The 144,179-nt window shown below is 37.1% G+C and overlaps 1 protein-coding gene across 4 annotated transcripts; it reads right to left on the reverse strand.

The window, feature by feature from the left end:
• Nucleotides 1–11,455: 11,455 nt before the first annotated feature.
• LOC131066525 (uncharacterized) lies at nucleotides 11,456–90,662 on the reverse strand. Of its 4 annotated transcripts, none has more exons than XR_009111686.2 (11): nucleotides 90,363–90,662; nucleotides 90,110–90,210; nucleotides 52,644–52,775; nucleotides 52,423–52,496; nucleotides 52,202–52,307; nucleotides 51,999–52,067; nucleotides 40,724–40,788; nucleotides 40,520–40,618; nucleotides 38,631–38,730; nucleotides 27,373–27,478; nucleotides 11,456–11,798 (listed from the first exon to the last, which is right to left on the reverse strand). XR_009111686.2 is itself a non-coding variant. In XM_058001300.2 (11 exons), exons 1-11 carry the CDS (start codon nucleotides 90,487–90,489, stop codon nucleotides 11,795–11,797), a joined length of 969 nt encoding a protein of 322 aa, XP_057857283.1. In that variant the 5' UTR covers nucleotides 90,490–90,662; the 3' UTR covers nucleotides 11,456–11,794. The 4 variants fall into 4 exon arrangements, 3 of the variants coding, with proteins under 3 accessions (XP_057857283.1, XP_057857282.1, XP_057857284.1); XM_058001300.2 differs by lacking the exon at nucleotides 27,373–27,478 and adding an exon at nucleotides 31,810–31,922 and having other exon boundaries at nucleotides 52,223–52,307; XM_058001299.2 differs by lacking the exon at nucleotides 27,373–27,478 and adding an exon at nucleotides 31,810–31,922.
• Nucleotides 90,663–144,179: the final 53,517 nt, after the last annotated feature.

Below are 144,179 nucleotides of genomic sequence, written 5' to 3' on the forward strand. Positions count from 1 at the left end.
TTTCTTTTCAAGTTGATATTCTGATGATGCTTCTTCTTTCGCAAGATGTGAAGAATGGTCATAAAATTTGACTCTTTGTTGTTTGTACCTTGTTTTTGATGTTTTTGGTTGTTTTGACAGATGTTTGGTTGGATGAATACTTTGTTTTTGGGAAGTGATTTTCTGATTTTTCTTTGACAAGAAAACAAAGCAAGCACACAAACACAAGAATGTTGCCCCAAAGGCACAAATGAGTATGGGTCTAGATCAACCCAATCCTTGGACTTTTATATAACCCTTCCTTTAGATGTATTTTAAGGTGTATTTCCAAAGCCTGAAGTCGGCTCAATTTGCACTTGGTTTTGACTAAAACGAACACACTTCAAACACTTTTTATCCCTAAGGTCAAATGGCCAATTGTGATAAATTTAGCCCACATCTTGATATTTCTTCGACTTTGGTACTACATACTTTATGAATCCCGTCGTGGCAGGTAAGGATGTGATATACTAAGTCTTGCACGAGCATAACAAATAGATGATCCCTATGATGGGGGAATCACCACTTTTATCAAGCCACAAGTGACTTTTCAAAAAGCTATGTTTCTACTCAAGGAAATATGTATGGTTAGTATCTTGGGAGCAAAACCATCTATGCTCTTGCACTAAATTATATCGCAAATATCCTCAATCAATAGAATGGGTGGGCTACTACTTAAAGGTGTTTAGTCATATTCGATGTTTTTGGACATAAGTTCATTCTGCAGTGACTCACTTAAGAGCCTTGTAACCAGTGGTGGGGCCCATTTGTCCTTTCGGCCAGTTACACTGTAGGAACAGCTATACCCAAGGCTACAGCTTTTGCTCTCACCTGATTTCTATAGCGGCTCGAAGGATTTACCGCTCGAGGTCGTTCCCAAGAGTATCGATCCCTTGGCAGGCCTCTCTTAAAAAGATAAAATTTTGAGTGTTACTAACACTTTTCTCTTGCACCTAGGACCACGAAAGCCAAGGGAGAGGATAGTGTGTGTTAGAAGTAGGACCACTCGACCAACTCTTTGCACAAGTGTGCCAAGCACGAAAAACACTTGTTCTTTTTAATCTGTCATTGCAATGTGATCTAACTATTTGGAGATGTTGCTCCAACAGTCATGGTGTTCTTTTTAACTTCAAAGGCAAAATATTTTGTAAACTAGGAACTTTGAAATCCTAGTCAACTGAATTGAAAACACGTCTTGCTTGAAGTAAAATTGTTTTTGAGCTTGAAGGAAAAATGGCTTGTTCTTTTTAGATTGCCCAAAACAAAGTGTTGATTGTAAATTTCTTTTAAGTTGATGCAAGAAAATAAATTTTGTTTTGTTGATTTTAAGCACCAAAACGAAGTTTGTTTCCTAACTTGCAAGAAATAAAGTTGTTTTGTATAAGTTTGTGGTTCTTTTTACCTTGGAACAATGAAATTCTTTTTAAGAGCCCCAAACAAATGTGTGATTCTGTTTTAAAAGCCCAAATTTGAAATGTGAAGTTAATTTTAAACCAAAATAAAAAGTGAATTCATTTTTAAAACCAACTTCAAAAACAAGTTAGTAAAAAATATAAATCTACTTTTTCATCTAATTTAAATCTGCACAAAAGAGAAAAATAGTTAGTAAAATCCGCCTATTTGGTGGGCTTCTACAAGCCTAATTTTTATTTTTATTTTTGGTTTTTTTTTTTTTTTTGGTTGCAAGGTGATTTGTACAACGTTTTGTTACAATAGCGCTAGTCTGTGTTTGAACAGAGGCACTATTTAACACAAACGCACTAAAAGAAAGGGAAAGACAGAGAAGGCAAAAGCACTGAAACAGGGTGAATAGCGCCAAAATAATGTCAAACGCACCAAAACAGTGTCAAAAGTGCAACCTGTGTGACATTTTCAACATTCAAACATGTTATTGGTTAAAAAAAAAAAAGTTGATCTTTTTGGTGTTTGGATTCACATCGGGTTCACCAAATGATGCTCTGCAAAAAGGATTAGAAAATCTGTTTGATGGCAACACACACAAGAGCACAAGAAACAAACATTAGTGTTAGCAACAAAAGATTATCCTAGACAGGCATATCAAGAGAGATATTAAGCATGAAATAGAAAGCATATAAACATAGAATAAAATAGCTAATCAAGATGCTCATAGTTGCTCCTCTCTTGTTCCTCTCCTCTCCAAGTCCCAAATGAGTGTAGCTCTCAGCTTTTAGCACTAGCCATGGATGACATATGGAGATTCAAGATGGTTCAATATGATAAGCAAATACTATGCAAGAGTAGATAGTGATGCTATGAAAAAGCTCTATGCTAATGCCAGTATAACAACAATACTCTAATGCTTCTTTTGCTTGAGGAGAAGGGTTCTATTTATAGAAGAAATGGGGAAATGAAGGGTTAAGATTGAATGGTGTAATCAATGGCCAAGTTTGAAAGTTGGGGATCCATGTGCACAATTGGCACAAATAAAATGGTGACAAGTGTCAACATAGGATTGGGTTGAGAGAAGAGGTTGGAGGCATTAAAGGTCTGAGAAGACCTCATGGTTATCTAGAGGCTAAGGGTCAAGTCCAAATTAAGATTACCCACTAGATTAAGAGTTAATCCAAGGATAAACCTTTGTGCAAATGTTTAAGAGATAATCATGGTCAAAGCATTAATGGCCTGATGAGACCTTTGGGTTGGGTAAAGGTTGAGTCAAAACAAATGTTTTAACCATGTGGGAGGGTTTGAGGTAACCATTAATGGTTATTGGAGACTTTGGGGATTAAGTGGTTGAAGGTTGAAAGCCTTCAATGGTTATCAAAGACTTTGAGCCATTTAGTGGTTGAAGGTTGAAAGCCTTTAATGGTTATCAAAGACTTTGAGGGTTTGAGAAGTGACTTCCCTTTTGCTTAGGAATGTGACAAAGTTTAGAGAAGGGGTTAGGTTATTTAGAAGTGATTAGAAAATTCTAGAAGGGGTTTAGGCATGCAAGTGGATTTTGTAGGAAAATGCAAGTGGGAGAAATTTTGGTATTTTCAATTAAAATAAAATCATTATTTCAATTAAATGGTGTAATTTGCATTTGGATAAATATTCAAATAAATATTAATTTATTTAAATGAGAAAAATGAAGATAAAGCATTAAAATGCTTGAAGACTTTAGGGAAACCATTAAAGGCTTGAAGACTTTAAGGAAAACCATTAAAGTCTTAAGAAGACTTTAAGGGAAGCCATTAAAGGCTTAAGAAGACTATAGAAGGAAGCCATCAAGTTTGAAAACTTTAAAGCCATCAAGTTTGAAGACTTTAAGGGAAACCATTAAAGGTTTCAAGTGGGTGAGGATAAATAGGATTTTAAATAAATAATTTATTTAAAATAGTTGTGCAACTTGCTTTTGTAGGAAAATACAAGTGGGTGGAGGATAAAGGTGATTTAAATAAATTATTTATTTAAAATAATTGTGCAACTTGCATTTGTAGGAAAATGCAAGTGGGTAGAGGATAAAGGTGATTTAAATAAATGTTAATTTATTTAAATGTGAGAGGTGGGATTTAAATAAATATTAATTTATTTAAATGTGAGAGAATATTTTATTAAATAAATATGATTTATTTATTTAATTAATGGTCTGAATTTGGTTAAGTGAATTAAATCAAATAAATTGAATAATTTATTTAATTAATAGGAGAAGAGGGTTAAGATGAATTAATTAAATATTAATTTAATTAATTATTAATTGATGGTTAAATAATCAAATAAATACTAAGTATTCATTTAATTAAGTGGACAGATTTATGTGACTACAATATTAATATATTTTTTTTTAACAACAAAAATACAAAAGCAAAACACAATGGGGTACCCATGTGGACACCCACGTGGGCCCCTTGGCAGCACACGCTACCATTGGTAGCGATGCTACCAAATGGTAGCAGGCCGCTACCACTTGGTAGCAAATCGCTACCTCTGGTAGCCCTGCTACCTCCCCACATGGTGGGGTTTTCCCTGCCATGTGGGGGGGTTTATATTATTTATTTTTTTATTATTTTTTATAAATATAGCTTTTTAAAATATAAAAAAAAGAAAACCCCAATTTATACAATACAGTCTCAGACTGAGACTTAAAACAGTTTTCCAGCAAACCCATGGTTTTCAAAATGATAAAATTTTGTTGAATAACCTTCCAAATAAGCAAAAAAAAATTCAATCAAAACCATATTTGAGCAAAGAATCATTTCTCACAAATCCATCCACCAATCTACCAAACTCCAAACTAATTTCCAATATGAAACTTAATCTGAGAATATTCAATGGGGATTTAACAAAGTTTATTGAGAACAACCAAAATTTTAATCTGGAGGTTTGGTAAGAATGCAAGGAGGGTTTGAATTGGAGGTTTAAATACGACTCTTCCATCTTCCCCAAAATATATGGGATTAACAACAACCACAACCAGATTTCTACAAAAAAAACCAAACAATCTCTATTACACAAAGAAACCATGAGATAACCAAGAATCCTACCTGATTCAGCAATCCTGGAAGAGATTTGATGAAGAGCCCAACCTGCAAGCTCAAGAAATCCTTCCTTCCCCAAAATGTCCGAATTTCTCCATCCAAAAATATATTTTTTTCAAAATAGCTCTCCAAAATAATCCTCCCAAAATATTTTTCAAAGCTAGGTTAAATGGGAAAAGTTTGACAAAAATTCTCATTTTTGGATTTAAAATACTTTATTTTAAATAAAATGAAAACTCATTCTTTTCAAAAAATCAAATATACTAAACTTGCTTTTCTTTTAAAAATTGATTTTCTCAATTAATTGAAATTAACCTTTCTATTTCCAAAATGACAAAGAGGTTAAATTATTTCTATTTCAAATAAATTTAATCTTTCCTTTCAAAAAGCATAAACTGAATAAATTCATCATTTAAAATTAACCATTTAAATCGAACTTGCTATAAACAAGGATTGAGCAATATTAATGATTAATCGCACAAAGGGGACCTATTTAATTTAGTCCCTTAATTACTAATGCGTAAACACACATTTAATTAACTTAAATACTAAGGATTAAATATTCAATTCAACCACACACAAAACACGCAACCCAAGAAAGCCAACCAAATAGACGACCTGCATACCCAACCAAAGGGGATACTAACAACGTTCACTTGAGTACAACTAGGGTAAAATGAGAGTCTTGCAACCACCTAATCCAATCTCTAAGGACCAAAGAGGTACACTCAAACTTGTGAATCCAGGTGGAGACGAACCTCGTACCTATGCGGTATTGTACCTGCAATCTCCTGCAACCATGAACCACACATGCATACATATATATATTTTTAATGAAAGTGTTAGCCCGAGATTAATAACATGAATCAGGAGAACAAATAAACTTACATAAGAATCGATGTGAAAGCACATTAATAGGTACGCACAATAATCATAACATCTGGCTATAACATTATAACATAGTAAACTAACCAAGGTCAAACCGAGATTAAAATTTGATTAGGGCAGGAGTACTACACATAAATCTGTCCACTTAATTAAATGAATATTTAGTATTTATTTGATTATTTAAACCATCAATCGTCAATATTTAATTAATTCATCTTGAACCTCTTCTTCTATTAATTAAATAAATTGTTCAATTTATTTAAATTAATTCATTAAACCATACTCTACCAATTAATTAAATGAATAAAGCATATTTGTTTAATTAAAAAATATCATTTCCTCATTTAAATAAATATTTCTTTAAATTTCTAAACCCCTCACTTGCATTCTCCTACAAATGCAAGTTGCACCTATTTGGTTGAAATAAAGTAATTTTATTTTAATTAAAATACTATTTTCTCTCATCCACCAAACCCACTTGCTCTTCTAATCCCCTTCTAGACTCTTCTAACCCCTTCTAATTAGCCTAATCCATCTCCTAAATATTGTCACATTCCTAAGCAAAGAGAAGTCACTTCTCAAAGTCTCAAAGTCTTTGAAATGCATTAAAGGCTTTATGACTTCAACAAGTTAACCCTCAAAGTCTTCCAAACCACTTATGGCTCTTACATAACCATTAATGGTTAACTCAACTCACCCACATGGTTAGAGACTTTCCTTCTAACTTAACCCCCATCTAACTCATGTGTCTCTTCAAGCATTTATTGCTTTGACCATGGTTATCCCCACTAACTCTTGCACGAGAGCTTATCCATTGGATAAAATCATTACCCTTGGATAAAAGCTTTATCCATTAACTCAAACCTAACCAAACCCTCCTAGGGTAACCCTCATGTCATCGCAAGCATTTAATGTTTCTTCCCTCTCCTCTCAAGCCATCTCATGTTGACATTTGTCATCCTGGGATTGGGTTGAAAGCCCTCACATGGATCACAAACCCATCAATCCTGACCCTTGTTGAGATTACTCAATCTCAACCATCCATTTCTCCATTTTTCCTATAAATAGAGCCCATTCCTTCTTCAAAAGGATCCGGAAATCTTTTATGCATCAAACTTATAGTTATTTTGAGAGAGCATTTTAGAAGCATTTGTTTTGGCTAAAATTAACATAGAATAATTAAGGTGTTTTCTCATATTAGCTTGTTTACACTTGCATAAGTAGTTATTTTCATTTTCATAATCTTGAATCTCCATAAGACATCCATAGATAGTGCAAAAAGTTGAGGGCTACACTCATGTGGAACTTGGAGAGGAGAGGAACAAGGGAGGAGCAACTATGAGCATTGTGAGGAGCATCTTAGGGAGTTTTCTTTACCTTTTTCGTTTTTGTATGCTTCTTATTGTATGTTTTATATCTCTCTTGATATGCATGTTTAGGATCATAGATTCATTTGTATTTCGTTTGTGTCACTAACATACTAACGTTTGAACTTGTGTCTTGTGCATCCTTTTCAGTGTGCAACACAAGGTAAGAAATGTTTGATGTTAATGTGTTAAATATTCATAAGATTGCAATTCATGTCTTCACCCAAACATGCAACACTTTATGATGCAAGCACAATTGGAGTATGTTTAAGCACACACATTCCAAGAGACACAAGTTGTCAATATAAAGGTTGAATGATCTAGTTTACATTCATTACAACCTTCACCTCTCTCACAAACAAATCTTGGACACCAATTTATCTCCCATCACTCTAGAGAAGGTTGAACCACCGTCAAATTGAATCACTAAGGCTGAGGATCGTATCTTCACTAAGGAGGACCTTAAATGGGTTGATCAAGCAAATCTAAAGGTAGAGGTAGTAGCCAAAAACTGAGGAGAATCGAACATGAAGATACCTCTCAAATGTTGGTGTCACCAATATGAAAATAGATATCATGCTTGCATCAATATAGAGGACCTACCTTAGACAACATGCAAGACTTGTACAACTACATATGTTGGGACAAGTGATGCAAGATCTTTTGAGCCATGTTTATACTTTTAATTTTGACATTTGTTTTGATGCCATCAATTTAATAATCTGAGTTTTGCATACACTTTTTCTTGAGTTTCCTTGCTTGTTGAATGTACATGACAATATTTATATATTTAAGACATTGTTTTCTTTAACTAAATATATTTTTTACTGATTTAATCAATGCATGATTGTATATGCGATCAAAGTAACTTATAAGTAATTAGTTTCACGAGTCTTTAAAGTTTATTTAAGGGTTCATGATAAAAGTTTTAAATGTCTTGACCAAGTCTTAGTGCGAAGTCCACATCCGTGTCTTTAAAGCTTATTTATCTAAGGGTGCATGATAAAAGTTTTAAAAGTCTTGACCAAGTCTTAGTGCCAAGTCCAAGACCAAGTCAAAAAGCAACTTGTCAAATCTTGTTGTTTATCACCACAAAAGGGCTCAAGCAAGACAAGGCTTCTCATGGGATTGCCAAGGTTTGTGTCACATCCCCTCCTATATACTCTTATTTTGATACTTAGTTGTGTTGATGCCTTAGATGGATACTGGTTACTAAAACAATGATTTTGATACCCTACAAGATTTTGGTTTTGCAAACAGTGGTATTCAGTTTAACAGTGATGACCTAAATGGTATTGAATGCTAGAAACGGTCGTTTAGCCTAAATGATGCCCTAGTTGAAATTGGTTTATTCCTTTTTTTTTAATATTATAAATATATGATATGTTGTGATGTTTCATTTGCGTAAAGTAATGTTATAACTCATCTTTTGATTTAATGAATATAAACATTAAGGTTGAATTGTCGAGATGTCGGACTAACTACTCTAGTTTGGACAAGTGGATACAGGAATGACTTGGCCTCCAAGAAGAAGAGGAAAAAGATATCACCAGGAAAGAGGGAAGCGAAATGGTTATTGTCAATGATTGTATGGAATATAAGACTAGTATGTACTACCTAATGTTAGCTAGTGTGACCTTGTCAACCTAGTTTTCCCTATTAGGACCATGGGAATTATGTCTGTTAGTGTCTCCGATTTGCTTTGGCTCGTTTGTCGAACCTTTGTTCTTGCGTTGTGAAATCATTATTATGTATCTTCTATTATTGTCTTAATTAATACCTTGATTAGACATGTTTTCGACTTGCGAAAGTCGACTCCATATATATTTACATTAAAAATATATATATTGATCAATTGTAAAATAATTCTAATAAAGGTGTATTGTTATTAAATTTAAATTGTCTTAAAATATATATATATATATATATATATATATATATATATATATATATATATATATATATATATATATATATATATATATATATATATATATATATATATATATATATATATATATATATATATATTACCTTTATTATTAACTTAATGTATTTATTAAAATATATATGAAATGACTTAGTTATTTTAATTTTCTTGGACCTTAATTTTGTTTATTGTAAAATCTAATTTTAATAAATATTAGCTCCATTTACGTTAGAATACTTTTTATTCTTTTCTCCTTATCGGGATATTTTTATATTTCGAATAGATTATTATATCGGGGTATGAGGTTTTTCTTGAAATTTAATTTTTATTATCGGACGTGATTCCGCCTCTCAAAGCCACAGCGGGGGATGGCGAAATCATAGTAAAACTTCCCGATAAAACATTAGGCTAGCAGAGCATATAGGGAGTGGAACAATTATGGTCTATTTATTGTTCTCTTCTTCTTCGGTAGCTCTTGTTTTTCATTTTCTTTGATGGACGGGTAGAACCAACCGGAGTGCATCCAGCCACCGTAGTTGCCAGGACTTCTCTGTTAGTCACGTTGTTCAATCCTTTTGTTGTGAAAATCCTTTCACATTCCAGGCATGTGGAGTCTCTGGTACCTTTCTTTTTCAGTAGGTAGCATATATATTGTTGCAATGAGGCTTTAGCTTAAGACTATGAAGAGGTCTTAGTTTTAAGTGTTGTATTCTCCTGAGAAATCTAGCTAGATAAATTTCCTTTGTAACCCAACAAAAACTTCTTTATTTGTTCTTTCCTTCCTATTTTTTGCATTGTTGTTCTTGAATGAGTCTTTTGTAAATTCAAGTACTGGCTTTCTTTTTATAATCATTTACTGTTCAGTAGGAAACCTCTGCCACAGCAAGAAATTAAAGAGAAGTTAATTAATTAATGGTAAATTTAAAATAAGGGTTTACACCCAATCAGAAGAAGATTAACCTGTAAGTGTGAGTTTAAAGTATAAACCTCACAAGTACCATAAAAAAATTCTGGTGAAATTCTTGTTTCTTATTTTTGCTAATAAATTAAAAGTGCAAGTCGAATAGGGTGGAACTGAGCCTCATAAAAACACGTAGACAAATCCTTGGCCAAGGTGCACTAGTTGCATGTAGTGCTTGTCAATTCAAAGAATCCAGATACAGTCTTAGTCAAGAAATTATACCAGTTAGCAGGCAGCTATCGAGTGTAATTGATTACGACTGTAGGGTCTTACACCAATTCTAGCATGACTTGACGTAACCATTCTCCTTACCCTTGCGGAGGGCCGGGCCACTTCAGTTAGAAGTGAGCAAGGGGGATGGGAAACGATCCAAGGATGGATGGATAAACGCCCTGGTGATATCTTTTTCCCCTCTATGATTCAGAGAGAATTTAAAGATGAGCAAGTTTGTCAGATAACAAATGAAAAGTACATTCTAAACCCTTCATCTTTTCCTTTATATAGAAAATAGTTGCAAACATATTTTTTTGTTCATGTTTCCAAAGAACTAATGTTTATTTTGTTCAATGAAGAATATTTTTCTTTCTACACAATAATTTTGTTTAATCATAAAAATGTATATGATGATGGCATTAGTTTTCATGTTCATTATTTTCTTTTTCGAAAAAAAAGGGGGCTAAACTAGCCATTACTTGCTTTCTTGTTATTTAATGCTCAAAACTAGCCGTTATATGCTTGAGATTTTTATGCATGTTACAGTTTGAGTGGCAAAGGCTAGGTGATCATAGGAAGAAGTTGAGCACTCCCCCCTAACTAGAAAATCAAAACAACATTTTTTTTCAAAAGAAACACGTAGCTTGACATCAGTTTTGGTTACAATTTCAATCCTTAATATACTTTTCTTCCAATTTTTTGAAAAGTAAAATTATTAATTACAAAATAATATCACATTTCAAAAGTGTGAAGAAATTTGAAGAGCAATGTCTTAAAAACAGTTTCATGTAGTTCTTCTTGATGGTTATGTGCATAAATAAATAAATAAAATATCAAAGTGAAATGAAAAGATACCATATATAATATTGTCCATTTCCTATTCATCTAGTGTTATTCACCCTCAAGTGTAGATTAATATGACCGAACATAATACCAAATATCTCCAAAGTACTAGTCAGTGCAGTAGAAGTGCCACAACAAAGAAGAAGAATAAGCACAATTGAACAAAATCTGGAAGATGAGGGATCCTGTAGTGTGTTGGTAAAGGAATTGCCAATCTATTTGATAGTTGCAATCTTCTTTCAAGCACAAGTTTTGGGATGGTTAATTCTCCACTGAGAATTTGGCTAATTCACATGATAAGTAGGAGATTCCTAATCAAATCAAGGCTTCTACAAGTTGTCATTTCACATTAAACTTGCAATTTGTGTGGTAGAGATGAAACAATTATCTTTTGGAGGTGTCTATTTACAAAAGAATTTGTGGGCATGGTTTTGATCAAATTTAATTATTTGTTCAGTGATCCTCCTTCTTAGAAACAACCCTTTCTTGGAACACTTGGATGAACTGGGAAGCTGTAAATTGGAATGGAAAACAGTCCAATTGATGTTGGACTTTTGTGAAAATGAAGGTGCGAAGTTACCATGATCCCTGGCTAGGTTGGAGGAGTAGAGAATTTTTAAGGAGATAGTTTTGCTTATCAGGGTTATGTTTGAGTGTTTCTGTAAGAACTTGAGTTATTTCTAAAACATTATCTTTTCGATCTTTTTAAGACTTTCCAGGGACTTGTTATTAGACTGATGTAAAAGATTGTTTGCCAAAATAATATGAGAAGCATTAGTTAAAAAATAAATCTTACGAAAATTGTAAAACTTCAAAACCACTCACCATGTTTCATCCTCGAAATAGGAAATTTATCCTAATTTTTCAATAACAAAATTTACAACTTTAACCACATTTTCAGTCCATTTGCCTTTCAATGTAATATACAATAAGGTCTCTTGCTGGTTTTAACATATTGCCCACACTTTACTAGGTAGATCTTCTAGTGTCAAAGATGTTTATGACATGTTTTTCCACCGTTCCATTCAGATGCTTCATAGATATTGAATAAGCTCTACTGCAAACTTGCCTTTCCTTGTAGATTTTATCTCTCCTAACTGTACCAACATTACAAACACGGATTGCAATTTGTAAATAATAGCCATCAAAAGTTATAGTGACAGAAGACAGAAGTAAATTATTGGTAAAACTAAAAATTATCTCAATAAACAAAATGCTCACATGGTTCAAAACATTAATCCAAATTTTAATCCAGAAAAAGCATAAGGTGTCTGCTCAACACAGATTTTATGTTTTGAATTTTGAATTGCCAATTGCCTGGAGAGGTAACATGCCTAGCGAATAAGCATATAGATTGTAATGTCCCCTACTAAGGTTAGGCCTCCTTTAACCATAGTTAATCTATTTCCATATATTTATGACTTAAACTAGATTGATTAAGAATCAAATCTATCTTAACATGAAACAAATCTGTGATATTCTATCTTTCTTTAGTCTATCATGTACTTGCTAATTTACTTTACTTATAATTAGTCTTGTTCAGAATCATTTATAAATCATTTACATATTATTTAATCACTAGTTATATGAATTTTCAGTTCTAAAAGATATTAATTATAATTATTATATTAATATCTATTGTCATATCAATAGCTATATTTGTAACCCAAATATTATTCCTAATTCTGATATGAGTATATGTATACATAATAGTAAATGAATTAAATAATGTTACCAATAATTTATGTAATTACCAATTCTATAAATTATTAATTACTACCCCTGCTATACTTAATGAATAAAATTTCAATATCTTACCATGTTTTATTTATATTAATTTGCAGTGATTCTGTAAATCTGATTAGAGTTATTATTTATTCTGTGAACACACAGTAATACTATGAATTTAATTAAAGTTATTATCTTTATACTGTAAACCTATAGTGTAGTGGTTTATACCTGCTGTCTCTCTTACGGGTAGGGAGTTACCTCTCATGCCTGTGTGAATGCCTTCCCAAGGCCATCGAACTTCCTCTTGTGTTTCTCCTTTTTCTTCCACCCCTTGCCCCCCACTATTAAAATCGCTCTTATATTTCAAAAGCCAAAGGTTGGTATCGCTTGAGATTTGACGAGTCGTGTCTTTCCTTCATCGATCCTTCCATAACTATTATTGATTAAACTTCGTTAAGCGATGCCTTCAAAGTCGGTATCTGTTAGATATGTTTGATTATAATTGTTGATGACTGATCATTATTGTGCCTTCGTACCAATTAGTTTATAATTTATAGTTTAGCATGTCTATCTTAACCGATATTGTAATCGATATCTTTTAGTTGCACTTATATGTTGCAGAACATGCTATCGTAATCATAGGAACCACAGCCAATATGATTAATGCTTGTTATTATTCCTAGATCATATCTCTCCAAATATCGACCCTTATCATGTTAAATATCTTATTTTAGTCGCTAATTGGAGTTCTGAGTTTCCTCTTAATAAATTGGTTTATTTCAATCTATGAGTGTATAATATATTAGTGATCAGATCATAAATATATTAATAATAATAATGGATAATAATTATTCTTTTTTAATTAAATAATTATTATTAATAGTGTATTTATATTCTTGGAATTAATTTATATTTGTATTTTATTTAAGTTGATTGGGTGAAACATTATTAAATCAAACCTATTTGGTCTAATATTAACAAATATACATAATTTAATTTATTAACGTAATTATTATAATATACATAATTTAATTTATAATATTTAATAAATGTTTAAAATACATTGTAATGGATTAACAGTTTAATATTTTATATTTTATAATTTAAATTATAATAAATATAAATGTTTAATAATATATGATTATTTTATATGTTCTAGAATAGATTATATTTATATTATAATAACTAGTTATTGATATTATAATGTTAATTCAAATTAATATATATTAATAATATATAATATTTTAATTTATATTAATATTTTATTATATACATAATTTATTAAATTAAATTATATTATAATTACACTTTTTTAATTCTTGTTTTAGGTTGTAAAAATGTATTTATTTATTATTTTTATATGTTTTTTGTACCGATGTATCCAAACTTAGTTTTATTTGCTTATAATATCTTTATACTATGGAAATGCCCTTAAATACCAAAAAAAGTAGTTTTTGCTTGTTTTTCTTCAAAAAATTTACATTTGTAGATCTAATTTTTTGCCGATTTTTCCCTGATTTTTTAAAAAAATCTTATACTTTTGATTTGTCAATTAATTCCCCAAATGATTAATACTTCACTTATACTTTTGATTTGTCGATTAATGATTAATACTTCACTGGTTTAAACACTGTGAGCCGACCCTCATGTAAGAGACCTGTCTCCTCATCCAAGGCGGATATATATGAAGTGTTATCACATTTACTTGGCTAACAATCAATTGGGAAAAAATAAGCAGAGTGCTTGAGTGTGACGATAGCAATATATTGTCTATGGTTGGGAAGGCAACTGATCTAAGTCATTGTCGGTGGTTAAACGAGCACTTTAATCAACATGGTATCAGATCCAGGTTAAAGATGTATGGGTGTTTTTTAATACAAGTACTGCAAGGTGATTGAAGTAGCAAACTACTCATGTGCCTGTGTGTCGTGAAGAAACCTAATTGCAATGATGTTCTCAAGCCAATATTCTATTATGCTAATTACATTGCTTTCAAATGATTTGATCGATCCCTGTGCAAAATGAATACTCGACGCATGATTTATCATTGACGACAATTAATTTGAGACATACTTCTGCCATATCTAAAGTCGAGGCTATGCATATGTTTGATTCATGATTTGCGAAGAATCGTGGTTGTTAAGCAAAAAAACTGGCATATTCCTGGCCACCACAAATATTATTGGGTCACCGTCATTCTTACACAGAGATCTCCCAACATCGGCTTCACCCTGTAGCGCATATAATCTCCATCTACTATATTACCGAGTGTGCTAGTTTAATGACGGACATGATATTTGATGGGAGGGGTTGATATTCCAATTGTTGAAAGATTTTGACCTTGGAGACCAGTGAATGGGAAAACTTATTTCCTAAAGGAGGTTGATATTGGTTAATTTTGTGAGTCATGTCTATGATTATAGGCTGCTATTGGAAAATCTTGGGATGATTAGTATTAATAGGTATTGTTAAAGGACATCAACCTATATTATATTTCATAGATAAAGGAGATGACCGAAGTCATCAAAGAGGTATCCAACACCGGTGTTATCTTCTATTCGAAGGACATTGAAGTGGAGTATTATCTAAGTGAAATTGCTTCTTTAGTGACTCACCGTTGCGTATAATGAGATCTAGTTTTTCGTGCTTGAGTATGAGCGCTCAGCCAGAGTGCTTATCTATTAATTTCAGCGAATTCCAAACGCTGAAAATTAATATCTTATATCATGGAATACCAATTTGAGAGAAATGTCTTCAGCAATGCGTGATATCTCCCCTATATGAAGTTGGAAATGAATACACGTGCCACCATTTTGTTGTTGAGGTTGTTGTGAAGAAATCTTAAGTCACCCGCTTCAAGAAGATGTTCCATGTATATAAACTGTTTTTCTTAATTAAGCAATCTCCTGCGTGTGTCCCAGTGAGATTCTAATAGCATGTGAAGGTGGTTCTAGTGTCTGTTGGTGAAGGAGAGAGTGAAATTGGGCATTTATGATCTATGCAGAGTTGGTGACAGCTGAGATGATCGAGTCATCATGTGAGAAGATGATTTTGTAGAAGAAGATACTCCTACAAGGAGTCTTGCAAGGATGCAGCTCTACCCAAGAATCCTTCCAGTACCATGACATGAGTCACATAGTCTAACGGAAGAAAGCACTTGATGCTTGCAGCCATGAGACTGAGTTGGTGGCACATAACTGAGACATCTTTCGAAGATCGAAGAGAAAGAACCTATTCAATTTGTCATTGTGATCAGTTTCTTCATAGAGGAGGAATTAACATTCTGTGAGATTTTGCCAAGATCTAGAGGCAATGGAAAGCACAAATAAGAGAGAACAAAATAGATGATAGTAATAAACTGTATTCTATCAAGATGCAAAATATGATCAACTGGATCATTACAAGATGTTCAATGAATGCTCATACAAACAATGTAGATGAGTCTGCTTATATAGGCAAGGCTAGGGATATGTGAGCACACAAACATGCCATGTGGTTCAATAAGAAACAAGGGTAGGTAGGAAATAGGTGTGGGTAGGTAGGAGAAACAATAAAATATTCCACGAGGTGGAATGTAACAACAAGATAAGATCAACATCATAAAAGGTGAAAATTCTCCTACACACACTATCTCAATGTGGCACAAACACCGTGTCTCATACCCAAACTACTATTAAATGCATGTACCTAAGTAAACTTAAGTAAAGTGTAATAATATCCAAGATGAAAAATTATTTACACCAACACCCCCCCTTAAGTGCAACTTAGGGGAATGCACTTAAGCCTACAATGCAACTAAGCAATGCAAGATGGGTCCCCACTACAAGGCCATGTTAGGTACCCATGTACAAATGCAAATGCAATGAAAACCAATGCAATGAAATCTCTCACAAAGCGGGGAAAGAGAGAAAAACCCAATGGGAAAAAACCCTCCCCCAAAAGAGAGATGAAGAAAGCACGCAATGTTTTTAATGATGAATGAGAAGAACAAAAATATGTTCCCCCCATAAGAGAGAAGAGAGACCATGAAGCCCCCCCTCAATGTCGAATCTCCTGTAAAGATGGTCCAATGATGATGACCAAAATACCTCCCCATAAGGAAGAAAGAGAGCCAATGTTGCACCAATAATGTCAAAGTGTGACAAAACCAGGTACCAATGTCGATGACGATGAATCACTTGCCGCAACAAAAAGACGATCAGACATGGAGACAACTTGCTTTGAGCATCATCTGGATACTCGTAAATGGCAGAAATACTAGTATAATCTAAGTCTCACGGGAGCCATGTACAAATGTGTACAATCTAAGTCTCAACTGGAGCCATGCACCAAGTCTCACAAGATATTCTTAATCTACGTGTACAAGAGGACTACATCAAATGGTCAACAATAACAAGATACAAAGAGGTGTGGCACTTTGTGATAGTGTGAGTACAACATTGCTCATGCAAGAGCATACATCATGATAAAATATTCAAATGTGGAAATATGAAAATGATGCCACCAACAAAGAACCCCTGTAAAATACTGCAGATGAAGATGCCTCCAAATGGAATTTCACCAAGAGATATAAATGAACAACTGACCCCCCATAAAAAGATCATGCTCTGATACCATGTTAAATTTTCTACATTGTAGACTACAGATCTAGCTAGAAAAAAGAAAACAAAACTTGCAGGAGGAAAAACATAACCAAAAAAACTCTATTAATTCAATGTGTGTTTTACAATATGCTGAAAGCATGATTTTATATAAAGAATGAACCACCAAAAGAATTGAAATTACAGTGGAATCACAAACTAGAGGATATGCATGAAGAGTTAAACTGAAATTACGAGGAAGATGTAGAGTTTAACAATGCACTCCTTGGTTAGTTGACGCATATCTAGCAATGCATGAGTGTCGGTTACGGTGGAACACAAATTTCTCGTAAATCACAGGCACCAAACTGTTGCATGCACTAACACCCCCCCTTAAGTCTAACTAAGGAGAGATAAACCTAATGAAAGGAAAGAGGAAAGAAGGAAAACCTAGTGGGAATAAAACCCCCCCTCAAAATTACAAGAGATGCAACTATATAAAGTGCAAAACAATATCCTTTAAGAGACAAGAAAAGTGTGAATATTTGTCAATGACTACTGAATGAAGAACCTCCTCAAAAGCCAAGATGATGATCAAGATCAAGAATCTGCATGAGTGCCCTCAATGACACTACTCGAACAATGATTAGATGCAAAACAAAAGCAAAACATCTGAAATTTGAAGATGCAGGTGGCAAATGAATCTGCACAAGTGACCCCAATGACACTACTCAACCATGCAAGAAGAAGTTGCTAGTCAAAAATACAGGTGCCAATAGTGAACTAATCAAACTTGAAACAAAACCAAGAAGCATTAGCACTAACAGTATAAAATCTCCCTCATAATATGACAAAGGAGAAAGAAGACAAGTCCACTGAAATTATGTGTCACAAACGAAAAGATGAAGGCAAGGCCCGTGAACAGAGGGTTACGTCAACTTCCATTCTTCATAAATCTGCTTGCAAATAATTTGACCTTCCTCCTAGCTCTCAGGCTCTGATACCATGTGAGATTTTGTCAAGATCTAGAGGCAATGGAAAGCACAAATAAGAGAGAACGAAATAGATGATAGTAATAAACTGTATTCTATCAAGATGCAAAATATGATCAACTGGATCATTACAAGATGTTCAATGAATGTCCGTACAAACAATGTAGATGAGCATGTTTATATAGGCAAGGCTGGGGATATGTGAGCACACAAACATGACATGTGGTTCAATAAGAAACAAGGGTAGGTAGGAGAAACAATAAAATATTCCACATGAGGTGGAATGTAACAACAAGATAAGATCAACACCATAAAAGGTGGAAATTCTCCTACACACACTATCCCAATGTGGCACAAACACCCAAGTGTCTCATACCCAAACTACTATTAAATGCATGTACCTAAGTAAACTTAAGTAAAGTGTAATAATATCCAAGATGAATAATTATTTACACCAACACATTCAAAGGGAGTCTGACAAACTATTAGAGGCAACCTTGGACAAGGAGGTCAAGAGGTTAGAGCTTCAGAGGGAGTCACATCATTGTAAGGTTTGTGTTAATGCATTCTTCTTTGTGAAGGAGAAGTTTGAGGTGCAAACCCTTGTTAACGCATTCTTCTTTGTGGGGGAGAAGTTTGAGGTGCAAGCCCTTGTTAATGCATTCTTCTTTGTGAGAGAAGTTTGAGGTGAAAGCCCTTGTTCCACCCTCTAGGAGTAGTCATGGTGGATCCACCCTCTGGGAGCAGCCATGGTGGATGTCATGTTGAGAGACTCCATGACTTAGCACTTGTGTTTATTCACCCTCTAGAAGTAGCCATGGTGAGCGTCATGATGAGATGACGACATCACGTTGAGTGACTCCATGATGGGCACCTGTGTTCATTTACATTTTCATTCATGGGAGTAGCCATGATGGACCCAACCTCTGGGAGAAGCCATGGTGGATGTCACTACGTGACTAAGATATCGAGAAGGATTCCTCCCTAGCTAAGAGGGAGTGTTGATGTTATTGTAGCTTCAGTCGGTATCCTTCTCGGGCCGACTTGAAGAAAATAAAATGAGTGTATATTAAATATACTCATAGAGTCGGCCATGATATATATTAAATATAAAATGTGATTAATATTTGTTTAAACAATGCGAGTCGACCCTCATGTAAGAGACGTATCTCCTCATCCAAGGCGGATATATATGAAGTGTTATCACATTTACTTGGCTATCAATCAATTAGGAAAAAATAAGCAGAGTGCTCGGGGTTGACGATAGCAGTATATCGTCTATGGTTGGGAAGGCAACTGATCTGAGTCATTGCATGTGGTTAAACGAGCACTTTCATCAACATAAAGTATCGATATGTAATATATTATGAGGATGATCATTGATAATTATGATATCAAATTAAATTTTAACAAAGTATTAATACATAATACTTTATGGAGCTAGTTATTGATAATCATGATACCAGATTGATTTAATAAATAAATTGATTAGTAGAGCACTCTTCCCATGCTTCAAAGTTCAAGTTTCAGCATTCAATGACAGGAAAGTCCCCTGTATACGACAACTCTCAAATTGAATTATTGAAATTTAATCTTAACAAATAGAGACCATCTTTAGCCAGAAGCCTAGAAAAAATAGAAAGATTGCGTATGCAGATGAAAATCTTTATTACAATCGTTTCACAAATCATTTCCTTTGTAAATGCTTATGCAGCAATGCAGTTTCCTAGACAAAATGATTGATAAGATGATAGACTAAGCAATATTGTCATAGGAGCGGCAATTGCAAGCCTACCATTCAATTGTACAATGGCAACCGATGTTATGGTCTTCCGCATGCAAGTAGCTAAGTAGTTCTACAAGCCCTCAAAGGATAACAAATTCTAATAATTTTCCTTAGACAGTCCCACAAAACTACTAGAAGCATCACGGTAGTTGTACAAGCAGAGAATCAATGTAGGACTTTGGTAGCTACAAATTGACATGAATGTTGGGATTAAGGTGTCTCAACGTTAGAGTCCTAACATGTTTGTTTAATTATTTTATTTTTCACCCACTTTGAAAGTCCCTAAATTTAGGGGACTATGTCATAGGTTGCTATGTTGGGACTACGACAATTTCTTTTATTTACTATGACAATTATTAGTTCAGTGGAAGAGTCATGGAGATTTATTATTAAGCAACTGGTAATTATGGTGGAGTTCACTTTTGAAAAGTGGTGTGAGGTAGGTGTTGCATATGGCAAGATGACCATTATGAGTGAGTCATGAGTTAGTGCATTGGAAAGTTGCTATGTGCAACAAGTCATGGAAATGGCAACTTGTTTATAACACCACATACCTCTTTGGCATTGGAGTTGGTTTTGGAAACCATGGGTGCTTTCCACTCATGTGTTGAGCTCTATAAATTTATGTCTTCTTAGTGTATTTTGGATGATAGTTTGGATATTATTATGTACCAGATTTTCTCCAGAGTTCTTTGTTGTTGTAATTACTCCTGAAGAGCATTGGCTTTGTGCATTGTATTTTAACTATTGGTTGTTACCGATAATACAATTGAGCTCTGGCTTTTGGAGTGTGGATTTTTTCCCAAAAGGGTTTTAGCACATAAATCTATTATGGTTTTATTTGTTTAAATCTGAATTTGTATGTGTTTATCTAATTTGTAAGAATTAAAGGGTTTGTAAAACAATTTTCCATTCACTCTCCTGTTAGATTTAGCATTTGGAAGCATTATTCCGCACTTTGCTTCCTTTCAATTGGTATCAGAGCTTGGCCATCTTTGTTATTGTTGTTGGATAGAAGGATTTTTAGTGTTGGTCTATTTTCAATGGGAGTTTTGCAAAGAAAGATTTGATAACCTTGCTGCATTTTTGAGACGGCAATCACATCGAGTAGAATAGAGATGGAGAAGTTTAATGGCCGCAATTTTGAGTTGTGGAAACTCAAAATGGAGGACATAATCGTAGACAGAGATCTATGGGCTGCAATTTCTTCACCAAAACCCCAAACTACAACACAAGATGTATGGGATACAATGGATCAGAACTCTAAGGGTGTGATGAGACACTGCCTAGCTGATTTTGTGCTCTTGAATGTACATGAAGAGAAGACTACAACTAAGCTTTGGAAGAAGCTTGGTGATATTTATCAGGGGAACTCCTTGGTAAATAATTTATTCCTAAGAAAGAAGTTGTATTCTCTAAGGATGGAGGAAGGAGGATCCATTGTAGATCACATGAATGCATTTAATATGTTGGTTGCCCAAATAGGTTCTATTGATATCAAGATAAATGAACAAGAGAAATGCATGCTTCTATTATGTTCTTTGCTAGACTCCTGGGATCACTTTGTGATGGCCATTGGAAGCACAACAACCACTTTCAAGATGGAGGATATGGTTGCTTCATTGTTAGTTGAAGAGATGTGAAGGAAATCTTCTAAGATGGATAAGGAAGCCCTAGTTGCTCGTGGTAGAACGATGCATTAAGGCAAGAGAGAGGACAAGCGTAAATCCAAGTCTCCAGGGAGATCTAAATCTCCTGGTAAAAATTCCTAGGCGAAATGTTGGAATTGCAGCAAATCTGGTCATTTTCGTAAAGTGTGAGAAGGAAAAAAAAAACGTAAAAAAAAAATCCGATTCTAACTCTAAAAAATCCTCTCAGGATAAAGTAGATGTTTTTGTTGTAGCCTTGGCAACACATGTATCGGAAGATGTATGGTTGATAGATTCAAGTGCCTCTTTCCACATGAACTCTCACAGAGGTTGATTTTCAAAGTACAAAGAGTTTGATGGTGGGAAGGTGTATCTAGGTGATGACTCTCACCTAAAGGTTGTTGGCCATGAAAGAGTCAAAATCGGAAACCCTGATGGCAGAGTGAAGGGGATTGATGGTGTCCTACATATTCTTGGTTTAGCACCAAACTTTCTTTCAGTCAGCAAGTTGACTGATGTGGGTGCGCAGGTTGTTTTCTCGAGTGGTGGATACAAGATGACAAGAGATTATATGGTTCTTGCTAAAGCTGTTCGGAATGGCACCTTGTATAAGTTGGATGCACGCATGGTTCAATGCAATAGTGCTTCTATGAAGTCCAAGAAAAGGGCTTTGGATTCTTCATCCTCACCATCAGATCAAGCAAAGAAGAATATTGTTGTTTCTACATCTAATGGTCGTTCTTTTTGGGTACCTAAGGGTGCAAATGCTTTGGAGATGAATCTCCCAGCGGATAAGACAATGCTATGACACCAAAGACTTGGCCATATTGGTGAGAAAGGTCTTAGAGACATGAAAAATAAGAGCCTTATTGAAGGCCTTGATGACTGTAATCTCGAGTTTGAATTTTGCAAACATTGTGTTTATGGTAAACAACACCATGTTACTTTTTATTCCAGCTCTCATAAGTGTTCTAGGGTTTTGGATTATATTCTTTCAAATGTGTTTGGTCCTATTAATGTTCCTTTGATATCTAGATCTATGTGTTTTGTTTGTTTAATAGATGACTATAGTAGGACATTGTGTCTTTCCTCATAAGTAAATCTAAAAATTTTAGTCAAATTAAAGAATTCAAATCCTTCATTGAAAACCAAACTGGTAGAAAAATTAAGTGTTTGAGAATTGATAATGGCGGTAAGTTTTGTTTGGCAATTTAATTCGACAAGTTCTATAAGGACCATGGGATTAAGATACACAAGACAACTTCATAAACCCCACAACAAAATGGAGTTGTGGAGGACGAACACAATGTTGATAGAGAGGGCTAGGAGTATGCTAAGTAGTGCTAGTCTTGAATAGAAGTTCTAGGCTGAAGTTGTAGCCATTGCATGTTATCTGATTAACACATCTCCTACTTCAATAGTAGTTGAAAAGACACCTATAGAGGCGTGGTCTGGCAAGAAGCCCTCATTAAGACATGTTGGAGTCTTTGGTTGTGAGGCATATGCACGTGTCAAGTGAGAAAAGATCAAAATTAGAGAACAAGGCAGTTAAGTATATCTTTATCGACTATGGTGTTGGTGTCAAAGGTTACAAGCTTTGGGATCTAATTGCAAAGAAGGTGCTCTATAGTAGAAGTGTGATCTCTTGTGAGTTGAAACCTCCCATTGTTAATTTGCAACCTAAGAAGGGAGAGAAACAAAAAAATGAGGTAGTTCAGGTAGCACCTACTCTGATGAAAAATGACTACGCACTCCTATTGGACCTGATGATGAGGAGACCTCAAGCAACTCTAAAAGTTTTGAAGAAGAGCAAGAACCTCAACCTCAACAATTGAGGAGGTCTACTTGTAATAGGCGGCAACCTGACAAATTTAGTAATTCACCAAAAAGGTTTGGTTATTCATTGTTGGATTCCAATTGCATATTTGCTTTGATTACTAAGAATGATGAGCATAAGACTATCAAAAAGGCTATTGGTATGCATGATGCAGATTCTTGGACAGAAGTCAAGAATGGAGAGATGGTTGCATTAAAGAAGAATTCTATATTGGATCTGGTACCTTTGCCTAAAGGACAGAGACTTGTTGGATGTAAATGGGTGTTCAAGAAGAAACTAGGTCCAGATGGCAGCGTTGAGAAGCATAAATCACGATTGGTAGCAAAGGGGTATTCTTGGGTGATGGGAATTGATTATGGTGAAATATTCTCCTAGAGCTAAGTTGACATCCATTTGATTCCTATTATCATTCGCAACAGCTTATGACTTGGAAGTCAAGTAGATGGATGTGAATACAACATTCCTTCATAGTGATTTTGAGGAAGAAATTTATATGACACAACTAGAGAATTTCGTTGAAATAGGTAAAGAGAACCTTGTTTGTAAGCTGAAGAAATCTGTATATGGTTTGAAACAGTCTCCTAGAATGTGTTATCAAAAGTTTGACACCTATGTGTTGTCTTTGGGATTTCTGAGATCTAAATCTAACCATTGTGTATTATAAATCTGAAAAATGGTCACATTCTTATCATAGTCTTGTGTAGATTATATGTTGTTTAATGGGAATGGTAAAAGAATGATTTCAAATTTGAAATCTCGGTTAGCAGCACAGTTTGAGATGAAAGATCTAGGTGTAGTGAGATATAATATTGGGATTGAGATCATCAAAGATAGAGCTAGCAAAAATCTTTGGATGAGCCAAAGTATGTTAACTCTATGTTTGAGAAATTCAGCATGACAACTTACAGACAGTTAGTCATTCCAATGGTACAAGGGACAAAGCTTTCTTTGGAGGATTTCCAAAATCTCATATTGAGATGGAGAACATGACTAGAGTACCTTATGTGAGTGTTGTTGGCAGCTTCATGTATGATATGGTTTGTACTAAGCCAAACATTGCCCAAGCAGTGCGAGTCCTTAATCAATTTATGGCTAATCCTGGTAGGGTGCATTGGGATGCGGTTAAGAGAGTATTTAGGTATTTGAAGGGTACTTTTGAGTATTCTTTGTGTTTTCATGGTTATCCAGCTAGATCTCAACAACCAATTTGCATTCATGAATATGTGGATTCCAATTGGGCAAGTTACATTGATAGTAGAAGATCCATCAATGTATATGTTTTCACGATGTTTGGTGGTGCTATTAGATGGATGAGTAAGCGGCAAGCTGTAGTCGCTTTGTCCACTACGGAAGCAGAGTACATGGCAGCAACTCATGCTTGTAAGGAAGCCATTTGGCTTAAAATATTTTGTTCTTATATTAGTTTTGATAAAAGATAGATTACTATCTATTGTGATGTAATGTCCCCAAATGGGAATTTCCTTAATTTAATCCTAAGACAATAAATCCAACTTAACGTGAGAATTGTAATATAAGATTTACCCAAACTGATGCCATTTTATTATGATATTTAACTTAAAATTTTAAGAATAGTTTGGAAAATAGAACTTATCTTCCCAATTAATGCTATCATTTCTTTTCTTCTATATTTGCCAAATGTCTTTCCTTTATAACTACAAAATTTCCTCCTTTAACTCAGCATCAATACTACATAATTCTCCTTCTATATTTGCATATATCTTCTGTAATGTTCCCCTATGGTATCTTGATGTAAAGCAATATCTGATATATCAATATAAACTTGAAATGTGCCCGTTGTTATTCTTGCAGTGCCTAGTCTTGTCCCATATACGATACTGATTCCAAATATCCCATAGAAGGATATGATGGTCTAACGTTCCTTATATGTCTTTATGCAAAGTATATAATGATATCACTTATAGTGATATGTTTGTCCTGTGATTGCAATAATGATTAATGATGTTGTCTCTGATATCGTCAATCTGCATTTGCCACTGTGTCATTGTCTTTGATATTTCACTATATACAAACCATCATATTATTGGCACGGGGTCAATTGCTCCATTTCGGTGATCCAATAAAGATCCAAATAAGAAAGTAGAACTCCCCACTCTTTCTGATAGAATGAGTTTGATCTTCGTTATGTATGATGGGCAATGGTTGTCTCCTAATAGTTGCGTCTATTCATAATTGTGTCTTTTCATTCATGTCTTTTCATAGCAATCAGTTTGCTTATCATAATCACCACTTAACATTAATTATTCTAAATCCTTGCCTTATTTATGATTAATCATTCAATTAGTCAACTTCTAAATATCGATTTGTTTTAGTTTATAGACATGTTTGATCTTCTTGTGCCTCAGTGATATAAGGATTTATTATTGATTCGATATGCTGATTGGGAATCATGTTATGCCTATTCTAATGATCATAGTTATCTCTGACTTGCTGTAATGTCAAGACAAATCGGATGTTCACTATTGTTCAACAAGGTGCATTAACTCCTTCAATGGATGGTTTAGTCTAATCATGAATCATCGAATCCTCTTTGTATCACCCATTTGAACTGATGAGAATATTATTGCATTCGTCCTTCAGTGACGTGGTAAAGATTTTTTTCCTATGAATCGGACCAGAAGGAAACCACGATTGTTCATTTGTCATTGTTCAGATATTATCTCCAATCATCTTTTCCCTTGTTTCACCTAATGACTATCACCAATAATAATATTTGCCTCAAGCAATAGTCTCGAATCGTTCTTACTTAATAGGCTCTTATTCTTTGTGGACTTATTAAGAATGACTATCCGAATTTCTGACTCCCTCTCCCGTTGAGTTCCTTAGATAATATTACCACCATTATAGCGTTCATCATGTATAACATTTTGATGAATCAACTGGCCACTTCAATCCTTCAGTTCAATTCCCCATTTGTCGACAATTGAATCACTTCCTTGATAGTCTAATAAAACTCGTCTGATCTTTGTACTGACTTGATTATTGACGATCAAAACTAATAATTGATTGGTCACCAATATTATAGTCTCGGGTCTAATCAATGCTAATGGTACTATGTCTGACTTCTTATTATAATGATAGTCTTTATGTTCTTCCCTTTCATTGATTGTATATTGTTTGTGTGTAGACCATATAAACTTGGATGCTTGCAAGTCTTCATACCTTATAACTTTGGTCTTAGATTATCCACTATTCCATATTCATATCATTTATAAAGATAATACAAGGAGCTTTCTTAATATTAACAATACTGGACCGGGTCTTGTTTGCGGACATCACATGTGATAGCCAGAGTGCTATTTGTTTAGCCAAGAATCATACTTTTCATGCCAAAACAAAGCATATTGATGTACAGTTTCACTTTGTTCATGATGTGGTGGAAGATGGAAAGATAAAGATGGAAAAAGTTGATACTTTGGCGAATGTTGCAAATGCACTAACTAAGCCAGTAAGCACTAAGAAGTTCAAATGGTGTGTCATGAATGAAAATTTTCAAAAGTGATGAATGAATGTTTGCATTGTGTTATGTGGTACATTATAAATTTAATATTATTAATGTTGTCAATCAATTATTCATTAAATCAAGAAGTACTATATAATTTTTGAGGTCAACATTAGAGACCATGAAATTAAGTGAAAACAAATGCAATATCATCTCAGTTCATAAAATTAAATATGTAAAGTTTCCAAGCAATGTGTGTGATTTGTTGGAGTTGCAATTTCACAACAAATGTCCATGTCTAATCTTTAATCACATGTCAAGCTAAGGGTAATCAGATGTCAATTTGAGGGTGAAGGAATAAGTGAATAGAAAATCAAGAAGGAGAGGAGATAGTGATGGAAGGGGGAATGAGTTGATACTTTATGTCTAGGGGAAGCCTAAACTAGATATAAGGAACTACTATACTACTTAATGCTTGGATTACCCTAACCTTTTCTAAGGATATGCCAAATATCCTTCAAGATGATGAGTGCATGTGTGATGACCTATGGCACAATAATTAGACAAAATGTGGTATAGAAGGAGATGTGGTAAAAAGTAGGTTCCATGACTCACCAACTCCATGGCTTCAATATCATATGGCATCAATCTTGTGTAGTGCTTGTTGAGAGATGGTTTCTCCATCATATCAAGTAATAATCTTTGTTTAGAACCCAAATTCCTGGTACAAACCAAGTTCACTCCATGAAGAATATGATTTACAGCTGTTGAGAAAGTCTAAAATAATTGACCCATTATTGTGCATATTGATATTTTCTAATGACCCTTATCCAAAAAATTAATATAAAACAGTCAGATCTAAATGCCCACAACAATTAATCATAAAAAATACTCATGTCTATAATATCTACATCACATATAATGTATTTGCATGTAATTACATGTTGAAATTGAATATTTCATTCAAATGCAGTTTTTCGGTATATGAATACATTGATTTACTTCTACAGCAATTACAAATATATCATGAAAATACTCAAATAATGAAATCTTATTAATTGTTGAATGTCACTGAATTGAAGTGCAATTGCAACCTCTGTATGTAGATGCTCTTGTGAATCCAAAGGGGTTTCACCCTCTAAACTTCAAGAAACTAAAGGTTTTTGTCCATTGATCTCCAAAACCTAAGGGTTTTCATCCTCAAATCCAATAGTTGAACGCAATTGCTTGAACTGGGGTTATGGTTTGATGAAAACATCGATAGATGATCCAAATTGATGAAGATGCTCCTCAATAATAGAGGTTGAAGGCCTAGCATGGACCCACAAGTGTTCAGATCGCTTTCAAAGATTTCCTTGCAATTTACATTCAAATTTGTGCCCATTAATGCCATGCCTAGTCAATCTCAATCAGTGCAATTGTTTGTTTGAGTGTTGAGGGTCTAGAAAAAGGCATGCTAGAAGGTAAGCTGTAAGGAATCACATACCAGAAGGATGGAAATGTAAGTGAGACCAAGAAATCGAGAGTCGGAATGCCACTCTAAAATATCTCCATTTTGTATGGCATCATATCGTTGTCCAAATGTTCAAGTCAAGTGTGCAGAAAATGGGATGCAAGGATGCCAAGGTGCGAAGGTGGGCAAGGGTTTGGAGATCCAGATAAGCAAAGTAACAAAATTGGGAAGATCAAACTTCGGAAATACCTACTGCTAGAGGCAATGGGGCTTAGGAGTTGACAAGGAGCATGGTTTTGACATTTCCAATAGCCATAGGGAATGAAAGGGAGGCATGACAGTATGAGAAAGTTTGAAATCCCTCCCAAGGCTGGAAAGTGACTCAAACACCCTCATACTTAGGATTAGGGACATAACATATTCCCCTCTGATATCATGTTGCAATGTGATATCATATATAGCATCATCAAGAGGATTTGGCATCTCTATAATTACCTATACTATGAAGTATACATGATAGGATAGAGTAGTTTATAATAGATTATTACTTGATCTATCTCATTAGGATAGGTTCTGCATAATATACACATTAGTTAGAGGTGTTGCAAGCCCATGGTTATAAGTTTCTCTCTCTTTGTAGCATGCACTCCCCCTTCATAAGCACAACTTTTAAGGTTTAGTTTTTGTTTATGATCAAATACAGAACACAATTGAAGTGGTCATAATGGTAGTAACATAAATTAAATTCTAGTATAATTATGTATCTAATCACATCGCAACAATATTAAATGGTGGCTAATAGGCTATAAATCCCCTCAAATCTTCTATCATACCAAGAATTTGTTTAAATGAATATATTTCTCAAAAATAATGTGAGAACACACAAATCTTATCGGTCACCCGCTACTCTAGAGTTATGAAAAAAATAATATAGGAAATAGTGTATAGTATATACTAAAGGATTCCATTATCCATTGAAAGAATATTTGTAATGTCCCTTTTTCAAAATTTTCTAGTGTTCCACAAGGATGAGTCCCCCTGAAAAATGCACAAGTTTTTGAGATGGGGATGTCCCCAAGATCTAGGCCGCCACCAAGTTTCCTTCGGCGTCTCTGAGACGTTTCCTCACCACGGGGGCATTTCTCAAAAGTTTCTTGTGTTAGAAAGATCAAAGGGGGACGCTATGACATCCTTGAGACTCCAAGACGTCCCTCAACCGTGGAGGGTACTTGCACATTGACTTGCAAATTTTTAAGACTTTGGTATTGTTGAGACTATCTCAGGCTATTTGGCATTGTTTGGGAGTGAATATGGTTGCATAGAGTGAGTTTTAGGAGGATTTAAGGCAATGTTCCACAGAGCTTCCTAACATGAAGACAAGGGGATGCATCTCAAGGACAAGGGTAGTTGGGGTCTAAGTTTGGGAACAGTGGAGGGATGGTAGTGGGGGGCGAGGGAGGGGGCAAGGGAGAGGTGCTGAAATACATAATACATTAGTACGTGAAAAATTAGTTTTTACACATCGCAATGATTGCATTGAACTAGTAGTAGTTTTTAAATTTTAATGGTGACAATCAAAATAGTAAAATTAAAATATAGACATTGGAACGAGAATTTTCAAGATTTATGATTTCATAATCATGATTCATAATTACGATCAAGTTATCAACAATGTTCGATGTTCAAAGTTCAAAATTCAAAAACAAAGTAGTAAATACTAGATACTAGATAGAAATATGTAATACTAATGAGTGATGACTCATGATTCATGAGTCAATGGCTAATGGTCTAGACTCTAGAGTCTAATCATCCCCAAGCTCCTTGCCAATCTCCTCATCACTCGAACTACTACACCCCACACGTTTCCTTTATAACTTTTAGGAAAGTCCTTGGGGGTTGGGGTCAAGTTAGGGTTAGGGTTAGGCAAGTAGAATTCACTTTTTGTTTTTGTTTTTTATAGAAACCCAACTTTTGCCTAGCACCACGGGAAACTTGGGCGCATTCCCTATCCTCCTGAGGGACATCCCAACGTCCCTTTCCTGTGTCCAAGGAAATATCTCTCCCAGGCAGGAAACATCTCGAAAATGTGACCAAGTACATGGCGGAGGTGGAGGGTGGGCAGAGGGACGTTCCCTGGGCATCCTCACATCTTGAGGACATCCCTATCTCGAAAACGCCAATATTTACCAGGAGGAAACATCCTCGTGGAACGTTACTTTAAGGGGTTGTTTGGACATACAATGGTGATGTTTCAGACTTGCAACATATTTTCCAATTGTATTGGACCTACATTGTCATATACAATAATTTAAATCAAAATGTGTGTTCCCTACTGTTGACGTGTATTTTGTACACCATCATACACAGAATAAAATACCTAAAGGCATCTTATCCTCTCTTGAGAAAATAGTCTCTAACTGCTGAAGATTCGCGTAAAGGATCAGTTAGGTAGACTCCAAGGTTCTTTGATGTAGGGTCTCTACGTGTGGACAAGCTCCAGTGGTATGATGTGATTTGCTGGGATCACAAGGGGACTTACATGTGATGATTGAACTTTCGATCTGCTTTGCTGGACACAGGCTCTTACTAACTTAGACTTAAAAAAAAATGAAAAAGGATAAGGGCGAAGAGAGGATCTAATCCTAATACTAAGAATGTAGGAGCAATGACTTGATTTTTGATGAAACTCTAACTAGATCTTGTTTTGACATCAATGGAACATCTACACAAGACTAGTGCGATCTTCTAAGGGAGCTTTATGATGTTCAAATCATCACCGCAGGCATAGATACCATCCAAGTTGATGCATATCAATGAAGAGGCAACAAATTGAAATTGAGCTTAAGCTGAACGATTCCAGTTGACTACACAAGGCAGGTCTGCAATCAACAAACTGCTAGTAGTATGGATATACGAATTCCACCATTAATCAATCGCATTTCCTCCATTCATCTAATCATCTACCATCTAAAATTGAAGACTCCACAAGAAACCATGCAAATTGCAAGAAAACGACATATTTCACCATTACTTCAATGAAAATGGAATTTGTTTACAATCAATGGCAACAATTTCTTGCCTTGTCCTCCTATTCTACTCTAATTGCTTCCAACTATTCTCTAACTATTCTAACTATTTACAAACTGTCTCTAACAATTGCTAATTAGCCTTTTACAAATGAAATGCCTGGGCTTATATAGTGCCCACAATACAATTTGATGGCTTAGATCAATTCAAGATCAATGGCCAAGATTCAACAATGAAAACCCTAATTAGGGTTTGTTACAACCATTACATAACATTTAATGCTTGACCAATGACAAAATTGTATTGCTTGGACACATGTCCCCTCTAGAAAAATCGACCAATGGATAGCCGGGGTAGGTACATCGGAGTTTGTGCCACCTTCCATGAGTTAAGTACATTGACTCTGGACATGCTGAGGTGGACCACACTGACTGGAGGAGTGATGACTGGGATGCCACCTCATCTGACACTTGTAGCTTGCTAGATATTCAATTTGATGTCGTTGAGAGGCTATCTTTAATTAACTCTTGTTCTAACTCCTTTTGTCCTTGATGTGCAAGATGATGATGTACCTCGCCTTGGAACGCTGGATTGAAAGAAGTCGCCCCTGTCCTGGCTTGATCGTCCCGGCGAAGACTGTCCTTGATCCGGCTTGATTTTCCTTGATGAGATCTCCATTTGATGCCTACACAACATTTCAAAATTAGTAACATGATTTTGCAATACATAACATAAATTAGAGAGCAAATTTTAGGAAACTTAATGATAAGTCCTTTATTAATCATTTCCTAAAAACGACTGAGCTAAGGGAAAACAAATTTTTCAAAATTCAAAATTAAGGCAATGATGATCAAAATTCGAAATTAAAACAAGAGATCTTGCCATACCTCTCTAGAGAACTAACTCTAGAATGCAAAATGAATGAAATTGCCTAGGTAAAATTGATATTAGATGTGTTCAACGTGATCTCCTTTTTCAAAATAGCAATTTCGCCACCTTTGATATGTCCTTGACGTGATCTCCTCTAAATGATCTATCTTTTATCAATTTGCTCAAGTGAAAACTAAGTTCGCTCCCCTTAGATGATCTTGGCGCCTTCCTTTGCTTGAAATGACTCTAACACACAACTTGCACTTCTCCTTCCAAGATCGCATGTAAGATGGTGGAATGATAATGTGAAAATAATGATTTTCACTTCTCCTTTATAAGCGCTCTCACCACAATTACCATATAGGCCGACTTTGGAAAAATTAATCAATTAAAACGATTTTTACATCAATAACAAGGCCGACCTCATAACCTTAGCGCTCCTTTTGTTTTTTTTTTTAATTTAATAATCAATTATTAAATGCCATCGTTTTTAATTAATAAACTTCGATTTTTTTACAAGGCAAAAAATAATTAATTAATACCAAGCACAATATTTAAATGCCATTTTTAATTAAAATATCGATTTTGCTAGCATTTAAATAAATTCAAAAATGTTTATTTGAGTGCCAAAATATTTTGAAAATGAAGTATACGTACCTCATCGCCCTGGTCCCTTCCTGAGGGACAGGAGCGATCCATCATGTTGGTCTTGATTTTTGCATTTTTGACGTTCAAATCATCGTTTTTGTCGGGTCCTTCGAGCTTGATTGTCTTGCTTGTGTGAACAAATGCCTTTATAACCATCATCGCCCTGGTCCCTTGGAGAGGGACAGGAGCGATCTTCATGTTTTCACGTTGATCTTGTATCTTCGAACTCCAATTTTCATCATAAGGCAAATAATAACATCGCTTGTTCATTCCATGCTCGTCCCACTTGCTTTTCACAAGACAATTTGATGTTTAAAGGATCATCGCCCTTGTCCCTTGGAGAGGGACAGGAGCGATCCATGTCTTTTCTCCATTTTAAGCTCAAATTGGTAACATTTAACGTCCATTTCCCTTTGCATCACCTTCCAAATGATGTCTAAAACCATGTGCGACTTTATCTTAACGTGATCTTCAAAGGATATCATGTGTTTTGGCAAATATCGCCCTGGTCCTTGTCCAAAGGACAGGAGCGATATGAGTTCCTTGCACAAATTGGTAACACTTTGACATTCAAAACTCTTGCATATCATCTTCAAAAGACACCTTATACCTTGTGTGATCTCGAAAAACCTTGACTTGGCATGAGTTTGAAGGAAAATGAAGGATCCCATACAAATCGCCCTGGTCCCTTGGAGAGGGACAGGAGCGATATAGCTTCCTTGTTCAATTTGATGATTGTTTAACGTTTGAAGCCTTTGAATATCATCTTTTAATCATGTCTTGGACCCTTTACGACCTTTGCAAAACCTTGACTTAACGTGATTTTTGCATGAATTGGCAAATATGGTGTATATCGCTCTGGTCCCTTCCTGAGGGACAGGAGCGAAGTTCATCATTATGTGCTTGTTCTTGTTTTTACCAACTTGCAATCATCTTCATTACGTGAAATGATGTCCTTTCGACCCTCTTGGTTGCTCGAAACTTGTTTGCGTTTTGAAATTTACGCCATTATAGAGATATCGCTCTGGTCCCTTCCTGAGGGACAGGAGCGATCTGGGTCTTAGAGTGTAAATCTCTTCATTGTGATGACCTTTAAGTGCTTGTGCTCGATGAAGATGTCTTGAAATGTCCTTGCCACCCTCGTTCCTTGTCTTAGAAGGTCTTGAACTTGGAGGAACGGCCTTGAACCACTGTATCGCCCTGGTCCCTTGGAGAGGGACAGGAGCGATCCTACTCTTGTGGGCTTCATTTTACTTTATCACCTTCAAAATTTATCTTCAATGGTCTCGCCATACTTCATTTCATTCATTCATGCCTTGAGATCGGTTGTAACTTGGCAAGAAAATCATCTATAACAAAAATCGCTCTGGTCCCTTCCTGAGGGACAGGAGCGAACTTAAGCATTTTGGGCCTTTGATGGCATTTGGTAATCTTCAATTTATCTTCAACGGGTTCAACTCACCTCCTTTCTTGCCTTCAAACATAAAATTTGCTTGATCTTTGCCCAGAACGTACCTTATGAAGAATTTCGCTCTGGTCCTTCAGTGAGGGACAGGAGCGAATTTGACCCTCTAGGCAAAAACTTCATCATTTCATTGTTTTTGATCAAGTCTGGATGCTCTATCATGCTCATTTCGTCCTTCACCATGCCTTTGATGTCTCGAATCGTCCAAACAAGGTCAGGAATGGCTCAACTAAGCATTTTCGCTCTGGACCCTTGGTGAGGGACACGAGCGATTCGCCTTGGTCCCTTGGAGAGGGACAGGAGCGCTTTTCGCTCTGGACCCTTGGAGAAGGACACGAGCGAAATTTGACTTTTCGCACTCTCTATCAAGATAATTTTTATGGAATATAACATTTAAGTATAAGAGCTTATACTTTAAGTTATATTCCATATATACTTTCAGGATGTTTGAGAGTGGTTTCAGACCTCCAGGAGTTATATTGCAAAATCTAGTTTTTGGAGGTTTTTCAGTTTCCAAACTTAGTCAAATTTCAGGATCAGGACATTCCAGACTTAGCCAAATTTCAGGATCAGGACCTTACTCAAGCCGGACTTGCTATCCTATGTGATCCCCTGGGCGACGTTCAAAATGCAAAGGCCAACTAACAAAACCCTAAAAAAACCTAGAAAACAAACCCTAAAAAGCAAAAAACACAGGTCCCCATTTGCAATGGGGCGATGTGTGAAAACGTCACAACACCTACCTACAGTGATCATTTCAGTTGTCTTTTCAAGGTATTTTCCTTTATTGTTTTCTATTGGGTGCTAGTTTCATGCAATTTGGGCAATCTAGAAAGTATATTTTCAATGTGCTGCCTTGTACCAACATTTGTATCAGCTTGTAATCATTATCAATACTTAAATAGCGTAGATAGCATTGTTTCAGTTTGCACAGTTCTTATGCTTGTTTAAAAAAAAAGATCATCTAGGGTGGTCATTACACACATGAAGATTAGTTTCATGACGACAAAATTGAAATAGATTTATGCTATCATTTCCATACCTTGAGCTGAAATGATAGGGGCAATTAGAGATTTTACTGTCTTTGGGGTTGCATCCTTTTAAAATACTACAACACAATTTTTCTACTTATAAATTAGTGTTCAAAGTTCAATGCAATCATTGCAATGTGTTTACTCATTCCTTATACAGTTATACATATTTTTATAACTAACTTTTCAAGTACTATATGTAATTCAGCACCACTCCCTTGCTGCCCCTCTCCCCCTCCCACCACCATCCCCCCACTATCCCCCCGTCGTCCCCAAGCTTAGGCCCCCCATACTCCTATCCCCAAAACCCATCCCCTTGTCACCGTGTCAAGAAACTCGGTGGAACATAGAAATTTTCCAAAAATAGTAAGCCAACAGTTCTAAAATAGCAAATCAAGATCACATGACAATTTGGGAAATGATATTAATTTAATGCTTATTTGTTGTTGAAAATTACATTTTCTCACTACAAACAATATTAAATAAATAACTTCTTTTCGGCATGGATTTTTAGAAGCATCTTGTTGGCTTTGGCAAGTTGGCTAGTAGAGGGTTGGTTTTTGGAAAGTTTCCTTGGCATCTTTTTGGCATCTTTGGCATCTTTGGCATCTAGTGGCTTTGTACAATTTCTTATGGGAGTGACCATAAAATTATCAGGTCCATTTCATGCAAGTTTCCTCCATGTCAAGTAGTGGGATTTGGGTGCCCAATTTGAGTTTTGAAAGTGGTTTCATATATATGTATGGTTTTGGCTCCAAGTTTCATCATTCTTGTTGCAGATTTTATCAAATCTTTTGGTTGTTTAGATTCAGTGGTTGATAAACCAATGGCGAAGGATACTATAGAATGGGAGTTCGAAAGTTTCCTGGTGATCTAAGGATGGGAGTCAGAGGATTACCAAGTGTTCTAAGGATAGGAGTCAAGGAATACCATAGAAAACCTCAATCAGAGATTATCACTGTGCTGATTAGTTTAGGATTTCTTCAGTTTGCAATTGTTTGGAGTGTGATTTTTGGATTCTAAGTACTTTGATGTTTGCAGAACTTCATGACAGCCTTGAGGCCATGGGATTGTTGTTATGTAATGTATTTTCATGATATATTGCATTAATTAAGTTGGTTTGAAGTTTGGTGAGTTCTTCCTGAAATTTTGTGAGCTTGCAGTACATTTCAGGGTTCATATTTGCTCTGTTTTGGGTTAATTTGTAGCATAAGTATCTTGCTGTTTATATCAGATTTATGACAGCAAATATGATCAGTTTCATGCTGGAAATCAGTTTAAAACAATAAATTTCATTTGCATGAAGTTTCAGTTTCCTTTTGGTGAAGTTTGGTTGAAACCTTTGCTTACCCGATTGGCAAATTGTTGATTTTAATTGAGAAGTTCCTGATAGTTTTCAAGGGTTTTAAAACGAGAAATTAATTACTCAATGGATTTCCTTTGCTGCAAATTGATTAATGTACTCAATTAATTTATCTGGGACCTTACAAAATAGATAGAACTATATTAACAATGACAAGCCTTAATTAATTAATCCGAGACATTACAAAATAGATTGCTTCTTTAGCGACTCACGTTGCGTATAATGAGATCTGGTTTTTCGTGCTTGAGTATAAGCCCTCAGCCAGAGTGGTTATCTATTAATTTCAGCGAATTCCAAACGCTGAAAATTAATACCTTATATCACGGAATACCAATTTGGGAGAAAGGTCTTCAGTAGTTCGTGATATCTCCCCCATATGAAGTTGGAAATGAACACACGTGCCACCATTTTGTTGTTGAGCCTGTTGTGAAGAAAGCTTAAGTCACCCACTTCAAGGAGATGTTCTCTGTATATAAACTGCTTTTCTTAATTAATCAATCTCCTGCGTGTGTCCCAGTGAGATTCTAATAGCATGTGAAGGTGATTCCAGTGTCTGTTGATGAAGAAATGAATAGCCATTGAGACCGCCAAGATTTTGAAGGAGAGAGTGAAATTGGGCATTTATGATCTATGCAGAGTTGGCGACAGCTGAGATGATCGAGTCATCATGTGAGAAGAAGTTTTTGTACAAGAAGATACTCCTACAAGGAGTCTTGCAAGGATGCAGCTCTACCCAAGAATCCTTCCAGTACCGGGACATGAGTCACATAGTCTAAAGGAAGAAAGCACTTGATGCTCGCACCCATGAGACTGAGGTGGTGGCACATAACTGAAGACATCTCTCGAAGAGGAAGAACCTATTCAGTTTGTCATTGTGATCAGTTTCTTCATAGAGGAGGAATTAACATTCAAAGGGAGTCTGACAAACTATTAGAGGCAACCTTGGACAAGGAGGTCAGGAGGTTGGAGCCTCACAGGGAGTCACATCATTATGAAGGTTTGTGTAAATGCATTCTTCTCTGTGAGGGAGAAGTTTGAGGTGCAAGCCGTTGTTAATGCATTCTTCTTTGTGAGAGAAGTTTGAGGTGAAAGCCCTTGTTCCACCCTCTAGGAATAGTCATGGTGGATCCACCCTCTGGGAGTAGCCATGGTGGATGTCATGGTGAGAGACTCCATGACTTAGCACTTGTGTTTATTCACCCTCTGGAAGTAGCCATGGTGAACGTCATGATGAGATGACGACATCACGTTGAGTGACTCCGTGATAGGCACCTGTGTTCATTTACATTTCCATTCATGGGAGTAGCCATGATAGACCCACCCTATGGGAGTAGCCATGGTGGATGTCACTACGTGACTAAGATATCGAGAAGGATTCCTCCCTAGCTAAGAGGGAGTGTTGATGTTATTGTAGCTTCGGTCGGTATCCTTCTCAGGTCGACTTGAAGAAAATAAAATGAATATATATTAAATATGCTCATAGAGCCAACCATGATATATATTAAATATAAAATGTGATCAATTGGGGAAAAATAAGCAGAGTGCTCGGGGGTGACGATAGCAGTATATCGTCTATGGTTGGGAAGGCAACTGATCTGAGTCATTGCCTGTGGTTAAACGAGCACTTTCATCAACATAAAGTATCAATATGTAATATATTATGAGGATGATCATTGATAATTATGATATCAAATTAAATTTCATCAAAGTATTAATACATAATACTTTATGGAGCTAGTTATTGATAATCATGATACCAGATTGATTTCATAAATAAACTGATTAGAAGAGCACTTTTGCCATGCTTCAATGTTCAAGTTTCAGCATTCAATGATAGGAAAGTCCCTTATATACTGTTGTCAGGTGCCTTTGGGAACCCAAAAATATGTTCAAGTCATTTCTTAAATTAGATCATGATAAGTTCAAAACATTGTATAAAAAGTTTGAATGTTACATAAATGCTGTTTATACCAATTAAAGTGGTAGAGGATATTGAGATCGAAACTGCAACCATACCTTTACCCTTCCTTTTCCTTTGATTGAAATTATGTCTCCTGTCTTGAGTGTTGTTCCATTCTTGCTAATCTCGTTCCAGTTAACTCGAACATCCCCACCACTGCAACCAGCAAAAAAGAATTTTGTGTAATTCTTAAAAAAGAAAAAAGGAAAAAGAAAACAAGTTCATTATAACCATACTTGCTGGTAATTTAACATTGTTTCCATAATAGCTCCTTCATTTAGCTGTGTAAATGTCACTTTTTCTTCCTTTGATCTAGGAGACCTATGTCCACCCAGTGACTAATCTAAATTAGAGGTACTGGACCTTGTGCCACATCTTTTTCTAGACTTCCACTAGAAGGCAATCAAAACCTGGAGACTAAGTTATTCTTTATGCATTTCATAGCGCCCCTCCAGCAGTAAATCCTGGACCTATGTATCCTCTGAGAGTCGTCCACTTTTGGGGGCACTACATTTTACATGGTCCATTGATTTCACCACCCCTTCACGCACCCTGTTCCTCACCCCCACCCCCTGCTTATGTGGTTAAAGCCAACTGAGGGTGGTCTTTGCAAAGTGCCATATCAAACCTGTACTTAAAAGAGCCATTTTTCAACGCTTTTTAAAGAAATCTTGCTAAAACCGTTTTTGGGAAGATTAAGTTGATTTCCGAAGAGAACAGTCTTCTGATAGCTCGGGAAATTACTGATTAGAATTGTGACTCTAGCCAAAAGGCTCTTTTATATGGAAACTGACTTTGATAAGGCCCATAATGCGATAAAGTAGCACTTAATCTTGAACATATTGGATTGGCTGGGTTTTGGATCCCTTTTACCCAAGGTTGTGAACACTCTTAAATTGTATGATTCTGCAAGAGACAGCACGAATTGAGTTTCTTTAGATACCATTTATCTACAGAAGTTTATCTGAGAGATTTATCCTATCACTCTGTATCTTTATGCTATAGCCATGAAGGCTCCTGGCTCCCTATTGCAGGGTGCTAAACAATGGGGTCAAATTAGACAAATCTCTTTTCCTGATGGTAGCCAACTCTGTAATGTACATTTTTCTGATGATTCAGCCTTAGTCTCAACCCTTTCTCAAAATTGGTTTCAGGCACAATGTTTTGCTCGGATATTTTTGCTAAACCTGAGGGAAGAGTTAAAACACAAAGTTCTTTTCATTGGACAAGATGAGCTTCAAACTTGGCTTACCCAAAGATGGAAACACAAAAAACTGGAGAAATCATTCACTATTTGGGTATTCCCTTGGCTACTTGATGGCAATGGGTAGTAGAAAAATTGGGCAGGTTGCAAATATAGAATTATTATGATCTTTTTCTTGTCAAAACGTTACAATTTGGAATAAAATGTCAGCAGCAGTACACATGTTCTATTGTTCTAATGGGATGCATTAATACCTTCCACTCTTCAATAAGCTTTAGCTATTGCACCAAATTTGTTTATATAAAATTACTGAAGACCTTTGCAATGCATAAATATTCCTTAAATTGATATCCTACACTTAACTATTTGTACTCCCTCATACTCAACTGCCAATTTTTGGTGTTTACACTGTTACACCTCGAATAAAACATTAGGACATTTGTTATAACCTATCAACCAAATGATATTTTAAATGCTTCAAAACAAAACAGACATAAATCCTAACATAATCTCAAAGCATGATCACTGAATTATTTGAACTTTATCGCTTCCTTTCATGAGGTTGGTATCTATTATTTATTTCCAACTTCACAAAACATAAATACAGATATCAAGGAGGAATGTTTAAATTCCAAGTCCAATCTCAAAGTACAGTAATTGAATTGCTTTAGATTTATATTAACATCAAGGATTTCCTTTAGTCTTTTCTTTATTTCACCAAAGATGTGCAGTAGTAGGCACCTTATCAAACTAGCAATCTTGTTGCGAGATATTCGAAAACCTGCACTAGCTATGGCATCAACTCTAAGAGATGCTTCAACAGACTTCAGCACCTTTGTCCTGCATCCAAAAATAAAATATATTTTCAATTGTATCTTGTTTTTTATGAATGAACTTAGTTCAAAATATCATGCTTTCAGATTTGCAAAAAGCAAGGCTTCTGACCTTGGGGGTTGAACTTCCAGGGCAAGTAATGGTATAGGTAAACAAGACACTGGAACATTTCGAACCTGAGGATCATGAAACAAATCAGAACTTGAGGTATATTACTTTCTGCACAAACACTTAATCAATAACTATGTCATTTTTTTAGATTCAATGGCGGGGCTTTACATTTTCTTTGGTTTATCCACCTTAATTTGTTGAGAAAAGTGATTTCAGAACACTTGTAAAATTAATGAAAAGAAGTTTGGAATAATGGTTTCAAAACAAATTGACAACCTAATCCTCAACTAATAACCGAGTTCCATAAACAAAAAAATATATATCTGGATTACTATTGGGAAAGTTCAAATGCTTCCAGATAAGTGATTGACAGCAGCTGAAAAAGTTGCCCTCCGTCCAATTTTCTAGTTGTATGATTTAGCAGCAAATATTCTTCACACAAATATATCAGATTAATATCAAGAAAGAGAAGAAACTGCTCTTGCCATTGTAAAATATTAAAGAATAGTAAATGACAATTTAGTAGGCCACAAGCCCAAAATATAAACAGATAAATCAGTTATCATATAGATATTCTTCATTTCATAGTTTCTTCTTCTCCAAACAGCTCGCATCTCTCCATCCTCAAAAGTTTGCATGCTAGCCTCATATTCTTGTAAATGCCACAAGATGAAGAACTAGGCTTGATATATTGTGTGTATCAATTCTCAAATATAACACTTAATCCCATTATACTCCTGCAAAGCTCAAAAACACAAAGCAGCACTAGGTAGTAACAAACCTAGAGTGATGTTGATGAAAACTTCACCTAACAATGACATGAAACTCCCGTTGATAATTTTAAATTGTCAATGTCCTGCCAACACATGGTCCATTTTCTTGGACTGTGCTTCTAATCATGCATAGAAGTTTGGCTTTCTGGAGAAGCATGCCTTTCTTCTTCAGGTCTAATCATCAAGAGAACAAACTTCTTCCTATGACTAACCGGTTTACTATGTTGCTTGGAATTAATCAATGGAACCTTGGAAGTTACCTCTGGAATCCTGTAGTGTTGATCTCCAATACCCAGACCATGACAGTCATATTGAGCAGCATCACAAATGACTTCCAATTCTACATTTATTAATTGCATGCTTATCTTTGTTACTTCAACCATCCAATGGTGTACAGCCGAGGCAAAGATATTGTTGTGAGGTATTCACACATTGCCCCATTGCAAATGGGGACCCCCACTTTTTTCTGCTTTCCAGGTTAGTGTTAGAGTCCTTAGCTATTAGCCTTTGCATTGAAGAGGTATAGATGTTCAAGAGGCTAGGAGTCAATTGGATAGCCTTGTGTGAGGGGTGAAATAAAGAGGTATTGATAGAGAAACCCTTAATCAAGTCTAATCAACAACGCAGGTGTTTCGTTGATCATCCGGGTGACTTATACATGTTACAGTGAGAGGTGACTTCTAGAGGCAAAATTTAACTAAGTATGCCAAAATTTCAAGTGCTCCCTAGTTGGAGCGAAACCTGCTTCTCTTGCTCAAAATTAGGAGTGAAATGGACTTCTTGAGCAGCATTTGAGGGAAATGAGTGAGTTTATTGGCCTTTAACAACATTTTGATCATAGAGGAAGTGAAGTTATCATGAATTCAACCAAGGAGTGAGGGGGGATTGATAGTAAGGGTTACTTCAAGTGCTCCTCTTTTGAAGCGAAATTCACTTCAAGTGCCCCTCTTTCAGAGCGAGTTTCACTTGTATTGCCCCAGGTTGAAGGCAAAGCCAAAATCAAGGTGAGTTTTGAAGACTCTTGGTGTGAAGGAGCATAAACTAAGATATAAAACGATGAGATTCAACTCAAAAGATGCATGTTCAAATTACTTCAAGTGCTCCCTAGTAGGAGCGAAATTCACTTCAAATGCTCTTGATTGAGAGCAAAGTTGATCCTAGAATGCACCATGAGCCTAATTTGAAACACTTAAATAGATGGAATGAAGGAGAGAGAACAAGGAAGTGTTAACTGTCCATTGGAATTAACTTCAAGTGCATCAAGATTGGAGCGAACTTCAAGTGCATCAAGTTTGGAGCAAACTTCAAGTGCTCCCTAGTTGGAGCGAAATTTACTTCATGTGCCCAAGATTAGGAGCGAAATTGCTTGTAGAGCCCTCTTCCAAGTTAATTTGATGCCTCCACTTGCATGAATGACAAAGTATTCAAACCTGAAGTGATGAAGGGCAGAATTGGACTAGGTTTGAGAGAACTCCCATTGCCCACCCTTAGGAGCGACATCCTCTTATCAAACCTGCAAATCACATAAAATCAGAAATCATAGCAAATTAAGAGATTATAGAGGCTATATGTCATGTATGTTTGATGCTCATTTGTTTGTTTTGCAGGAGATGAAGAAAGAAATCAAGGGGATCAGGTTGGAGGAGGATCAAAACAAGTGTTCTAAGGAGGAAATTTCAATGGCAAGGTCAAGAAGACGTCCTCAAAAGGAAAACTTCAACAGCAAATACAAAAACATCAAGGATGGTGATTGCAAAGCAAAAGGAAAAAGATTGTAAGATCTACAACACCATGCAAAGGGGAAAACTTCATTTACAAGCACGAGAATGCCCAAGAGGAATCTAAAATCTCACTACACCATGGAGACATAAAGGGATCAAAGGAATGCGAAGGAGAAATCATACAATCACCCCAAGGCAAGCAGGCAAGGATGGAGGAATTACTCAACTACATCAATGCTTCCCATCACCACTATTTTGAGCGAACTTGAAATGTTGAGTATCAAGAGATATCTCTCAACATCCCTTCATGATGACGAATTGATTCTACAAGAGCAAGTTGAGGTGGCATCCCAGTCACTACCTCCACCAATCAAAGAAGGTCCACATCAACATGTCTAGATGCAATGCACCTGACTTGTCCATGATGGCACAAACTCCAATGCACCTACCCCTATTATCTATTGGTCGTGTCAAAGTGTTGTAATTATTTCATTGGCTAGAATTGAGTTTGTTGTAACAAACCCTAATTAGAGTTTTCATTGTAAAATCTCGGCCATTGATCTCAAATTGATCTAAGCCATTGAATTGTATTGAGAGCACTATAAAAAGCTCAAGCTCTTCATTTATAAAGGTTAATAGATAGTTTTAGAAGAGAATAGCAATAGAATAGAGGAATAGAATAGTGAATAGCAATTAGAATAGAAATTAGATTAGGAGAAGGGAAAGATTGTTGCCAAACCTTGTTGTAAAGAACAATTGATTTCATTGAAGTTATGGTGAATTTGATTTGTTACTCCAACTTGCATGGTCTTTACTTCTCAACTTACTTTCATGTTGATTAGATTGAGTGGAGGAAATTGTTGAATACATTTGTGTGGAATCTGTTTAGTCCATACCACTAGCGTCTTGTTGATTGTAGGTGTGCCTTGTGTGGTCAACTGGAAGTTTATGCAAGCTTAACTTCGAATTTTTATACATCCATTGTTTATGCATTAACTTGAATGGTGATCAATGTTTGATGATAATGATTTGAATATCTTTAAATTATCCTTTAGAAGATTGCACTGAGCTTGTGTCAAATTGTTCAAGTTGATGGTGAGACCTCGCCCAATAGGATTCCATCGAATCATTCACTCATTCTCTTGCATTCTTAGGATTAGAATAGACTCCCTAAACCCTATGCCTTTTGCTCTTTCTTTATTTTCCCAGCAAGTAGTTAGGACTTAAGTTCCAACGATTCAAGCATTCAACAATTCAACATAAGTCCCTTTGTGATCCCAACATAATCACTTCAAACCATTGAGCTTATCCACACGTCGTGACTCGACATACAAGAACCTTGGAGTTGTCTCAAGTGATCCTTAAGCTAATCTTCAGCATTTGAGTAACTTTGTTCAAGAGAGGATAAGATACTTTTGGGTTTATTATGTGTTTGCATGTGCATAAAAAACACATCAACAAGTATCAGTTGCAAATGGAGCCTATTGACTACATCTAGTTTTATAAATAATAAAAAAAAATAGTTCCATGACAACAATTAAATGTTTAACCCGGGTTGATCCTTAGTTCAACGCATCATTATTCAATACACCTCAACCCATTTACTCACAATTTCTAATTGTTCATTTGTTTAAGGGGGATTGCTTGTCCCAAGGGTGGGCTCCCGAAAAAATTCTTGTCGAAGGCACTCAAAAAAATTTATCCTAGTCACTAACTATATTCTTAGGCAGTCCATGCAATCTCAAAAGGAAATTTCTTCCAACAAAGCAATATTATGTGATATTTCCTTCTGTTAGAGTTGATGGTGAACCCCATAGCTCCCAAAAATTCAACCAAAATGCCTATCACATCTGAAGAGAAATAGTCATGATTGTACGCTATGCAACCTTGAGAGAAAGATTGATCCAAGAAAGCATGATTGATATGCCTATATTGATTATCTGAATAAACTTGAATAGATTACAATGAATAGAATGAATGCTTATAAAAGCATAAAAATAAAACCTTAGATGAAAACTCCAGGTGAGGATTAAGTAAGATCATGACAAGTGTCATCCTATTCTATGAGACAACATGACCTATAATTAGCTCAATCTACTAATAGAAAAACGCTCCTAAGTTTAGCTTGTGTAATAAAGTAATAGGGGACTTAAGTAATTAATGATTGATTGATTAATTACTAAGGTGATTATCCTGATTACTCTAACAGACCCCCTCAAGATCAACTTAGGGAGAAGCTAAAAACCTAATGATGAATGCAATGATGGATGCATGGATGGATGGATCTTGATAAGGTATACACAATCAAATGCGATCTCTCATAGCCAAAGAAAAGGAGAAAGCCACATGGGAAAAAACTCCTCTCCAAAAGAAAGAAAATGAAATAAATGCACTGGTGAAATAAGTATAAGACTTAATATGACCCCCCAAGGACTGCTTCTTCACATAAAGAAATAAAAGAGGATAAGAGTCCCCCCCATAAAGCAGTAGCTCGTAGGAGAGAGTAAAAGAGGATAGGAATCCCCCATAAAGTAGTAGCTCATGTGCCAATGATGAAAGCTGCCTACAAACAACATTTCCTCCCTTACGAAGAAATCCACTGGTGATTAAAGAAGCCATTCCTATAAACTGAAAGAACTAGGAATCCAAAACCAAATGATGTGTGCCTCAAAAACCTGCTCAAATGAGATCATGTCAACCCAGAAACTTGTGAAGACTGATGTAGAACAAGCTGCAAGGGCGATCAAGATGGTGGGATACCAACAATGATGTGGCTATCAGCAAAGAGGAGATGAATGTCCTCAAAATAATCCTCCAAATCTGTGATTTGAGACTCCACAAACAAGGATGATATGTCTTTAGGATACGAATCCCAAGTAGCAATGTCTAGAAGATAACAAATGTCCTGCTGCACTAAATCAATGGGGGAAAAAGATGTGGCGATGTATAGCTGATCAGAAAAATCAAAAGATGGAGATTGGGTCTCAATGTGAGTAGGAACAAGGAGAGAAGCTTATGAGCCATTGAAACATATGATATACTCAAGCTCCTTTAAAGTATCATCATCAAAGGGAATGCAATTTGCATCTATAAGGGGAATGAGACTATAGATAGCAGGATCCTCTAGGAATAGAGAGCTATGATGGTCTCCATGGATTTCCCAAAGTCTAGTCCTAAGTGTGTGGAGATAATCAACGTCCAATACAACACACATAGTGTCACGATCAACACGAGAACAAATGACTCCTACAATACGATCACTGATAATACCCAAAGCTGATCTACCCCCTAGTGTGGCTAGTTCAAGTATGAGTCCATACAAATAAGGCAAAATATTAGTCCACTTGAGATGTGTCAAGATGCCATTTTTCCAAGACCCATAATAACCCTTTTCCAAGATGACCACAAAAGGATGAACAAAAAAATCCATCATTCTTCCTCAAATAAAAAAATAGAGACCAATAACCTCAATACATGTAAAGCAGATCAAATGAAATCATCTCATGCAAACAGATCCTTTCCAAGTGTCAAAATTTCCAAGTAATTGACTAGAATGTGAAAATACAAAAAACTGAATAACATGTACCTAGGGCAGATTATGGAAAAAGTGCATAGATGGAACTAAAAAAGTTCTAGAATACCTTTCCAATGTTACAAGAATCACAAAAATCAAAGATAGTCGCATAAAGTTGTGATCTTAGAAGCAGAAAATGATGATCTGACTTTGACTAAGAATAACCTATACCAATAACAAAACCAGATCATGGAAAAAGTGCATGGATGGAACTAAATAGTTCTAGAATACCTTTCCAATGTTACAAGAATCACAAAAATCAAAGATATTGGATAAAGTTGTGAACTTAGAAGGAGAAAATGATGATTTGACTTTGACTAAGAATAACCTATACCAATAACAAAATTTGATGAGACCTATACTGCTGGAAAGTGCTCAAAACCATCTTTCCAATGATATCTCGTTTGCCCAATTTTGATTTTGTATGTCCAAGCTATGGAAAAAAGAAACCCCCCCCCCTTAAGCAAGATTTAAAGAAAATAAAAAATCCCCCCTAGGCAAGATTGAAGGGGTCAAGGGCCAAACCAATGTACAATGCTGAAATCATCAATGTAATATTGTTGGAATATTCTTTTTCATCGAGAAAAAGGTCAATCCCCTAGAAAAATGTGCATTTACAGGGATATGCTCCTTGCTAAACAAGATATTCTAAGGCGCTTAATTGGTAAAATTATATCTCTAGCTCTTAAAATTCTTATTTTAATGGAATTTGTGACTCTAGGGCAAAATCAAGGGTATTCCCAAAAGGAGACATTATAGTTTGTTATTCTTTTGCATTGTAGAATTTGAATCTTTGTTTTGCATATTTTTCTCTCATAAAGGTTATGTGGAAACAATATATTGTTGCTAAAAAATTTCCTTTCATTCTCGTGGATAGACACCCATCCTTATTTTGAACTCCTTATACTACTCATTGCCTTGACCTTATATTGGAGGATCTTGACAAAACCTCATGGACCAAAGCATAAGTGGAGAAACATTTGTAAATGCATATACAACCATGCTTGATCCATCAACTTATAAAGAAATACATACACAAAAAGGAGTTGGCTCGTCCTATAATAACCCACTTTGCAACGAACTTCATCACATTGCAATCTTTGCTTCCATCAAAAGCTACATTGAGAAGCATGTTTGTTACAAGAGAGTAGTCCACATCTTCATATGCTAAGCCCAATGTACGGATCAACATGGTTGCTTTTCAATGAGCAAAGCTTATGGCTTCCAATGAAGGAGATAGTAGATGTAAGTTCATATTTTGATTCTACGTTTTTAATTTTGTTCAAATTTTCATTCTATTTGTTTATTTTTTGTTCATACTTATTTGTGTTAATGTTTAAAAATAATTGCAATTCATAAAGCCTTTATATGTCCTCCTTTGAGTTGTTGATGAGGAAAAGCTTGTAATGGGTTACGTATAAGAAAGCGTGGATAGGGCTAAGTGTTAGATCTATTTATGGTGGGTTGAGGATAAATATCATCCCATATGGGACATCATTGATTCGTGATGTCACCATCAACTATACAAGCACTTACATGCAACTGTTATTTCTTAAATCTAGTATTTCAATTCCATCCAAATTTCAAAGTGGATGAGAAGGTTTTAAGTGAGTTCTATACAATCATAGAGCCGATGGAACCTTATCCTCAAACTTGGAGCGAAAATACCTTTGAGATTAAGATCTACCATCTTGCATAAGGGAACCTCTTTGTGAGAAATATATGCAAGATAGCTTGGACAACATTGCAGCCAAGTAAAATTCTATTAGGCATACTTGAAATTTAAAACTTTTCTTTCTTTCTTTTTTACGTTAATGTGGAAACTTGAAGTTGATCAATGAGATTGAGTTTAATTTCTCATTTTAGATGTATGGTGGGAGAGGTTTGGTGCTAAGGTGTCAAATATTCGAAGTATTGCAAATCGTGACTTAAGCCAACCATTTAACACTTCAAGGTAGAAGTACAATTGATGTTTGAACTTTAAACACATACACTCCAAGAGTTGCAACAAGTTGTCAATTCAAAAGTTGAATGGTCCTGTTTATATTCTTTAGAACCTTCACCTTTATCACAAGCAAATCCTGGGCACTAATTTATCTCCTATCACTCTAGAGGTGTTTGATCCATAGTCAAATTGGAACACCAACGCTGAGGATCTCACCTTCACTAAAGAATACTTTGCATCGATTGACCAAGCAAATCTAGAGGTAAGGGAATAGCCATGGTAGAGGAGGGTAAAGCACTCAAATGTTTGTGCCACTAGTACACAGGAAAAGTCATGGTTGCCTCAGCATTGATTACTTATCTTAGATGCCCATATAGAACTTGTTATGTAGCTATCAGAGTTCCCAGACTCGGACTCGGCTCGGACTCGGCAAGGCCGACTCAACTCGTGACTTGGCTATGACTCGGCAACGACTCGGCAAAATAAAAAAAACCTTGAAATTAAGAGATTTTTAACAATTTAAAACTTGTTTCATGCACCCATTATTGAATAAAGCTCAATTATAATGTGTGCTAGCTTGTTATGCCATGAAAGGCATGTTGGTAGAGTATCTACTTGTTTGGGGCTTCTGTTTAGTATTTTCTTTGGCCAAATTGAAATTTTGGGAGCACCAACATGAGACATCAAAAACATCTTCACTTGGAAATTGTAAGGATTGCATGTGTATGGTAGCATTAAATAGTGTGCTTGTTGAACTTAGGTTTTACCTTGGGACTATAGTTGACCTTGGTCTTTCTTGGACCTCTTAGTTTTTAGGCTATATATATGTTGGATGGAAGGGGGAATTGTGAGGCCAGAAGGGTTTGAAAATATGCTCCTCAGAGACATGTCCCTTGCCAAAAATAACCTTGAGCCCCAAGGGGGGATTTTTTGGGATGTGGAGACAGGTAGGAAATGTCCCCAACTCACCCCCTTTTTTCAAAATTTTAAGAAACATCCTTGTTGTGAGGTACTCACACATTGCCCCATTGCAAATGAAGACCCCCACTTTTTGCTTTCTAGGGTTAGCTCTTTTAGTTTTGTTGTTGGTTGTTTTAGTGTCTTAGCCTTTGCATTGAAGGGATTGAGTTTCTCAAAGGTCATCAAATCGGGTGGATCTCCTCAAGGTGGAGTGAAGGAGGTTAGGTCAGTTGAGTGATTAGGGGTTATTTAGATCATTCCTAGGGTTTTTGTGTACTATTTGGTCATGCTTCAAGTTGCTAAATCAAACCTTGGTTGAATGTATAGTGTCCTCCTAGGTCGCGTCCCTTACATCAAGGTCAGAGTGAACTTGCCTTAAAAGTCTGGAATGTCATCTTGATCCTGAAATGGCCTGAAATTTGACTAAGTCTGGAAATTTGAAGGATCCTCCAAAAACTAGATTTTGCATTATAACTCATGGAGGTCCGAAACCACTCTCAAACATCCTAACAATATATATGGAACATAACTTAAAGTATAAGAAAGAGAAAAGACATAAGGAAATGTCACTTATACTTAAATGTTATATTCCATATATGAATCCTGGCGGAGAGACTAACTTGTCAAACAAGTCAAAACATTGACCTGTCGTGGCTGAGTCTTGGAGCTTGGACTCGACGAGTTTTGCCATAACTCGCCTGACTCGCGAGTCAGGCGAGTTATGGTCAAAACTCGCCTAGTCCGAGTCCCGAGTCAGCAAAACTCACCGAGCTTGGCTCGACTCGCCAACTCAGCGAACTCGCCTGACTCGCAACGAGTTTGGGAACTCTGGTAGCTATAGATGTTAGGATGGGTGATGCAAGCTACTTTGTGACATAGTTATACTTTTGCTATTGATATTTTGTTTTGATGCCATGGATTTCGTAATTCATGAGTTTTGTGTACACTTGACAACATTTATATATTTACAAATGTTATTTCCTTCAACTTAAATCCACTTTTATATTCATGTGATCAATGTATACTTGTGTGTATGATAAAAGTAGCTTCTATTTGATTAATTTATCATGTCTTTCAAGTTTATTTATTTAAGGGTGCACGATAAAAGCTTTAAATCCTTAAAAATCTTTATATTTCATGGTTTTCACAATTTGTCAAGTCTATGCCAAGTTTAAGAGCCAAGTCCAACTCCAATCAAACATTGAATTGCCAAGTCCAACTCTTGCAACCATGATCACTCTATAAACAGTTGGTGGACAGTTTGATATATCTTACATCCACGCAATCAAATTTTTGCTTTGTTGTTAGTTATGTCTCTTAGTATTTAGCCCAAATGAAGCTTTTTCATTGGCAAATAACAAAACCAATGTTGCGATATGTCAAAGGTACTCTTGACTTTGGCATTCCCAATCAAAGGACAAAACATTTCAAGTTGACAAGATAAATGGAGTTTAGACTTTGATTGGTTTGGTTCAGATGATACTCAAAGATCAAGTACTAGCGATATTTTCCCTAGGCTTTAGGAGTTGTTTCATGGAAAAGTAGGCTTTAGCATATAGTAGCTTTATTTTCCACTAAAGCATAACAGAAAGCAAATGTTAGTACTATTTATAAAGCAATATGGTTATGCCAAATTTTGAGTGATCTTCAACTAGCTCCAACTACACAAACTCCACTTTTCTGTGACAATCATGGAGTCATGAAGTTAGTGAGGAACACAATGTATCATGCTTGCACCAAGCATATAACATTCATCACCACTACATTTTACAATTGGTTGACATTGATGATATTTCTCTCCATAATTCTACTTCTCAAAACAATCTATTGATCTAAATTCTAATAACTAAACCCCGTGATACTCCTCTTTATCCAAATTAGGGACAAGATTGAAGTTGACTTAGGTTTAGTCATTAAGGGGTAATATTAAATATATATACTGCTAGATGTATTGTTAAAATATACTTTGTACACAAACATTTATTACTTATGTTAATGATGTAATAACACCACATTAATTTGTCTATAAAGTAACTTACGTTCAAATTACATTCACCTTGTAACTGCGCCATTCAATAATAAAGAGACACCACACTCAATGAAGTGTGTGCCATCCAATTCTCAAAATCCATACATTCATTCTTCCAACACTGCCATCTTGGGAAGAAGAAAACATAAAAGCAAACAGAAGTAGATACGAAATGCACAGAAAAATTAGAAGTGATTATATATCATCTATGATGAATCTTATACAGAAATGAAGCACCTTTTGCTTTATAGTAAGAATGATAAACAAAACTACCTGTGTGACTGTTGACACCAAGTAATCAACAAGCTCTGGAACAACTATGACTTGGGCTCCTTTCATATCCTGTATTAAAGACAGGGAAATATATTGCATAAGGCTGCTAAATTAATGTGAAACATGAAAACCAACATAAACTTGCTTCCTAAATATGTTTGATGAACCTCCTACACAGCTGGGCACTCATTATAATTGCACACCTGCAAGAGAATATCGCCAACCTTTTCCCTCTTGATGCCCGTTGTTAGGACTGCTCCAAGAAAATCACCATGTGATGCAGGATCAAAGGTAAAGTTCCCTGAGATGCTGAGTGGAGTAATATTTAATAATTGAACAAAAATGATAACAATGTCCAATATTTATCATTTATTTAAAATATTACATTTCACCATCTCATTTCAAATGAAATAAGTATGCAAACCTTAATGCAGCAACTGCACATGGTTCTGACGATATGAAATCAGTATGCCCAACTGAAAGGCGACAACGTTCAGCCTACTTAGCCAGTATATACCATCAGCATTATGCAACCCAAACTGCATTTCAAATGACTGACTAGCCTGACAAAACAAATAATTTTAAAACAATACATTGCACTAAGATTCGGAACAGTTTACTGTTTTACAAAGTCTAAAGCATTACCTCTGGATAACCACCTTGAACCACAACTTCTATGATGGACAGTTTCTTTAATGCTAATACCACATCCTCCACAACAGGAGGCGTTAGAAAGTCTGAATGGAAAATCTCCCTTGTAGTTACAGCCTTTCTTGCCTGGCAAAAGGTTAATAGAAGCTCTGATTAACAGCAAAAGTTAACCTATATTAAGAAAGTTAACCTATATTAAGAATTGGTTTACTCAACTCTGCTAGTAGAATTCAAAAATATGACAATTCACATATCATAAGCATGTTGATGACAGACGCTATCAAATGCCTCAGCAACTATGATGGTTTCTATTTTAAATTATTACACAAAAATAGATCATGTCTATTATAAATAATGTCAATTTCGCCTACCTGATTGTAATGTCCCCTTTTATATGGCCTAAAATATAATTAAATAATTAAAATAATGTTTTGATTATTTAATATGGTCATTAATTCCTAAGTGTTAAGTGACCATTTTAATGTCAATGGGCCACATTATTATTTCAGGCTAAATTGAAAAATAAAAAGAAAGGGAAATATGAAGAGAGAGGGAAGCTGAAAAGGTGGAATTGAAAGAGTTTCCCAGAAGGTTATAAGAGAACATTGAGAGGTTCTTTTGGGTATGTTGAGTTTTATTCTTTCTTTGCTTCTAACCCGTGCAGTACAGAGTTTGGATTTGATCCAACTCAGCCTCTTGAGGACACAAACCCTCTTGGGAAGATCAGTTTCAGTGGTGAAACTATCCACCCTGGCTGATGTTGGCAGATCACACAGATTTCACAACTGGATTGAATGTATTGAATTTTAAAAATATGTTGAAGAGTCAGACACAAATCTGGAAAATGATAAGTTTCAATAAATTTCCGATTATCAGAGCCTGTGCTGCTGTTCATCCGATTAACTCTGAATTTTGATGCTGCCAAATAAGGTACCATACATGTATATTTTCTATAATTCAATATTCAGATTTCATTTCAGATTCCTATCTGCTATTATATGACTTATGTTATAATATGTCTGCAAAGACATTGGATGAATGGAAATTAGTTTTCATGCAAACTGTCTGCTTAAATCCTTGGGGAACATTTTGCAAAATCTGGAGAATTTGCGTAGGATCCAATAATGGTCTTTACAATGGTATCAGAGCTGGTTTTCCTACCAGCCTATGAGGTTTCATGAGTGCAGCAACGGTTGCCCGATAATGTTATTTTCTTTAAGTCTAAAAATTATTATTATCTTATGGAGGCAAAGGAAACCAAGGATTTATAACCTTATTGTTGTGGAAATTAATATTAATTGTCGGACATTGCTGCTGCTAGGCTATGTTGTTGTCATTGATGTCAACATATTCCTACTCCGGTGATTGCAGATTGGTTTATTGGGATCATAGTTTAGTGTATGGAGTATTTCTAGTATCATTATATTCTTTTGTACTGGCTTTGGTGATCCAGAAAGCTTAATTGATCATATCAAATGATCCATTTTTGCAGTTTGTTTATCTGATCGGTGCTTTGCAGAGTTCGGTATTTCCTCCGGTATATTCCGGTGTGATCAGATCTTGAGCTGAGTTTTTGGGAGATTGTTTGGGATGGTCTTGTGTATCTTCATTTCAGATGGTTCGTGATTTGGTGCTCCACAAGTTATCTTTTCTTCGTGACAGTTCCTACTGTTTGTGTGTTCTTGAGTTTCAGATGTTGATCGATGAACATATGCAAGGCATGAATTTTGATTATCTTTCACTTTTAGTGGTAATCATACAGATTGAGGTGATTTTAATGTTCTGCATAAAAGATTATTGGGCCAATTAATCTTTGTTGCTTGAAATATTTAAATAAAGATTTTGAGGTGATTCATTTGATGAATGACAAAAAGCCTTGTTCTATACGCTCATTTGGAAGCCGAAGGTATTTAATTCATCGTGAGAACTTCTAGAACTCGGAATTGGATCGGGTTGTTGTCTGCCTTTATTAATAAAAGTGAATTTGTTGGTTCTTGAGGCTGTTTGATATCTATTCTATTTCTTGTTGCTGCCTATGGTAACTGAAGAGTCGAGAAGCTTATTCGCTTGGCATATGAATTAAATATCTTTGTTTTTCATTCATAATTTGAGGGCCGATTTCGTCACAGAAGATCAAGCATTGCTAGATGTGGCCCTTTCCAGCCGAGTCCTCTTAATATTGTGGCTTTTCCTTTGGCATGGATAAATCTAGTGACTCATAATCTTTGTGGTAGAGAATTCCTCCTTGCCTTTATGGCATAAATGCTATTCGGGAATCATGTGCTCTAATGTGTGAGGAAGCCAAAGATGAGAATTATTATTCAATTTCCACTCTTTTATCAGAATCGACCTATTTTCCTTTCTACTGCATGGGGATAGTCAAGGTAGTTGGGTGTTGAATTTGTTGAACACTACCAAATGCTGAGGAGGGGGGGGGGGGGGGGGGGGGTGAAGGGGGTGAATCAGCATATACTAAAACTTGATCGTATTAAAACATTCATTCATCACACATACATGAAAGTGAATAACTGAAACAACAAAAAACACCACAAAAGAACACCAAGATTTATACATGGAAAACCCAAACCAGGAAAAACCACAATGAGAATCAAACTCACGATATGTACTAAGTGTTTGCAATGATTTAGGCCATAGGCCAAGGAGCTCACTGCTTCAAACTTGCAAGCTAAGGCGCACAACCTTAGGGCAAGGTACAAAAGAGACTTGCACAACTGAAGGTCACTCCTTCAGAGAAAGATACAAAACATGTGTCTAGATACAATAAGAATAAGAGGTTGAATTGCAACATAACCATCCTTGACTGAGGTCCAAACTCCAAACCCTAAAGAGGATAGATATGCTTCCATTCTTACTTTCCAAAAAAAGTAGTTTGTTCCATCAAACCTTAGTGCCTTGTGAGATCCATCTTGAGCCATCCCAAACCTTCTTCAAGCAGTTAAGCTACTTTTGAGAAACTTGGCTCTAATACCAATTGTTGAACACACCCAAATACTGAGAGGGGGGGTGAATCAATATCTTCAAAACTTAAACCCTTTAGCACGATTCAAAAACTCTTAAAAAGATCAACAACAGTGAAAATGAAAGCAAAGAACACCAAAGCACAAGAGAACACAAGATTTACGTGGAAAACCCAACAAGGGAAAAACAACAGTGAGAAAAGCCTCACTAATAAGAACAGGATTACAATTTGTTTTAAGGCTCAATGCCTACGAAAGCACACTGTTCCCTGAAGGACTTGCTGAAAAAGTTCACTACCTCAAAGCAAGATACAAGGACCTGTTGAAGAGATTTACTATCTTAGAGCAGGATACATGATAATTCGAATTACAATGAATAAGCCTTCAACTCACAGTCTCCAACAACCTCCATAGAATGTAGTTGTCCTTGCCTCAAGCAACTATTAGGCAATTCAGCTCCAAAACTTCCACCACACCCTTTCAATGCACCAGATTGCACATCTCACAATCCACACACTTGCAACTGATTTGACCCTCCGCAAGCAAAAAAAACATCAAATTAGGTCGGCCAGAACAAGAGACAAGCATTGACCCCAGCAAGTCGGCCTCAAAACATATTTGCGGTGAAAGCAATCCAAACTAGGAGATAGAGTGGACCTAAAACAACTTATTACATCTTTCCATGCAGCCCCATACATTAAGTATACTGGCACACATCTTCCCAAGTCGGAAACAAGGTAACATGTAGATGAAACATGTAGCATTTTACCAGTCAGCCTAAAAAACACCATCCAAATGAATTTACACAATACAGTTAATGTTGAGACATAGTAGGGCCCAAAGGCACCTCATTACAACCTCCAATGTTGGCACAGACTCCCAAATGCATAATGCAAGCAAGAGAAAAAGGCCCTATTGGCCACACAACCACAATCACCGCGGCACCAAAAAGACCAACCAATGTCATGCGGACCACATAGAGACATTCCATGAACCCTCAACAACATTATCATACACTTCTTTCACACTGTCATGCCGAAGTAGGCTAGCACAACCAAACAAATACAGAGTTCTTTATACTCAAAAGGCCAGAAAACACAGTCATGAGATAGAACAATGTCAAACATACTTGCAGTACACTTCATCGCTTAATAACTAAACTGAGACACTACACAAACAATATAAGTATGTCCATCAAGCCGTTTGAGCAAAAACAACAATGTGGAGAAATGCAGAGAAATGTGGAGCATTTTTTGGACCAGCCCTAACAAGCAACTAAACTACCAACATACTACATTTACCAAAGACATCTGCTGCAACACCAAAGACCTAAAAAGATGTGAGTGCAACGTTCACAATGTTGTGACGTTTTGACACATCACCCCATTGCAAATGGTGACCCCCACTTTTTGCTTAGTTTGTGAGCTTGGCAGTAGGTTTTAGTTTCTCAAGCTTTTGCTAAGCGAGTGGTGATCAATCCTTGACATGGTTAAGAAAGAGTTGCACATTTTCATGACAAATTCATTGAGTGGATCTTGAGTGATCTTGAAAGTTGAATTTGAAAATAGATTGCCAAGCCTAGGTGATCTCGCATTCATACATATTTTGTCAAGGGTGAAGTATGTTTGAAAAGAGATATCAAGTGTAATTTTTCTTAAGGATTGCATAAAATAAAGTTAAAAAAATTGAAGGTTCCAAATTTGAAGTTAGGAATTTGTCCTTAAGGAAGAAAATCAATTAAATTTCAAGGAAAATTCTAGGAAAAAGTCAAAGAAAATGAGGGAAAGAGTGAAGATGGAGCAAAGTAAGTGTTAATTTTTTTCCATGTAAAATTGATGAATTGCAAATTTTTCCAATGGAACTCCAAAATCCATGAATTTTTTGGATTGAATTTAACGATTTTCCTTCAAAGGCTTGATTTTTTCTCACAACTCTCCAAAATGCACGACTTTCCAAACACTTGTAAAATTTTCCTCGAGATGCTTTAATCCACGAAATAATTTTAGCATGTGAAATTTTCCATGGAATCTCAAAATCCACGACTTTCCAAAGGGTTTAACATTTTTTCCTTGTACCTTGAAAATCCACAAAAAGGGCAAGATGTGAAAAATTTCTCCATGACTTCAAAATCCATAGTTTTTTTTTTTCTCTAATAGAAGCAATATTTTTCCAAGTGTTGTTTAAATCCATGACTTTTGTGGAGGAGGAGAATTTTTCCATGGGTCACTAAAATCCACGACAAAGTGAGGAAATGCAAATTTTTCCATATGCCAAGGAAATCCATGAAATTTAGAAACAAATCAAGTTTTTCTTTTAGTAAAATCCACAAAATTGTGGAGTTGAGCATGTTTGAATCAGCAAGGAAGGAAGTCGGCTGGAGTACTCACCAAACACAGTGTGGGGAAGCAAGATCAAAATGTGGGAGAAGAGATTTAGGGCCAGACCTAAAGTAAATCAGACATTAAAGTGCAGAGCAGAATAAATGTTAGATGCAGGTTTGAATTGTGTTTTAAAGGCTGTGTGATCAACTTATATTTATACCCCCTTAGGCAAGATAAATTCACAAATTAGGCCAGCTGACCTGATTTGAAAAACTAATAAAATCCATTGATAAGCCTAGCTGACTGAGAAAGAGTTTAAAATAATTTGGGTTTGAATTTCAAAAGGAGATCATTGGGCTGGCCGACATCCTAATGGGCAGGGTTAATTTGCCTTGAAATCCATATAAATGAGGATGATTGAAAATCATTTCTACATCAATTGCAATTCATGATAGAGCAGACCTTGGCAGCGATTTGCATCAGTTATTGAGGCCGACTTTCATCTGATTTTTGGAGTGAATTAATCACCAGACCAGCAGCGAACTTTGGTAGGCACTGAAAGTAAGTTGTCCAGTGGATCAAGTGTTAATTGCAGTTGATTAAGGGTGAATCTCATCAATTTGCAAGGCGAGTTCCAGATCAGATCAGATCAGACCTAAGGAGCAAATTTTCCAGTCAATTAAGAAGTGAAACACCTTAATTTAGGCGAATTTCACCAGCAGATTAATCAATCTCCAGACCTACAGAGTCATTTCCAGATTTGTAGGGTTTTGAAAACTTGATTGGTGAAGTGTTAAGGTTATTTTATTGTCACATTCTTCTTAATTTAAAATAATTCCTTTTACAGGTTTGATGCGAGGGTGAAAGGTGAAATGAAGACTAAATCAAATGGAGGACAAGGAAAACAATTTCAATAAAAACACCAAGGAAAAACAAGCTCAAGACATGATGAAGATGCAAGTGCAAAAGACAATACAAGCTCAAAGAATGAAACAAAGAAGGAAGACTTACAACACCAAAATCTACACTTCATCAAGACATTCAAGAATATCAAGACATACAAGGGTGATTGCAAGGATCAGGTCATGCAAAGGAGTGAGTGGGAATGTGCTACAAGGAAGACTCTACATTAATCTTGGATTTCCAAAGACCAAAGGAAGGATCCACATTTCACAATGCAACTACAACATGTGGGATTGCTCTACAACAACAGCAAGGATAGTGAACACAAAGGATTCCACAACATGCAGTCAAGATCTACATTCCAAAGAACAACATGATTCACACTCCATCAAGATGATCAAGGCATGAAGGAAAATTCCTAAACATGAGAATGAAATACATCACAAGAAGAAGGATTACTGAACAAAAGTGAGATGTGATCAAGGAAAGATAGTTTCAGAAGAGTTAATCAAAGTTAGAAACTTGACCATGATGATACAATTTGGGAATATGTCATGTCCCCTCCTTGATTGTTATATATATATATATATCAATTATTATTATTGATTAATATAATAATTACCAACGAATAATTATTTGAAATTTATTTATTACTATTTATATATTAATAAATATTAATATTTAATGAATAAATTAATATTATATTATAAACATAATTTATATATTATAAATTATAAACATAATTTACTAAAACCAGCTCAGACCTTCGAGAAGACGGGTAAGACAGCGACATACCATACAACGGCGATAAAGGAAATCTCATTTGAAGAATGTAACTCCTTGGAAATAACGGTATGGTGAATCGACTCCTTATGCTGATATCTCCTAATACGATGGAGAAATAGATATGCAAAGGTATTGTCGTGAATAATAATATATATCAAAGCTATGGTGCTGAAAAGCATTCTTTGTACCACTGGTTACTATAGAATAATCGTGGGGAAGATTTAATAGTAAAATCAGGACTATCGCTATTCCAGAAAGAGAGAACTAAGTCGATCAAGAAAATAATGGATAATTAATTAATGTTGTTAGTAACTAAGAAGAGATGCGATTCGACTTTGGGGTGCACACTCTTCATTCATGTCTCTTCTAGACTTATTTACGGGACATCTACCACTCTTCCAAAAGGATCAGGGACCACTTTAGTTATTATTTTTTCTCATTCATATTTCCCACAGGATACTCAATAAGGAGCAATATCAATATCACAGCCTGATCAACGGATAAGTATCGATCATAGTCATCCATAACTACTATTTGCAGCACTCAATGAGCCGTAGTACCAATCCACCATTGACAACATAAGAATGCAAGTGCATAGAGACATCAGGCAGAGACAACGTATTAAGGATAAATTTGCACAAACAAGATAGATACAATAGTAATCCTACTACAGATTCATGTGTTTTGTTTTTCCTTCAGTCCAATAAGGCTCACGACTTTTTCATACTCATTGCATAGGCAAGAGGAATTAAATATCAGAAACAATGATAATCAACATCGTTTCAAACCTTCATTGGGAGCAGAATTGGATCATCACATAAGTTAGTTTGACAAGGATCAGGAGCAGCGATTGCCATATCTTGCAGATTGCTATGATAGCGATTCTATTTATCACCAATATCGGTTGAATTGAGATAACTTTCACCAAATTAATTCTATCGATGTTAGAAAGGGTTTGTATATCAATTCAGATTGGAGAAATGTATCAGTATTATTCTTTGATATAGAGGAAGCAGACCTTGGCATTGATTAATTTCTACATTGTCTAACTCATCTAATAAAGATCTTGGTACGATACACACTTGCAAATCACATCCAATACACTCATTTGTTGCAAATAAAAGAATTGTATACAAGTAAAAGATAGAAGTCCCTTGCGATTTGATTTATAAGACATTAGTCCCAACTCTAAGAAACCATAGAAGGGCACATTACAGAATATGAACCATCACAATTAAGCAAAAGGTGATGATGGCTAAGGTGGTGCATGTTCATCATCAACCAATTCAGTGATGCCAAGTCAGCATGTCTAGGTGCATTGAGCCTAACTCATCAAAGGAGGAGCAAGTGACATGTGGCGCTACATCAAATATTATTCAATGTACCTAACCTCACTTTTCATTGATCCGAATTCAAAGGAAGGACATGTGTCCAAAATGTTGTAATGATCTCATTGGTCAAAGTGGTGTTAGTTGTAACTAACCCTAATTAGGATTTTGTTGTCCAAATCTTGGCCATAGATTTTAAATCAATCCTAGCCCTTGAATTGTAATTGGAATGTCTATAAAAGGCTTTGCCTTCTCATTTGTAAGGGTTAATTAGAAGAATAATAGAATAGTTCTTTAGCAAGTAGGAGTAAAGTAGAAGGAGACAAGAAATTGTTGCCAAAGCTATGTTGGAATAAACATATGATTTTCATTGAAGATATGGTGGATCTTTATGTGTTGTTTCTACATGTTGCATGGTTTCTATTTCTTCAGATTTAGTTAAAGTTCATTGATTTTGATGGAGAAATGTGATGATATCTGATGAATTCCTTGGTGTTCATACCATTTGTAAATTGTTGATTGCAAATTGATGGTTAGTTTGAACCTCATTGTTGCAATAGTTCGATTGTGGATGTTCATTTGGATTGCGCCAGCATTGGGTATTTGAATGGATGTTTGCAATACAAAATCATTCACTACCTTTAGTGATTGCATCAGTTTTGTGTGGTGGTTGTTATCATGGCAAAGCAAATCTTGATTTAAGAAGTTTATCTATTTGAGCATCATTCATTCTCATCATTGTTCATAGGTCTAAACTAGATTAGATTCTCTATCCCTTTCCCTTTGATCTTTGTTTGGTAGAAGTAAAGTTAGTTTCCAAGTTCCAATTGTTTTGCAGAAGCGTAATTCCCTTTGTATTACCAGAAATATCACATCAAATACATTGAGTCTATCCAACATAAAGTTGATTGTTCGCATTGTAAACCTTGGGATTGCTTTATTTGATCACGAAGTTTAGCATATGAGGTTTCCTTGTTCAAGAAAGGATAGAATACTTAATATTTTATTCCGTGTTTGAGGTGTCATAAAAAACACACAACACATACAAGCTAACTCCCAAACCTTAGGACCATATCTATAAGCATGGAGGAATGCTACGCATTCTCCCAGACAATCTTCAAAACACTTTCTTGCATTTTCACACTTCACTAACCTGCAAAGACCAGAACATCCTTGTAGCACCATTTGCTCACTAAGAAGCAACAAGAGGGATAGAAGAACAGCTTGTAGCATGCACAAGACATCAGCATCATATCCTCAATGCTTCTAATCCTCATCTTATCTTTGTTGACAACAAACAAGGCATGACATTCAATCATGAACTTCAGCACCATCATTGTTCTTCAACATAACACATCATCATTATCATAAGCGTCATCATACAAGAGCAAGCATAAATGACACAACATACTAAGTACAAACATTAACACCAAATAGAGAGTTGACATCCAACCATGGACTTCATCGTAGCTTGGCAACATCTCAACACATAATTGCACAGGAGACATCAATGACAACACAACACTGAGGCTTGACATCAATGACAACACGACAACTGCACAAGACTTCAACAGGATATGGGCTTGGAGAAGGAGGCACATAGAGTGTGTCCAACTTTGGGTATAGAGTGCACCTAGAATTGTCCTGGCTAGGGCTATTATACATGTCAAGAATTACTCTAGAGCATGTTGTATACATGTTGAGTAATTACTCTGGAGCATGTCGTGTTGATGCTTGGGAAGCATTTGTGTTAGATCTAAATAAAAACTAGTTACTCCTAGATGTACCATAGCTACGAGGGCCAAGATCACTAGAATCTTCTTAGAGTGAGTCACATTATCAGTCCAAAGGAAGTAAGGGTGGACCCTAAGAAGATCAAGGCTATTGTCGAATGGCCTACTCCTACGAAACTCACACAGCTTAAGGGATTCTTTGGTCTTTGCGGACTCTACAAGAGATTTGTCAAAGGCTTCACACAAACAACAGCCCCACTTACAAACTTGACTAAGAAGGGAGCCATTAAGTGGTCAGATTCAGCACAAAAGTGTTTTGAGCACTTCAAACAAGTGATGTCTGTGTGTCCAATATTGGCAATACCTGATTTTACCAAACCTTTTGAGTTGGAGTGTGATGCTTCAGGAGAGGATATAGGAGTAGTTTTGATGTAGGAGAAGCACCCAATTGCATTCGAGACTAGAAAATTGAGAGGTGTGCAGGGGAGCTACTCAATGTATGATAGAGAGGCGTTGGCCATTATGCATGCCTTCACCAAATTTAGATCATATCTAGTTGGGGGCAAGTCATCATCAAAACAGACCACAATAGCATTAAATACTTCATGAACCAAAAGGATCTCAATGACAGGCAACAGAAGTGGGTCAGCAGATTGTAGGCATACAATTTTGACATTGTTTATATCAAGGGAAAGAAAAACATAGCTGCTGATGCACTTTCTAGGAGACCTCGCATGTGTTATTTGAAAGAGATTTCTGCTGATTGGAGAGAGTTAATTGTAGCAAAGTGCCAAAGACTCATGGGCAACGAGAGTTATAAAGGGCACACTTCATAATGATAGGTATATAGTGGTTAATGAGTTGATCATATACAAAGATAGAATCTATTTGGTGCCTTCTTCATAGCTTAAGGTGAAGATAATGAGTACTTTCGATGATGCACCTATGGCTGGTCACCCGGGTTTCTTTAAGACTTATAGGCAGATCCAAGAGAGGTTTACTTAGAAAGGACTTATAAATGAAGTCCTTAAGTACATCAGAGAGTGTCCCACTTGTCAACAAAATAAGAATGAACATTCTTATCCAATTGGTTTGCTTCAGCCCCTACCCATTCCAAATCAAAAATGGGAATCAATCTCTATGGACTTTATTACAGGGGCTACCTAAGGCACAAGGTAAAGATTGCATTTATGTGGTGGTTGATAGGTTGACTACATTTGCACACTTCTTTGCAATTTTAGCTACTTATACAACAGCACAGGTAGCAGATTTGTTTTTTTAGACAGATCTTCAGGTTGCATGGGTTGGGCAAGAATACCGTTAGTGACAGAGATAGCAAGTTCTTGAGCATTTTTTGGAAGGAGCTCTTTAAATTGAGTGGCACTAAGCTCACTCCTAGCACCAACTACCACCCACAGACAGATGGGCAGACAAAGATCGTCAACAAATGGGTGGAAAGGTATCTTAGGAACTATGTTTATGGGCAGCAGAGGGCTTGATTTAAATGGCTACACCTTGGTGAGTATTGTTATAATACTACTTATCACATGTCTATCAAGATGTCGCCATTCATGGCTTTATACGGATATGAGGCTCCCAACTTCATGGATTTACTATTTGGGGACAGTAGAGTGCCTACGACAAAGGACTTACTACAAGAGAGTCAAGACATCATGAAGTCATTAAAAGAAAATTTACAACAAGCACAAAATCAGCAGAAGTTGTATGCCGATCAACATCAGACAGAGCACAATTTTGAAGTTGGGGACATGGTTTATTTGACATTGCAGCCATATAGAGAGTCTACTCTAAAGAAGAGTGGAGCAGAGAAACTCAAGGCCAAGTTTTATGGTCCATCCAGAGTATCCCTATGGGTTGGAAAGGTTGCCAATGAGCTCGAGCTACCGGCTAGCAGCAAGGTTCATAATGTATTCCATGTATCCAAGCTCAAGAAGGCACTTGGTCATAACGTGGTTCCCTCATTTGAGTTGCCACCGTTGGATGAGGAGGGGAAGTTGATATTGATTCCAAAGGCCATCATTGATGCTAGAGAAAGGACTCTTCAAAAAAGGGTCACCAGAGAATTTTTTATCAAATAGAAAAATTTACCAATAGAGGATGCCACATGGGAAGAACGAATAGATTTTGCAGCATCCAGAATTGAGATTGCTTGAGGACAAGCAATTCCAGGAAAGGTGGATTGTAATATCCCCTTCCTAGGCCATTTCAACATGGTGGAGTGATTAGCCTATTCAGTTGATTACCGTGGGCTAATGATCAAGGTTGGGGAATCTTGGAGGCAATATCGGGTGTGATTTCATATTCTGACAGTTGGCTGAAAGTAATGCTCCTTTCTTGAGCCTTTTCAGGTTAATTCTTCCACACTATTTTTATAAGTCAGTTATGGGCACTGTCAAAGTCAATTGGCATGCTTGCTATTTTTAGTATTATCAGTGAGTTCAAGTTTTGATGATCATCTCGACTTTTGACATAGTCCAAGGACTTCAAATTAATTAACGATAAGTTATAAGTTAATAAAATTAAATTAAAGATTTAACTTTATCATTATTTTAATTTATCTAATGAAGGGACTATAGAGGCCAATTAATAAATTAAAGGTGATTTATTTTAATGGATGAGCCTTTATTATTTAATGCTACATTGGAGATTAAAAAGGGAAGCGATTTTTATTAAATAAAAGTGAAAAAAAAAACATTCCCAAAAAATAGCAAAAAAGTGCTTTTTAGATAAAGCAATGAAAAAGCAAAATAACATTGCCAAAAAAACAGCGAAAAAGCCCAAAAGTGCTTTTTTGAAAAAGCAGCCAAAAAGCAAAAAAATATAAAAGGAGGATCGGGGCTCTCATCTGGGGCTATGTGGAGTTTTGATTTTTGACATTGCTTATGTTTTGGAGAAGATTGCTTCTTCATCTTGGTTTGTGAGGGTGGAAACCCTTGCAGGCAACATTCTCTACATTGTTGAAAGATACAATCCGGAGAATACTTGGTGATTTCATTCAAAGGTCACATTGAAGATTATATATCAGACTTCGGAGCTTATTGTCAATCAAATTTGAAAAGAACAGATTTGGAGAAGATTGAAGAGGGTTTGTTTCTGTTTGCTGGTTATATCTTCTTCTAGCCAGCCATAGCACTTCTTGAAGGCCCACGTGAGGTTTCTAGGGCACCCATTGGGGTTTATTAAAGCTGATATTTGCATTTATTGAGGTCCTTTGCTGCTGTTTGACATTTCCAGACCTAGCCATCCATTTTGAGAGCATTTTGGCACCTTCAGAATGCATATTTTGTAAGCAGCTCCAATTATTTCTTGACTGCATTTTGTGGGTATGTGAGATGTTGATATGCTATGTCATTTTATGATCTGGGTTGTTATTATATTTGAGAAATATTGAAAAATCAGATCAAGAATAAAATCTGGAATTTTCAGCTACTTGTATTTCTAAGTTTCTTTACTTTTCTGAGTTATTCATTTATCATAAAGTACTTTATTATCTACACTTTATTTGGCAACTCAAATCCATTGCAAAAAGCCAAAAACACTCAAATACCCAAAAACAAACAAAAAAAATCAAAGCACAAACAGGGCTGCATATTATAAGGTTTAATAGGAATGGTGCTTGGGATGTGTAAATATCTGCTAGCTGTGTATGAGCGGAGGAAAAGCGACTAGAGAGATTGAAGTCGATTTACTCTGGAAATGCAATTTGTGGTCTTCCCATTTACTGGTCGTGGGGATATAAAAGCTGCTGAATACTTTTGTTGATTGCTGGAAGTAATTGGGTGCAGGAATTCTACAGAGTTAAGGAATCGACAAAAGATGCATTTCATATATTTCTGTGCACATCAAAAATTCTACTTCACTATATTATATGCAATTTCTGAGAGATTAAAAAGGCAAAATGAATTGGTATTTGCAAATAAGATTAACACCTTGTGTTTTTGTTCTTATCTACCATTATTATTAAAAGGCTATTGCATGTGTTATTGGTAATCTCGATTATTAAGTTTGCATGCATTTATTCTGCAATTCTAAGCATTATTCACTTAGTCAAAATATCATCTGCAAGACTGAAACTTTTCACCAAATCACTATCAAACAAACTGTAAGCAAACTGTTTGACAAAATTACTGAGTAAATAGTGCAAAATTTGGACAAAAGTTAGTGGGAGATTTTACAAAAAGCTATTTTATTTATATCAGGTCAGCATTTGCATCTCAGTTGATTGTATTTGCAAATACCTCTGTTATAACAGCAGATTGTTGTCTGAAACCTGATGGTTATTTGTCAAATCATTTCATTGCATCTTGGTTTAGTCATTGTATGGATATCAAGCACCATTACTAATGTTGTATGAGCTATAAACAATCTTGTAAGTCAGAAAAATACAACAAAATATCTCATTCTCCACATGCATATAAACTGTTATTATTTCTTTTCTGAAAGTGTGCATTGTTGCTGCAATTATCTATGAAAGTTCAAAGCATTCCGTTATGTTAAAAATTGGTTCCAAAAGCTCTATTAAATCTCTAAACACCAATCACCTTAGAAGCTGCAGAGAGAAACCTCTTACTTTCACATGTGTGCAATCTGTTTGACATAATGCTCAGTGGATAGAGGTGCAAAAAAAGTGGGTAAAAATCAGGGTGGGTCTTTACAATTTGTATCCCCTTTGGTCATTTTCAAAGAAGACCTACTTTACTAGGGTACTTTTTTTTATAGAAATTGACAGGCAATGCCCTCTACTCACATTAAGGGAGAGTGTTAGAACATTATGTTTTTGGGGGTCATATACCCTTATAACATTTATATATTGTTCTAATATTAGGTTAAAAAACCTTATGTACGTTATATGCTTTATAAGGCATATGCCATTTAAACCATTAGATTATTAATTATTTATAAATGATATTTTTAAATGGATGTGACTAATACCTCTTCAATTATTTTACCACCCCATCTCTTATATTTAAGATTTTTTTTCTCTCATTGAGAGGTATGGGAATTTGGAGATTGATAAAGTATTATATCACTATGCACAAGAGGTGTTACTAGCCACGTGGAAGTAAGAAGTGGTTCCCCAAGTTTGATCCATGTTATATCGGAATGGTGTATTTTGGGGTTCCTTACCCAAAAGGGTTTTCCCCATGTATATATTGTGTAATGTGTTTAATCTATGTATCTTGTAATTCTCATTTTATTTATTTTCTATTTATTTGTAATGATTAATAACCTAAGATCCTAATTTCTAACAGTATTGTCCTAGACGAATTTACGCCCAACCTCTTAGGCTCAAGAGTATCATTTGGTTTATGCATGGGTTTAAGATTCATCGGTGGCTACTTTATCCTATGGGAGATGCCCTATTATGGCACTTTGTTCCTCAAAGAAAACTACCTCTTTGGGTTCCTCCGGATGTCACCTTTGCTAGTTCTCCAAGCTCTACATGCTCTTCTAGTCTATGGGCATTTCTTAGAACAAGGATTCTCCTTTCAAATACTCTTATGTGTTCCACCGTCCACTTCCATGTCACCACATTCTCGGAAAAGAAGTGCTCAACTGATCCGTCAAAAAGGACATTTACCACCCACACATCTACATTGATTAGACCTCCCCTCTCGATTCTCTTGACCCCAAACTAGCTTTCTTGTCTAAGCATTTTTTGCAGGTTGTTGATAGGACAATTGTTCAATCTGCCTCTCTTTAGCATCATTTCTCTCATATTTTGAGGATTCCTCTCAACCAATTGCCAGTGTGCTACCATCAACTCCATGTTGAGATGGGCCCACCATATTTTAGAAAGTTTTCGGGTTTGCCACCTTTGTTCTCTCCAAGAGGTTGGATTAGGGGAGCATTTGATACCCAATCTACTATAAATCTGCAAGAGATACCGTGTTTATATAAAGATTCTAGTGGCTAGTGGTTCTCTATCCACTTTCTTCCGCAACCCTAATTAGAGATGCTCGGTCCTTTTTCTTTGTGAGGCCACCAATTTCAAGCATAGATCTCTCTACGGTGGTCCAAGATCTACTAGATTATTACTTCCTTTTTGCTAGTTTTTACTTTCAGATTAATAATAAGAAACAGAAAGTAGATTTATAACTAGAATTATATTAATTTCTGTTAGGTTATTCAACTTAGTAAATGACAGAGAGAAATCAAAATAGATGTAAAATGAGACAAGACAATATTACCTTGGGAAAACCTCTTATGAGGAAAAACCCAGCAAGAATAGATCTTCAGATCTGATTATGAATTTAGACAATATTCTGATTACACACTTATCTCTTTAGGAGGTCTGATATGGCCACACTAGGGCTGATATAGATGACAGATCAGTATCAAGTCTGCACCTCAGATCTACACTCTTGTCTCCATCAGACAGCAACCTGATCTGCACTTTTGATGCCTAACCCTTGACAGCAGTTCGCCCCTTTACTGGAGATGATCACACCTAACGCTTTACCCCTTGACAGCAGGTGTGAATCGCTTTATGCACAGCAGATGACTGACTAAGTTCGCTATTCTTCAGAGCAGATTCGCATATGAGAGTAGATATATGATGTGTAAATGAGGTCAAGTTGGTCTTTATTTATATGAGGCGAGGGACCTATTTATATGAGGCGAGGGACCTATTTAAGATCGGCTTGACATCAATTCTTTTATTCCTTTTTTTTTCGAGCGAAGTGTCTTTTGTAATATAGGGTCGGCCCTATTAGAGGGAACACGTTTCCCTTAGGGTGGCATGAGGTATAGGGTCAGCTTTATTAGAGAGTGGCGTGAGAAGGGCCCAGCCCTAAAGGATACACGTTATTCTTAGAAGAGATAAAGGGCCCAGCCCTTAAGGACGGATTCCAATGTTGTCTTTAGGCAATTGGAACCCGCTCTTTACCCTAATTAAAACTAACACTCCCTCTTAATTAGGGAGAAGAGAATATAATCAGAATATCACTATCTTCCACCTTGCACACAAGCAAAGAATGGATTACATAATCAGAACCTAGTAGACTTCCATCTTGCACACAAGCATAGAATGGAATTACATAACAAAAACTTTCATCTTGCACACAAGCATAGAATGGAATTACAGAACAAAAATCTTCCATCTTGCACACAAGCATAGATTGGAGCCACCTTACATTGCCCACAGAGGGTGGCGAGGATCTTTTCTACCATCTTACATTGCCCCCAGAGGATGGTAATAATTACTCTTCTCCCTAAGAAGACTACCACCTTACATTGCCCGCAGAGGGTGGTTGATGCAACACAATGCATCACTGAGGTTGAGACTCCCTCTCAACCAAGGTTTCATTTTCCGAAATGCCAAGCCTGTCTCTGAAGTACACATACTTCACCTTGGATAGAGGCTTGGTAAGGATATCTGCAATTTGATCATCAGTACTGACATACTTCAGCTGAATAGCACCACTTTGCACCATATCCCGAATGAAGTGATAATGAGTTTCCACATGTTTTGACTTGTCATGGAACACTGGGTTGATTGACATCTTTATGCAACTCTGATTATCACAATGAATGATTGTGGGTTTCCAAGGTTGTCCAAACAACCCAGCAGGAAGTTTACGAAGCCATAATGCTTCCCTAGAAGCAACACTTGTTGCAATGTACTCAGCTTCAGTTGTACTTAGTGCCACTGAGGACTGTTTTCTGCAAGCCCAAGAAATCACTGCAGATCCTAAGTTGAAGCAGATGCCTGAAGTACTTTTCCTGTCTTTTACACTTCCTGCCCAATCTGCATCTGAGTAACCTTCCAGGGTTATTGGATTTTTCATTGGATACTTCAGCCCAAAGCCAACTGAGCCTCGCAAGTATCTCAGAATGTGTTTGGCTGCAACAAGGTGAACATGTTTAGGCATGCTCATGAACTAGCTGAGAGCATTCACTGCATAGCATATATCTGGTCTAGTGTTAACTAGATACATCAATGATTCAATCAACTGTCTGTACTCGGATGGATCTGCAAGATCAGAGTTAGTAGCAGAAACACTCAACTTCTTTAAGTTAAATTCCATAGGAGTAGACATAGGTTTACAATCCATCATTCTAAATCTTTTCAGAATATCAATGGTATACTTTCCTTGACTAAAGAAAATTTCGTTAGATCTTTGCCATACGTCTAGACCTAGAAAATAATGCATTAGACCTAAATCCTTCATTTCAAATTCTGAAGCTAATTCTTTCTTACATCTAATAATGAGTTCATCTTTACCAGTAAGAAATAAATCATCCACATATAGAACCAGAATTAGCATTTCATCAGTAGATACTTTAAAGTAAATGTTAGAATCAGCATCATTCTTACAAAACCCTAAACTTATCAAGTACTTATCAATTCTTTCATACCAAGCTCGAGGGGCCTGTTTGAGGCCATATAGTGCTTTCTTTAGTCTGCAAACATGAGTTTCTCTTTCATGAGTCTCGTAACCCTCAGGCTGTTCAATATAAACTTCTTCCTCAATGACACCATTAAGGAAGGCAGTCTTAACATCCATTTGATGTAACTTCTAGCCTTTAGCTGCAGCAATGGCTATTATAGTTCTAATAAAAGTATATCTAGCAACAGGAGCAAATGTTTCTTCATAATCTATGTCTTCCTTTTGAGAAAAACCATGAGCTACAAATCTAACTTTATATTTCTCAATACTACCATCAGCATTATGTTTAATTTTAAATAACCATTTAGAGGAAACAACAGACTTACCTTTAGGTCTAGGCACAATATCCCAAACATCATTCTTGATGATTGACTGATATTCTTCATCCATGGCTAACTTCTAGGCATGATGGTTCAAGGCTTCTTCAACATTGCATGGCTCAGACTCAATGAGATTGCTCATCAATGCAACATAGTTGGAGAATACTTGAGGTCTCTTGCTTTCTCTGAAGGTACCACTGAGGGCTGCAAATCTTTCAGCTTCTTGAATGGTGTTTCTCACCCAAAGTGGCCTCTTTTTGCTAACAACAATGTCACCAGGTACATCCGTGGGATTCATAGGCTCAGGTGGATCATCATGCACTTCTTGAGGTGGAGGCACAACAGACTCCCTTTGAATCTCAAGGTTAGTATCAAAATTCATATCTTGATTATCATTAGCCTCATCAATAACAGGGGAACCTTTTGACTTCTTAAATGCAATGTCTTCTTTAAAAATAACATTCCTACTTACCTCAACATACCTTTGACCTAAGATGTAAATCCTGAAGGCTTTGGAGGATTCACTGTATCCAACTAGCATCCCCTTCTTTCCGGAATGCTCCAGCTTAGTTCGCTTTTCTTTAGGCACATGAACATACACAGGACTTCCAAAAATTCTCAAGTGGCTGATGTCAGGTTTGGATCCTGTGAAGGCTTCTTCAAGAGTCATATTCTTTAGAGCACGGTGGGGACATCTATTCTGAATATATACTGTTGTTCTAGAAGCCTCAGCCCAAAGAAAAGTCTACAAGTCTTGGTCATGGATCATAGCCTTTGCAGCCTCAACAATAGTCCTGTTCTTTCTTTCAGCAACTCCATTTTGCTAAGGATTGTAGGGAACACGGAACTCCCTCTTAATTCTTGACTCAACACAAAACTCATGAAAACTACCAGAGGTATACTCACCTCCATTGTCAAACCTTAAACATTTAATTCTTTTACTAAAAATGTTTTCAGTCAATGCCTTAAATTCTTTATATCTACTTAAGACTTCATCAGATTCTTTAGTCTTTAAGAAATAAATCCAAGTTTTCCTAGAGAAATCATCTATGAAGATTACATAGTAGAGACATCCACTAGGAGAAGCTACAGACATAGGTCCACATAAATCAGAATGAACAAGTTCTAATTTTTCTTTGGCTCTACTTTCACTTCTATGAAAAGAACTTTTAACATTTTTACCCATAGCACAACCTTTACAAGAATCATCATGAAATTGACTGAGTTTAGGCATACCTTTAACTATCCTTCTGAGGGAAGAGAGAGCTTGAAAGTGTAAGTGTCCAAGCCTTCGATGCCATAGCTCACGGGATTCAGGGGCATCATTAATGAGGGCTTGAACGGGGTTAGTGGAGAGCTTATACAAACTATCATATCTCTTTCCAATAACACGAGCATATTTAAAACTAGATTTCTTAGGCCAAGCAAGTACTTTACCCTCAGAAAATGCTACTTGATAACCTTTATCTTCTAGAGCGGAAATAGAGATTAAGTTTCTTTTGATTCCAGGAACAAATAAGATATCACTAAGGTGAAGTGAAATACCAGAATTTAAATTTAAAGAGGTAGTGCCAAAACCTCTTACCGAATATTGAGCATCATCACCAATTACCACATGGAGACTGGTATCCTTTTCTACTAAGTCTGAAAGATGCTCACGATGGCCTGTGATGTGTCTGGAAGCACCACTGTCAATCAGCCATGTGTTACTATCTGAGGGTATGTTGCTTGACAAGGCAAAAATAAATAAAAAGTCTTCATTTTGTTCTGAGACTTCATTTAGGTTGGCTTCCCTTTGCGAAGGTTCATTCTGACATTCTCTAGCATAGTGACCATATTTGTCACATCTAAAACATCAAACACAAGAGAGATTTCTTGGCTTCTTCCAAGAATTCGGAGAGCTGGGTGGTCTGAATTCTTTATGCCTCTTAGGATTATTCTTCTTCCAATTATCACCTTTCTTGCATTGGGTTGCAAGCATATGTTGATCATCCACTTGAGGACTCTTGAGTTTTCCTCTTGTGGCAAGGCGAGATTCCTCATGAAGGCAATCGTTCCCAAGTCGATCAAAGGTTGGGAATTCAGATCTCCCACTTATGGATTGAATGAAGGAATCCCATGAATCTGGGAGACCATTCAATGAGATCATGACAATGTCCTTGTCTTCTATGTTATGACCAATTGAGCCTAGTTGATCCTTTAGTTCAGAGATCTTCATGAAGTAAGACATAATTGAATCTTTCTTTGCCATTTTAATGTGAAGTAATTGTTGCCTTAATGCAATTGCTCTACTGAGGTTATTGATTTCATAAATAACTTCTAGATGATTGAATATCTCTCTGGCTGTAGTGAATTTGGAGATAGAGGTAACAAGGTGATCTCTGACTGAATCAATGATGAGCTTTCTGGCTTTGAGGGCATTCCTTTTAAACTGCTTTAGTTCTTCTTGATCTGTGGGTGCAGTCAGCTCTTTGTCTTGCACAAACTGAAGGAGATCATCTTCCTCAAGAGCAAGTAGGATGCGAACCTTCCAGGCAGCAAAGTTAAGTGCCCCTTCGAGCCTATCTTCAACTTTCAACCCTGTCATTGTCCTGACTGAAAATGAAACAGAATACTGGAAATAAAAGACTACTGAAATCTGAAAGTTAATATATATATAACCTAGGGCTCTGATACCATGTTAGTTTTTACTTTCAGATTAATAATTAGGGCTTTGATACCATGTTAGTTTTTACTTTCAGATTAATAATAAGAAACAGAAAGTAGATTTATAACTAGAATTGAATTAATTTTTGTTAGGTTATTCAACTTAGTAAATGACAGAAAGCATACAAAATAGATGTAAAATGAGACAAGACAATATTACCTTGGGAAAACCTCTTATGAGGAAAAACCCAGCAAGAATAGATCTTCAGATCGGATTATTAATTTAGACAATATTCTGATCACACACTTATCTCTTTAGGAGGTCTGATATGGCCACACTAGGGCTGATATAGATGACAAATCAGTATCAGGTTTGCACCTCAGATCTGCACTCTTGTCTCCATCAGACAGCAACCTGATCTGCACTTTTGATGCCTAACCCTTGACAGCAATTTGCCCCTTTACTGGAGATGATCACACCTAACGCTTTACCCCTTGACAGCAGGTGTGAATCGCTTTATGCACAGCAGATGATTGACTAAGTTCGCTATTCTTCAAAGCAAATTCGCATATGAGAGAGTAGATATATGATGTGTAAATGAGGTCAAGTTGGTCTTTATTTATATGAGGCGAGGGACCTATTTAAGGTCGGCTTGACATCAATTCTTTTATTCCTTTTTCTTTTGAGCGAAGTGTCTTTTGTAATATAGGGTCGGCCCTATTAGAGGGAACACATTTCCCTTAGGGTGGCGTGAGAAGGGCCCAGCCCTAAAGGATACACGTTATCCTTAGAAGAGATAAAGGGCCCAGCCCTTAAGGGCGGATTCCAATGTTGCCTTTAGGCAATTGGAATCGGCTGTTCACCCTAATTAAAACTAACACTTTTTTCAAACCATCATAGATGTTGGAGAGGTTAATAACCCTTTGGATACCATTGATTCAAATGCAAATAAAGACAAGTCAATGGGAAATTGCTCGTACTTGCTATCTATAGCAAGTAAGGCTCCTCAACATCCCAACTCTCATTCCAATGGTTGTGGCTCTGTTTCATATCAATGTGAAAGACCATGTATCAGCTGCCCTTTACAGCATAGCTATTAAGGGTAAGCTCAAATTGCCAATTTTATTTTCTACCACAAGAAGTTCATCAAATTTAAGTGTTAGGAGAGGTTCTATCCAAAATCAACCTCCTAGGATTGTCCAACCCAGACCCCTTAGCCCTAGAATTTCCTTGAGAAGCATTCTTAGACTAATTGGTACTCCTACAATGATTGATGATATTATTGTTGGCTCCTTCAGTGCATCACAAAATATTGACACCTAAGAATTCTGGTCCCCCACATGGTTGGTCTTCATCTACTTCCACTACTTTGTAAGGCTTCTCCTGGCACATTCATTTACACTTGTACTTGTTTGGGTTTAACCTTTTTAGGGTAGCCCCCTAGTGTCTATTTCTTTGTTTTTTGTGCTTTTCTTTTTCTTTGTCTTATGTGCTTTTCTTTGTCTTTGTTTTGTGTCCTTTTCTTGCTTTAGTGTTTTTTCTTTGAATCTAGGTGTAAATGTATTGTAATTTCCAATTTAATGGACAAGTTATATGCAGGATGGTGTATTTTAATTTTGATATTATGCCTATGACACTAATATTGCTATCTTTCTTTTATTGCAGGTAAGGAGGATGAACATGTATCGATTTCAATGCCATCTCCTTTGATTGGAATGATGTATAAATAGTAGGATGGCCACGATCAAGTGGCACCTAAAGACATGTCCGACCAAGATGTCACTTGGTCATGACCCTTACTAACATCAACCGATCCATAATTAATCGCTGCTATAAACATACCCGATAATGAATCGGTATCATTTAATGATAACAATGCTTATAAACATGCCCGATAATGAATCGGTATCATTGTTAATGGTAACAATGCTTATAAACATATCCGATCATAAATCGGTATCATTTGTTAATTGTTACAGATATAAAACATACCCGATAATGAATCAGTATCAAAGCATATAATAATGGATTAATATAATGTAAACAATAACAATAGCTATTAGCATTATATGCTATCGGGTTAATACCCCGATAGCATATTAATGCCGATATGAATCGACATTAATATGCTATCGGGTTAATAGCCCGATAGCATTTAGATTGACGACCTCATTTAGATTGACGCTTAACATAGTTAAGCAGGTCTTCAATCTAATCTATCATTATCCAATATCAATATCATAATTATGACCAATGTTATAGTCTGATGAACATAAAGCATGAATGAGTAAGCTAATAACAGAATAGAGGAGATTACTGAGTTAGGAGAGTCTTATCTTGCAGAAGCTACTAATGCATTAACACTCCCTCTTAGCTTTTGGAAGATAAAGTAACCTGCATCACATTTCTTTTTCAAAATGTCAGTCTCCAAGAATATATATCATCTATACATATGATATGAAGTACCATCATAACATAGGATACAAATATAAAACATTACTCTAAGTATGTGTAATAGAGTATCACCCAACCATGTGATATAAAAAATTCATCATTTTATTATGACAAGATATCACCTAAACACGTGATATCAGTATTGCCTAAACACGCAATACTGAGGATAAACATATGAGGATGATTAAATTCTCATCTTATCCAGGTTGTGATATGTGCACAAACATTTTATTCAAATGTTTTATCACAACACCATCATGGCACATCCATGACATACCAGAGATCCAACATGATAACTAGTTTGAGAATCATAAGATCGTCACCTTATGATGTCTGCATACAAGTGTTCATAATCTAAGAGATCGTCACCTCTTAGATATGAACATAGGGGGTAAAACCTAGAATGTCTCAACATGACAAAAGAAGTTTACATTTTCAACATCTTATTTACAAAGCATATTACCTTTCTATCATACCTAAACCCTTTCTGAAGTGATCAACCTTCACTCTGGAAAGTGGTTTGGTCAGAATATCTGCAGTCTGATCTCCCATACTAACATATTCTAATTTGATCACATTTTTGTCTACCATGTCTCGTACATAATGGTATGGGATCTCAATATGTTTGGATCTATCATGGAACACTGGATTCACTGAAAGTTTTATGCAACTTTGATTGTCGCAATGGATGATAGTCGGTTTCATCAGATTACCAAACAATCCCACAAGCAACTTTCTAAGCCACACCGCTTCTCGGGCAGCCATGGAGGCTGCAATGTATTCAGCCTCGGTGGAACTTTGCGCTACAGAAGACTGCTTTCTGCTGATCCAGGATATCATGGCTGATCCCAAACTGAAGCAGCACCCAGAGGTGCTTTTCCGATCAATCACACTTCCAGCCCAATCTGAATCTGAGAATCCGTGTAGATTAAGATCAATTTTCTTATACTTGAGACCAAGGTTTAAGGTGCCTTGTAAATATCTCATAATGTGTTTTACGGGTACCAGGTGTATCTCCTTTGGCTCACACATAAACTGACTCAAGGCATTTACTGCATAGTAGATATCTGGTCTTGTATTTACCAGATACATAAGAGACCCAATCATTTGCCTGTATAGAGTGGGGTCAGTAAAAGGTGATTCTGCTGCTGCTTCTTTAAGTTTATGAAGATTGGTTTCCATTGGAGCGGTCATAGGTCTGCAGTTGAGCATTCCAAATCTCTTCAGGATGTCTAATGTATACTTGCCTTGGTTTAGAACAATGTTGTCAGGATTCTGCCATACTTCCAACCCTAGGAAATAATGAAGGAATCCCAAGTTCTTCATATCAAATTCTTTGGATAGCTCTTTCTTGCATTGATCTATAAGGTGATCTTCTCCTGTGATTAATAAGTCATCAACATATAAAATCATTATGAGCATATTACCTTTATTCTGTTTGTAGTAGAGATTAGGATCTGCATCATTTTTAGAGAAGCCTAGTTTTGATAGATATGTGTCAATTCTTTCATACCAGGCCCTGGGAGCCTATTTGAGCCCATATAGAGCTTTCTTGAGTCTGCACACATGAGATTCTGCATGATGGATCTCAAACCCTTCAGGTTGCTCTAGGTATACTTCTTCAGATATCTCTCCATTAAGAAAAGTTGTCTTTACATCCATTTGATGTACCTTCCATCCCTTTGCTGCTGCAATGGCTAGTACAGTCCTTACTGAAGTATATTTGGCTACAGGAGCAAATGTTTCTTCATAGTCTATTCCTTCCTTTAGAAAATCCTCTGGCTACAAATCTTGCCTATATTTTTCAATGCTACCATCTGCTACATGTTTGATCTTGAAGAGCCATTTAGAAGAAACAACAGACTTCTTAGTTGGCCTAGGAACAATTTCCCATACATCATTTTTCATTATGGATTGATACTCTTCAGACATAGCATCATTCCGTACTTGATGTTTAAGGGCATATGTTACATTGTCAGGTTCATTTTTAGATAGATCATTCATAAGAGCAACATAGCTAGTAAATTTATTAGGTCTTTTGCTTTCTCTAAAGGTTCCAGAAGGAGCAGCAAACCTCTGAGCTTCTTCTACTGTTTTGGTGGCCCATAGTGGTCTTTTCTTGAGATTTCTAGGTGAGTTTTCATTTTCATTTTCAGTTTCATCTAGATTCTCCCTCTGAAACTCAGGGGCAGGATTTTCATCTAAGTTAGAGGTAGGTACATAGATTTCAGGTTCTATGAAGTTCTAAGCTCTTTTGAAAGCCAGGTCCTCTTCAAATATTACATCCCTACTTAGTTCAATATTTCTTTGACCAGGTACATAGATTCTGTAGGCTTTGGAGGTTTCACTATATCCTACAAGGAATCCTCTTTTTCCAAAAGGCTCTAGTTTTAGTCTCTTTTCTTTAGGTATATGGATATAGACAGGACATCCAAATATCCTAAGGTGGCTAATATCAGGCTTAATCTTAGTGAATACTTCCTCAGGAGTTTTGTCCTCAAGATGGGAGTGAGGGCACCTGTTTTGTATATATACAACGGTGCTGGATGCTTCAGCCCAGAGATTTGTATTAAGGTTTTGATCTAGGATCATGGCCTTGGCAGCTTCAACTATAGTCCTATTTTTCCTTTCCGCTACCCCATTTTGTTGGGGGTTATAAGGTATAGTAAACTCCCTCTTAATCCCATTATCTCTACAAAATTCTTTAAATGAATCTGATGTGTATTCTCCCCCATCGTCGGTTCTTAGGGTTTTAACTTTGTTTCCTGAGTGGTTTTCAGTTAGTGATTTAAATTCTTTAAACCTAGAGAGGATCTCTTCTGATTCTTTACTTTTCAGAAAGTAGATCCAAGTCTTCCTAGAGTAGTCATCAACAAATATTACATAATACAAGAATCCCCCTAGAGAGGATACGGACATAGGTCCGCATACATCAGAATGAACTAATTCTAGAATTTTGCTAGTTTTCCTAGTACTATTTTGGAATGCACCTTTGTTATTCTTACCTAGGGCACATCCTTTGCATGCCCCTGAATGATCTTGCTTTAACTTGGGTAGACCTGTGACAAGGTTTCCCATTGAAGATAAAGCCCTAAAATTCAGATGACCTAATCTTCTATGCCAAACTTCATTTGCATTAGTGGCTTCATGGATTAGGGCTAGATTGGGTTCCGTGCACAGCTCATACAAATAGCCCCGTCTCTGTCCAATGGTCTTTGCCTTCTTGATGGTGGAGTTCCTTGGCCAAGCAAATACTCTGTTGTCCATGAATGTCACTCTATATCCGTTATCTTTCAGTACCGATATAGAGACTAGATTTCTTTTGATGTCGGGGACATATAGTACTCCTTCAAGCCGCAAGGTTATGCATGTCTTCAATTTGATGGTGCAGGTTCCTACTCCTCTGACTGGATGTGTGGAGTCATCTCCGATGGTTACATCCTCATCACTCTCCTCTGTCATGGAATCAAGTACTTCTCTAAACCCAGTGATGTGCCTGGATGAACCACTGTCAATCACCCATGAGTTGATTTTGTTAGAAGCTTGACTTGTGAGTGCTGATTAGAATACGTATTTCTCGGAGTCATCTTCCCCTTTAGTCTTTCCTGCTTTGACAAATGTAGCATGTTTCTTGGTTCTTTCCGGGCATTTTGCAACGAAGTGTCCAAACTGATCACATCTGTAACATTGAATGTGAGATAAGTCCTCCTTTGAAGTATTCTTGCCTTGACGACCTTTTCTCTTTCTAAACTGCCTTTTCTTGTTTTGCTTGGTGGAGTTGGTGTTTAGAACTTGCAGGTCTTCATCTATATTCTTGTGTTTCATTCCCATCTTGTTCAATCTTGATTCTTCTTGGAGACAGTCATCCCTTAATCTTTCAAACTTGGGATATTTGGACCTTGCACTGATGCCTTGGACGAATGTGCTGCATCCACTAGGCAACCCATCTAAAGCAATGAGTGTTAACTCTTTGCTTTGGATCTCGTAGTCCAGAGTTGCAAGTTCATCTTTTAGAACTGATATCCGCATAAAGTAGGCATTGATTGTCTCCCCTTTGTTCATGGTGATATGATTTATTTCTCGTTTTAATGCTAGAGTTCAACTTGCATTTGATATCTCAAATGTGCTTTCAAGAGCTTTGAACATTTTATAGGTTGTCTAATGTTTTCTTATGATGGGCATTATGTTGTTTCTCACCCCATCAACTATTATTTTTATTGCCTTTTCATTTCCCTCAATCCATGTTGTTTTGTCAGGTTCATTTTCGGGTTGAGCATTTTTAGTTTGAACAAACGAATCCACTTTGTTCTCCTTTAAGATCATTTGAATTCTGAATTTCCAGGCTGAAAAATCATCGCCACCTCCGAGTCTGTCTTCGAATCTAATAGCACTGGCCATTTGAAGAAATATGATGTAGTATATAAACTTGTTCTTCAATTTGTTTCACGAAATTAAATAGCCTCAAGTTTGATCAACTTGGCTCTGATACCATGTAAATGTATTGTAATTTCCAATTTAATGGACAAGTTATATGCAGGATGGTGTATTTTAATTTTGATATTATGCCTATGACACTAATATTGCTATCTTTCTTTTACTGCAGGTAAAGAGGATGAACATGTATCAATTTCAATGTCATCTCCTTTGATTGGAATGATGTACAAATAGTAGGATGGCCACGATCAAGTGGCGCCTTGATCGGACATGTCTTTTAGACATGTCCGACCAAGATGTCACTTGGTCGTGACCCTTACTAACATCAACCGATCCATAACTAATCGGTGCTATAAACATACCCGATAATGAATCCGTATCATTTAATGATAACAGTGCTTATAAACATGCCCGATAATGAATTGGTATCATTGTTAATGGTAATAGTGCTTATAAACATATCCGATCATAAATCGGTATCATTTGTTAATTGTTACAGATAGAAAACATACCCGATAATGAATCGATATCAAAGCATATAATAATGGATTAATATAACGTAAACAATAACAATAGCTGTTAACATTATATGCTATCGGGTTAATACCCCGATAGCATATTAATGCCGATATGAATCGACATTAATATGCTATGGGGTTAATAGCCTGATAGCATTTAGATTGACGCTTAACATAGTTAAGCAGGTCGTCACTCTAATCTATCATTATCCAATATCAATATCATAATTATGACCAATGTTATAGTCTGATAAACATAAAGCATGAATGAGTAAACTAATAACAGAATAGAGGAGATTAATGAGTTAGGAGAGTCTTATCTTGCAGAAGCTACTAATGCATTAACACTAGGGCCTTTGTGTTGATGTGTAGTGGCGGGAGATCTTTCCCTTGACTGTTGTCTTAACCATTATTAAATCATTGTCTTATTTCTGTGATTTCTTTATTTACTGATCTATTTGTTTTCCTACGTGTGAATATATTAGTTTGTATTTATCTCCTTAACGAGGGAGTGTTGATGGTTGACTATCATGTTTGTTTATCCTAATTGCACCCCCTTGTATTGACGAGTTACCCCAATTGGGGTCATGACCCTTCAACTGCCTTGGTAGGGTATTTCTAATCCTTCGATCGGGGGGGGGGGGCATTAAGTAGTAGATATAATCGGTGAATAAAGGCTATACGACTCTTTGTGAAAGATATACTGTGTGTGATGCTCATGGTATATATATGCAATATGTAAATGCTCAGCATACAAATAACAACAACATGGTATCAGAGCCAGGTTGATTTTTTGCCTCTTACGTGAAAGTGCTCGTGGAGAGCGAGTTCAAGATTCGAAACTAGAGAAGAGTCTGATCGCGTCAAATATGAGTGTCTGCTTCATAGCAGGGGCGGCAACCTAAACAAAACGTTAGTGGCCCATATATTGATTTTCCAACCTAAGTTGAGAACTGGTGACTTTTTGCTCAACTAACAATTCAAATGGGTGGTGGCGAATTATCTGCAGCCCGGGGACAACGTGATTCTTGTTCATGTACGCCCCACAAGCGTCCTGTATGGTGTTGACTGGGGTTCCATCGACCTCTCTGTGGAGGACAGCAATACCGATGAGGAGTCGCAGCAGAAGCTCGAAGATGACTTCGACAATTTCACCTCCACTAAGGCTGCTGATTCTTAATTGCAGTCAAAAGGCAAGAGGGTAGCATTGGAGCAAAGGAGAAAGGGACGGACGAAATCCGCTGCAGAAGGATTTGTTCACCCTGTCTAAGAATGTGCTTGAGGTCCACGTTGCAAGTGGGCGGGTTCCAGCTCATATTTGGAATTTGAACTGACTGAACGCTCCTGCGAAGTGAGCGGCATGATCGTGAGTAGGGACATCACCATCGCTCCAGAAGAAGGCACGAAGTCTGAAGAGTCGAGCAAAAGACCAGAACTCTTCAGTGATGTTGAGGCCGGTCATCGATGGTGGATGAGGAATGAATTTCACTCCAAGTCCAAGAACACATCTCTCATCATAGTTGAGCACCCGAAAAGATAAATTGCGTATCGCTAAATTGGAGACATGATTGTCAATTTCAGACGGGCATTTTTTGGAGAAAAGAATGAAAGAGAAAAGTGTGGGATTGATGGCCGCCCCCCACAAACTTTAATGGAAGCGCAGGCGTTTGGGAATTTTGCAGACAAGGTCCACTTTTGGTCCTGCCCACGATCTCAGCTCAAATTGTGTCCTCTCCGCCCGCTTGCACTTAGACTCCGTCCACGTCCACGACTCCCACGTACAGCGCTGCGAGAGTTTGGAGCGGAGGAGGAGGGCGGCTCTGCAAATTTGACAGAGTGGTGGGGAGTCGAGGCTTTGGCGCCTCAACGAGGAACTCAAAGGGCAAGCTTGGTAGCGTCAGTGACTATTGTGTTCACCATTGCGTCTGCCTTATCGTTGTCATCAGGTACCCTAATGAGGAGAAGGACTGCAACCTTGCTGAAGTGCAACCCGCCAAACCGCTAAAAGAGTCGGAGTTGGAGATGGAGGTTGTGCCAGCGGGAACTGTGGACGAGGAGGTCAAAAGGTCGATGCAAGTACTTGGAGATTCAAAGGGAGTCTGACAAACCAACAGAGGCAACCTTGGACGAGGAGGTCAAGAGGTTGATGCAAGTACTTGGAGCTTCAGAGGGAGTCACATCATCATGAAAATTTGTTAATGCATTTTCCTCTAAGACGGAGAAAATTAAGGTGAAAGCCCTTGTTAATGCATTTTTCTCTAAGACGAAGAAATTTGAGGTGAAAGCCCTTGTTAATGCATTTTTCTCTGAGACGAAGAAATTTGAGGTGAAAGCCCTTGTTAATGCATTTTTCTTTGAGACAGCGAAATTTGAGGTGAAAGCACTTGTTAATGCATTTTTCTTTGAGACAACGAAATTTGAGGTGAAAGCCCTCGTCCATCTCTGAGACGGAGATGTGGTTCTTACCACCCTCTGGGAGTAGCCATGGTGGACGTCATGTTGAGAGACTCCATGATAGCATCATCTTCCTCAACACATACATAATGTGATGGATCTTTTTCAAAACTTGGATCACAAGACATCTCATCAAGAATGTGCACATCTTCAAGAAAATAATTTTCTCCCTCTTCTTTTTGTTCAATCTCTTGCAATGTTTGAAGGAGAGAAGGATGCACTTTGTCATGATCAAGTTTCCTATTTCCATAGAAGCTTTTCAAAAACTTGATATGTGAATCATTGAGAATCTGATTTTGTTGAGAAAAAGGTGGAGGAGAATGAGCATCATCATTATTATTCATTGTTGATCCAGAATACAATCACAGGCAAAAATTTGGTTCTCTCTTCCATCTTTTTCCTCAATCTTTTGCAGACTCTGGAGTAGAGAAGGATTAATTTTATGAGGATCAAGTTTCTTTCCATTGTAGAAACTCTTCAAGAAGTTGACTTGTTCAAGATCATCAAGACTTTGATTCTGTTGAACAACTGGTGTAGGAGAAAGATCACTTTTGTCTTCATCTTTCTTGATTGTTGTTGATTTGGGTAAATGATCATAAGCAAGAAAACCAATCTCTTTTCCATGCTTTTCTTCAATATCTTGCAACACTTGACATAAGGAGGGGTGAATCTTATCAGGAGTGAACTGCATGCCACCATAAAAGCTCTTCAAGAATTCAACTTGTATGGGCTCACCAGGAACTTGCTTCTTTTGATATATATAGTCTTCATCATCACTTTCACTGTCACTTTCCAACTTTCCTTTGTACCAAACCATTCTTCTGAATTTGATCTTTCAAACAAAGTCACCAACCTTCATTCCGAAAAAGGTAGCTTACAATTTCCGAGGAACAAAACACACTGGTATTTCAGTCCCCAACAGAGTCGCCAAAAATCTGTTGGTAAACAAATTTGTCACTGCAGTTGTTTATCTGAAACTGACCCTGTTTGCCCGAAGAGCAGTGACAAACGTTCCAACAGTTGGAGAGATTGTAGTAAAACCACAATCTTCCTCTGCGTTTGAGAGGGGCAGCTCCCTCGTATGATGGGGGTATTTGAGATATTTGTGTACTTTTAGCCTGAAAGTACATAAAGGAGACAAAACTAAAGAAAGGTGAATAATAGAAACCCCAATGGCAGACATACAAACATCAAATAGGATTTCACAAATGATGACAGATACAAAGGGGGTTTAAGCACAAAACAAGTTTTAGATATGCAAGGATGATGAAAAAAAGACAACAAACCTCAACATATGAAGAAGTAAGTTGTACTAACACATACAATTCCAGATACCAAGAAATGATGTGATTCATCAATTACATAAATTTTGGAATGGAGAATAAATGGATTCCACTAATACACAAAAGGATTATCAATTTAACATATGAGGAAGAGATAATCATAACACATAAACACATCCAATACATAGGAATCAAATGCATTCTTTGTTATTCTTTTGAAAATATACAAGTCCAAAAGCTTTGAGTACCAAATGTGAAAACCAAAAGTTCTTTAAAGTTTCTCTACAAAATTCTACAGAGTTTCCCCTCTGTAAGAGTCTCCCTTTACAATGCAAAAGCCTTGTATTTATAGGCTTACCTTGATAACCAACCCATAACCACTTTTTGTAACTACCTAACTAATCACTTAGGATAACTACCCTTTCGATGACAAGTTAGGATTTACCTAACCTTTTACAAAAGTCAAGTTCAGATTCTATCTTTAGTTACAATAAGTGAGTTAAATCACTTTTACAAATGAGAATTTGAAACTTTAAGCTTTGATGAATAACCATGTAATAAGTTATGTTGAAGTACTTCTTTGTCTTCATCTGCTTCATTTGCACTTTCAATCATCTCGCCATCCAACCATTTGAGAACACAAACATTTATCTATCCATTCAAAAACATAAGACAACTCTAGGGTCTCCATAAAGATGAAAAGGATTGTGCATTGCAAAATATCCATAGGTTGGTACCTCCATTATTGACATAATGTATCCATTCACCAACATGTTTCTTTGAAAGACATACACTACAACTTTGTCAACTAGACATCATTCCATCTTGCATGTTTGTCAATTGTCTTTGAAAAATATTTGCCATCATAACATATCGCACATGTCATCCTTTTGATACAATATGAAATCAGAAAAGTTAGACACCTTCATTGCATAGCTACCCCATACCTATTGATACCTTCATTACACATGCATGCACATTGTATGTGTGATGTAGTAATCCATCAATCCATCATGCATCCTCTAAGATAAAAATATTTTGTTCTCCAAGTTCCTTCCATGGATAGCAAGAGTTGGCACATATTTTCATATAGGAAAACACATTTAACACATAGTAGAGAGTGAATGAGATGTTTCATCAACTCAAGCCTCCGTATTGAAGATCCAAACTAGAGCTTATTCAAAATAAAAGAAATCCTTTAAAACCATTGACATCTTATCTTCTAATCTATCCTTTAGTAATTCATTGGTCTCTTCTCATATTTGTGCATCAACCTATGCTTCCACACAACAAATCCATTTTGTGCTACCTTGCATTATTCCATATTATACACCAACATTTATATGAGGCATTTTGGCAAAATGGTTATTATGTTGTGTCTACACCATACCATAGGTTGTGCATTCATATGCTTTTGTTGTGCCTGACTAAAACACAAACAAAACTAACCATGCTAGGATATCAAGTTCCTTTTTGTCTTCATAGATTTCGCCGTTAACCTTGCCTTCTGAGGATTGTAAGTGCTCACCATTATTTGAATCACAACTGTTAAAAGTGCTCCATTTTCTTTGTTTGAATCATCAACTTCAACTTGAGATCCAAGTGGGAGAATAGAAAAGCCACAAGGAAGAAAATCAACATAAGCCGAGTCTTCTTCATTGTTGATAACTTCATTGAGTATATCAACAGGAGAGTACACAATGAGGAAGCCTGATGAATCCTTACAACTCTCCTGTAGTATTAATGTTTTACTCTGGGCACTTGTTGTGAGTAGAGAGACATTGTTGCTGGGATCTTGTCCCGTGGCAATATAAGCAGTTTCATGCATTGGTCCTCCATTTGATAGCATATCCCACGTGCTAAGATATGTTCAAGAGTACTTCACTAATCCAAGGTTTTGAGAGTTTCCTTTCAAAATTCATTTCTTGCATATATATTGTAATCATTGCATCTCATCCCTCGAGATGACATCTCTGGGAGGCATTTAGTCAAACAGTTAATATACTCTTGTATTTGCTTCTACATTTCGCATTTAGTTCTATTTACTGTATTTGTCATTCGCAAGCTCTTCATTTGCTTGAAAGTTCATTAAGCCACTTTTCAACGAATCCATCGTGCAAGCCTTGCAATCATACATACCAAGAGACTGTCTGCGGAATGGTTCGTGTGCCCTCTCTAAGCTTCTACATTTGCATGTGTGACTGTGTGGGTAGTTTTGAGATCACGTCTCATTGAGGCATTTTGTCAAACAAATCACGTGCGTTGTCTATGCTCACGGTCCCTCGAGGCTTTCTATCAAACAGTGAACATGTCGTGTTTATGCTTCCACATTTCCTTCAAAGCTTTATGTCAAACGGTTAACATGCTGTCTATGCACATATATTTGCTTGGAATTTTCTAAAGACATTCCAACGAATCCACGTAATACATATCTGCAATCATGCTTTCAATAAGATGACGTCTTTTTGAGCCATTATCTCAAACAAATCAGAGGCATTGCCGAAGACTCCATATTTTACATGCATTTCTACCATCATTTCAACCATTTTTCATAAACATTACAGTTACAGCATTCCATGAGTCGACATCTCTTTGAAGCATCCTGACGAACATTATAGAATTCCATTTCGCACCTGCAGATTGCGTTTGCTTGAAACTTTTTAAAGCCTTTACAACAATTCCATTTTCTTTCATATACTGTAATCATTGAATTTCATGATATGCCATTTCCTTGAGGCAATCTGGTAAATAGTTCACGGGTTTTGTCTAGGCCTCCACTATAGCTACATCATCTTGTCGATGCTTCCACAATTGAATACACATTTCAGGGTATTTGCAACTGTGCAATTTGTGTAAACACTTTAGGAAGCCATTTATGGAGTGCACGCAACAAAACTGATTGAATGATTACGAATTTATTTTGTCGCCGCCATTTGCCAAGCTTGTTTACCAACACAACAACAACCCATCCAATAAACCCTTATATCACTCCCGCTCAATGGATGAACATAACTAACTTTCTTTCAATGCTCGAATAGAAGTTAGAAAGTTACGATTTTTGAGCAACTGAGCATATTAGGTTAGGATTGCTCAATTTTCGAGCATTTCTAACCTCACAAGGTTAGGATTTTGAAATTTTTGAGCAATAGGTTAGGCTTGCTCACTTTTTGAGCATTTTTTACCTATTAAGGTTAGAAATATAAAAAATTTGAGCAACAAAGGGCATTGACCAAAGGATCACTTGCAACTACTCCATCCGAACCTACATAAAAAAAAATTATTGCTTTTCCTCTTCAAAAAGCGCAAAATGGGAAATATATTGAAAACAATTTAAAATATTTGAATTCTTTTTAAAAGAATAATTCAAACATTTCCCATTAGACTTTAATGCCTTGATTTAGGAAAAATGGCCACAACTTTCAATTGGTAAGGAGTTAGGCTCCGAAATTCGAAACACGCCTTCAAGGTAGGAGGATGAGCAAATACCATCATTTATTCCTCATGATGATACCTCGTGTGTGGGATTTTAATTGATTTAAAGCGAGGGACATCAAAATTTGAAAGTTTAAAATATGGAAAACTGTAAACTGGGTTCAAGCAAAAATTGGTCATATGACACAAAACGATGCTTAGGACATGTTCACAAAACGATTTCCTCAATTCTTTGTAATTTTCAAAATTCATCCATTTTTCACATTTTGACTGACATATTTGTGATTGATGACAATATAGGTTAAGAACGACAACCTTGGATCACATGCTCACTCATTTCGCAGAGATACATATTTGGGCCTTCATTCGACATTGGGACCAATTCGAAGTTCAAATTTTGGGTATGTCAAATATGGGGCAACAGTCATATAGAATTAACTGTCACTAAAAAGAGTTATGATCTCATATCAGCTTCCATCACTTATCTCGCATATCACATATGAGTCACCTGAACCTGATTATAAAATTTCATCCTTAAATCCTGAGTTTAGAGCAGTGCTTAGATAGAATTATTTCTCTATGCTACCACTCTATCAACTCTCATCCTTGAAGTTGAGATTCAATATCCTAAAATATGTTAAAAGGCTTTCCCCATTTTCAGCAAGACCAGAGTTCGTCTTCACTGCTTATATGTGCAACAGGAAACTCCTAATTCTGATGCTAATATTCAATAACCTCAAAGAACCCAAGTTCTATGTACCCTTTCTCAAAGAAATTAACTTTCACCACTCATTCCACAATTTATGGAACAGCTCAATTAGAGAGAAGTGACTATATAAACTAGCTTGTGATGATATGGACAAACTGCCCTGAATGGAGGATTATTACATGGTCAGATCAATAACATGAGTTCTTCCAACGACACACGCATCTAATTTATACACCCTAGAAACTAAAAGCTTTACATTGTGGATATGAGTCCATTCCCAGAAGACGGAAATGGTGTCTTAGAAAACTTACTTCAAAGTTCAAACTAATGAAAACAGTGCATTGCTTTATCAATTAGCTTATAACAACATGAATGATCCCTATTGAATAGAGGGTAATAAAAGGCCCCATCAATAACACATGTTCTTCCACGACAAATGCTTCTGATAATTCACCTTAGGAACTCGTAATTTTAAACTTGTGAATATGGGTCCTTAACCAAAACTGGGTACTCGAAGATATACGTTAAACTAATGAAATACCTGCACTCCGTCCTATCGATAATACCGATAAAACTCGAAGTACTCTTCAGCCACTCAGGTACTAATTATATCACAAATTTACTTTCAATTAGTAGCAAATTACTAAGATAATTTTAGTAGCTACTATTCCCTAATCCGCAATTTAGTCATTTTTGTAAAAATTGAAAATGTTCGAAAATCAAAATGGACCTCAATTTCTATGTACCTGTTCAAGAAGCCGTTTGATTTCAATTACATCGTTCTTATCTGTTCCTTTAAATGCCTCCTCTCTCTCTGCTTTCAAAGCAGTTCCAGTATGGCAAAAACCTGTTAAATTTTACATCGATTACCTCAATTACTGAAATATCATCGCAACCCATTATTCCAGACAAGAGCTACAGGCTCTAAACAATTTAAACACTAAAAAAATTTAGAATACAGAGAGAGATATACAAACTTTTAGGGCACAAGATCCTTACATGAAATTTTTTGCGTAGGCCAAATTTTTACCGGTAGCTGCATTGTAACTCTGCCCAGCTTAGGCAGAGAAGAGGATTTGCGTGTCCATATGCTGAGAGGGTGTGTTAATCTAATGGCCAATGCCATTGCTCACTCAATGTCTCACCTGCTTTAGACTTCCATGTAAGATGATAATGTTTTGAAATCTATTGAGTCCCAACACCCAGTATCCTGCGGGGTAGTTTGAAATTTTCTATGTTCACCTAAACTTGAGAATTTTTATTTTTTTTAACTTTTTGGGCAAGAATTATTATCAGTTTTAATTGGGTTTTCAAATAGTGAGCCAAGGAATTTACAAGGTATGGGATCGACCAACGGCACAAATAAATCAATTTTTTTTATTAATGAATTTCACATTGCAAAAAAATTAAATGAATTTTAAAATGCATTGGTATGTTAATTTAGTTGTTAGTTGTTAGTTTAATCAATGAATGCAGAGTATCAAATTTTTTAATCAAAAATTATATAGTTTCAATTTAATATTTATTTTATACGATTAAAAAAATATCATTTTTGTGAATTCTTGTTGGTTTGTGTAGCTAAAAAAAATCATTTTTTTTTTTTCAAAAAATATAAATTATTATAAATAAAGTACATCATTTATTACTAATGAAGCTGACAAGCACATTTATATATTAATTTGATGCTTGACAGTGACATCATTGTCAAATTTTTATCCATTGCTGTATTATTTTACCCTAACTTACAAGGTCACCACATGGACCCCAGAACCTTCCTTTCTCGCCCTCCAGCTGGACCAGTGACTGGACAAGCCAATTATATGATTTTTTGCCATTTTTGGCGTGTTTGCCACATGTCTTGACCCGATTTGTTCACTGTGTCCAAAAACGCCCCAAATCGTGCATTGTCTAAAATGTGCGTGAGCCCACCTCGTCAGTCTGCCCCTACAATATCTCATAGTTGACAGGGTGGCCACATGGAATCTGATCGCATGGCCACCTTAACGACCAATTTGTGTGTTTATTCTACCCGCTACCACCCTAACCTCTTTCTCCTCCCAGCATTTACTCTGTGTCGCATCACCTTACTACCACAGCATAGCTTGGCCTTCCCGAGCAGGACGATATTGAATGCACCTGTCTTTACGCATTTCCTTCACAACTTTCCTTTTGTTCTTCCCGCTTCTTCTCGACTCTTTGAGAGCTTGCAGATGAAAACGTGTTCACCCAACCATCGGAAGATGCTCGCCTTGGCAACATTGGAAGATGCTAGACTGTGTTTTTTTGGTTCTCCCTGCATGTCCATTGAAGTGTTTGGCTCGAGTGAACGTCGCAAATTTTGCATTGTTTCAGAGTGTAAAGGTAACAAAGCACGAGTGCATTCCCTTAAACGTATTTTGATGGGTTTTTTGGATTGTATAACTTGCAAGTGTGTGTTTACTTCCCCTCTTTCGCTCTGCAAGTAGTTGTAGAGTGGCTTCAAAATTGGCGAGGAGCTCAGAGGGGTGGATTTCGGGTCTTCGTTTTCGACCCAAGTGAGGAATACTCCTCGCTAAGGCTTCCATTGTCCGATTGATTGCTTTTTCACTTCATTTCGTGCTTTACGTTTTCTATCTGTGTTTTTTCGTTTCATTTGTGCTATGAAAATGTTTATGTTCTTTGTCTATGGTTTTCTAAGGTAGAGGTTATCATAGTTTCGTTGTCGAATGTGGGTTCTTCGTCTATAATTTATTTTGCTAAAAAACTATGGTAGATTTCAATTCTTTTTTAGTTGTTATGTGCTCTATATTTGAGGGTTTTCTGTCTGTTGTATTTCTTTATGCATTATGGTTAACGGTTTTTTTCATTGTTCAATTTTTGGCGAGGGTTTGTGTTTTTGAACACTAAAATATGTGTTCATCAACACAAATATCTCCAAAAGGGAAATGTGGTCTTCCATTGCATCTCATATTGGGTTTCTCAAATGTAAATAAATTGGATTTTTTGTTTATGAAGATTTTGGTTTCGCAGTGTTGAGGAAACAAATGGGCTTTTATTTATTTCTGAAAAAAAATAGCAGGTTGTTTTTGCTTTGTAGAATTTATGCGGCATAATTTATAAATAATTTATAGCACATAATTACCTATGAAAACAAATGTAGAAGGTCTGTGAAAATAATTGTTCTAGTAGTTTATGTTAATTGTTCTAGTAATTTGAGAATTACTAGTAGTAGTTAACATAAACATAATAAGGGTTAATATGTAATGGTTAACTGTTGTAGTAATATGGGCATTACTATCGACAATTTACCATAACAATTAACAAGGGTTCATTGTTATGGTTAACTGTTGTAGTATGAAAACTACTATCAATAGTTTTTCATAACAATTAATAAGGGTTCATTGTTATGGTTAATTGTTGCAGTAATATGGGAATTACTACCAAAAACATAATAAGGGTTCATTGTTATGGTTAACTATTGCAGTAATATGACAATTAATATCAATAGTTTACATAAACATAATAAGGGCTAAATGTTGTAGTAATATGAGAATGGCTATCAACATTTTACCATAACAATTAATAAGGGTTCATCGTTATGGTTAATTGTTGTACTAATATGGGAATTGCTATAAACATAAGAAGGGTTAATTGTTATGGTTAACTGTTGTATTAATGCGAGAATTACTATTAACATAAAAATGTTGAGCTATTCCAAAAATATAAACATTAACATTAACATTAACATAAATATAAACATTAACATAAACACAAACTGCTAATATAGACTCTCATTAACTACTCATATAGAGTCTCATACACTTCATAGCCTACAACGATTGCTAATATAGTCTCGTAAACTGCCCATAGTGCAGTTATGAATATATAACTACCATATTACAGAACATATAAGAAAGCATTACACTTAATATTGCAAGCATAAACATATAACTACCCATTAGTCTAAGATATGGGGATTTTAGTGATACAAGTATTTAATGCCCTCCCCTATCTATTTCACCATGTCTACCATTTGTTCAAGGAGAACATCCTTGTTTGCTATCATGAAAGCGTCAAACTCATCCAGACTATACGCTTTATATACACCATTTTTGAAAATCCTCCAAGCCTTTGCCATTTTCATTTTTGCCTTCCGCAATGAGATCAAAATATCCCGCCATTATACTTGATTCAGGGACAATTTCTAAAGTCTCCAAGGCCATCTTCACGCCCACAACATTTTCCTCTCTTACCATACGATCGACAATGCCATATGCCTATAGACCATGTCCTGAAATTTGAACTATGGGATCAGACTCTCGTACACTTGCCCATCATGGATGTGCCCATTTCACCAGAAATCAACAACCAAAATATGGATCACTGTCATTTTCTCCTTCTCTTCTGCTTTCTGAAACAGTCTTTCAACCTGCACCTCAGGTGTCTCATTAGTTACCCCCTGCGATGCACAAATGCACTTCACCTCAAACACTTCTACCATTTTTGTGTATGGGCTTCTTTACAGCAACCATTGCCTAAACTTATGTGGATTTCCTCTACTTTTGTCCTTGTTTATGGGCATGTCATCGCTCCCTTGCCTTTTATGCACATTTTCCTAAAGATGAGTCGTTGGATAATATTTTGCTCCATTGTCAACTCAAATCTCAAATTCGATTTTGTCAGGATTTGCTATTTTTTTAGGCCTGCCTCGCATGTTTCTAATCATTGCCCTTTTGGGGGGACTTCAAGTTTGACCTTCCATCATGCCTTATTCTCCTCACTATCCTAGGTGTCCTTTATCTGTGCACAATTTCGTTGTCACGTGAGGTTCACATGTTATGTTTTTTAGTCATCCCAACCCTTCCTTATTTGTCTTTTCGATTTCCAAATGGTCACACGTGACTGTCTTTTTTATTTTACATAAACATAATAAGGGTTAATATGTAATGGTTAATTGTTGAAGTAATATGGTAATTACTATTGATAGTTTACCATAGCAATCAACAAGGGTTCATTCTTATGGTTAATTGTTGTAGTAATATGAAAATTACTATCAACATTTTTCCATAACAACTAATAGGGGTTCATTGTTATGGTTAACTGTTGTGGTAATTTATGGGAATTACTATCAACATTTTACATAAACATAATAAGGGTTAATTGTTGTAGTAATATACTAATTACTACAATAAACCCAGAGTAATTGTTATGGTAAACTATTGATAGTAATTAGTGTTGAAATGTGGTGACTGATCAGAAAAGTACTGTACACTCAGCACGTATCCTCGTCGGGGTAATTTTTGTTGATGAAAACTGACGTTGTAATAAAACCCTAAAAAGGCCGACTTTGATTGTTGCCCTAAAAACGCATGTTATAAGTGGCTGAGATGCTTAAGGCATTGTAAGGTTGATGTACTATTTTTGCTAGATAATTAGAAAGATTGGATGGCTGTGTATGGTGGACGTAACCCATTCTGGGTGAACCACGTTAAATCTATGTGTTATCTGTGTCCTGTTTTATTCCTTTATCTTTTGTATTTAAATCTACATATAATTGTTAGTTCATATTTGATTCGGATCTGCTTGAAACCCTAACAATTGGTATTAGAGCGAGGTATTCTGTAAATTGGCAGGACTCTCAGATTTGAGTGGGAGCAATGGAGGATTCCAAATTCAAGGTCGAAAATTTTAATGGCCAGAATTATCAGTTATGGAAAATGCAGATGGAGGATTACCTGTATCAAAAGGATTTGTGGCGGCCATTGGAAGGAAAGGCAAAGAAACCGACCACAATGTCAGATGAAGAGTGGGACATTTTAGATAGAAAGGCATTGGGATCCATTCGATTGTGGCTTGCACCGTCTATAGCATTCAATATAACAGAAGCAAAAACGGATGTAGATTTGATGGCAACATTGGCTAAGTTGTATGAGAAACCCTTGGCTTCGAATAAGGTATTTCTTATGAAGTGTTTGTTTAATTTGAAAATGAGTGAGGGAGGATCTATAGCGGAGCACTTAAATGAATTTAATACAATTACCAGTCAATTGTCTTCGGTAAAAATTACCTTTGCAAAAGAGGTTAGGGCTCTCTTGATTTTATGTTCTTTGCCAGAAAGCTGGAATAGCTTGATTATGGCTGTAAGTAACTCTGTCTCTGGTAAAAATACTTTGGTACTTGATGATATTGTTGGTGTTATCCTAAGCGAGGAAATGCGAAGGAAAAGCATAGGTGAGACTCCAACATCATCGGGTAGTGTTTTGAATGTGGAGAATAGAGGAAGATCAAAGGAAAGAGGAAAAGGCCCTTGGAATGAGAAGTCGCGAGGGAAGTCAAAAAAATGACGCTCTCAATCTAGAGGAAAGAATGATTGCTAATACTGCGGAAAGCCTGGTCATCTAAAGAAAGACTGTTGGTCTCGGAAAACCAAAGGAGAAAAAAATGAAAATGACAGTAAGGAAGCTAATATTGCAAGTAATACTTTACAAGATGCTTTAATCTTATGTTTGGATAATGTTAATGATTCCTGGGTAATAGATTCTGGGGCTTCATTTCATGCTACACCCCATAGAAAATATTTTCTAGATTATGTTCAAGGTGATTTTGGATAGGTATATTTGGGTGATGATGAGCCCTGTCAAATTGTTGGAAAAGGAAAGATAAAGATCAAGTTGCAGAATGGAAATGACTGGTTTTTGCAGGAGGTAAGACATGTTCCTAATTTAAGAAGAAATTTAATTTCTACAGGGCAACTAGGTAGTGAAGGTTGCATAGTTACCCTCTCAGATAGTATGTGGAAGGTCGCTAAAGGATCATTAGTGTATATGGTGAAAATGGATAACAATGATAACAATATTGAGAGACTAAAATGGATTCAACCACTAAACCCTAGCCTAACAATGAACAAAGATCCACCATAACATATGAAGATAACCTAAGACAATGCAAATAACTCAAAAATCACAAAGATTATACCATCACATGTCCAATAGGGTTTTGATCTCCATTCTTCCTATCTCCATTGATCTTGCTTGATATACTTGCTCTCAGATTTTTATATGCACAAGAGCTCAACAAAGAACGGAATGTGGTTGCAAGTGGAATTGTAGTGTAGCCAAGTACTCCAAAATCAGTCATTAGGGTTTGACAATGAAGAAAGCATCTCCTTAAATAGAAGACACAATATGAAATGGAGGGTTAAGATTGAGAGGTGTAAAAAGAGAGGTCGGCTAGGATTAGAGGGTAGGTATAAGAAATACCAAAATAATGAAAGAGGTAGGTAGTGTATGAATTAAGAGATGAATGACATGTGTCATGTGTAGAAAAGGATAATGAATTAATTAAATAAATAAAGATTTATTTAATTAATAGAAGAAGTAGGACAATTAAATAAATAAAATATTTATTTAATTTAGAAAAGGGATAATTTAAATAAATAAATGTATTTATTTAAATGAGAAATAAGGCTAGAAGAGGATAAATGAATTAATTAAATAAATAAAAATTTATTTAATTAATAGAAGAATTAGGCTTAGATAATTAAATAAATAAAATATTTATTTAATTAGACATGACAATTTTAGGTGTCTACATTTTGCCCCTCTTTGAGACAATGCAGCTTGTCGCGTTGTTTCAAAGAAAATAAGATGAACTGATACAGAGTTGCCCCAAGATGGGAATTATATGCCCCCTCGAGAGATTGGATGAAAATGTCTGAAAAGATTGCAGACAATCTCTCGATAAAAAAGACGGGATAGAATGGACTGATCAGATAAAGTGACAAAGTCACGGGATGAGAAAGACTGACTCGGGAAATGAAGGCGAGGGCTAGGCTAGGCTATAAGATAGACCACGGGCAAAAGACATCCTCATTGTCATCCACACCCTTACGAGATCACAGTGCAGAGCGAGAAAAGAGCAGCAGCAGTCAGCAGCGATGGCATTCATTCATAGATTCGACCGTGTCCGCCGATTCCAACGACCAGTCGATGCAGGAGAGCCGGTAAGTACCCGAAAACCTCCTCGTACTTTCACGCATTTCGAGTTTTGTCATAAATGCATGTTTAGGAGCAATAAATGCGCTAGGAATAGGATATTTAAAAAGTGCAAAAACGCGCAACCGCGTCTGTGTCAGCGCCAGGCGCGTCTGTGTCCAACAGGCGCGTCTGTATCGGGTCCAGGCGCGTCTGTGCCTAGAACCGCGTTTGTGTTGAATGCGGACGCGTTTGTGAAATGTAGCAGCGTCTGTGCTTTATAAAAGCGTTTATGTAATGTAGGGACGTCTGTGTTCCCTGGTCGCGTTTGTGTCTGGCATAGGCACGTTTGTGTTCATAAAACGCATCTGTGTTTCAGAAGCGCGTTTGTGCAGTATATAAGCGCGTTTATGAGTTAAAAGCGCATGTGTGTTGTAAAAGTGCGTTTGTGTGTTTAAATGCATGGTTTTAGTCTTTTAGGTCAAATCGGCAGTTCTGTGATGAACATATGCTGTCGATTGGATAAGCTGCTGAGAGGATACACTCAAGCAGGTCCTCTAGAAAGATTAGGATAGATCCAGGCACTTTGTGATGAACAGGGAGCACCAAGATAGGCAGCACTTTGTGATGAACAGGGAGTGCGAATGTGAGTGACACTTTGTGATGAACAGGGAATGTCATACACGTAGTACTTTGTGATGAACAGGGAGCACTACTAGGATAGATAGTAACACTTTGTGATGAACAGTGAGTGTCACTAGGATAGATAACCAGATGCATTTAGGTAGCAAGTAGCATTTTGTGATAAACAGTGAATGCCACGATAACTGACAAGATTGATTGTGTGACTGCAGGAGTATTTGCCGATGCTGGAGTCACGGGAGAGATTCCCATCGACTCAGAGACTGCGACCAGAGTTGTCGATTCAGGACATGATTTCCATTGAGGAGATGGGTCTCACACATATGCTCTATGCGCCCGAGTTTCGGGCCAACATGGGGTTGCTGACTGCGTTGGCCGAGAGATGGCACTCGGAGACGTGCACGTTTCACCTGCCGATGGGTGAGATGACAGTGACATTAGAGGATGTATACAGGATTCTGCATGTTCCTATTGATGGAGAGTTGATTCCCTACGACCGTGACGGTGATAGGGAGGCATTGAGACGGGTTTTTCAGGATCCCGATTTGGAGATGCGAGCAGGTCATGTAGCCTGGGATACCATGACTGCCACAGGTTTAGCATTGCCAGCAGTTGTTGGGGGAGTCATCAGTGGGTATTTGTGTCCAGACAGGGCTTCACGAGGATTGACAGTGGGCTGGGGAGGGGCATTGGAGACGCTGATGGCAGAGCACACTAGGTATGCATGGGGGCCATGTGTCCTGGCACATTTGTATTATGAGCTGCATCAGTTTGTGTACCACGGATCAGTGGGTTTGGGCTGCGGCGTGACTCTCTTGCAGGTGTGGGCCTATGAGCACCTTCCCATCACACGGCCCATTCATTTCAGAGGCAGAGGACAGGGACAGAGTTTTGTGCACCTGTATGACATAATCACATCCCAGCCTCGGATTGGGAGATTGGAGCATTGGAGGCGAGTCATTGATGATATTGACATGGTGATCTGGAGGCCGTACCTGGGGTGCGAGGAGTGGGAGGACGATGCCTTGGAGCTACCATATGTGTTTAGGAGCAGGTATCTGATGGGGCAGACGCCCTATATTCTGGAGAGGCAGCTTATTGATAAGGTGTGCAGGCAGTTTGGGCGAATCCAGCGGATGCCACGGGGCTCGGGCATGTATGCCCATACGGTCAGAGATCAGGTGCAGTTTGGCCCACTGCTATCATATGATGAGGCGGTGACGCAGCTAGCGGAGATGATGCCGATGCCATGGGACATGTGGCCAGAGGTAGATGATGCAGGGATGGACGCAGAGTACTCTGCGTATTGGGCAGAGCATCCATTTCCCAGATTGACAGATCCGGCAGAGCCACTAGATGGAGAGGGTGGAGGAGATGATGATGATGGAGAAGGGGATGGAGGTAGGGGCCGGCGGAGGCGGAGGGGGGTGGTGGGAGAGAGGTGGGTGGCACCTCGGAGGCGGAGGGGGGTGGTGGGAGAGAGGCGGGTGGCACCTCGGAGGGAGGGAGGATAGGAGAGAGCAGCTCCGGTGGTGAGAGGACGGGGTGGACTGCCCCTACAGGTGCCAGCAGCACAGGGTCCTAGATAGGGACCGAGACAGGTGCAGGCAGAGGGACAGAGACAGGTACAGCCACAGGTACCTATACAGGCACAGGGACAGGTGCAGGCAGAGGTTGAGGGACAAGCACCTGTAGGGGAGGAGCCACAGGCGGAGGCGGAGAGCGGAGACTCTGAGGAGGATGAGGTGGTGAGGCTGCGGGAGATCTGCCAGGGCCAGGCAGATGAGATTGAGGATTTGGTGCGAGAGAGGAACCACCTCAGGATCAGGGTCTGAGACACAGAGCGGGAGAGGGATCAGGCCATCCAGAGATACACAGAGGCTGAGACAGCTCTGAGGGCAGGTAGGCGGGCAGCAGAGGATGCAGGGGCAGGCTACGCATATGTTCTGCGAGCCGGAGAGGAGATCGCCTACTGGAGGGATCTATACTATGCAGCCGTGCCAGCAGATCAGCGGGCTAGGAGCTTCCATAGATCGTCGCGCACAGCGACGGCTACGGGAGGGAGCCGCAGGAGACAGGCATCCAGCGGTGGGGTCATGGGGCCTCCACCACCACCAGAGAGACAAGGGGATCCAGGGGCGAGTCCATCTATAGCTCAGACTCCGTCGAGGCGAGGCGGCTCCGAGGGAGGGAGTTCCTCATAGCTATAGTGGGCTCCCATTGTATCAGTAGATGTACCATTGTTGTATTGTAGACACCTGCGGGTGATTCTTTTGTAGCCATATGATTCTTTTGACATCATTGTATCATGACACATTTTGAGTATATATGAGAGATGATCCATTTTTTTGTGGCAGCTATATGCATGTGTACCTTATGTGATGAAATGTTCTTATGTGATATGGATGCTTATATGATGCAATGCAATATATTTTTGTTCTTTTATGTTTTATATGAGATGCATGATGCAATTGTGAATGTATGTAATGCAAATGAATATGATAATGCAAATGATTATTTACATAATGAAAATGTGAGATGTGCTAACATGTGTTGTATGAAGGATGTGATGCAATTGTGATATCTATATGTATGTATGAAATGCTTATATGTGGTGATGCAGGTGTAACTATATGAAATGCACATGTTTTTGGTGTGTCATTATACTCAGTCATGTGATAGCGGGCTACGCGGACCCGAGAAGGACAATGGAAGTCAATCAAGAAAGGGGGATGGAAGACAGAAGATATGAACATGAAAGAGCTTCTTGTGCGTTATCATCATTGAGCTTTATTATGGCAAAATAGGTTATGACAATCGAGGCATATGTTCGACCCAGAAAGTCATTGTACCTGTTTGCATGGAGATAAGACAGTCACAAACAAGGAATGCCCTAGTTCATACTAGACTCACAGTGTCCTCATATCCTTGGACAAGTCATAGCATTACTAAAAGACAATCCACAGACAGCAAATGCAAATAGGTGACGATACCCCATCCTCGCCTTTCTAGTCAAAGACATCCTGGAGATAGAATCTCTAGTCAAAGACATCCTGGAAAAGCTAAAAGACATGTCACCAAAAGATAAAATCAAAAGAAAACCAAGATTCGACACCAACATCCACTGTAGTCCTCAAGTTTAGTGTCTTTTGTCACTTGTTTAAGTCGAATTTTGATTGTGGTCACAATATTTACTTTCACAAAAAGGATAGATAGCACTGAACCATAATGTTGTCTGAGTCTGTTGAAAGATTTGATTTTGTTGAAGCTCATTGTTGCTGCTGCGTCTCATTTGAAACTGACTGAATCCATGAAACTGATACTTTATTGCGGAGAAGGCAGAACTTTATTGTGGACCTTCGATGCAGATGCTGCTTTATTACGGATTATGCGTAGATAGACTGAAGAAAGCTGGAAGAAACTGTACTCCTCGAAACATGTGATGTTCTCAGTTCCACACCCATTACTAGACGTAGGAATTGGCCGTAGTCACAGATAGGATCTGATTTATTATGGATGGAAAAGGGAGTGAAAAGGGAGGGTTATTATGAATGGCTAACCAATCTTAGGTAGATCAATAACAAGCCATGATAGGAATGGGTAAGTTTATTGTGAGTGAATAGGTTGTGAGTGTGTGCAAAGTGAAAGGATGAAAGAGAATCCTGAAGGAGGGAGGAGCAAAGTCTCTACGCATGGCGCTGGTGACCCAGTTTTCACCATGGTACTTGCCCAGGGTGCCACCGAAGTGGTTTTCACCGTTGGACGAAATTATTTCTCTTTACTTTTCTCGATTTTTCACTTTTTTTGTTGTCACAAGGCGCCTGTTTGCTAGGTTTTCACCAAGTGATGATTTTTTTTGTTTTATAATTTTTTTGTATTTTTGAAATTTTTGATTTTTTTTGTATTTTTGAATTAGGATATTCCGAAGAGCTTATGTGTAGAACCTGCGAAGGTGCATGCTGTTGATAGGATCCTCCAAGGGTTCACCTTCTGTAGTTGAGAGCTGATATGCCCCAGATCCATATACTGCTGTGATGATGTAAGGACCAAGCCAATTTGGTTCGAACTTGCCCTTCTTATCTCTGTCTTGCTGATTTTTGGGGTTCTCTCTGAGGACTAAGTCACCTACCTCAAATGTGCGAGGCTTGACCTTGTGATTGTAACTGCGACTCATTCGTTGTTGGTAAACCTTGAGATGATTAAAAGCAGTGTGTCGTCGTTCCTCCAGCAGTTCTAATTCATGTAAGCGGGAGACCCTGTAGTCTTCATCATTGATTATGTTTCTCAAGGAGAACCGTAAAGAAGGTAGCTCGACCTCAATAGGCAAGATGGCTTCAGCGCCGTAGACAAGTGAGTAGGGTGTAGCTCCTGTAGGTGTGCGGACACTGGTACGATAGGCCCAAAGTACGGGATTGAGTTGGACATGCCAGTTACGGCCAGCGTCGTCGACTGTCTTTTTAAGGATTTTGAGAATTGTTTTGTTAGACGCCTCAGCTTGGCCATTACCTTGGGGGTAGTATGGTGTGGAGAAACGGTGAGAGATATGGAAGCGCTCACAGAGTTCACGAACATCCTGATTCTTGAAGGGACGCCCGTTATCGGTAATAATGGAGGTAGGAATCCCGTATCGGCAAATGATGTAGTTCAGGATGAAAGTAGCGATTTGTTTCCCAGTAACTTGTGTAAGAGGCACAGCTTCAATCCACTTTGTGAAATACTCTGTGGCTGTGATAATGAATTTATGTCCATTGGAAGAAGGAGGGTGAATCTTGCCTATGAGATCGAGTCCCCACTGACAAAAGGGCCAAGGAGATGCAAGTGGTTGTAGTTCTTGTGTTGGTGCATGTATAAGGTCTCCATGAATTTGACACTGCTTACACTTCTTGACAAACTGATATGCATCTTTTTCCATAGTAGGCCAGTAGTATCCAGTCCTGATGAGTTTCTTAGCCAAGGTAGGACCACTAGTATGTGGACCACATATCCCTTCGTGCACTTCTCGTAACGCAATCTGAGCTTCGTCACTCTCTAAACATCTAAGGAGGGTGCCATCTAGACCTCGTCGGTATAGGATATCAGCTAGGATAACGTATCGGGAGGATTGGCGAATGAAAGTGCGGCGTTGGTTGTTCGATAGATCGGGAGGTAAGATATTGTCGCGAAGGTATGTGAATATGGAACCATATAACTGGGATTCAGGACCAACGACACATATCATTTCCGTAGGAGTGATCTCATATGATGGAATCAGCAGGTTGTCAACCAGGAACTCATAGCAGGTCTCATTTTGCGGTAGATCAATGAGCGAAGCAATTGTAGCCATGGCATCAGCAGCACGATTCTGTTCTCTTGGTATCTGCTCAAACTCTATCTTTGCAAAGTGTTGTTTCAGATCATCTACCAGTTGTTTGTAAGGCATTAGCTTTTCATCTTTTGTTTGATAATCATCAGTTGCTTGACGGATGACAAGTTGAGAATCCCCAAAAACACGAAGTTCTTGGATCTTCCACTGAACTGCAATTCTTAACCCAGTTGTTAATGTCTCGTATTCCGCTATATTGTTGGTGCAAGGAAATGATAAGCGGTATGACTTTGGTATAGAATCGCCTTGGGGAGTTATAAAGAGTATACCCGCTCCTGCCCCATGCTGTGTGTATGAGCCATCAAAGTATAGTTGCCATGGCTTTGCAGGTGATATTGTTAGAATGGACTCATCTGGAAATTCTGACTGTAGAGGAACATCATCTATCATGGGAGCATCTGCCAGTTGATCTGCGATGGCTTGTCCTTTTATGGCTTTTCTGTCCACGTATTCAATGTCGAATTCACTCAAAATCATTACCCACTTGGCCAGTCGCCCAGTAAGTGTAGCTTTGTTGAGAAGATATTTTAGTGGATCAATTCTGGCAATCAACTTAGTCTTATGAGTGAGCATATAATGTCGTAATTTTTGTGAAGCAAAGACCACAGCGAGACATGCACACTCAATAGGTGTGTAGTTCAGCTCATATCCCACCAACGTGCGACTGATATAGTAGACTGCTTTTTCCTTGCCATCAGGTATTTGTTGTGCTAGGAGTGCCCCCAATGCTGTTGGAGTAGCTGATATGTAAAGTAGCAATGGTTGATCCGGAATTGGTGGCATCAAAACTGACGGGTTCAAAAGATAGTCTTTAAGTGCCTGAAAAGCCTGTTGACAGTTCTCATCCCATTTGAACTTGATGTTTTTGTGTAGCAGGTGCTGGAAAGGGTTACACTTATCTGCAAGTTGTGCTATGAATCTTCGTATGGACTGGAGTCTCCCTTGTAAAGACCGAAGTTGACTGATATTCTTGGGTGGCGGCATGTCCAAGATAGCCTTGACTTTTGCTGGATCAGCTTCTATTCCTCTTTTAGACACAATGAATCCTAAGAGCTTCCCGGAGGTTACTCCAAAGACACATTTCTTTGGATTTAATCTTACCTTGTATTTTTCCAGCCTATCAAAAGCAACTGAAAGTATGTCCAAGTGTGTATTTCTGTCTATTGATTTAACCAAAAGGTCATCAACATAATCTTCCACCGTTACATGCATGAGATCATGGAAGATAGTAGTCATAGCTCGTTGATACGTGGCACCTGCATTTTTCAGTCCAAAGGGCATGACATTCCAGCAGAAGGTTCCCCATGGACAAGTAAATGATGTTTTATGTTGATCTTCAGGTGCAATCCTGATCTGATTATATCCCGAGAATCCGTCCATTAAAGATAACATCTCATGGCCTGCTGTGAGATCAACAATTAAATCAATGTTTGGTAATGGGAAATCATCCTTCGGACAAGCCTTGTTGATATCCCTGAAGTCTGTACATATTCGGATGCTGCGATCTGGTTTGCTAACAGGTACTAAGTTGGAAATCCATTCAGGATAATCAATTGGACGTATGAATCCGACATCCAGTAATTTCTCCAGCTCTGCCTTGACTAATAATGCCACTTGTGGATGCATTTTCCTCAATTTCTGTTTTACTGGTTTTGCCCCTGGTTTGACTGTTAAATGATGCATTACTAAATCGGGGTCTAGTCCAGGCATATCAGCATAAGACCATGCGAAGTTGACTTGTCGTTCCTTAAAGAAGCTTATGAACCTTGCTTTCTCGGCCTCTGTCAATGATTGAGCCAAAAATATGTTATGTGGAACCTCTGTTGTACCAATGTTTGTCTTTATAGTCTCCTCTACCAACATGGATGATTTTTCCTCGTATGATGCTGGGAGAATGTCAAGCCTTCCATCTTCGGGCGCCTCAGAGAGGTTTTTACCCTCAGATACGTCCTTTCTTTTTACTTTTTTAGAGTCAGATAGCGCCACAGTGTGGTTTTCGCCATAAGACCCTTGTTTTATTTTTATTTTCACATTTTTGCGACTAGAAGGCCCGACACCCTCACCAAAGTATGCCATGTTATTAAGCTCTATGGCGTATCCTGCTTTATGGTCTCCAAGAGGAAGATCATCGCGAATGCGAAGATAATCGACAATAGCTTTGTCATTTTGAAATGTATCAAGCTGTGCTGGTCCATCCTGATCCCAGTCAATGAGTTGGGGGTGAACGAGGGGAAGGTCTTTAGTGTTTTCAGAGTTCGCAAGGCTAATAGTGAAGATGTGGTTATATTCAGGTATGTCAAGATAGTCATCGAGGTCGTCAATGGCACTCTCCTCATCAGTTTCGATCGTGAGTGAGTCCAAATTATCATCACTAGTAGCACCCTTAGGGACAGATGTCCTCATCCTATGTGATCTTGACCTAGGGCCTTGAAATGAATCTTGTGCGGGATCCTTATGGGTCGGTTCTTGACCAACTCTGAATTTCTTGTAAAACTCCTCCTCCTCTGTAGGTTCCTCTGGCTCTCTAAACGTCTCGTTGAGCTCATAGTCGCTGGAGGATTTGTCTGAACCCCATTCCCATTCGTTGGAATCTGTAGAATAGTCATCTTCTTGTTGGACTTCAGCCACTTTGACTCGCCATATCTGTTTTGTTCTTTTATTGTGAATCTTGGGGTTTAGAAAACCAAGCCCCTTGGAGCGTTCCCTTCTTGTAGTTAGCTCAGGTTGTAAAGGCTCCATGACACCTTCTTTGCGTAGTCCGAGAGGGCTTTTTCCATCATACCCAAATCTTTGTAGAATTTTGAAACCTTTGCCATAGTTCTCACAGGGTATTATAATTTGATCATGTGTATCCTCTTCAGCGTCCTTATATAGCATTTTATATAAATTTTCTTCCTCTAGTTCGCCCCATTTTTGAAAGACGGTAGGATCCCATTTGAGTAGCATGATGGAGATTTGCTTATTAGGCTGTGGCCTCCCATATTCCTTGGGAGAGGTCATGACTTGTCGTAAGAACATTGTTTGATTCAGAGTGTATTCTCCCATGCCTTTGTCTTGAAACTTGGCTCTAAGTTCGCCTTGTTTGGATGTCGAGGGCTTTAATGACTCAGGATCAATATACGCTGAAGAAGGAGTAGCCTCACGATTGCTGGGAATGATAGTCTCAGTATGCGATCTCAAGTTATTGCAATATATGAATGGATTTGGATCACCATTGACCGTTACCTCGACTCCATTATGAGGAAACTTAATGCATTGGTGGTATGTTGATGGAACTGCCCTCATTTCATGAATCCACGGACGTCCTAGCAATATGTTATACGTGAGGTCTAGATCCAGGACTTGACAAACCACATCCTTTGTGACTGGCCCTATTCTTAGTGGTAAGATGACTGTGCCCTTGGACGAACGCTCTTCATCATCATAAGCCTTAATAGTGATTTGGTTTGTAGAATTTACAGCTTTGTCAGAATATCCCAATTGTTTGATGGTGCTCAATGTACAAATATTAAGACCTGCTCCTCCATCTATCAGGACTCGCTTTATTCGGTGTTTATGTATGAAGGCTTCAATATGTAGAGGTGCATTATGAGGCTGACTTATGGAGGCGTCATCGGCTTCTGTGAATGTGAGGGAGTGTGGAACGGATAGGTATCCCACCATGGCTTGAAACTGGTCCACGTTTAGATCAGTAGGGACAACAGTATCTCTCAAGGTTTTGTCAAGGACAGCTTTATGTGCAGGAGATATACGTAAGAGCTCAAGAATAGAGATGAGTGCGGGTGTTTTCCCTAATTGCTCTACAAGGTCGTACTCAGGCTTAGTTGACGGAAGATTGGTATTCTTAGTAGAGGTACCTGGCAATGTGATCTTACCTCGACGGGTTGTAACATGACATTCGGAGGTAGATGTGGATGAAGATCCCACACCTTTTAGGACAATTTTGGGTCTTTGAGAAGAATTCTCAGGATTTTTATTTTTGATAGTAATGGTAGAAATATGATTGTCCATTGAGATGTGATTAATAGTGGAATCATAATTGTAAGATGCTCTGGTGTAATTGGCTTGATCATCTGTGACTTTGCCTTTTCCCTTATCATGTTTTGGGAATGGTTCCTTAAACACCTCATGCTCTTGATTAGATGAATGTCCCTCAATCTCAATATCTCCTCTGTCAATGAGATCTTGTACAATGTTTTTCAATCGATGGCAATTACTTGTCTTGTGACCCCTGCTCTTATGAAACTCGCAAAATTCATCATCATTCCACCAATTTGGTTTGACCTTTGGTTCATATGGAGGAAAATCTGGGACTGTGATCACTTTGTTTGCTACAAGCTTTTTGAATACTGATTCAAGTGGTTCTCCCAATGGAGTGTACTTCCTTCGTGGTTTAGCAGCCGTTTGATTGTTCACTTGATTGTCGGTAGAACTTGAACCAGAAAAGACGAACTTTGGTCTTACTGTGTTGGCATCAACAACACCATCATTAACTGTGTTCTTGTTCTTGCTCCAAAATTTTGGTTTGTCCTTTCCTTTGAAGTCCTCTTTGTTTTCTTTGAATAGCTTGATAACTCCTTGTTCAATTAAGACCTTTTCTGTTGCTAGGCCCTTTTCAATGACATCCTTGAATGTAGACAAACAAGCTTTTCTGAGATCATAGCCAATAGCCTTGTTAACGTTTTGTGTGAACATCTCCACCATTTGTTTTTGCGGGATCTCACAAGAGCATCTGCTAGCTAAGTTTCTCCATCTTTGTAAAAATGTTGCGAAAGATTCTCCTTCTTTTTGTTTAGTATTGCACAAGGTAGTAACTGAGACATCTGTTTCAATGTTGTAAGAAAAATGCTGAATGAATGCTTCTGCCAAGTCGCCCCATGACTTAATACCGGGAGGTAATTGAGAAAACCATTCCATAGCTTGATCTCCTAAGCTCTGTGGGAACAACCTCATCAAGTATGTTTCTTCTGCCGCTACCTCAATGCAAGCTGTGAAGAATTGTCTTATATGTGCCTTGGGGTCTCCTCTCCCTCTATATTTGTCGAATTTTGGTGTTACAAAGTGCGGAGGAAACGGAGGCATTGGAATGCTCTTATCAAATGGATAAGGGCATATATCTCTCATAGTATATGTGGGTTTTGATGTGCCCATGTCTTCCACTTTCTTTTGTAGATCTCTAATTTGTTGCTCCAAATTATTTTTGGGAGGAGATGGATTTCTTGTAGCATATCCCATGTTTGAAACACCCATTTGAGGAGGAGCTTGTTGCATGTATGGATGATACTGATCATAAACATGTCCATATGGAGGTCTATATTGTTGCGACATGTATGGAGAACTTGGCATAACTTCTTGTTGAGGGACCCCATATTTGTTTTGTGTGTATAAACCATATTCAATAGGCCTTTCATTTTCCATTGTGTTGCCCCCAATTTTGGCATGAGGTCTCCTTGTGTCAAAATTTTGAGGATGTCCTTGTGTATCCACTTGTCTTAATTGACCCATATCTTGAGCATGTGTTTGAGCATAGGGCCTCCATGATGGTCTTTGAGCGTAAGTATCATGCATTTGAGCTTGTGTATGTGGGATTGCTGGTTTCTGAAGCAAAACTGATGGTGACTCCGGCATCATATTATTTGGTCCTCCACTATTAGGTTGAGTTTGTTGTGAAGGTCTACTTTCCATAAGTTGAGATAAGTCAAAATCATGTGGTATTTTAGCTCCACTTTGTGCCATCATGTTTAGGAAATATTGACGATCTCTCCTCATTATCTCTTCAACCAATCTATTGAATTGAGGATCCATTATAGATTCTTGTATGTCTGCTGAAAGTATTGAAGAATTGTCAACATTGTCATTGTGTGTAGCATTGTTGTTTATAGCGTTTGCGCTTTCCACATTTGGATTGTGTCTATAAACATTCATGTCTGGTAATGTAGTGTGCTCAGGATTGTAGAAGACATCATTGTCATACTCATAAGAACTCATGTTTGCGGATCTTTGAGCTTCTTTAGCTATTCTCCTAGATTTTTTAAGGCGGGTTTCAACCATGAACTAGGTGTTTAGCAATATGTGAGAGACTAGACGGAAAATATGACAAGAGTATGGAAGACCAAGAGTTGTATGGAGTGTAAATGAATCTTGAGGTGTACTTGCAATGTCCAAAGTGTAAGACCAAGTATGTAAGTAGTAGAGTAGGTGTGACTTCCAAAGAGAGGATAGTTTCTCTTGATGAGGTAAGCTGACCTTGACTCTAAGTAAGACCAAATGAGACCCAAAGGTAAGAAACCTTGATGAGGGACCACTTAGCAAAGTGTAGTTGTATGTAGTGTGTTGACAAAGTATGATGAGGACAAGCAAGTGACCTTTTGACTCAAGTTTAGACAAGTATGAATGTAAAATGAGATGTGAAGCAATGATGGACTATGTGAGACCTTAGAACAGGCTGAATGCTAGATGAAATCTGAAGAGACAACCTAGGAAGCTCAAGTATGCCGAAACTGATTTCTTTGTTTGTTTGACTGTTAAAATTTTCAAATCCTGACACAGACGCCTCTGTATACTTCACAGACGCGGTTTTAAGACACAGACGCTACTCTGTTTAACGCAGACGTGATTATGAGATTTTCCTGTTGATGCTTGTTGGGATTGTAACAGTTTTTGCAATTGTGGACATAGACGCGCCTGTATACTTCACAGACGCGATTCCCAGACACAGACGTGTCTCTGTTCGACACAGACGCTGATAAAAACACAGACGCTATTCTGTACTTCACAGACGCGTTTATCCGACACAGACGCGGTTTGAACAGACACAGACGCGTTTCTGTAACCTTCGTGCAATCTTTCCTATCTGTGAAGTTGTTTTGTTGTGACCAAATCTGATTGTTCGACTGTTTTTCGTGACAAGAGGACACAGTGTTGATGACTCAATGTTTGCTAGTGTTTAGACTCCAAAATGACTCCAAGAAAGTGTGTTGTTTGATGTAAAAAGTTTTTGCATACACTTGAAGACACAAAAGACACAATGTTTTGCTGTTTTGTCTTTGAGTGTTTGAATGTTTATCATAAGTCAAGCACAATTCTTATGGCTGGCCAAGACAATAGTTGTTGATCCCACATGGGGTTTTACCCCCGAGGCTACGCTATTCAGAGCGGATACTTAGATGCTTGACCTCACTGGCTCCACCCTCGGCACTCACTTCTCGGGTCAGCCAAGCATCAGTCCCCATGAAAACTCCCCATGGCGAACTTTGTATCTCTACTAAGAACCGTATGTGTGTGGGCCGCTACCAGAGGTCCGACCTCCTGCCCCAACAACTAGAAGGATTTGGGCCTCTAAAACAAAATGGTGCTAGTAAGGGCATCCGCTCGTGTGGCCATACATGCGGCACTTTCAGCTCTGTAAATACAAAAGGCTCCCAGCCGGTAGGGGTTACGCCCTACAAATGATCAAATAAATTTGATCAAACGGGTTTATGGGGAGACATAGTGTCGGTATGAACTAATCAGCACACGTTATTCATAGTTTTCACCATGAATACATTTGATTATAGTGGTTTGGATGAGGTGGGTTTTCCTCGCTACCACTTGGGTCGTTCTCTTCTCACTAGTAGTCCTAATGACCACACAGGAAGACAGGCCCTCTAAAGAGTAAACAAAAAGAGCCTATTGCTCAAGACACAAAAGACAATGATTCAATTTTAGTGCACCAATTGAAGTGTTTGCTAAGCTATGAAACAAGGCACACAATAAAAATTACAAAACCCTAGCTAAGGCCCTGCAACAAAATTGTTAGTAGTTTGGGTTGTTTCAAATGATAACCCCTTCCTGCAAGCACACAAGTTAGGTAAATTTTTAGAAAACCCAAAAAGACTTTGTGAAAAGGGGCCTTCAACAAAAACGTATTTGTCTCCAAAGCAAGCTGCACAAACCAGGTTAGCTAGATCTGCAAAGGTTAGCCGAAAATAAACCAGATCTGAAACCCTAAGTACAAGATCCGAAAATCCGAATCAAAAAACTTGAAAAATTTGCAAAACAGAATGCACAGACGCTGTTATACCAGACACAGACGCGTCTGTCCGACACAGACGCGGTACTGTAATTCACAGACGCGGCCACAGAACACAGACGCTTCTTTCTGCTACAGACGCGATAAGATGATGCACAGACGCGATTCGGAATCACAGATGCGACTTTCAGAAACCTACAAAAATAGAAAATGACAGAAACACAGACGCGATCCAAGATATCGCAGACGCCTCTGAAATACAATAACGCGATCCGAACACTCGCAGACGCGGAAAAAACCTAGAATGTCGTCGAAATCGTCCGATCTGCAACTTCAGAAATGCAAAATCTGCAACAAAAATGTTAAGTGCAAAGGGACAAGAGTCCCACCGGGTGTGCCAAAATGTATATGGTGAAAATGGATAACAATGATAACAATATTGAGAGACTAAAATGGATTCAACCACTAAACCCTAGCCTAACAATGAACAAAGATCCACCATAGCATATGAAGATAACCTAAGACAATGCAAATAACTCAAAAATCACAAAGATTATACCATCACATGTCCAATAGGGTTTTGATCTCCATTCTTCCTATCTCCATTGATCTTGCTTGATATACTTGCTCTCAGATTTTTATATGCACAAGAGCTCAACAAAGAACGGAATGTGGTTGCAAGTGGAATTGTAGTGTAGCCAAGTACTCCAAAATCAGTCATTAGGGTTTGACAATGAAGAAAGCATCTCCTTAAATAGAAGACACAATATGAAATGGAGGGTTAAGATTGAGAGGTGTAAAAAGAGAGGTCGGCTAGGATTAGAGGGTAGGTATAAGAAATACCAAAATAATGAAAGAGGTAGGTAGTGTATGAATTAAGAGATGAATGACATGTGTCATGTGTAGAAAAGGATAATGAATTAATTAAATAAATAAAGATTTATTTAATTAATAGAAGAAGTAGGACAATTAAATAAATAAAATATTTATTTAATTTAGAAAAGGGATAATTTAAATAAATAAATGTATTTATTTAAATGAGAAATAAGGCTAGAAGAGGATAAATGAATTAATTAAATAAATAAAAATTTATTTAATTAATAGAAGAATTAGGCTTAGATAATTAAATAAATAAAATATTTATTTAATTAGACATGACAATTTTAGGTGTCTACAATTAGTAATAGCTAAAGGTGCAAAGGTAGGCACATTATATCTGTGTACAGGTAACGCTTACTCTACCCTAGCTGCTACAGATAAAGTTACTGCAGGGACAACAACAATAAATGTTGTAAGAACAGATTCGATAATGTGGCACCATAGGCTTGGGCACATGAGTGAGAAAGGGATGAAAACCCTTCACTCCAAAAATCTATTGCCAGGACTAAAGAAGATTGATTTAGAGTTCTGTGAAAATTGTGTTTATGGTAAACAGAAAAGAGTCAGATTTCTCAAGGTTGGGAAAGAGAAGAAGAGTGAGAAGTTAGAGCTTGTACATTTAGATGTATGGGGACCGGCTCAAGTATCATCTCTTGGTGGCTCTTGTTATTATGTTATTTTTATTGATGACTCAACCAGAAAAACATGGGTATATTTCCTAAAACAAAAATCAGATGTTTTTGAAACTTTTAAGAAATGGAAAGCTTTGGTTGAGAATGAGACAGGAAAAAAGTTGAAGTGTCTTAGATCGGATAATGGAGGTGAGTATTGCAGCAAAGCATTTAAGGATTACTGCTCCTTAAATGAGATTAGAAAGCAAAAGACAGTTCCAGGAACTCCACAGGAAAATGGTGTGTCAGAGAGAATGAATAGGACTATCATGGAACGCGCGAGGAGCATGAGATTGCATGCTGGATTGCCCTTACATTTTTGGGCAGATGTTATACATACTGCTATCTATTTGATAAATAGAGGACCTTCAACCCCTTTGGATGGTGGTATTCCAGAGGAGGCATGGACTGGTAAAAAGGTAAATTATTCTTTTCTAAAAACTTTTGGTTGCGAAGCTTTTGTCCATGTTGATAAAGAAAACAGAACCAAGCTTGATGCTAAATCTCAAAAATGTACCTTCATTGGATATGGGATAGATGAATATGGCTATCGATTATGGGAATTTGAAAATAAGAAAATAACTAGAAGTAGAGATGTTATATTCAATGAGAAGGTTATGTATAAAGAACAGATGCAGGAAAAGAAGCATGAACAGGACAAACAAGAATATGTGGTGTTGGATGAGATTCCTGAAAATGAAATGCCATAGGTACCTGATGCTCAGCAACAACAGATTGTCCCACAAACTCCTGGAAGTGTTAGACGTTCTACGAGGACAAGTAGACCCCCTGAAAGATTTTCTCCTTCTTTGTATTCTATTTTATTAACGGATTCTAGTGAACCAGAAGAATATGAAGAAGCAATGCAGGTGGATGCCAAACAACAGTGGGAGCTAGGCATGAAAGAGGAGATGGACTCCTTGATGAAAAATAAGACTTGGGACTTAGTCCCTTTACTTGTAGAAAAAAAAAAAGCCCTGCCTAACAAATGGGTTTATCGGTTGAAGGAGGAGGAAGGAGGTCAGAAAAGATATAAGGCCAAACTTGTGGTAAAAGATTTTGCACAAAAAAAGGGTATAGATTATGATGAAATATTTTCTCCAGTTGTAAAAATGACTTCAATTAGAACTGTACTTAGTCTTGTGGCTGCAAATGATTTACATCTTGAACAATTAGATGTCAAAACAACTTTTCTCCATGGAGATTTGGAGGAGGAAATTTACATGTTGCAACCACAGGGATATGAGGTCAAAGCAAAGGAGAACTTGGTGTGCGGGTTGAAGAAAAGTTTGTATGGCCTAAAACAAGCACCCCGACAATGGTATTTAAAATTTGATAGTTTCATGGCTGAACACGGTTATCATAGATATCATTATGATCATTGTGTATATTTTAAGAGATTGGATAATGGCAGTTATATTATCCTGTTGCTTTATGTTGATGACATGCTTGTTGCAAGTTCTAACATGGAACACATAAATGATCTTAAACAAAAATTAGCCAGGTCATTTGCTATAAAGGATTTGGGTGCAGCTAAGCAAATTCTCGGTATGAGGATTACACGGGACAGGAAAAATAGAACCTTGAATTTGTCCCAAAGTGAGTATATAAAGAAGGTGTTGAAAAGATTTAACATGCAGGATGCAAAAGCAGTTAGTACACCTTTGGCTAGTCATTTCAAATTGACTAAGGAGATGTGCCCAAAGGCATAGGAAGAGGTTAATAAAATGTCTAACATCCCGTATTCGTCTGTTGTTGGCAGTCTGATGCATGCAATGGTATGCACAAGGCCAGATATTGCACACGCAGTGGGAGTTGTGAGCAGGTTTATGAGTAATCCGGGTATGGAACATTGGAATGCTGTGAAATGGATTCTTCGGTATTTGAAAGGAACTACTACGAAGGCATTATGTTTCAAAGGATCTAATGTTGCTCTGAGTGGATTTGTTGACTCTGCTCTGGAGGGTGATATTGATTCATAAGGAGTACTACAGGGTATGTTTTTACTATAAGGGGAACTGCAGTCAATTGGGTTTCTAGGCTGCAAAAGGTTGTTGCACTTTCAACCACTGAAGCTGAGTATGTTGTTGCTATAGGAGCTAGCAAGGAGATGATTTGGTTACAATGTTTTCTGGAGGAATTGGGTCAGACACAGGAGGATCGCCCATTGTATATTGATAGCCAGAGTGCCATTCATCTTGCGAAGAACTCTGCTTTTCATTCAAGGACAAAGCACATTCAGCTCAGGTACCACTTCATCCAGACTGTTTTGGAGGAGAGTCAGTTACGGCTTGAGAAGATTCACACAAGTGAGAATCCTGTTGATATGTTCACGAAGGTAGTTCCACAGGAGAAGTTGATTTCTTCATCAGTTTCTGTTGGTCTTCTTGATTGATAATTGTGGAATTTATACTAGTCGAGTCCTAGTGTTTTATCCAACAGATGTTGCATGTACAGTGGTGTCATGTAGTATCAGTCTCCAAGTGGGAGATTTGTTCAGTGTGGAGCCTGATCAGTCTCTAAGTGGGAGATTGTTGAAATGTGGCGATTGATCAGAAAAGTACTGTACACTCAACATGTATCCTCATCGGGGGCCAGGGTTGGGTTGGGCCTCGAGCAGGGGTTTGGGGGCGGCAGCCCCCGAGAAATTTTTTTTTGGGGGTAATTTTTGTTGATGAAAACCGACATTGTAATAAAACCCTAAAAAGGCCGACTTTGATTGTTGCCCTAAAAACGCATGTTATAAGTGGCTGGGATGCTTAAGGCATTGTAAGGTTGATGTACTATTTTTGCTAGATAATTAGAAAGATTGGATGACTGTGTATGGTGGACGTAACCCATTCTGGGTGAACCACGTTAAATCTGTGTTATCTGTGTCCTATTTTATTCCTTTATCTTTTGTATTTAAATCTGCATATAATTGTTAGTTCATATTTGCTTCGGATCTACTTGAAACCCTAACAATTAGTATATCACTAACCTTAATAATTGGTATGGTAAACTGTTGATAGTAATTAGTATATTACTACAACAGTTAACCCTTATTATGTTTATGTAAAATGTTGATAGTAAAATGTATGCATGTATGTATGTATGTATACATATGTATATATGTGTGTATATGTATACACACATATATATAAATAAATAAATATATATATACACACACACACACGTGTGTGTGTGTGTATACATATATATTTATGTATACATATACATATACATATATGTATATTTATATATATATATATATATATATACATATACATATATGTATATTTATGTATATATGCATATATATATATATATACATACATATACACATATGTATATATGTGTGTGTGTGTGTACACACATATATACACATATGTACATGTATATGTATACACTTATGTACATGTATATGTATGTGTATACATATACATGTACATATGTGTATATATGTGGACATATATGTATATGTGTGTGTGTGTGTGTATATATATGTATGTATGTATGTTACATACATATATATGTATGTAACATATATATATATATATATATATATATATATATATATATATATATATATATATATATATATATATATATATGTTACATACATATATATGTATGTAACATATATATATGTGTGTGTGTGTGTGTGTGTACACATATGCATACAAATACATATGTATATATGTGTATATATGTATATGTATGTATATACACATATATATGTATATGTATTTGTACATATACATACATATATCTCTCTCTCTCTGTGTGTGTGTGTGTGTGTGTGTGTGTGTGTGTGTGTGTGTGTGTGTGTGTGTGTGTGTGATTCAATTCTATATACTGTTTTGGAGTGAAAATGTAACAAAGCACGAGTGCATTCCCTTAAACAGTTTTTGATGTGTTTTTTGGACTGTATAACTTGCAAGCCTGTGGTTACTTCCCTTTTTTCACCTTTGAAGGTAGTCGCAGAGTGGCTTTGAAGCTATTGAGGGGTAGATTTTGGGTCTTGATTTTTGACCCAGATGAGGAATAATCCTCACTAAGACTTCCATTGTTCGATTTATTTTTTTCATTTCATTTCATGCTTTACGTTTTGGCTCTATGTTTTTTTGTTTCAATTATGCTAATTCTTTTGTAATATGCTACACTTTTAATGTAGTTAATGAGGGCCAAAATATTTATTTGCGGCTCAATTGTAAATATACATAATGATATACATAATGCAACTCAATTATAAATATATGTATGTGTCTATACATATATGTATGTGTCTATACATATATGTATATGAATATACATATATATGGATATACATCATGTAGCTCAATTGTAATTAGGATTCCAATTGGACAAACAATTATCATTGGAATTCCAATTAAAATTGGAATTGGAATTGGAATTCCGATTGCAATTGCAATTGGAATTGGAATTGGAATTCCGATTGCAATTGCAATTGGAATTCCAATTGCAATTGTAATTACATTAGGCCATGCGATCAAATTCCACACGGCCACCCTGTCAAATACAGGATGTTGTAGGGGCAGGCTAACGAGGTGGGCCCACACACATTTCAGACAACGCACAATTTGGGGTGTTTTATGGAAACGATGGACAAATCAGGTTAGAACACGTGGTAGATGCGTTAGAAATGGCAAAAAAATCATATGACTGGCTTGTCTTGTCAACATTCTTCCATATCTGACATAATTGTGGATATATACCAAAATTTAATTGCAATATTTTCATCATATGAAATCATTTTTAGTATATAATCATGTTTCACTCTACCAATTCAATCTGAATTGTAGATATGAGACATGATTTAATACTAAAAATGCTTTCGCATAATGTACTGACTTGCATAATTAAACATGGTTTTTATGACCTAAGAGCCTTTATGTGCACACCCTATCTTTAATAGTCGAAAAGAACCCACAAATATAGAGAACCTTATTGCTTCACATCAACACGGTTTATTTAGTTTCTCATTAATTATACCTTACTATGATTTGACACTGTTTTACATCCTAGCATCATACAAAATATTTTATAGTATTCAATTATGTTGCATTGTACCAATTCAGACTGAATTGTACAAATGCAACATAATTTAATATTATAAAAACTTTCAAAGAATGTTGTATGTAAACCTAGTAATACTTTGTGAGACCCTCAGCACTTAGTACTTTACATTTCCAGTTATGTTGCATGAGAAGAACAATGTTTTACAAAATTACATCATAGGAAACCTTTAGTTGTGTATTGAACGACGTTGCATTCTATCAATTCAAATATATTTAGTTATGTTGCACTATGTGACATGTTTGTATACATATGTTTATTAAGTTGATTTACATCCTCAAGGTTTATTTACACATTTCATATCATTCTTTTTCCTCAACATGGGAGCATCTTAATTATATTGATTCTTATTTTGAGATATTTCATAGACATGGCCCTGCAAATGCCTAGGGGAGTGGGGTCAATACGTGTGTGGGGTCATAAACATGTCAAGTGTAGATGAGTTCAATTACAGTTATAGGCATTTTGACAACACTTATAAGATCTTTTGATACTTTAACAAAATCACATACCACATTAGTATCCGGTCTTAGCAATGAGGGAATGTTGCTACATGAATCCCTTTTGTTGTTGAATTGTGTTGCACTCAACCATTTAAAATGAATGGGTGAGTCATGCAGCACAAATCAACACCAATAGACCTTCAAATGGTTGTGTGTTATCGTTGCACTACTAATTCATAGTGGAAGGGAGAGTGTTAGCCAAGGCGAGCATGTTTTGATGGTTGGGTGAACACGTTCTACTCTGTGAAAAAGGGGAAGTAACCACACACTTTCAAGTTATAGAGCCCAAAAATCCCATCAAAAAATGTTTAAGGGAATGCACTCATGCTTTGTTACCTTTTAACTCCAAAATAGTGCGAAAGAAACATCGTTCAATCGATCCAAACACTTCAACAGGCATGCAGGGAGACTGGTTGGGTGAACATCTTGTCATCTACAAACTCTCAAATAGTCGAGAAGAAGTGGGAAGAACAAAAGGAAAGGCGTAATTATAGGTATATTCAATGTCGTCTTGGTCGGGAAGGTTGAGCTATGTCATGGCAGTAAGGTGAAGCGACGCGGAGTTAATGCGGGGAAGAGAAAGAGTGTAGGGTGGCAACGGGTAGAAAAATAGGCAAGTTGGTCAATAAGGTGGCCATGCATTATTGCAATGGTTTTTAAAGACAATAATGCACTATCGCAGTATTGCAGTATTGTTAACACATAATTGCATGAGATGCAATATTGATGTTGAATTATTGCACTATTGGAGTAGTGCAGTATTGGTAGCACGTAATTTAAATGACTGCAATTTACATTGATTGAGACCACCATGCTTGCACCTGAAATGCAAATATGGATGCCCATGGTAGATTTATTCACGTTGATCATGTTAACATGTTCAGTGTGACAAAGAAGTGAGAAGACCAAGTCAGATCATCTGTAGTGCCCATGGATTGAGAACACCATGTCTTTAGTGATGGGATGTACATTTGCTTTTTAGGTGTCAAGCATGGTAGTTTCAGTCCATCTACACATTGTGTCATGGCAGTTTTTAAGAATATGTTGTTGCTTTATAGGGTAATATTAAAATTACAATATTGCCCTATTGCAGCATTGCAGTATTGGTAACACATATTTGCACAAGATGCAATATTGATGTTGCACTATTGCAGTAGTGCACTATTGATAGCACATAATTGTCAAAATGAAGCATTCAAAACACATTATTTGCACTATTGCAAAATTGGTAACTCATAATTGCACTATTGATTTCAATTGTACATATAGACATTTTTGCATATACCAATAAAAAAAAAAAAAAAAAAGGATTGATAGATTGTCCACTGTCCACTTTATAAATCATTTGGACCAAAACAAAAAAAAGACATGATAATTACAGTGTTGATTATAGTAGATGCCACTCATATCAAGTAGTATAGGTCTTAGAACCAACAAAAAACAAACATGGAACCATTGTCCATTGTCCATGATAAATATCATTTAAACCGATTAGGAAAAGGAGCAACAGGTGATCCAGGTTGGACCCTTGGGATGCAATGGGAACCATGTTCTCAACCCCTGATGTTGGTAGTTGAGTGCTAGTCACTTGGCTTAGGGTTGGACTGCCATATCCATTGCTACCGTGTTGACTTGGAGATGATGTGCAATATGCACTTCTCATCATTAGTGGTGGTATGCCTGCACCAAAACTCATATGAGTAGATAGGTCAAGGTGCAAAAATTAATTTGGACTCTACATTACATTTGTAAAGTTAGGCAAGTTCGTGTTAATCAAATCCTACAATATAGGATGGTTTTTGAGCAAGGGAGTGGTTGGAGTTGATGTACTAGTGAACCGCCTCTTCTTTGCCAAATCCCTTGCCTTATCATGGATGGCCCTTTCCTCTAGCTCTTGCTCGTTGAGTGCCTTCTCTTGCTCTTTCCTAGCATCATTCTCCCTCTTCTAATACTCTTTTTGCTTTTCCTTTTCTTTACGTGCAATTTCCTTTTCATTTATGTCATGTTCCTTCTTTTCCTTTGCCAAAAGACGGTTTGTCTTATTCTACTTCCTTTGCTCTTTCTTTCAGAATTTGGTTTCCTTTGCCTCTTTCTTCTTCTGCTCCTCTACCATTGCAAGGTTCATGTAGTCATCCAACGTGAGTAGCTAAGATTCGCGGCTCAACTGGATACCTTTATCAACCCCCTTTTGACGCTTTTAGTTGACATTGTGCACTGGTAGTTTCAAGAATATGTTGATCAATGGTTTTGATTGAGAAGTTTATGTGCCATTATCTTGGGAGGCTATGTTGGCATCCACATCATTGGCACATACTTTTGTTTCTTGTGTACATTCTGCATCAAATACAAGATCAACATAGTAATGCACCACCTTAGATGGTAGGGTTGGTGGTGGTGAGGGGAAACTAAAAGTCCCCTACTCATCCTGGCCCTTAATTTCAATACCTAGGTTGAAAGCACCTTCTACTACCCAACTAGGTGGTATTCGTTGAGAGGGAAGACTAAGACCATCCCCACTATTGTCCACCTGACTTTCCACCATTTGTTGAGGTGGTTCATTAGTGTCTGTTTTTGCATTCGATTCAACTTGGGTGTTGTGAGAAATATTTTATGCAACATCTTCAGTTGACACAACAACGCCTGATAGGTTAAGTATGTTTTGCACTTCAAGAAGCTTCCTCACCATCATTTATTTCGAAGGCAGTGTTGGGTTGCATGTCCTCAATGAGTGTGTCAAGGTTGAGGGGCCATATCCTAGTCCACTTGAATCTCACTTTTATGTTTGAGACCGTTAGTGCCTTTGCCAATGATTTGTTGCCTAGTTCAACAAGTTTTTCCCTCTGAATTTCCACATTGGGGTATCTTGCCAACCATGATGCTCGTTCATGTTTGAAGTATGTATGGAAACAAGAAAAGACGCTGACATCCAGGGGTTGAAGTATATGAGATGTGTGAGTGGGCAATGTTAGTAGATCAATGCCTAGCATTCTAGCCTCTTGGATTGTTGCAAGTGCAACATGACTACCATGACCATTGAAGATCAACCGGTGCATGGTTATGGTCGTGACACCCCCTGGCACGGATCGTGCAAAATGGTGAAGCCAATTCATGAAGAGTTCATTTGTCATCCAAGCATGTGGTTGAGATTCCATGCAAGCATTTGGTTCACACTCAGACATATAATCATGTAACTGTCGCTTCCCCTTAAACAAGTAGAATCCTAGAATGCTTTGGCCTGCAACATTAACACATCCATTCTTGACTTTTGGGAATGATGTAGGATACGCTCCTACTTCCTCTTATATCTAGAACCTTCATGGCCCCATTTTCTGCCTGCTTGGATGCCTATTTCATCACAATTCCATATGTGAACAGGACCATATGGATTTGCAGAATACGATTTCAAGAGTGTGTCGTAAAAAGAATAGACAATAATAGGTCTAAGGTTAAGTGCCCTGTCTTTGTCAAGACCTTCATTAATCCACAAAGTGAGTTCTAGATGTCTGCGCTTAAAACCTGACCACCAAGACTTGTTGGGAAGCTCGTTCTTGAAAGGGTTGGGTCTAGTTTCACAAATTTGAGCAACCTTTGCCTTCAAATTGACAATCTCTTGTCCATGTCCAACTGATTCCATCTCCTTGCACCATTCGACTATTAGGTCTTATTCATGAGGGATAAGGGTTGTTGGAGGACCTTTCTTGGAGGTGGTTATGAGACGGCCCAACCATTTCGAGAGTGTGGTTGTTGGGATGTCCCATTTTCTAGATGTTTCCCTAACAGACATGTCATTTTCCTCAACATCTTCGAGTGCCCCTTTCATGTCTTCTGTAGACCACCGCTTATGTGGCAACAAAACTATAGGAGGCCTCTTAGATGGAATATCCTCCCCCTGAGATGGTGTAGCCTCCTTAGTCAGTCTAGATGTTGTTGGGTAGTCACAATTGGGTCAACATATTCAATGGATGGGGGGATGGGGGGAACCTAACTCCTCTCTTATGGCTTGACCATCTTATTGGTGCTCTTTTCTTTACAACAACCTTCGTCCTCCAATCTCCCCTCTTCATCTGCACGCATGTCATAGAATGAGGATGTGGATGAAGGATGTGAACAAACCGTGATGATGTAAAAAAAACATACATAGGATTCAATAGAAATGAGAATAGAAAACAATAATGTCGAAAGTTGAAAACAGACTGTAAAACCAGATACATAGGATTCATTAGAAATGAACAGTGAACGGTATATGCAGTATTAAAATAATGAAAATAGTAATGTCCAAACTTGAAAACAGAAACTGTAAAATCATATGCATAGGATTCAATAGAAATGAACAATGAAGGTTATATGCAATAAATAAAAGAGTGCAGTATTAAAATAATGAAAAGAGTAATGTCAAAACTTGAAAACATAAATGGAATACATAAGATTCAATAGAAATGAAACTGTGAAGGGTATATGCAGTATTAAGGTAATGAAAATAGTAATGTCCAAACTTGAAAACATAAACTGTAAAATCAACACGTATAGGATTAAATAGAATTGAAACAATGAACAATATATGCAAGAAATAAACACAGTGCAATATTAAGATAATGAAAAGAGTATTGTCCAAACTTGAAAACAGAAACTGTAAAATCTAATACATAGGATTCAATAGAAATAAAATAGCGAAGGTTCAAAGTATAAAAAAATGCAGTATTAAGATAATGAAAACAGTAATGTCCAAACTTGAAAACAGAAATTGTAAAATCACATACATAGGATTCAGTAGAAATGGAACCGTTGGGTCTCAAATCAACAAATTGGATAGGTTTTAAGGAAATGCCAACTCCTATGCTCAAACCTTCCAATTGACTTGGCCAACTTATAGAGTGAACCTATTTGGTTACTAACTCTCTCACTTTAGGCTTTGCAGAACCTAGGTGGGTATACCTACTCACTAGTTGTTTTTAATGACTAATGCTTTTTATAGCAGATTAAGTATCTTGATCTGATTTCCTCCTATCTTAGAATGGCATAAATTCCCAGGATGGAGATATAGCAAATGAGTTCAAGATTGTTGTTGTAGAAGCTATTCGATCTTTGTCTTTGAAATTTATATGTATACACTATTGCTAGTCTACTCTATATTACTTACTAGACTACTCCTATTACTTTTAAAGTGAAAATGTGAATTGATGGGTTGTGTTTTGTAATTGACCAGTGCCTTTCTTTGTTGTTTGGGCTACAGAGTCTTTATGTTTCTTTAGGACTTATTGTGTAAACTTATGAGACAGTTTTTAAACCCACCCCCTCTCGATGAGTCTATCAATTACTTTTCTTATGAGCTCTACTTCAATGTCTTTGTTGTAAATTGCTTGAATGAATTTAACTCTAACCTTAAGAGACCATCCAAGGAAGAAATACGAGGAACAATTACAATTTGCAAGTAAATCTTTTATTCAAATCTACAATATAAAACACAAAGTTTTACTGGAAGAACACAAGTAACCTTATCTCCTTTTAGATAATATCACAAGCAACTGCCTATAGAAGATGCAGTAATCCACAACATATACACAAAGGAAAAACGACTAGTTTTTTTTATATATATTCGCAAAAAAAATACAATAGTATGCCTGAGGCTATCTTCTACTTCTTGTTGTTTTTTTTCTCCATATTACAAAAGCTCCCTCCTTTATATGAGAGTATACATTATCACCAAGCGTTGTGGCTTTCAACATATAACCGTTAACTAACACTTTTGTTTCGAACATTACTTCGACTAAGTATTTTCTCCCTTCATCGAAATGCTGCATTCGGTCATTATTGTCGCCTCCTCTTCGATATATATCTGATGTCTATCAGGTTTCATGTTGAAGAGACCTTGGGCTTCGATAACTTCCTTTATCCTTCCATCGAAACACTTTTTCTATCGACATCACTACACTCCTTCGATGAATGGGTCTATTGTTTCATCGAGGCCATCTTTCTTTTGATTTGCTTCCACTATCATCTTTCATCGACGAACTCATTAGTAATCTTCCTCGATAAAGTTGCATCGACGAAACAACACATATTAGAGACATGCCTTTTAGCCTCCTCGAAACTCATATTCTTATCGATATCTTTTATCGATGTAGCTTCCTTCTATTTGATCGATATCATTCTTTCGATAAGAATGCTTCTTTCGATAAGTTTCCTTCATGTTGTGTCGATGGTATTATTTCCTCGGAAGCCTTTTCCCGTTGATGAAAACTGTCTCTGCTTTCTTGGATATCCTCTTTCAATGGAATCATTGCTTTCGATGAGTCCTTTTTAGAGTTCATCGGTGTCTCCTTTCCTTCGATACCCTTTTTATATCGATGAGACATCGTTGGGTCTCATCGATACTATTTGAATTTTGGATATTTTGATAGAATGCTATTAGACTTGTTCGATAACTCATGGGTTATTACGGTATCAATGAAAATGATGATTTCTTCCAAAGATAGATGGCTTCTATGATTTAATTTCTCAAATCAAGATATTTTACTTAATTCAAATTTGATGCTCAACAGTGGCTCTGACTGGGGATGGGGGTATGCTATGGATACCTTCAAGAATCTAGACTCTCTGGTTTATATAAGGGAAAGGAGATTTAAAGAAAATGTGGCTTTTTTACAATGGCAGTGAGACCTAAACTATTGTACATGAGGATGGTTCCCCCTTTTCCCTTTAGGAAATTTTTTTTTTTAAGAATTGTCCGTGCACTGGCAGTTCTTGGACTTCTCCTGTAACATTTTGGAGAAAATAGGAATCCTCTCCTGCTCTATCCATAATCTTATAGGGTCCAAGCCATAAAGCTTCAAACTTGCCATGTTTACCTTTATCTTGACTCCTGGCATTCCACATCAAAACCAAATCACCAATTTGAAATTTCCTATATGTTGCTCGTTTGTCATACAACCTTTTCATCTGAATCTGGATTTTAATGTTTTGTTCCTGAGCTTCTGCCCTGACTTCATCGAGCTCTATCAACTGCATCATCCTTTCTTGTAAAGGGTCATCAATCTCTATCCCTCCTTGTGTTATGAATTTATATACCGGTAAGAGGTTATCTAAAGGGAGTCTAGCCCTTTTACCATAGACCAGTTCATATGGAGATTTCCCTGTAGATTTTTTTACTGTCACTCTATTTGCCCATAATGCTAAGTTCAATTTTGAATCCCATGCCTTCTTATTTTGTCCTAACATCTTTTTGATGATTTTTAGGATGTTTTTGTTACTTGACTCGGCCTACCCATTACCTTGAGGGTGATATGGGGATGAATGAGATATTATAATGCCATAATCCTTGCATAAAGCATTGTATTCTTCAGACCTAAAGGTCATGTCGTTATCAGAGACGATCCTTGTAGGAACACCGAATCTAGTGATGATATTTTCCAGTATGAATCTTATCATTGATGAATACTAAGAGGGGGGGTGAATTAGTATGCCAAAAATCTCTGCACTAAAACACTTACACAGTCTAAAGATAAACCGGTAAAGCAGTCTAACAGTCAAACTGGTTACCACACATGCAAACCAAAATGCGAATAAAGCATTCACCCACAAAACCAATACAACCATAACACAAGATATTTGACATGGAAACCCAACTGGGAAAAACCACAGTGAGATGGAACTCACAAGTCACTATCTGCAGGATAGAAACCAGACCGGTTAAGGTCTTACAATGTTCTTCACCAGAACAGATCCTGTTAGGAATCTTGATCTCTGTTAGGAGATAAGTCCGATTAAAGACTACCTTGTTAGAGGATTTTAGATTCACATGTGTGAATCACCTTGTTAGAGGATTTTACAAAGGCTTTGAGGCCTACCCGGTTAAGGGCTACAGACTTGTCAAAGATGACAGTAATCAACAAGTGTTTGATCTATCGGATAGCACAAACTGCTTGGTTAGATCCAGTATTGCTCACAGTTAATGCATTCCAGCATTACTTCAGTCTTCTCTATCTCTCTCACAGTTACAACTTGATCTTCTCAGATAAGATCATTCTCAACTTCCACCTTAAACCCTAGCTCGACATTAACCCTTTCAGCAACAACTTAAAACCCTAGACATGATGTCCTTTTAAAGGAATCTGATTTCATGTCGGTCCAATAGGATTACATTACAATTTCCTAGGTTCAATGCATCTAGACGTACTCAGTAACACGACACAAAAAGCACTGTCAATGTGTCGGCACCGTCAAACAATCGGTGGATTGGTAACTCATCACAAAATGTTGGTTGGTAACTCATCATAGAGTATTATTGGTTCATACAAAATACCAGTTGCCGGTTTGACAAAAATGAAGACTGGTAAGAATGTGTTGTGCCGCTTTGCTCCCTCGTGCCGCTTGGGATCTACGAACCGCTTAGGGTTGACATGTCGCTTCAGACCGGGAAACACATTTTGCAAAATCACCACTAGTCTAAAGACTAGAATACAACATACCGGTTCGAACAAATACCGGTTGAGCACAAGCTCATATACATAAAGGGGATGTCAATACAAGTGTGTGTCCATCAATGACAATCACAACATAAATAAAAAATGCCAACAATCTCCCCCTTTGGCATTGATGGCAACACTTAGGAAAATAAATTTTTTTGACATCTAAGTGTTTTACAACAAAAACTTTCCATTAACAAAATTGCTCCCCCTAAGCATATACACTATCCTATAATCAACATAGTGTATAGCAATTTTGCATAGAGAGCATAATCATCAAAGCATATAGCATATATCACAGCATATATCAAAATTTCAAAACCAGATACTTCTCCCCCTATGTTAGAAGATCAAAATTTTAAACCAAAAACCAGATATACTTCTCCCCCTTTGCCAACAATGACAAAGTGTTGCCGAAAAACCCTGTTTCCATATATATATATATATATATAAAGTTTATGACAATAATGAATAATACTTGTCAAAAACCAATTTATAGTCTTACAAAAATTGTTTCATGGATAGAGACCAGGACTCAAGTAGGGAGGTTGCCACTTCCTTCTCTATTTGCATCTGGGATACCTATTCCTCCATGGCATCTATTGTGCTCAGTTCCTGTGTGACTGTCAGGGCATCCAGGTTCAGATAACACTTCTGAAAAATTTGCAGTCGTGGAAGTAATACCAGTTGAAGCTCCTACAAATCTCTAGACTGTGTGTTGATCTCTTGCTCCATCTTGGGTGACTGAATCTGGAATCGGTGAACAATTTGCCCATATGTTGCAAAGGAATCATAAGGTGTCTTAAATGTGCCCAAGTAGGACTGTAAGTCTATTTGAAGCTTTTGCTTCTTGGCTAGCACATCATCACAGAACAGATGAGGTTGACAAATTTTGTTGAGTAGCAAATTTCCCTCATCCAAGGCATTCCTTATGTCCTTTTGATCTTTCAACAGTTCAGTCCTAAGCTCATTCATCTTTTTCACTAGAGCAACATTAAGAGCCTTTTGGTGCTCTTTCTTTACATTGGCCTCTACTGCTTCTTCCAGACTCTGCACCTGATCATCCACTATAGTACATAGAAGTTTGAGCTGTGTTGGTGATGATTCAATGTTAGGAAGATTAGTACCGGGGATTAAACCGGTAAGTGTGTCTACAGCCGCCTGAATAATATCTTGTTCCCATTTCCTATGAATGACTTCAAGGCGCTCTTGGGCAACCTTGATGCTCTGCATAAGCTCAGACTCACTTGTCAATTGGAGATCAATAGGACTCGAGACAGCAACCAGTTTGGCTTGGCTTCCGGTTGCCTTAGGAGTCTCCATCTGTGTGCTCTTCATTGCTTCAACTATCTTGTCTGCTTCTTCCTTCTTTTTCCTCTCCTTCTCTTCTTTCTCTTTCTCTTCTCTCTTTTTCTTCTCTTCCTCTTCCATCTTTTTCTTATCTTCCTCTTCTTTCTGCTTCTGCTCTGCTTCTGCCTTCTTCTTTGCTTCCTCTTCCTTCTTCTTCTTCTCTTCTACTTCCTTCTTCTTCTTCTCTTCCTCTTCCTTCTTCTTCTTCTCTTCTTCTTCCTTCTTCTTCTTTTCTTCTTCTTCCTTCTTTCTCTTTTCTTCCTTATCCTCTTCTTCTTTCTTTTTCCTATCATCTTCTTGCTTCTTCTTTTCTTCATCTTTTCATTTCTCCTCTTCCTCTTTTCTCTTCTCTTTCTCTTTCTTCTTTTTCTCATCTTCATCCCTCTTCTTCTTCTCTTCATGTTCCTTTGCCGCTTACTATGTGTCCTCAGCTTGTTCACCACCCTGATCGTCTTGTTGCCCCTATTCAGTTCCCTCAAAAGGTATGTTCTGAGTGACATCTTCTACCTCCAGGGCATCGAAATCGACAGTGTCAATTGGTTCTTCCACCAGGTTTCCTTCCTCATCAAAGACCTCATTCGGTTTGGAAATAACTGGTTCCTTTTCCGCTTGGAGGTTGGCCATTCGTGCTTTGTGAGAGCTGATAGCATGAGCCATATGCTGATGAGTATCTTTTTCAACACCATCAATTCTCCCCTCCAACAACCAGAGTCTTCTTCTCCTTGTGAAGAAGAGACCTTTATTTTGATCCAGGGCATCAAATAATTCTGAATTTGAGAGTTTGGGGACGTACTATGCAAAGACTTTCTCCCTAATCTCCTGTTCCTTTTCAATGGCAATGCGTCATTTATTATCTAATGCATTAAATAATGAATCTGGTGTCTGAGATTTAATCTCTAATAGTGACCAGTCATTTTTACACAAATAAAGAATGATTTCCTATAGTACTTCATCTTTCTCCTCACTATTAAAATCATCATAATAATCTACTAAATCATGAAGTATTTTTCTCCTAATATTTTTTACTATTCTTTGACAATGTGTCAAAGGTTTGTACGAGGAGATATCAATATTTACCGGTGCAGACGTTGTCGGTTCATTCTTCTTCATCTTCTTTGTCTGTCTGGCCTTCTTTGGCTTTTCATCTGACTCGGTCTCTTCAGAGTCAGGCTCATTTGTCTTCATCTTCCTTTTTCTTTCGAAGACTTTTGCCGGTGTCACCTCTAGTTTCTTCTTTGCCAGTGACCGCTTGGTCACTCTTGGAGTTGCAGTGGTAGCCGGTGCTGATGCTGCAGGCACTGCCTTGGCCTTCTTAGCTTCCAGTTCTTTTCCTTTCTTCACCGATGGTTCTTCAACCGGTGCAATCCTCTCCAAGTAGGTTCCAGTCCTCTTAGCCTTTGGATCAAGAGGCGAGGCAATAAGGGTTGAGGCATACCCTTCCAGCATGTCATACATAACCTCATAGCCCATTGGCTCTACTTCCTCCATTCTAGGCTCAACAGCCTCCATTAAACATTTGTCCACCTGCATAGTGAAACAGATGTCATCTTCGTATTTCTTCACTATGTCATCTATGATTCTTACCCTCTGACTCATCTTTCTTCTGAACTCATCAAAATATTTGTTCAGTACTTTAGGGTAGCCGGTTCCAATGGCTTGTATGTTTTCCTTTATCTATTTGGTTACCGGTTGGTCAGGGGACCACTGGACATCTCCTACACCAGGAAAGTAGCCTTGGAAATAAAAGAACAACCTTACCAGTAGTTGTCCAAACTTAAACCTCAGTGAATTATTCTGTTTAATTGCCTTAAGATTCAAAAGGAGTTGCCTCTGCATGCCGGTGCATAAGTCGAAAGATGCATCCTCTTTTATCATCTAGTAAGCGGCATTTACCGCTGTAGCTGATACAGAATTAATCCTACTCGCTGAAAATGTTTTGTATCCTATCACCATGTAGGCGTATTTCACCAGATCATCCTTGATAGGATTGACTGTCATACCCCATGAATCATTTATTGAATCGGTGAGCTTGGCTATTTCGGTTTTGCTCACTTTTCTCAGGGCTGGCACTTCCCCTATGTTATAAAAGTCGGTGACTGCATGAATTGCCTGAGGCATAATGTCATGCATCCTCTCCAGGTACATCTTGTCATCGTGGACTCTGCTCAAAATAATTTTGATGTGATCCTCCATGAAATCTTCCAGAAAATATACTGTGTTATGGAATTTCTTCTTCTCTAAGATACTAAATTCTGGTTTGATCCTTTTGTCCTTGCCGCAAAATAGACCTAACTGAGTGTGAATGGCTAAAGACCCTAGGTCTTCTATTTTGCAATCAATATAATCAAAAATTCCTTCTTCAACTATGACTCCAGTCGGAACTTGTGACAAAGCATTATATTTAGACTTCCTTTGAATAAAACTTTCTGACTCAATTGATGTACTCGAATTGGTATGAGATGCGGAAGCCATTGTAGAGTATTTCAAGAACATGAAAAATACCTTTCAAACTCGAATTTAGGGCTTCCTGATTTTGCTTCACTCCACTCTCCATCGGATGCCAAATCACCGCTTTGTGTTCTCCACTACCACTTGCAAACTGGATTTGAATCTCTTTCAAGGTTATTCAATTTCTTGAAATCTAAGCTCAAATCGCCTTTTCTTCGCTTTGCACTTGAAAAATTTTCTTTGCTCGAAAATAGATAGTGAGAAATGATTTGAAAAATGCATTTATACATGTCTCTCACCTACCATCATTAATGCTCCTCTATTAGGGCGTAAACCCTAATTTGCCTTTTTACCATTTCTAATCTTCTACCAAGCGATAGGTATCGCATACCAGTTAATGTCTTTTACTGGTGTCAACCGGGGGTTCAAAAGCATTTCGCTGTTTGCTCCCCCTAAGCCTTTAAGGCTTAGTTTGTCGGTTCTGATATTTCCACACTAGGTGCAGAAATCGGTTCCTCTTCCGACATTGTTGGTTTCTTCCTCCATGTTTTCTTCATATCCCCTTGAACTTTTATAACATCGATTTCTCCTTCTCGAGTGACCGGTATATCATCAGATATACTTTTTCTGCTTCTATAGAATCTTGCAATGTGACCCGGTTTGTTGTAGTGATAGCAAACAAGTCTAGGTGCTCTCCAAGGTCCATTGTACACATTTCCATTCTTCCTTCTGCATGTTGCAGCGGTGTGACCATGACCATGACAGATCATACAACTTTCTCTCCATTCGGTTGCTGCTTGATGACCATCGTTTCTTGACTGATGATTGAAGACATTAAACCGGTTGTGGTTCCGGTTCACAAAAGGTTCAAGACCAGTTCCTTGGGTCCTCTGAGGATATCTTCCAGTGTTATCCATCACAGACCTGCGTTCAAATGCTTTATGCCCAAACTTGTTGCATGCATAACAATGACCATTGAACTTATTGGATCTAGGTACATTGTTGATAAAATATGGAAACTTATTGTAGGCTTTGCTCCTACATACATTGGCAGTGTGTCCTTCTTTAAGACAGTTAAAGCAAACAGGTTTGAATTTTTGCTTACCTTTTCCTTTGAGTGTCAGTTGCTTCTTTGATGTTTTAGCATTTGTTCCCGAGGATTCTCCTTCCTCATGTCTAGAGAAACCAAGACCATTGGTGTTCTTTGCCGGTCTAGATGACTCAAGCTTTTGCTCTAGCTTGACAGTACTTTTGCCAAACTTAGCAAGTATTTCCATTGACTCAAAGAGTTCTTTGGAAATAACAGTGTTTGTCTCCATTAGACTTGCATTTTCTGAGATGGCTATGTTCAGTTCTCCTTGCATGTCTTCTTTTTCCATTCTGCTCTCATGAAGGCGAGTAGTCAGTGCACTAATCTCTTATTTCAACTTGGAGATCTCATGATCTCTATCCTTTATCCGATCTTCAGCTTTTCTCCGGTTCTCAAGCTCTTGACTAAACCTAATAGTCAGTCCTTCCAACTCCTTTCTCAGATTGGAGTTTGAATCATTCAGTTTATTTACTTCAGCAATCATGGCTTCCATGTTAGCTTCATCTTCAAAACTACTTTCAGATAGTTCCATCAACTTTTCTGGATGTTCTCTCCTTTTTGCTTGAGATGCCTTGTATTTGACCATAAGATCATCATAGGCTTGCTCAGACTTAGTGAGTCGTTGAGTAAGTTCCCTCATGGTGTATTCCCCCATATCTCTTTCCAAGTGGTTAAACTTATAGAAAGGTAGGCTCTGATACCAATTGATGAATACTAAGAGGGGGGGGTGAATTAGTATGCCAAAAATCTCTGCACTAAAACACTTACACAGTCTAAAGATAAACTGGTAAAGCAGTCTAACAGTCAAACTGGTTACCACACATGCAAACCAAAATGCAAATAAAGCATTCACCCACAAAACCAATACAACCATAACACAAGATATTTGACGTGGAAACCCAACTGGGAAAAACCACGGTGAGATGGAACTCACAAGTCACTATCTGCAGAATAGAAACCAGACCGGTTAAGGTCTTACAGTGTTCTTCACCAGAACAGATCTTGTTAGGAATCTCGATCTTTGTTAGGAGATAAGTCTGATTAAAGACTACCTTATTAGAGGATTTTAGATTCACATGTGTGAACCACCTTGTTAGAGGATTTTACAAAGGCTTTGTGGCCTACCCGGTTAAGGGCTATAGACTTGTCAAAGATGTCAGTAATCAACAAGTGTTTGATCTATCAGATAGCACAAACTGCTTGGTTAGATCCAGTATTGCTCACAGTTAATGCATTCCAGCATTACTTCAGTCTTCTCTATCTCTCTCATAGTTACAATTTGATCTTCTCAGATAAGATCATTCTCAACTTCCACCTTAAATCCTAGCTCAACATTAACCCTTTCAGCAACAACTTAAAACCCTAGACATGATGTCCTTTTAAAGGAATCTGATTTCATGTCGGTCCAATAGGATTACATTACAATTTCCTAGGTTCAATGCATCTAGACGTACTTAGTAACACGACACAAAAAGCACCGTCAATGTGTCGACACCTTCAAACAATCGGTGGATTGGTAACTCATCAAAAAATGTCGGTTGGTAACTCATCGCAGAGTATTACCGGTTCATACAAAATACCGGTTGCCAGTTTGACAAAAATGAAGACTGGTAAGAATGTGTTGTGCTGCTTTTCTCCCTCGTGCCACTTGAGATCTACGAACCGCTTGGGGTTGACATGCCGCTTCAGACCAGGAAACAAATTCTGCAAAATCACCACTGGTCTAAAGACTAGAATACAACATACCGGTTTGAACAAATACCGATTGAGCACAAGCTCATACACATAAACGGGATCTCAATACAAATGTGTGTCCATCAATGACAATCACAACATAAACAAAAAAATGCCAACAATCATCACCTTACTGGTAGCCTGTTTAGTAGGTATTGCTTCCACCCATTTGGTAAAGTAAAATGTGGCGACCAAGATCCATCTATGTCCCCCACTCGATTTCTCTGATATTTCTCCTATAAAGTCTATTCCCCATTGTTGAAATGGTTCTTCAACTTGCATTGGTCTTAGTGGGAGTGATCCTTGATATTTCATTTTGCTCAAAAATTTCTGACAAGCCTCACACTTCCTAACATAAGCATAGGAATCATTGAAGACTCGTGGCCAAAAATAGCCAACTCTCAATATCTTGTGTAGTAGTTTTGGTTGAGAAATGACCACCGCAAACCCCTTCATGCATCTCTTGTAGGATTTTCTCTGCTTGATGTTCATCTAGGCATAACAATAATATCCCATCCCTATTCTTCCAATACAAGTCTCCATTGATGATCACATATCTTGCGGATTTTAATTTCAGTGTTCTCTTTTGATTATCAGTCATATCATCTAGACATTTTATGTGTTTGAGATAGTACATGATGTATGTATACCAGGCTATATTTTCAATACTGAAGCTGGCTTCATCCATACCAACCTCATTTACCTGAAATTCTTCAACCTTTGCTCCTGCCATAAGTTTAGCTAGTCCCTGGCATTTGATAACTTGGGAAATTTTGAGCTCAATATTGAATTCTTGAATTTGATTGATCCATCTTCACCTTTTCCCTGTGACCTCAGTTTGCCTGAATATGTCTTTTACCGCTACATTGGGAACATGTGCTATGACTTCTGCACCTACCAAATATGGTATGAATTATTATACTGCTTTTACCAGGGCATAAGCTTGCTTTTCATTTAGGTCATATTTAATTTTGGATGAATTCAGTGACTTACTGAAATATGCAATAGGCTGTTCATAATTATCCTGGTTCTTTTGTAGCAAGACTGTCACTACTGTATGGCATGATGCAAATGAAAAAACCAAGAAGGGTTTATCAAAATTTGGGGATATCAATATTGGTGCCTCAGATATTGCCCTCTTTATGTTTATAAATGCATCTAGTGCCTCTGCATCCCAGTCAATTCTAGCTTCCTTTTTCAACATCCTCACTATAGGTTTTATGATATCTGCAAAATTAAGGATGAACCTCCTGACAAAATTGATTTGTCCCAAAAATGATTGAATAGCTTTGATAGTCTTTGGGATAGGCACTTCATCTATTGCAGCTACTCTTTCGAGGTAAATTTTCACCCCTTCCTTGGATACTATGTGTCCCAAGAGCTTCCCTTCTTTAACTGAGAAGTGACATTTCTTTGGATTGAGGGAAATTCCATATTCCAGGGCTTTCTTGAATATCTTCTCAAGGTGACCGCAATGGTCTTCAACCCTTTTTGAATAGGTTGTTAAATCATCTTGATACACTACCATTATTACATCAATCAATTCTGCAAACGCTACATCCATTTCCCTCTGAAATGTCGATCCTGCATTTGCTAATCCAAATGGCATTCTTGCATACACATATGTGCCCCATGGTGTTGTGAAAGTTGTCTTATATTATTCAGCTTCTTTAACTTTCACCTAATTATACCTCGAGAATCCATCCATCATGGACAATAAATCACATCCAGTTACTTTCTGCAGCATATTATCCATGTTTGGCAAAGGATAATTATCTTTTAATGATGATATGTTCAGATTTCTGAAGTCCACACATAGTCTTATGTCCCCATTTTTCTTTCTGACAGACACCAGGTTTGAAACCCAGGTAGAATATCTACAAGGTTTGATTATCCATGCATCTTTCATCTTTATTATCTCCTCTTTCATTTTAGGTAGTAAAGTCGGATTTATAGGTCTTTGTTTTTGTCTGAATGGTTTAGCATCAGGTTTGAGAGGTATCTCATGTTGGAAAAGATCTTCATTGTATGCTTTGAGGTCATCATAAGACCATGCAAATACATGCTTATATTTTCTGAGTAACCTTACTAACTGTTACTTCATTTTAGGGGTCAATTTATTACCAAAACATGCCTTGGTGATTCTTTGCTTCCCAAATCAATCTGCTCAACATCAGTCTATTTGACTGAGGCTCCTTTGATCTCGAATTTGTCCTGTATGTTGAAAGCTCTTTCTAATGTGACTAATCCTCTAGGTATCTTATTAGATTTTAACTGTATGATTTATTGTCCCAACAAAGTCTCCTTCCCATTTGTCATCTCTACAAAGTTATTAAAATTGATAGCTTGTGCTTGGTAGTGATCCACACAGTGCAAAAACTTTAACAAATCATTGTCATCATGAAAAAGTTGCCAGTTGTACAAATTATCCAGAATAGAAGGCCTGACTTTTATTTCCATTTCTGAGACTCCATTTAGTGTTATATCATTCTCCTTCAAAGCAACATTGGCCAAGAAGTCAGCCATGATGTTCTTTGATATGTCAATCCATTTTATTTGGAAAGCATCAAATAGTTCTATGGTATCCCATACAACATCCTTGTATTGTTTCAACCTAAGATGTTTGGAGGCATATTTTTGTTTGATTTGAGATATTACTAGTTCTGAGTCTCCAAAGACACTGAGCAATTTGATTCCATGCTTGGTAGCCACATTTAGTCCAGTGAGTAAAGCTTCGTATTCTGCAATATTATTTGTACACTCAAACATCAGTTTAAAAGAATATTTGAACGTCTCTCCATCTGGTGAAATAAATATGATCCCACCCCCACTTCCTTCCTTGCTGCATGATCCATCAAAGTACATCTTCCACACTTGATCTTTACTCTCCTTGACTGTAGACTCTATTGGGGTCAATCCTCTCAATTTTGTTTTCGTCAACTCTACTTTGAAGTTGTCCATATCTGACTGGATGAATCATACCGAATCAACAGGTTCTACCTCCTTGATGATGTATTCAGAGTGAGGTTCTCTCTCAATCCTTACCTCCTATCCATTTACTGGTATAGTAGCATATGATAAGTCTAGCTGGACATGGCCTCCTATCAGGTTCAACCATTGTTTTGACAATAACATACCATAGTTAGGAGGGACATCAACCACAGTGATGTCCGTTTTATAAGATGCTTTTGGACATGCTACCAATTTGAATTCAACATCCTTCATGACACCAACCACTGGGATGAAATGGTTATCCATGGCGTAGCATTTAACAAAATTTGTGTCCATTGACATTCCAAGTTCTTTCATGACTCCTACTGGCATTACATTTATAGCAGCTCCTGAGTCAATCATACAATTTTTTATCATCTTGTTATCTATCATTAGGGTTAAATAAAAATGGGTCTACTTGAGAGGGATTTTTTGTTATTGTTGACCCCAAATATATGGTTGGAACAGGGTTATCATTATTTTGGCTATTTTGTTTATGTTCTTTGGTCTCTTCCTTAGATACACCATTGATCACCTTCAAGGTTTTTTCTTGATACTCCAGGAACTTCATCATCTCAAGTAGTGGGACAAAGACCTTCATCTGTGTCAAGGTGTTGGCAATATCAAATGATGTTGTAGTAGGCAGTACTGAAGTGTCCATCATCCCGTCCTTATCACCCTTTTGCATCCTAGAATCTTGTAACTCCTTTTCCTTAATTAACTTTGTGTTTTCACCCTGGGTTCTACTCGGCTTAGTTATCGGTTTAGATGTTTTATTAATCTCCTTTATGAACATGCCTGATGGTTTGCCTTGTTCAGGGTTTATAGTTTTGTTTCTTAGCATATAAGTCCTTTTGGCTTGTTCAACAACAGCTGTAGTAATCCTCTCTCGGTCTTCTTTAGTAGGGATCTTCAGCCCAACTTCATCTTCCTCATCTGAGAATACTTGTTGCATACAAACCTGCTGATTAATCCACCTAGAATTTACATCATTTCCTTCACTCCCCTTAGATGAGTCACAGTCCTCAAAGGATAGTAAGTTTATCGCATGATCATCTGCATATTCTTCACATTCTTCCTCTCTTCCCTACAACTTCATTGCCACCACACACTAGTAAGGAGAATGAGGCATATCACACGCCAAGCACCACATATCTTCATCAACCACCTGGTTCACCACTTTTCTCAAAGGATCTGGTATTTGGTTACCTTCTTTCGGGTTCTTGTCCACTGGTTTTCCATCTTTCCATGTGGTATTATAAGGCATATCATGCAATATGGGCCTATCATGGTGATAAGACTGTTGTTTCTCTGTTTTATTCACTCTGACAGACAAATCCTTGAGAACATTCAACACCTTGTCCAACTTGTCATCGTCCTTTGTTTGTTTAGGGGCATTTGGATTGAACAATCTTGAATCCTCCCTTCTTCCTATAGTTCTAGCTGCTTTTCTATTATTCTCTATAGTTATGGCCGCTTTTGTGACTCCTTGAAGGGTTGTAGGATTCTTTGTCCTGAGCTCATAGTTTGTTTTACTATCAAAAGCATTCTTGTAGTACAAAATGCTAACTTCAGGAACTGGTTTTATTCTATTAGGGATTTTATTCATAACTCTATTAGATCTCTTATTGAAATCGGCCACTACTTCATTTGTATCCTTCTTGATGCTTATGATCTCATGTAAGGCAAACTCTGGGCTATTGTGGTCTTTGTATTGTTCAAGAAAAAGTCTTTTGAATTCTGTAAGGCTGTTTACTGAAAAATCTAGCAGTGCTCTGAACCAATCTCGGGCGTCCTCTGTCAATGACTACATGAACAACTTCATCTTGACATCCTCATATAGGAGACATAAATCCTCCATAACTGTGTCAAAAGCTTTGCAATGTGATTCCCCTAAGATGGCATTACTCCTAGTGAACTTTGGTATTGCAATCCTAATTTCATTAGGGATAGGATGAGGATACACCATCATCCCTGAAAAGTCGAACTGCCTGATGCGTTCTGTATTCATCAGCCCGTATCCACCTTGGAAAAAGTTTCCATAGTTTGGTCTCACATTGTTATTACCAGGAGGAAATTGGTTTTGTGGTTGAAAGTGGTTTTGATATGTAAGCATTGAACTGGTTATGCTGATACTCGGGAGGTAAATCGGGGTATGGGAAGTTGTTGGGGTGGTTGTGTTGGTGCTCGAGAGGTATATTATTATATGGGAAGTCATTCGGCCTAACATCATATAAAGGGTTTTTAGATACTCTGTAGGTGTTGGTTTTTGCACCAGTCTTATCTGTGTTGCTTCATCCTCTATTTGGTCCTTGGGCCGCACATTCACTTCTCGCTCTATATCTCTCCAAGTCATGATTAGTATCATCTTCATTGATATTTATACCCAATTTAGCACATAATTCTACACAGTCCTATACTCTTCCATCATCTCTCATCTCAATGGCTGCTTCAATCATTTATTTCATCAAGTCTACCATACGGTCTGATGCATCCACCTTGCTTGAGCCTAAGGAGCTTGAAGCCTCTGCCCTTGAATTTGGATAGTGATTCTCAAAGCCAGGATGGTGTTTCCCTTTCCACGCTCTATCCACAATTGCCGAATCCTCATCCCTGGGGTATGTGGGAACTGTATAATTTTGTTTACTCAAGGCTAGATGTGAATGGTTTTCAGAATAGTGCTGATTATACTTCCCATTCATAAAGTCATTTTTAGGTTCCATCGGACTATCTATTGATTTCTCCTTTGGATTTCTTTTACTTCTCTTCTTATCAAAGTTTTAATTGGACTATGGGGTGGCCTTGTATTATTGACCTCCTTCCGTACATAAAATTTCTTATTTCAGAGTCGCCTCCTTTCTTCTCAAAAGGAATTTGTATTTTGTATATGAGTTCCTTCCCACAACAGAGTACCTTTTAAATGAATCTCCCCAGTAGAGTCGCCAATCTGTTGGGTCTCAAATCAACAGATTGGATAGGTTCTAAGGAAATGCCAACTCCTATGCTCAAACCTTCCAATTGACTTGGCCAACTTATAGAGTGAACCTATTTGGTTACTAACTCTCTCACTTTAGGCTCTGCAGAACCAAGGCGAGTATACCTACTCACTAGTTGTTTTTAATGACTAATGCTTTTTATAGCAGATTAAGTATTTTGATCTAATTTCCTCCTATCTCAGAATGGCATAAATTCCTAGGATGGAGATATAGCAGATGAGTTCAAGATTGTTGTTGTAGAAGCTATTCGATCTTTGTGCTTGAAATTTATATGTATACACTATTGCTAGTCTACTCTATATTTCTTACTCGACTACTCCTATTACTTTTAAAGTGAAAATGTGAATTGATGGGTTGTGTTTTGTAACTGACCAGTGCCTTTCTTTGTTGTTTGGGCTACAAAGTCTTTATATTTCTTTAGGACTTATTGTGTAAACTTATGAGACAATTTTTAAACCCACCCCCTCTCGATAAGTCTGTCAATTACTGCTTCTTATGAGCTCTACTTCAATGTCTTTGTTGTAAATCGCTTGAATGAATTTAACTCTAATCTTAAGAGACCATCCAAGGAAGAAATACGAGGAACAATTACAATTCGCAAGTAAATCTTTTATTCAAATCTACAATATAAAACACAGAGTTTTACTGGAAGAACACAAGTAACCTTATCTCCTTTTAGATAATATCACAAGCAATTGCCTACAGAAGGTGCAGTAATCCACAACATATACACAAAGGAAAAATGACTGGTTGTTTTTATATATATTCGCAAAAAATAGTACAATAGTATGCTTGAGGCTATCTTCTACTTCTTGTTGTTTTTTTTCTCCATATTACAAAAGCTCCCTCCTTTATATGAGAGTATACATTATCACCAAGTGTTGTGGCTTTCAACATATAACCGTTAACTAACACTTTTGTTTCGAACATTACTTCGACTAAGTATTTTCTCCCTTCACCGAAATACTGCATTCGGCCATTATTGCCACCTCTTCATCGATATATATCTGATGTCCATCGGGTTTCATGTCAAAGAAACCTTGGGCTTCGATAACTTCCTTTATCCTTCCATCGAAACACTTTTTCTATCGACATCACTACACTCCTTCGATGAATGGGTCTATTGTTTCATCGAGGCCATTTTTCTTTTGATTTCCTTCCAGTATCATCTTTCATCGACGAACTCATTAGTAATCTTCCTCGATAAAGTTGCATCGGCGAAACAACGCATATCGAAGACATGCCTTTTAGCCTCCTCGAAACTCATATTCTTATCGATATCATTTATCGATGTAGCTTCCTTCTGTTTGATCGATATCATTCTTTCGATAAGAACGCTTCTTTAGGTAAGTTTCCTTCATGTTGCGCCGATGGTATTATTTCCTCATAAGCCTTTTCCCATCGATGAAAACCGTCTCTACTTTCTTCTATATCCTCTTTCGGTGGAATCATTGCTTTCGATGAGTCCTTTTTAGAGTTCATCAGTGTTCCCTTTCCTTCGATACCCTTTTTATATCGATGAGACATCGCTGGGTCTCATCGATACTATTTGAATTTTGGATATTTGGATAGAATTCTATTAGACTTGTTCGATAACTCATGGGTTATTACGGTATCAATGAAAATGATGATTTCTTCCAAAGATAGATGGCTTCTATGATTTAATTTCTCAAATCAAGATATTTTACTTAATTCAGATTTGATGCTCAACAGGAACAATGAAGGTTATATGCAATAAAGAAAATAATGCAGTATTAAGATAATGAAGGCCTTAAACTGGATTGTTGAAGGAAACATAATGAATATGTAAGGATTGGGTGAAGGGATCTAAATAAAACATAAGGATGTAAAACAGTAAGGGTAAGCATAAACTGAACAAGAGAAGAGATTGAAGGAAATAATGGAAAAAGGAATGAACATGTAGGAAAGCACATATGTAACTTGATAACATATAGGGTTTACATTAATGAATATAAGGGTTTGTAAAAATTGAAAGGTGTAAGGGTTTGTAAACAATACGAGGGTTTGTAAAACATAAAGTAATTGGTGAAGGAACTAAATAGAACAAAAGGAAATGAAGCAAATACTCAACCATGATAGTTTAAAATAGTAAGAAAAGTTATAAATGGGAAGAAAATAAATAAGAGCATCTAAAACAGTAAGGGGGAAGACAGGGTTTAACAATAGGAACACTTGCTATTGGAAGAAAATACATGCTTGGATGCTTGTTATGTCTGTTTCGAATATTTTGATGACTTTTGTGTCTTCCTTCTCCAATTCGATGCCTTTTGTGTCATCTTTGTGAGTCAAATGATATGATTTTATTGCTATTTTTATGATTTAAATTCAAAAGTTGTTTGTGTTGCCTCTTTAATGTCTGCACTTTTGCCATTTCAAATTTTGAATCTAGATTGCATTTGCAGTGTCAATTTGATATCGCCATTTATGTCTGAGTTGATTGGTTTTTAATGGAAAATGGTGGCCTCACGCATTTTTGTTGTCGATGCAGGTGGGAGAGAGCGTGAAGTGACCAGTACACGTTCGGTGAGGTGACTAGTTGTTGTGTTGGAGAGTTGGATACATGGGATAGAGGGCCCAAAAATGTGTGGCCTTGGGCATCTTATCGTAGGCATAAATGGTTGTAGGTGTAGGGTACTGTGTCCAGTGGTAGCCCTCTTTTGTGTCGATGGTTGTTTATGTGGCATTCTATTGTTTAGGCTGCTGACCGTAAGTACGACGACATGCCTCATTTGAGCGTAAAACTTATCCTTTTATTTTGTTCATGTGGGCACACATAAGTTCTGCATGGGGCCCTCTGTTGTGCACGTCAGTATATAGACATGTTATGAACAACTGGTGAACTATATGGTACAATTTGTTTGACTCCTTTGTTCGGAACTTAATGGTTTCAACATATATATATATATATATATATATATAAAATGTTAATTGGAATATGGACAAATTTTGGCTATTCTTTGCTGGGTTTAAAACAAGTGATTAATAGTACAAATCTGGACACGTACTGGGTGGTCAGGCGAGCCTCAGTGGGTCCCTAACTACCCATGTACTATAGTGCGTAACGGACCCCGCACATGTATTGGGGTCTCTCCCCTATATCTCTTATTTCATACCATTTTGTTTATGGTCAAAGTTAGATGTCCATTTTTTTATACATTAAAGGAATGTTGATATTTTTAAATAGAAAATTAACAAAATTAATTAATTATTAGGTTGGGTTAATCTTTGTTAAAATGTTTTATGATTAAAACAATGTAAATGTCAACTTAAAAGATTAAAAATATGAAATTAAATTATTAAAATAGAATTAATTCGATAAATATTACTAGGAGAACTCTTTTTATGGTTAAAAAAATTAATAATAATAAAAATATTAAATATGTTATTATTATTATTTGTAATGTAAGAATATTTTAGTATGTTTATTTTTAGATAAAATATGTATTTTTTTATTGTTATGTATATTTCTTTATTGTTTATTTTTAGATAAAATATGAAGTTTGTTTTGTGTTCTAAATATTCATAAACACTTTGATTATGATTGTCTTGTTTAATATTTTATTATTATTATAATCAAAAGAATACCAATCATAAACACAAAAATATCATCTTCCACAAATTTCTATGCGCTAAGTCAATGAAACATCCTAAGAAAATATGAGGATAAATAGATTACATTTACCTCTAAAATTCTACCATTTTTATTAATAAAAAAAATTAAGTTATTTTTATTTTTTAAATATATTATAACTTTTTAAGATTTTAAATTATGCTTTTAGTTATATGAAAAATAATTAAATTTTAAAATTGTTTTAAGAATTGAATTTGTCAAATGTTTTGGTTCAACATTTTAAATATAGAAAATCAAAGATACTTAATACAATTGAAAATATATTATTATTTAAATGAATATTATTTTAATAAGAGTAATATTGTTTTGTTCATAATAAATTCATTATAAATAAATTTTTGCTAAATATAATAGTTTAATAGATTTTTTGAATAACATCTAATAAATTTGTTGAAATAAATGCCCCCCATTCATTTAATCTTGGTATGAAAAACTAATTGTCTAAAATCCCAATTACTACATATGATAAATTACCATAAAGACACAACTAATAAACTATTTTCAAACTTCAAACCCAAAATAAGCAAATAAAAATCTCACCAACTCATCCTTGATCAACTAGACTAAATGTGAACAACAAATCATTAAACCCCCCTCTCTCTCTCACCATCTCCATTTACATATGTCTCTACTTTTCTCTCTAACTATTGGTAGGAACATGATGCTTTGAGTTTCTTGTTTTGATCAAAATAAGAAAAAAGCTTATAAAGAGATCATTTCGAAAGTAAAAAGAATAAAAGACACATTGTGTCACATTTGTCATAATGTAATGAATATAATAATTTCTTTTTTGTGTCTAATAAATTTAATGATGTGAGAAATATCATTTAAAAAAGAAAATAAATTTAAAGTTAATTTTATTAAGGAAAAATTTCATTTTCATATTAATAATGACTTGATTTAATAAAAGATTTAAAAAATTATATCCATAATAATTATGTTAGATTAGCCGCTTCTCTCAGCTCCTACACCTCTGAAATCCTGTCCTTGTCAT

Source organism: Cryptomeria japonica, chromosome 3, assembly GCF_030272615.1.
Source record: "Cryptomeria japonica chromosome 3, Sugi_1.0, whole genome shotgun sequence".
In the NCBI taxonomy this organism is placed as follows: Eukaryota; Viridiplantae; Streptophyta; class Pinopsida; order Cupressales; family Cupressaceae; genus Cryptomeria; species Cryptomeria japonica.

What these genes read in the sequence shown, in the direction of transcription:
- LOC131066525 (XM_058001299.2), bottom strand. Translation starts at nt 90,489, where the DNA reads ATGGCATTGGCCATTAGATTAACACACCCTCTCAGCATATGGACACGC. An exon ending in GCCTACGCAAAAAATTTCAT is followed by an intron (nt 90,211 to 90,362) that starts GTAAGGATCTTG and finishes AAAATTTAACAG; the next exon opens with GTTTTTGCCATACTGGAACT. An exon ending in TCAAACGGCTTCTTGAACAG is followed by an intron (nt 52,776 to 90,109) that starts GTACATAGAAAT and finishes ACCTTTTGCCAG; the next exon opens with GCAAGAAAGGCTGTAACTAC.